Raw genomic sequence first — 120,514 nt, forward strand, 5'->3', positions numbered from 1 at the left:
AAATTGAGTTGATGTTAAGGTCACTCACTAGAGGGCAGTAGCGAGCATGTAGGAATGATTCTGACAAACAGGGCCAGCCCTATCCTCCTGGTGGAGGATATGGCAAAAGTCCCCTGCCTAAAAAACATGGGCCTACTTTCTCTTGCACTGTTGACCATGATGACCATAAGATGATGAAACAGTGGATGTCTTGACTTTGGGAGTTTGCTTTCTTCATGAAAGAATCTACATTATCTACAGATGAATTGTACTTAAAGCAAAGAAGTGGACACTCTCTTGCCGTTTCCTGCCTTCCTTCTTGTCTTCTCCAGGTGCCGTTTATGTTGTTCTCCTTTTTTGCAATATGACTTGTTTTTATACATGTTTGTTACACGCTAAGACACCCTAAACCACATTATCCCCGAATTGATAGAGGGTGGAGCTCCAATGGGGGCATATAAAGTTCCCAATGTAACAGTAATTATGTATTTTTATGACGATGCACCCTTCACCTTTTGAGCAACTGGAATAGGCACAAGCTACAGTTTACATCGCTATTAGATAGTTCCAGCCATGCTTCCTGTCCCTGCTCTGAATTCGTTTATTTTGCAGAGAACTAAGACTCATGGAATATAATATTATTTTTGGGCCTGGCTGCGTCTGCATCCCGTGCATCTCCTATAGTGCCAGCCCTGCTTACAAATACTGAAAAATCCTTCATGCATTGGGTGCAAACTTTATATTAATTGAATTGTCCAATATACCTCTGGATTGTGGTCCAAATGTTTCCTAGGAGTTCCTGAGGGGGAAAAAATATTTGTAAGTTGATCGGTATGCAAGAATAATCTGGCAATCATCATGGTATGAGTAACATCTCACTCAGAGGAAATTCTCTACATGCAACATGTTTTCTTGGACTCATTTTGTGCTTGTATCCCTAAAAAGGAGTATACCAGTATTTGTTTGACCTTCATATATTAAACAAAATGCAGTCTCTCTACACACTTGCCTAAAAGTGTTTCAATGAGCAAAATCCCATCATTGTGTTAGAAGGAGCTGTTTTCTTTCATGAAGAAAGAAATTAGCCAATGATGGAATTTATTTTCCACTATGAAACCAAAAAACATTACATAATCCACAGATGGAGTTCTACCATTTGTACCTTTCTTTTGAAACCTCTGGATCTTCCTAACAAGGTCAACTCTTTGAATGTCCTGGAAGCCCTGCTCAATCAGGTCCAGCTTTTCAGGGGAGACATCATCGAGTTTCTCCAGTTCTGTCACCACATCCAGAAAGCTCTGTAGAGAAAGGTCTGTCTGTTGGGAGGCATCTTGCTGACATACACAATCACAGAAAACGCTGTTCATGATGACACATTAAAAAAAGTGCAAATACAGAATGATTTACAAATACAAATCTAATTCAGTATGCAACACTGGTCTAAGGATTCACCTGGAGACATATTGAATAATAACTCTTACACAAAAAAAAAGCATGGTTTGGTCTGTGTTTCGGGATAAGCAATGAAAAGTCTGATTAACTGTGCTACAACACAATACCAGAAACACTTTACATCAACACACGCCCTCACTCTTACAGAGGCACTCTCCAGCTTTACACGGGGAAGTCTGCCACTAAGGAGAAAGACCAAAGAGTGGAGTTCATCCTTCCCAAGATCAGCACTCAGATCAACCATCAACACCCTAAGGCAGAAAGACAAAAGGGCAGGATTTCTTTACTCCACATACCATATCAAAGGAACATACGTCTAAGATGCTTCAATCTGTCTTAAAAGTTGAAACAAATTCATACACAATGTATACAATAATGTACAGAGACAACAGAGACTGGTTTGGGAATGAATGTATGATTGACCTGTATCCAGAGAGGACCTGTCTGCTCTCCATCATACTTTCCACCTCCTGTCGGCTCGTCCCTAGAAGCTTCTTCAGAATGTCGAAGCGCTTCAAGTGAAACATGAGCTCCATTAGGATCATACGGGTAGAATGACTGTTCCCAGTGGCTTGAGCCAGCGAGATAAGGGCCCCTCTCAGGTCTTCCACACGGCTGTTAGGTAGCAGGTCTGAGCACAGGAAGTGGAGGGTCCGTAACTCATGCCTGGACAGGGCATCGGCCATACAATTCACTGTGCTAGCCAGTCCATCTTCCATAATAGTGCTGTATGTCTGTTTTTGGCTGCCGTAGACTGAATCAGATGGTTGTCATTGTTCCCCTGGTCATTTTAGGGATTGATCCTTGGTGAGGTAGAAACATCCATGGTTTCAGTAAGCGTGGAAGTGTGGAAGTAAGTGTAGAGACTGGATTCATCTTTCTGTGGCGTGGGGGCTGAAAGAGATGCTTGATTTCCAAAGTGAAAATGAATCCTAGGACTAAGGGAACACACCCAAAAGCATTAGACATGGTTGCATGTTACAAATACAAATCAGATATGGTGAAAGTCCCTAAAAGTAGTGATGGGACGTTTGATATACAGGCGCCGAAGGTCGTTTCACTTTCGCAAAGTTAATTGAAGCTTGTATCAAATTGTCATTTCTTCAGAAATTATGACGTCTAAAGCGTCAATTAGACACTATAAGGGTTTGACCGAGTTGATGTTTTGGCGCCATCCCCGTACACCATGAACTATAAGATAGGCTACTGAAATGAACTTCCTTCTCTCTGGTGCCTCTTTCCATGCGCTGCTAACAACTAGGTGGATAATTCAACTGCAGCGACAACGTTATTTGCCACTGCTCTGAAAGCACCACACACAATAAGAGTTCAAATTGTGTTTAAACACGCATGGTCGTTGATCATTTAATGCCCTCAACTAGGCCTACATGTCATTATAAAGATTAAGGCCCATATGTTAACCAGGCAATGCTGATGCAGGTTGTATTCACGCACGTAATAGCGTTATGTTGACAGTAATAGTAGTAGCTATGTCGTTACATTTTCGTACAAGACGTTTACAAGTATTATTGTATCTCACAAGCAATATGTAATACTTGCAAATGTCACTTTAGCCAATGCAAATGTCTCTTTAACCTACCGTGAAACACCTTTGATGTCCATGGTCGACTAAAAGCGAAAGTACTCGAAACGAAAGTCTTATCACCAACCACAAGTTCTTGGCGCAGCTCGGAATGTTTAAGAACTTGAGTGAGTAATGGGGGTTCAAAGTACGCCGTATAGTGACAAACCTGGAAACCGGAGAATACAAACTGTTTTTATGAATGCGAACGGTGGTGCGTTGAACACCCTGTCACGCAAGCGCAGCAGATAAGTCCCCTGTGTTTATTACAAAGGATTTTCGGAGCCTGATGAAATCGGTTTAAATACATGTTTATTTCCAACTTTGTATTTTTATCTTGCATTGGTAATGAACTTCAGTTGATCCATTGTTTGCGCTGCCTTTAAATAAAAAATATGTCGCTGCTTGGGTCTGACACACCCACCAAACGAGAGAAATTCTAAAGTAGGAAGATTACCACGTCATCTTTGGAGTCAGCCTGTGGCTAGCGAGTGAGCAAACTGCTCGCCTTGCCATGGCACTACTACTCAGGGGTCCGTTTCAAGAATAACGACATTAACTAGAAAATGCATTTCCTGAAGGAAATACCAGTGCATGAAATGCAAAGGTTATGAAAGAAAGAAGAGTGAAAGAAGGAAAGAAGAGTGGAAGAAGGAAAGACAAAAGGAAAGAAGGGTGAAGAAAGGAGAGAAGAGTGGAAGAAGGAAAGAAGAAAGGAAAGAAGAAAAGAAAGAAGAGTGAAGAAAGTAAAGAAGAGTGGAAGAAGGAAAGAAGAGTGAAGGAAGGAAAGAAGAAAGGAAAGAAGATTGAAAGAAGGAAAGAAGATTGTAAGAAGGAAAGAAGAGTGAAGAAATGAAAGAAAAGTGTATGAAGGAAAAAAGAAAGGCAAGAAGAGCGGAAGAAGGAAAGAAGATTGTAAGAAGGAAAGAAGAGTGAAGAAATGAAAGAAAAGTGTATGAAGGAAAAAAGAAAGGCAAGAAGAGCAGAAGAAGGAAAGAAAAATGGAAGAAGAAAATAAGAAAGGAAAGAAGAGTGGAAGAAGGAAAGAAGAGTGAACAAGAGTGGCTCTGGATGAAGAGATAAAGAGAGAGTGAAAATATTGAAAAAAGGAGATAAAAATGGAGTGAAGAAGAGAGATTGAGTGTGAGAGAAAGTTGACTGAGAGAGAAAGATGGAGAGATGGATGGTGTCTTAATGTTCCTAGTTACAGTTAAATTGAGAGGGACAGAGAGAGAAGAGGTTCCTTGGATTTGGCGCAGGTGTCAGTAAAGCACAGGTGCAAGCCAGTTTAAAGACCCTATTATGATGTCATAATGGCCCAATGTAAGTCAATGGGAGAAATTTATATTAGTTTTTCTTCAATATCTTAAAAAGTATAAAGTTTAGACAAGTGAAAAATACATAGCATAAGTGTCGTTTACAAGACCTACGCGACAAAGTTCGAATGAAGTTTCTACGTTAAGCGGTTCAAGCTGAATTAATCGCAGAAAAAGGTAACAAGAACTAGAAAATGCATTTCCTGAAGGAAATACCAGTGCATGAAATGCAAAAGTTAGGAAAGGAAGAAGAAAAGAAGAAGAGTAAAAGAAGGAAATAAGAAAGGAAAGAAGAGTGGAAGAAGGAAAGAAGAAAGGAAAGAAGAGTGAAGAAAGGAGAGAAGAGAGGATGAAGGAAAGAAGAGTGAAAGAAGTAAAGAAGAAAAGAAAGAAGAGTGAAGAAAGGAAAGAAGAGTGGAAGAAGAAAAGAAAGAAGAGTGAAGAAAGGAAAGAAGAGTGAAAGAAGGAAATAATAGTTAAAGAAGGAAAGAAGAAAGGAAAGAAGAGTGAAAGAAGGAAAGAAGAAAGGAGAGTGAAGAAAGGAAAGAAAAGTGAAAGAAGGAAAGAAGAGAGGAAGAAGGAAAGAAGAAAGGAAAGAAGAGTGGAAGAAGGAAAGAAGAGTGGAAGAGAAAAAGAGAGTGAAAATATTGAAAAAAGGAGATAAAATGGAGTGAAGAAGAGAGATTGAGTGTGAGAGAAAGTAGACTGAGAGGGATAGAGAGAAAGATGGAGAGATGGAGAGAAAAAAAAGTAGAGAATGGAAGGTGTCTTAATGTTCCTAGTTACAGTTAAATTGAGAGGGACAGAGAAGAGGTTCCTTGGATTTGGTGCAGCTGTCAGTGAAGCACAGGTGCAAGCCAGTTTAAAGACCCTATTATGATGTCATAATGGCCCAATGTAAGTCAATGGGAGAAATTTATATTCGTTTTTCTTTAATATCTTATAAAGTATAAAGTTTAGAAAAGTGAAAAATACATAGCATAAGTGTCGTTTACAAGACCTACGCGACAAAGTTTGAATGAAGTTTCTACGTTAAGCGGTTCGGGCTGAATTAATCGCAGAAAAAGGTAACAAGAAGAAGAAGAAGAAGAAGAAGAAGCCTAGGAATAACAATATATGGAAGTTTATTAGACTCTTTATTCAAATGGCAATGCATTTGTCAAATGGCAATTCAATGTGCAAAGTGACAATGCAATCCGCAATTCAAATGGCAAACCAGTTGTCAAATGGCAATTCAATGTGCAAATGACAATGCAATCCGCAATTCAGTTTGTATTATTTTGAATAAATATTTGAATGAACGCTTATTGCATTGCATTTCATATTGACACGTTTTTTTCGACTCTTTATTCAAATGAAAATGCATTTTTCAATTGGCAATTCAATGCGCAAAGTGACAATGCAATCCGCAATTCAAATGGAAAAGCAGTTGTCAAATGGCAATTCAATGTGCAAATGACAATGCAATCCGCAATCCAGTTGGTATTATTTTGAATAACAATTTGAATGAGCGCTTATTGCATTACATTTCATATTGACATGGTCTTTTCGACTCTTTATTCAAATGGAAATTCAATGTAGTAGCTGAACAGCGCCCCCACTATATTGCATTAGCATTTACTTGTCATCACGCTCTTTTTGTTGCAAAATTCAAATGAAAATGCAATCTGTCAGTCGCCCCATCAAGGCGGGTCCCTACCCCTATTAGGCGTATTTAGTCACGTGACCAATATCCATGACAACAACCTTTGCCGGCCATGTTGGGGTCCATGTACGGCACTGTTTTGCAGTGTTTTATACCGCTATTCTCAAGAAGCTCTTATTTTCTCTTCTCTTCTCTTCAAGTCTAACTCCACGTTTCCATTGGGACGAATTATCGGCAGGCGGTATTTCGCCTAGGGGTCGTGGTCAGAAAAAAAAACATGTTTGGCTGTCATGTAGCGAGTGTCAAGTAGCAAGCTCGGCTGCAGTGCAGCGCTTATAGCATTTTAGCAGCTATCTTCTACATTGATCTCCAATTAAAGTTTAGGCAGCAAGCTAACCATAACGGTCGAGAGCTTAATTAAAGACCTACAATATTCTGTTTGCCCTGACAGTGTTCGTATAGTATATTAACAACAAACCGAGTCGATGTAGACTTATAAAAGTTGTGTAAACACCTTAATTCACATACAAATATTTCCAGTTTTAACAGACTCCCGAGAGCCAGGATTAGCAGCTATCTTCTACATTCGGTCTTCGGCAGTTCCTCTACGATACATTTTTCTAAAGAACAACTTATTGTTTTGAACTGTTGTATTATATTGTTTTGCACTGTTGTATTGTTTTGTGTTATGCTGTATATTTTGAGGAATACGTGTAAGCACAGTGACACTTAACTTCCCCGCAACCTTGACCACAGCAGTCACAACTACAAACGAAATCCGGAGTAGCATGTAAGAATTCATTAACTGCATGTTTTTCATGTGTGCATCCATGTTCAGTGGCAGGTGAGGTGAAGTTGAAAAGCTTTGGGTTACACATATTTCTGATAAGGGAATGTGAAGGCTGGGCAGGTTTTGAAGAACTGTCCTGTTTAGCGATCGAAGCCCCAATTCTCTCGGCTCTGTGTTTGAAAAATGAACCACCCATTGCCTGGTCTCTTGTGTCCTCCTCAATTACTTCCATGTCAGTGACAGAAAATTGTATGTTCATTTTTGATTAAAAGATGATTACTTGGCCCAAAAAAGCTGATTCTGATTCTTCTGACATTTAATACATGGACCCCATGTTGAGGTTCACACTAACATATCACGTGACTGACATCACGTGGATATTGATATGTTGCGGATTGCATTGCCACTTTGCCATTTGAATAAAGAGTCGAAAAGACCGTGTCAATATGAAATGCAATGCAATAAGCGCTCATTCAAATTGTTATTCAAAATAATACAAACTGAATTGCGGATTGCATTGTCATTTGCACATTGAATTGCCATTTGACAACTGGTTTGCCATTTGAATTGCGGATTGCATTGTCACTTTGCGCATTGAATTGCCAATTGAAAAATGCATTGCCATTTGAATAAAGAGTCGAAAAAACCGTGTCAATATGAAATGCAATGCAATAAGCGTTCATTCAAATTTTTATTCAAAATAATACAAACTGAATTGCGGATTGCATTGTCATTTGCACATTGAATTGCCATTTGACAACTGGTTTGCCATTTGAATTGCGGATTGCATTGTCACTTTGCGCATTGAATTGCCATTTGACAAATGCATTGCCATTTGAATAAAGAGTCTAATAAACTTCCATAACAATACAGGGCATTTCATGCACTGTAATAAGAAGAAGAAGAAGAAGAAGCCTAGGAATAACAATACAGGGCATTTCATGCACTGTAATAAAGTATTTGATGAACGAGGATGGTGCACTGGAGTGTAGGCTGTTAAAACCGACGTACTCACGTCCGTAGTAACTTCGTCGCAACTTTCGACGTTCGAGAAACACCAGTTCATCGAACAACGGTTATAAGATTGCAACGGTGGTCAGACAACGACGCTTTCTAGAAACGCACCCCAACTTTGTAGTGGTTTAGCGGAATAGAAACCTACTGTAGCTGCACTAATCATTATTAAAATGCATCATAATTCATTACTAGATGTTAATGATTGTTACATACAAAGTAGGCCAGCATAATACAGAGTATATGAAATACATTTGCAAATAATTGTTATTTGCTTGTATGGAGTAATGCATTTTATAAATCATAAATCATTTAACTTTTTAAACAAGTCTTTGACATGACGCCTACGAATATCAAACACCTTTGAAGTTCCCCCTAGCTTCTGTGGACTAGAAGAGGAGTTATTCATTAATACACATTTATTTTTTCTTTAGTTTTTACAATTCTCTGGTTTACACCTTTTGATATCTTGGTGTGTGATTACAGATATATATACACACAATAATGCTCTCATATTCTTTTATTATATTATTTCCATGTTTCTTGAAAGTGCAATGTGATTTGTCTGCTGTCAATCAACCAACCGACCCCATAGCATTATCCAAAGCAAGTTACTGATGAATACTCATAACATAATTCATATTTTTTCATCCATTTACATTATTGCCCAAGACAAAAAGAAAAAAGGCTCACTCAGATATGCTTTTTGTGTGTTAGTGTAACAGCAACAACATCCTTCATTACATTGTTAATCAAGTGAAGTAGGCTATTTGTGATAAAAAATTGCAATTCACTGTGAGGGTTGTTCAGGTCGTTCTTGTGAGGCGTGTAATTGTAACACAAAGGGAGGTTAAAATATAAAGTGGCAATGCAGACATTTGGACATAAAGTTATAGATAAAACATTTAAGCAAGTTTAGTGTGTGTATGTATTATTATTTTGTGCAATTCTAGATTGAAATAAAGGAGCACCATGCAAAAGTTTGGGTACATCCACGATAACTAAGGTCTCCAACCTTAATTAGCTTGTTAGGGTTATGGCTTATTCGCAATCATCCTTTGGAACGGTCAGGAGATGCTAATTTCTAAGCTTTATGAACTCTGGCTCCTCAAACCTCTGGCTCCTCAACCGTCCCAACGATCAGCAGCCATGAGCTCCTCTAATCAGCTGCCTAGCCCTCTGAAAATTTAAATAATTGATGCCCACAAAGTTAACAGGAACGGTGGAGGTAAAGTTGAGGTCTGGAAGACAAAGGAAACTTGCTGAGAGAACTGCTCATAGGATTACTATAATAATGCAGATCAAAACCCCTGGTTGACTGCAAAAAGACCTTCAGGTGACTGGAGAGGTGGTGCACTGTTCTACTGTACAGCGAAACCAGCACAAATATGACCTGCCACTAAGTACTGACCATCCTTTTTTGTTATTTTTAAACTGTAAAATAAAAATGTAGTCTTGATTAAAATATTAAAGAAGTGTGTCATCTTTGTCTCGCTTAGCTATTCACAGTAACAGAAATTTTGACTAGAGGTGCCCAAACTATTGCATGCCACTGTATCCAGTCTTATCGCTTGAACTTCACACTATTTCGTCCACCCTACAAATCGGTGCAGTTCAATGTAACGTCATTAACTTGGCAGAAGAATTCTTCTAATTCAGTTCTAAAGAACATTGTTGCTGTTGTCGTAATGATGTAAGTAATGATTAACCATGCAGCACAGACAGTTAACATGGAGGATGACCACCAATGTCCACGGTACACTGAGATGTGTTACTGTACACTGACCAAAGCCTCGTCTCTAAACATGTTGCATTTAAGTGACTCACTGAAAAATGTGATAAAAAAGGATTTAAGTTCAGACATTACATTTACAAGTTCTGTTGAAAAGTGTTTAGTGAACATTTGTGATTGAGCTTAGATGTGGCAATTAGCAATGCAACTGAAAGTGAAACTGACAGATATACACAAATACACACCTGACAATCACAACGATCACATAATATATCTGGTGACCAAACCTCTCATTCTTAGCAGTGCATTTGCACACATGAACACAAGCACACAGATTCCACAAAGCCTTGATCATATGATCAGACAGCGAGACACATCATCTCTTTAACTACAGATTTCCCAACACAGTATCTGAGTCAGACATTCCCCCCACACTATGGGGAACAGGGTCTTCCAGCACCAGGCTTCCACAGGCCAATCCACAGAAGCCTTTGTCCATACCAAGGCACAGCACCATGATGAGAAGTGCATAGGCTAGGACGAAAACTGGGTACATGGTCATCTTGTTGACAGTGACTTCGGATGTGACTTTAAGTCTTATTGAAGAGTCCTTTCAAAGAGCTTATGAAAAAAAATTAAATGTTTTTAAACTGACACACACACACAACTACAAAACTTCCCACTGACTCAAGTAAACTCACATACAATATGTTTCATCATCATTGTCATCCTTTTAGGCCTATGTGGCATGTAGGGCCAACACTATGGACTTCCACCTCTCTCTATCCTTTGCTAGTAAATGTATCCTTTCAATTGACTTCCCTAGTTCTTTTGCTTCTTTCAATATAGTCCTTTTCCATGTTTCCTAAGGCCGTTACCTTCATTGCTGATATTCTAGCGATGTTATTGACATGTCCACACCATTTCCATCTTCTCCAATTGATCGTTGTTAGTAAGGCATCTTGTAAACAATATGTTTACAAACCAATACATAGACATGCCTTTTGATCAAATCTTCTATTCACACCCGTACACACACACACAAACACACAAAGCTTTGAGCTTGATCACAAGATTAGACACATGACATCTGATCTGCCTCGTCCACCCTCTTCAACTGCAGATTTCCCGACAGAGTATCCGAATCTAGGAGCTCCACCACGCTATAGGGGGCACAGTCCTCCAGTCCAAGCTTTCCACAGACCCATCCACAGAAGCCCTTCTCTAGGTCCCTCACGACCAGCCACCACTCCGCAAACACCCAGGAGAGCTGAGCCACGGCGGCGTATACCCCCATGCCCAGGGACAGCACCACAATAAGGGGCGGGTAGACAAGGATGAGGACCGGACACAGCGTCACCTTGTGGAGAAACGTCCGCTCCTCGTTGTACACCAGGAACACGTTGTACCAGGTGAGCGTGCAGTAGTAGAACGAGGTTATGAAGGAGAGGAGGAAGACCACTGGCAGGCAGGAGAGGCTCCACAGCAGCACGTGGGGGCCCTGGCCTGGGCCTACAGTGCAGGAGCGCCTGCCTCCGGCGGCCTCAACCGCTGCCGCCTCCTCGCACTCAGCGTCCAGGCGCTCCTTGGAACGAGCCATCTCACGAAACTCCTTGTCAGTCAAGCTCACATGGATGTCCACCATTTGACCCTTCCGCTTGCCCCGTGTGATGGTGCCTGTCAGGGTGACGTAGCGGCTGTCTGGAGGCATGCTCCAGGTCTCTGCAAGAACCGGGTACTGGAATGAGTGCTTTGCATAGTATCATTCATTATTAAAAACTGCTAAATATTGGAGCCCATGGTTTCGTGAGCAAATCTCACGAACCGTAAAGCTGCACAACAGTGGTTCAGGCATAAAAAGGTCATAGGCCAGTAAACTCATGATTTGTAAACGTTCAAACTCCTGCAGTGATATTAAAACACAACCGCCAGTCGTTACACATGCATCCACACATATGCAAAAACAAAGGTCAGGCCCTCGGGTGATGAAGGGATTGCAACGGGACCTGCCATTCACAACAAAGTATTTTAAGTTTAGAGGCAGCTGGCTCAGGTCCAAAATTGATATGCACATGCATCACATGACATACACATTGAAATACAATGAGTGACCATGTAAAGACCATCTTAGAATAAACATTACACACACATAGCTTGAAAACAGGAATAACTAGATCTACTGGGAACCAATCAGTTGCTTTACACTCCTGACACACCGGAATAGGTAGACACACTGTTTTTCATACACAGGATGTACAAACACATGGAGCAATTCCTCCAGGCACATCCCCCAGAGGAAACCTGCTGTTGTTGATAAGACATAACAGCACATTGTTTTCAGTATGCATTGACACAAACAGTACCTTCCTCAGCAATGTCGCTAGTGACATTGCCATCTTCCTCTGAGGCTCCCTCTGCTCCATCTTTATCCTGCTCCTCTGCCTCAGAGCGGTACACAATGATGGATTCCATCTGCTCCTTCTTCTTCCTCCTCTTCCTCCGCGTAGCCGTGCCCTCCTCTTCTGCCGACGACCTCGTCTGAGAGGGGGTCACAGGGTTTCCCTCTGCAGGGCACTCCTCCTGCTCCATGCCGACCCTGTGCTACACGGGTCACACCCCAACCCGGTGAGTCTTGTTTTCGGGAGCTAGTCGCACATAAGCCCCTCCTTTCTGAGTAACCCAGCAACACCACCACTGTATTAATGGAATGGAACGAATAGAAAGGTTTTAGGTACGCGAACTTTACCGATTGGTTAATTAGTTATTAGGATCGTGTGCATCATCAGTTACATGCAGGTATTGAAATTATAATAGTTTATACAATTTCTAAAGGTGCTGGATTTGGTCATTGCACCTGCCAAGTAATGGCATTCTCATCTCAATTCAGTTCGGAACATATCACTGCACTTTAGAACGCGATAGATAACGATAATCGAGGTATGCATGCTTACCTGAAATAATAATAGCACGTTTCGTGTGTTGACCTAATTTCCTCACAAATCTTAGCTCGCACAAGTCTGACCTAGGGCATTAACTGAAAACATCTTCACACGTGCATGCTGAGACTAGTAGCCGAACAATGACCATCCTAGAGTCGGATCGTTCCCCCCGCCCCTTCAGTTCCCAGACTTGGCCAATGGGAATAGTTACGCTTCTCACGGTTCTGCCTAGTAACTAGGGCTTTGTGGAAAGCTGGTCTTAAACGCAGTGCTGCACACACAAGGCACACGTCACCAGAGTGTGCAATCAATGATTCATATTGTTTCTCAGGCAAAAGCTAATGTGCAGTCAAATGACAATTTCAATAATATATTATTGAATGTGAACAAGGTCATGAAAGTGTGAAGCACTACCTCCCCCCTTTAAAAACAGTACTTCAAAACATCACAGCATTACCCATTATAGTTTTTATTTCACAGGAGATATTAATATTTACGCGGGAGTAAACATGGTACTATTTCTAAAATATTTACACTCATAAATGACATACAAAGCGTAGCTCAAAAATTAGAGCATAAACTCTAGATTAACAGTTTTACAAACGTTTACCCCAACCTCCCTTGCAATTTCCTTTCCCACCTTAGTGTACCATATGCAGATTTGACTGACATATCAATGCATCTTTTGTGATTTACTGTACACCTATGGCAGCATGAATTATATATGGTCAGTTCTTCAAGATCAAGGCACTGTTTCTCAGGCTTTCCCTGCCTGGACAGTCTGGGCCAAGCTTTCTGGAATCCTTATGCGTTGGTCACAGTTTGGATTTAGGGCCCATAATCTCTTTCAGGGTGTTTGTGTTTTCGCCCTCAGGGGCTTCTGGCCAAGAACTGTGGTCTGGACAGAGAGAGGTAGAGAGCAGAGTGAACCCAGGGCCGTGGAAAAATGCCTTGCACAACTATGATGATATAATGCTGACAGAATGTCTTGATTACATGGCATTCATAACACCAGAAGCAATGAAAGAAATTGTTACCAATAGACACTCCACTGAGGAAAAACAGCCTTAAAAGAACCATGGTTAAACATTTTTAAATGGAACAATAGATACATACTTTATGTATAAATATTTATGCAGCCAGCATTATTTCAAAACAATAAATAAGATGCTTAATTCAAGTGAGAATTTTACATGGAAGCAGTTCTAGTGTACTGTCTGCTCTTTAAGAGTGATCACCTGGAATTTCCCACATGGAGTGGTAGAGACTTTGTCCAGCGTCGACTTTCAGGGTCTCCCCTGAAATGTATGAGGCAGCCGGGGACAGAAGGAAGCACACAGCTGGTGAAATCTGTAGGAAAATACACCAACTTAAGGTGCGGGATAAAGTCCAAAGACAGAAGTGCATTCCTTGAAAACTTAACTCCTGTGGCTTTAATGGTTGACTATAGCATGCGTTAACAGCTATTAAGATTATGTGTTACATTTTCACATCATACATTGAAGATCAAGCTTTCAAATCCAACTGAGTGTCTTGGAAATCTATGTCTGCAAAGTCACTGAAATGGAACAGTACGCAAACGGGCTGGTTGGGTACTGCAGCATGCCAGCTCAGAGCACTCACCTCCTCTGGGACTCCTAATCTTTTGGCTGGGCTGAAAGGTATAGACATTTTGAACAGCGTTGGCCCAAAGTCTTTGTAGTTTTCCATAGCCGTTTTGGAAATAATGGTCCCCTGTAATTTTGAGAAAAGGACACTGGTCACATTTTTGTTATTATACTGAGGCAGGCTAGATGAAGCATTCATTCTTAAAGGGCCATTATGGAGGTTTTTATCTCTAAAATTGTGAGCTAACTAGCTAACAGACAAGAGACCTCCCTTGGAAACACATGTATTGTGGTTATATTGGGCAGCGTCATATAAAAGCTGACCACAAAACTGCCTGCTGAATAGCCGTGGTGGTTTGTAAGAATGTTTAACTCCCCTCCACGTGATTTGAGGATGTTACAAAACTAGCTACCTACAAAAACATGCCAAAAGGTTAAAAACCAGCATAATATAAATGTGTTTCCCAGTCCAACCTTTGTCAGATATGCCACAAGAATCTGAAAACCTAAATCAATATTACTGTCTGCAAAACATTTGTATCCAGATACAGCCCCTTACCGGAGCAACAGAGTTGACCCTAACTCCATCGGCAGCCCACTCTATGGCCAGACTTTTGGTCAAGTTGTCCACTGCTGCCCGAGCAGCCCCTGTGTGCCTTTGGAAAAGAGAATCAAGGGCATAGCCGTAACAATGTTGCCAAAATTGAGTCTATGAACATCAGGCAATTGCTAGTGGCGTGTACTGCACACAAGTAGACTGGTGAGAGAGCCTTTTGAGAGGATGAAACTGACATTAATTACATGGGAAAAGAGGTGTAGACCAAATTGGATTTAAAACATGTGATGGAGTCTTATCCTTTGTGGGGCTATAGGACACTTACCCATGGTGTCTGACAGATCAGTAAATGTAAAGCCTGTAGAAGGCCTCTTTACTTACGCCATGCCAGGGAATCCTTTCCACATGTCAGCAATGATGTTGACGATTACACCTCCGTGATCCTTCATCCAAGCACTGTAGACTATGAATCCCAAAAATAAATTGGCATTTTTGCTAAACACTTCAATCATTCTCCATCATATTGTTTCCACAACAAATATTATAACAATATATATATACACATTCTAAAAGGAGTCTAATCCTCCACACCAAATAGTGGTTGGCCATGAAGTGTAAAGAGTGTTATTATTTTCATGCTGAAAAGTATAATCTTTTAAATTAAGATATGATTCATTTGACTTTGTGTCAATGTTCACATCACAATCACATAATTGGGTAAAGGGACATGATAGTATGAGTAATTGAAAAGCTTCTCATACGGGTATTTGTGTAATTTGATTTGTCTTGTGTGTAACCCTCACCCCAAATAACCACAATAGATTAAAATTCTAGTGAGGTGAGGCATCTATGCATCCTCTGTGACCAACCTTCTTTAGAGCAAAGGAATGTCCCAGTGAGATTGGTGTCAATCACAGCCTTCCAGCCCTTAACAGTCATATTGGCAACAGGGCTTGTAAACTGGCCGCCACCATTATTAACCAAGAAATCAATCTTTCCATGAGACTTCAGGACTGAGCCCACCAAGTTTTTAACCTGCCAGAGACGGAGTAATGATTATACTATAACCTGCCAATATTATGCTCAACTGACTTCTCACAAGGAAACTGAATGGGTGACTCAACAAATTGTAGACATTCTAGCAATCCAGTTTCGTTATGGATCAGAAATTCTGACTCTCAAGAAATACCCCCCCCCCCCCCCCCCCCAGGACAAGCGCGTGAGCTCACCTCTTCCTCATTCCGGATGTTGCACGCTATCGGGGTAACTTTAGCTGGGCTCGATGCCGGGATCTTCTGTGTCAGTTCTTGAGCAGCCGCTTGCAGTCGCTCCAGTTTGCGTGAAGATATAACAACACTGCAGCCTAGCGAAACATACAGGGAATGTTCCTGATTGACTTGATCGTGATAAAACCAAGATTAATACCACACCGTTCCAAATCCGTACGATATCTTCCTCTACCTCCATAACTAACATGACTTTTCACTTAAAAGTCCTTCATGCAAACTCTTGTGGAAACGTTGACCAAGCAAAAACTTTGCTAGCTACCAGTCACCACTACATGCATTGCTTAGTGGGGTAAAGTTCATTGAAATGACAAGGAAAAAAAAGAAGCGTCTTGAATGATACTGAACTAAGGCAAAAAATACTTACCCAACTGAAGTAGTTCAGATGTGATAGCTTTCCCAATACCCGTTCCACCTCCCGTCACAATAGCGACTTTGTGATTGAAAAGTCCAGCTTTGAAGACACTGGAGGCAGCCATGTTGCTCCAGCAACTGAGCAGTTCAACTGATCACGTGACATTGATTAAACGCATCTTTATTACCACAAAATTCAGTGTCACAATCTTCGCGGAAACGTAGACGTTTATGGAGTTATCTAATTTGTGTTAAAGTCGCAAGTTTGATTTCAGCTTCAATAATAAAACCTAATGTAAATGTAGGCAGACTTCAGCAGCATTAACCATAGTTTAGGGCACACAAATTACATGTAGATGCCCCAGAGAGCAGAAAATATGTAGGGACCCTCAAGGTATCCAGCTTAAAGTAACACTATGGAGTTTCTGGAACCGCCAGGTAGGGTGCTTCTTTTCTACTGGACTATTAAGTGACTAATGTGTTGTCTTGTGATGCACTTGCTTGATGTTTGACTTAGGAAAGTTGTTAAGCTAGTTTGCATTAACAAAGTAAGCTAATTTCTACAGGGTTTCGCTAAATGTAGCTCGTAGGATGACATCTCGTTAGCGTTGTAAGCAAGTATGTAAGTGCTCTCGCGTCTGTCTGCTTCTTTGTAATGTTATTGTGATAGCTATGTTGGCTAGCTTGCCTACAACTTTCCTAACCGTCTATCATCAAGCAAGTGTAACACAAAACAAAGCAAGACAGCAAATAAGTTACTGAATAGTCCAGTAGCCTCCTACCTGGCGGCTGCAGAAACGCCAGTGTTACACCATCCCAAATCGGCAAATAACTGCTCTTGGGGTCCAGTCGAAAAATTCACAACCTTTTAAGGCATATCTGACTGATTTCAATAGAAGGGGGCAGATGGAGGCAACTGGAATTAATTTTACTGTATAAACAAAAAATAAGAGTGGCCACCTTGCCTGTCAATCATGACAAATGCTGGACTTGTGGAAGGTACCACCAAGCATTACTGCACAACCTAGTCTCTAGTCTCATTAAAATGTGGCTTATACCAGTCGCCTTAAAGGCCATACAACCCTCAGGGTCGTGCAATAAACAGAGCCCTGGTGCTGGAGTGCGGGATCTCACCAGTACTCTGGAGCTTCCACAGGGTACCCCCAGGATTTTTCATCTCAAATTTAAGACTTTTTAAGACCTTTTCAAGACCACTTTAAATGAAATTTAAGACCAACATCGCACCTTTCCTGATATGCATATGAATAAAATAAAAAAATGTAATCATAAGACAGAACCATTTAAAACAATAACTGTGAGAGGTGGACGTGTGAGTGTGAGTGTGTGTGTGTGTGTGTGTGTGTGTGCATGCGTGTCTGGATACGTCTGTGGTTGAACCTGTGTGCGGTTGTAATACAAAAGATGCTACAGCCTTTGGAGCTCTGCGCTTTTGGCAGCAATCTGTTCATCCAGTTTTGATGAGTTCAGCCAACTTATTATAGCGGGAGCTTTTCCATAAAAGTTGCAGTGTTTTTTAGGTGTTTGTTGCAATTAAATTGCGGGAGCAGCAAGTGGAAGTTGTGATAGAGTTGCGAATTTCACTCTTTGTAATAATAATTGAGTTATTTGTTAAAAATAAGTATTTATAATAATACATTATTAATAAACAAACATTCATTAAATAACAAATCCATTGAGAAATGGTCCTCTAAATAACCTCACCAACATGCCAAATAAAAGATTACCTTGACTACAAAAATGTAGCAAAATAGGCTGTTCTGGCCTCTGCTTATTCAGGTCAGCAAATGTATATTACTTGTATTGTTGTTATGGAAACAAACACCGTTTAGTATTGGACTTTTACTTTGACATCATTCAAATGTTCCTCTCGTGGAAATTGCAACAGCTGTTATCCACAAACATAGTTATGCGATGTAATGCTAAACACGTAGTGAGAACAGTACATAGGCAACAACGAAGTGCACCTGTTGGTATTACAAAAGAACCACCAGTAAGACTGAATAAATTGTTATGAATCTCTCAGCCTTCACATATAATGGGGAAAAGACAGCCTGTGTCACTGTGATCTGACGTCCTCACCTGCACGCCTTTCTGCCGTTATCAATCGGTTTTGCTATCCTTGTTAATTTGTTTTATCTGTTTATGCTATTACACTATGCTACCTTATCTTCAAACAGAAAGTAAAGTTACAGCTTTCGAGGGTTTGGGAAATAATCGCTGCTAAATTTGCCTACTTCTTATTTACATGTTTGGTGGAGTCAATCCAGAATTAGTGTTGATGATATTATAATCAAGTCACCCAAACTGCCGTGAAAAAAAACGGGAGTCGCAGAAACTGTTGTTGCATTCCTGTACAACAGTGTGTTCTTTAATGTTAGACGTTTCAATTTCTTTATTCACCCAAAAAGCCCCGCTCCACTGTTGCCTGTGATAGCAGAAGCTTATTAACTAGCATTACCCTGTCCCTGACAGGGCAGTGTCCTAGATAACTGTCTAGCTAGCTAGCGCAGCTAGTAAATAGCTAATGTTAGCTAGTTTTATCCTTTATATCGTGTCAGCTTCTCAGCCAGTTCAGAGCCAGGTTGCCTGGTATTTTGGATGCGACGTTTGGGTGTACTAAGATTCGTTGTCACAACGAACAATAAACAAATGTGGACATGATGAACGAAATTTAAGACCTGTTGACGAAAATTTAAGACCTGTTGACAAAATATAATACCTTTTCAAGGCCTTAAATTATGAATACTAAATTTAAGACTTTTTCAAGTTTTTAAGACCTCGCGGGTACCCTGTTCCAGAAGGAAAACACAAACCAAGAATTTCACAGAAGCAAAAGTCGCCCAAGACAAATTTATTGTGGGATGTTCATTTAACCACGGTTTATATGCAGAGTCCCGAGACATGGTGATTTTTATCTGTATAAAAAAAACAAAGTCCCGGTTTACTGGTCCTTCAACTCCTTCAGTCTCTTGATGGCAGACTTCACCGTGACGGCGGACGTTGTGCTGAGGAGAGAGAAGGAAAATTAGGTGGCAGTTCATTATATACACAACAGAAAAGCCAAGTTGAGGCTTAGAGGTACAATAAACCACAGGTAGCACACTGTCTAGGTGCCTGAAGAAGTATTTGTTAGATATGGATTCTTTCACAGGGGCTCCCCACTCAACCCTACCATATCAAAATACTGCCACTTTCCCTACACACCCGTGATGCAATCATACCCATTTAATTCGGAACCTGCTTTTCATTGTACAGAACAGCTCAGATCATCAATTCCCAGAATTACAAAGAACAATACAAATTGTAAAAAAGTAGCTCTTCATATTCAAGTTTTGGTTCTAAAATTTAGAGCATTGCCATCCTCCACAACCTCCTGAGGTGAATCTAGGACCTCTAGCTACGCCATGCTTCGTATATGCACTAAAAACCTCACAATTTGGTTCAGATGACATTCAGACCAAATTCTTCCATGGTTTTGGTTTAACATCTGACTAGAAGGGCCAAAATCATGCAGTTAAAAGCAGATTCAGTCTTCAAAGTCAAAATGGATTATTCAAGAATAATGATGGGGTAAAAAACTAAATTTAAAGCAATCTGTCTGATTACAATTTAGTTCAGTGCACCCGCTGTCATTTCTAAGCCAATATGCATTATGTACAAATCACCACATCAATAAAAGCGGGTTTAAAAATGCAAGATCAGCAAGCCTACAAGCAATTCCAGCATTACTGTTCATGAGTGAGCAAACTAGGCTGCATATCAGAGGTGACAATCCAACTGCATACATGACTAGCGCAACACCATACTATACCGGCTCCCATACCACTGATGCAGAACTGAGCAACAGACACCATTGCATGGCTGCAGCCCACACTGCTTGCCACTAATGACCGCAATGAAGCAATCCTGTTTACATTTCCCCTTGCCTCTTCACTACCAGGGGGAGTGACATGGAACACATTATTCTAACAGATACGGACATCAGTTTAATACACCATCTTACTTGTATGTCCAAGCACCACCAGCAACAGTCTTCATACAGGACCCACAATGCCAGATGCCAACAGCCCTCCTCTTCATCTTGGTCTGCAAAACAGTTGTTTAGAATTCAATTAGAGAAAAGCCAAATGATCACAATTGTCTACTGTTCAAACATCATGAATTCAATTCAATCTGTGCTCAAGACCTGAGCAACATGAAATACTTCAAAGTCAGACAACAAGTTTGTTTTTGCTTTTCAGATCCATTTAAAAATGTTTCTCACCTTTCCACAGAACGAGCAGGTGTACTTGCTGTGCTGACTGATTTCAATTTTCTTCACCATCTTCCTGAGGGAGGCCCCGTAACGGGTGCCATACTTCCCCACAATTCCCACCTTCTTGGTGCGTTTGGCCTGCAAAGTTCACAAGAGGTCAGACAACATTCTCCCATGCACAAGTTAACCCTATTCACTGACTGATGGTAACACTAACATCAGGGTCATTCACGTCAACTGAAGGCAATAACTACCCCTACTCATTTTGCATTAGTTACTTCTAAAGTTATTGACTTAAGTGAAATGTCCCAAATGGCCCACATCATCCAACCTGCTGGCTAGCTTGCCAATTTCGCGGCGCCTACCAGAATAGCATTTAGTTCGCGGACAAGACCAACAGTTAAGTTGCAACTATGATGAAGACAACTGAGCTTGGCTACTTTAAAAACACGGTATTCAGACTACTTGGCCTAGAGTCTGCTACTGTCATCACTTAGCAGCAGTATGGTATTGCAGGCTTGGAGCAAGCTAGCGCCATAAGCTATCCAATGATAAGACGGCATTAGGTATGCAAGCTAACAAGAATAATGCCATTTTACACCGGTGATTACCTGTACTACAACACTGCCAACGCAAGGTCTACACAACCTTCATATTCTACTAAGCTACACGTTAAGACTATAAAATCCACAAAACAATCCCACTGCTTAGCTGGCTAGTGTAAGTAGTGCATCAAAATGCTTAGCACAGGGACCTTCTAGCCATCATGACTAGCTAGGAGTTGCTTTGGAACGACGTTGTAAACACAACCTAAATATGACTGATATTCACAAATACTTATTACATTTTGTAGGATGCGGTATCATGAACACAAATAAGACTTTGGATTTAATATACAGTCCGTAAAAACCCAGGATTAACTAGATGCACATTGAAATTTCAAGTGAGGAAATCTGACCCACCATTACAGCAGAAGAGGTGCGGATCCAAAAGAGGGCATGATCAGGGCGCATGCGCAATTTAGCAGTTTTCGAGATATGGCATTGTGGGATAGTGGAGGACTAATTTGCCACTGAGAAAGGCGGGGAGGGTCGTCTTGTGTATTTCTTAGCTCCTTGAGAGACAATATTAAGACTGCCATGAAGCATTATTTTCTATATACCATATTTCAACAAATAAGCTTTGATGGGTCAATATGATTTGTGTGAAGGTTATAAAAGTGTTGTAATGAAGATTTGGTAATATAAGGTGTGCTCTACCAAATGGTTGAGCAGACCATTAAAGGGCAAACTTGTTTTTTAATTTCAAATAATTGTAACACTCAGACCACCACCATCACTATATAACTATTAATAACAAACTATATACGGATACTATATTTTATTTTTACTTTTAGGAGTAGCTACATACAAATAAAAAAAAAAAAACATATTTAAATATTATTGTGGTCAATCTTTTTTTAATAACCATACGACATCCTGGAGCAAGGATATAATACAAAGGAACAAAGTTAAAAAGACCTTTACTTTCAAAAAGATTGACACACTGACTAACACAATCCCATACACATGTATATTAAAATCTTCAGTGAAGAAATGTATGTTTTTACACCAATGTGGAGTTGCTTGTAGGCCTAGAAAATTCTGTTCTAACTTGACTGCTCCTTTTTATCGATGGACACAAAACGATGACCTCAAAAATAATCCACGGACAAGCCAATCATTTTAAGTACTTTATTTAATTAGTGCAATTCAATAAGGAAGACAACAATTTCCCGAACAAGGGTGGGGTATGGGGAGGGGAGATGCATACATACATCAGTGCAGTGAACTCTCTTGTAGGAAAAGGATCCATATAAATGCTTTTGTGACAGTTTGAGGCAAAACACAACAATTGTTTTTCGTTTGACGTTACTTGTAGAAGAAATATTTCCCAAATACGTAGGAACGATTGATGGACATGTTGGTCCCCAGAAAAAATACCCTTACAATAAGAAGGATGTTCTGTTTCGTGAAGTTCACAGCTCTATTTAACGGGTAATCATGTGATTCAGAGACTCCTGCATAATATATATTAATAAAATAAAACTGATTCAGGATATTGCAGTGCATTCACATGAAATCACATGACATACAATATTGCCCATACAAAATTATGTTTAAACTGTAAGTAATATTTGAAAGGTCAGGTGCAATTTCATTGCTTAATATCTCAGTAACAAGCTTACATTAACTAACATACAACAAAGGCACAGTGGAACTTAACCAATGACGTGATACCTAATTACATTGCACATTAAATTAATACTCCTACTGTACAAACACAAGGCTTCTAAATACAGTAACTCTAGTTCAAAGTGTTGTGTCAAAATGGCTTTTTAAAGTTATTCAGTTTCACCACTGGAAGATGCATACTGCTACATGTTTTATTAAAAAGACTGTTTTAGGCTCAGAAGATTCATGCAAAAGGGACTGCCAGGAGGAATACTAAAATACATTCAGGTTTAGGATGGCAATGTTAAAAAAAAAAAAAAACTCTAGCACTCTCTAGAGGAAGGGAGTTGGAAGGACCATCGCTTCTAAAATCCAGTCTCCATGCTTAGAGTCCGTCGTGTCACATGTTCTATTTCCCCAGTGACATATTCGTCAAAGTTGGTCTGGTACTTGGCCAGCATCTTGAGCATCAAGCGCAGGTTCAGCCACCACTGCTCCTTAGGCATTCTATGCCTATGGGGGAACACAATCAAAATATGGGTCACATGTACTGTTTCAGTGGTAGCCAAGAATATTTGAGTATCCAATATAAATTGCTGGAGTCTTGGTAAGTTGATTAATTGAATGAGAAAATAATGTGTTCTAGCCCACTTGGTCACAACTTGTGGCCTTAGCCAGCCATTGAAACGGTCCACACTGGGGTTAGGTGGTGTGATGGTCTGTGTGGTGAACACTCACTCAAAGTCAGTGTGGCTCTTCAGTTCAGTCACAGGACTGAAGGACAACACCTTCCTGTTCATGCCAATCACACAAGCCGAATCAGCAGCATTTGCAAATACGCGGCCTAGAGAAGAAAGGATACAAACAAAACAAAACAAAGCGTCTCATTATTAGTTACTCATGTTATTAAACACAAACAGCCCCGCCTCATCCTGTTTTTACCATTTCAAGCTCAGGCAATACCAAACCTTGAGTTTTTACTGTTCCGAGTAACTGGAAATATTACCCTACCCTGCCTGTGGGTGTCCCTCATCTTTTCTGTAAGCCATTGGACAGTCTTCACACCAAGCTTGGTGCCGAAATTCCTATCAAAGGGAGTAGGAACACCACCCTGTAAAGAAATGAACACGTCTCATATATATATATATATATATATATTTCACATTTCAGACAGGTTCCTTAACCAGCATAGATTTAGCTGAAGTGAGATGTTAATATCTTTTAGTACATTGCCTACATTTGTGGCAAGTGGAGGAAAACGTATTTCATAATTGTATTATTGACACGGATTACATTTCAAAGATCACACTTTATTACGTCTATAAATATAGTCTTACCTGCTGTAGATGTCCAAGCACATTGACCCTACAATCAAAGACACCCTTTCCCTCAGCCGAGTAAAGGTTGTAGATGAAGTCTGTGGTGTAGTGCCCACTGGCTTTCTCATTCCTGGAAGTAAAGTGAGAAATAACACAAAACACTGGCTGTCACCTGGAGTGGTTGTTACAAGCTTTTTAAATGTATGGCAGTCTTAATCATCTTGACATTATGACAAATGTATTATTCTTTGTATATTTTGTCTGCATAGCGACCAAAAAGAGCAATACATTGGCTTTCAGGAAAGCTGGACTTAATGGTAGATTCAGATTTTAATCAGATCATTTCACTTTGCAGATTCAATTCCTTTTTACATAATGTTCATAAAGGAATTTCTTATTCAATGAGGATACTCTCTTAGATTTCTTCAGATTTTATTCTGCAGCCAGTCATAAATTATGTTGTTCGACCAATAAACCATAGCTTTCTCCCACAAAGTTCTGATGTGGCTTTGAACTGGGTGCTCGATAACCAGCAGTATCCAATTAGCTCTCTTCATGGTCTCAATGAGGCAGCTGAGATAAATGGGGATAGTAATCAATCACTCTCTCCAGCTGTTCCTAATACAGCCTGATGATGTATGTCTACTATGATTGGGTTACTTTCATTTGATTAGATTTCTATGGTTACTGTATACTGTGATTTGGACTGGGGGCTTGCCAGAGTAAATTTGGATTTAAAGGCCAGATCTGAGGATGTAAGTACATGATGGCAGATAGTGCTGTGGACCCCCCATACCTCAGTACCAAGCCTCTCTGGATGTCATTCTTCATCTTGTCTGTAAGGTGCTCCACATTCGTCTGGGCAAACACATTTTACACAAGATACACACAAGCAGAAAATGAAAAACTGAGATATAAATACAGATAGTTTGGCATATCACAGTAAAATACATCAGCCAGTTACTTAAAGTGGTATTTCAGGAGTGGTACTCCTCTTTCAAAGCTAGGTTTACTGTGGCTGACCAATACTCAATTTCATTCAAAAGCACAATTGTCTCCTCAGCCTCAATTCGAGCTGCAAATAAAGAAGGGCAAAATGGGTGTAACTGACTTTTAGGTCGTGGATGTTAAATGGCTCCTCGTAAATATAAGCCGCATCAGCTCCCACAGCGATGCCTGTGGTGGTTGCCAGGTAACCACAGTATCCTCCCATAGTCTCTACGATGAAGATTCGGCGCTTGGTTCCAGTGGCAGACTGCTTTATTTTGTCACAGCTCTGTGAACAAAGGATGCAGTCTCAATTAGGTTTCAAATGTGGATTTGTTTAATCAGTTAGAAACCTATTAAAAAAATGTAATTATAATACTTTAACACAATTATTGTGTAAATATACAACAAAGTTCAAGTAAATACAGCAAAGCCAAATGCATAATTGTTCACCACCAACACAATTCATATGATATAATGTGCCAGGGCAAGGCTCTGCCCATGTGACCCTTGATGTTACCTCCATGGCAGCGTTGACAGCGGTGTCAGCTCCGAGGCTGAAGTCAGTGCCTGGGACGTTGTTGCTGATGGTGGCGGGGATTACACACATTGGGATGCAGAGTTCGTCATAGTGACTGCGTGCCTCAACCAGCTGCAGGACACCCTCATAGGCCTGAGGGGAACACACACACACACACACACACACACACACACACACACACACACACACACACACACACACACACAGACACACACACACAACCACACACACACAACCACACACACACACACACACACACACACACAGGCACAGGCACACGCACACACACACAGACACACACAGACACACACAGACACACACAGACACACACACAACCACACACACACACACAGACACACACACACACACAGACACACACACACACACCCACAGACACACACACACACACACACACACACACACATATATACACATACACACAGTCTCATACACAAATGCGCATACCAGGAAGGAAGTAACATTAGGCAAGTTTAATCAGACAACAAACAAAATGGCCCCTATTTTTAGGGTGATAACGGCTGGCGGAAACAGCTGATTCCGCCCAGGCGGGTCGTCCAAATTCTGACGATAAATACAATTCTTGCCAGGGCAGGGTCTTTTTAATATGGGCATGGCGAAATATCCTTCTCTGCCAGGGAACATTAGAATGGGCCAATCATAAACTGCCCAAGACTGATTTATCTATCTGGCAAAAAATATCACGTTCCCTTTTTTGGAAGGGCAAACCTGTGTCATTAATTAATGCAATTAATCTGTCACAGATGTCCTCGAAAAAAACACATATCCTGGCAGACTTTAAAAAAATAATAATAATATATAAATATAGGTTAAACCCCTTGAAAGAGTTGAGCATTTGGGAAGGAGAAGGCATAGTATAATTTGTGTGACTTGAATTAAATGGTGAGTCTGCAGTAAACAAATGTCATCCGCGATGTAAAAACGCAATATACTGTAGTCTAATTAGACTAAAGCAGAAGAAGAAATGCTGCGCAACACCAGCGCATTTTCTGCAAAAGATCTTTTTGCTCTGCCCTGACTGAATGTAGAGATTGCATTCAGGTTGGTCCAAGTGTTACCAGGAGCAATCAAAAAGTCCTGCGACTGCGCCTATAAAACATAAAAACGGTACCTGATTACAATTTTGGCTGCCATCTCCTTTGAGGTAGTCAACCAAATTTCATCGCGCTACATTTCAAATCGTTTGCATTGACTGTTCTCCCTCAGACTCTGGGACACCTCAAAATGTCACAGTATAACTCTCCGTCGACAGTTGAGTTATCTTATCTTATGTTGACTCAGACTGCCTAAGAAACACACAGAATGTGATTTAGGTTCTTTATAGACCCAATGCGACGTTTGCAGATGGTGGTTCCATGACCTCTGCTGAAGCCAAAACAAAATGGAATGGAACTGTCAAAAGGTGTGACACAATGGCTTTATATACTGTGAAATCCGTAAAAATTTGCCTTTTGACAATATGAAGGATGTCAGTCTGTATGCATCACAGGTGTTTTGAGGTCAAAAGGTCAAAAGGGCAGGTGGCCAAAAAGAGTATTTGTAAAATCAAATCTATATAAAATCATGGTAATGGTCTTTTGGGGAAAGAAGCCTGAGACATCTGAGGGATGTTAGTCTGTATGTTTCATCATGTATTGTATTGCTAACTTTATCGCTCGAGCAACAGCGTGTCTGCGCTTCCGTTTCCGCCAGCTGCTATCATCCTAAAAAATTGAGGCACATAATTGGAGCAAAGACAAAATATGTAGACACATGTTGGCGTAGTTGCCTATGCAGATATTTGGCCAAGAGGAACTGCAGGTCAGAGGGGAAAGCATACAATTGATACTGTATACATCCTTTTATCTGTAAGCAGATGCACAGAGATATACTTAACAAAATGTTTGGGTCCAAAACAATATAATAGAAAACGTGCACTTCTGGTGGCTTAAAGGTGTAGTAGGACTCTAAACCAACCTCAAAGCCTCCAATGACGACCAGGGATTGAATGCCATACTTGCCAATGTTTTCAATAATTTTCTCCATACAGGAGTTAGGGAGTGTTCTGTGGAGTACATTAAAAAAGAATACCAAGTTAAGGGCTCGTCATTTGCACAGCTTACAGTACATATACTTTACTGTGTGTAAAACCTAAGATGAATTGAACACAAACAATGCTAAACAATGCTAGAGTGCTAATTCTGGCCCTACCGTTTGGTCCCTAGCAGTGATCCTCCCTGGCCTGTCCAGCCAGCAACATCATGCCAGTGCACCTCTTTCACCTGAAACACCCGGAAGAATTAGAACTTAAAGTGGGCAAATGGAAACATTACACACTGGTTTTTTTTTTTTCAGCAGTGTCTCGCCATTTTTCATAATATCTGAGATAAGGGAAGCTTCAACCTAAAGTTGAGTTGAATGTCATAGAAAGTTTATCATTGAAGGAATACTGGCTTAAGGACATTTTGGTCTATAGTCGTCACAAATAGGAGGAGCTACACTATGACTGCGGAATACTATCCATTACACAGCCTGTAAGAAAGAAACTATTAAAATAAAGAAGCTCTTCATATGGTTGTTTTAAGCACAACATAGTAATACGACTGAGACTTTAGCAGAATAGTGATCTCTCAAAAGAGCAAAAGATACAATAGATGATACATATTAGATTTAAACTACGTGTGGAAGCGAATGGTATGTACCGCATCGTTTGCGAGCCCCTCAAAGCCATCATGGACGATGTAGACGCAATGTCCCTGGGCGAGGCCGACCCTGACCGCTGAGCGCACCACGGCATTCATGCCTGCTGCTGGAGCGCCCACGTTCAAGATGGCCATTGAGAAATTACTCTAGAGTGACAGAGACAGGAGGAGAGAGAAAGATTAAAATCTTAATCTGTTTTTAGTAAAAAATTTGATTCAAATTGTAATCCGTAAAAACACTTATACTTCATTCCATGAAAATCATGTGCCAAAAAAGGAAGAAATTAAATTACTTTAGACTGTGCTGGTTTCTGGTGGGCCAAAAGCCTGTATGTGTTCCAGTTGTTTTCAAAGCTCCTGCAACAGAAGCAAGGCATTTGTTTTTGTCAAGTCAAGATTTCATGAACTTGTATTTACACTTCAAGCAATCTGCAAGCTTTCGATGATCATAGTCAAACCCACTCATTATAACAATTTCAAAAATAATAATACAAAACAATTGTGACTTACTTCCCCCGTAGCTGAATTGCCTCATCAAAGCGTTGCTCATTCATGGCATTCTGTACTTGCTTTGTCTAAATACCAACAAATAACAGAGAACAATTAGATACAACTAGTTTCCCACACCCAACAACACATGATGCAGTTACACGTATGGCCTTCTGTTTCATTCCCCATCAACTGTCACATATCTGGGGAAGAATGTGCTTATGTGAAATACTTTGATGGAACACATGGATGGAGACATCTCCTTTTCTGCCGATTTTTGTGCCTAAATTAGGTTAAATGAAACTTAAACCTCAAAATGGCAAAACTACAAACATGGAAATGTGAGCAAAAGCCTGCATATCCGCTGTTTTGTAGCTTAATGCTATGTCATTACGCTGAAACAGACTTGAACATAGAGGGGTGCTTAATCACCATGTTGACACACTCCATGAGGGGCAGGCGCATGGCATGGTTCCCCGATAGGCCAATCACACAGGCGGGAGTCTCAGGGGTGGCCTCCAGGAGGGCCACAACGGCTTCCACTCCCATCTTACTGCTCTATAGAGTGGGAGACAGATGGATGGGGATATAGAGAGAAACACACAGAGAGAAAAGAAGGATATTTACTAACTTTTGTATTTTTCGACATAGATATTCTTTTTCTACCAATTGTTATTCTTATTCTATTTCAGTTTGATCCTCCGTTTAAAAAATGTTTATAGTTACTTACAGAGTCATACTGTTGTAGTCAGGCTAAGTTAATTTAGTTTATCTATTAGTCATATTCAAATTGGAATGGTGAAGATGAGGGAGGAAGAGAGGGCAATGGAAAGGACAGCGAGGCCAGCCGTGTAAAATAAACAGAGACAGAGATTAAATGTCATTTTTGTTATCTCTGAATTTGACACCATAAATAACCTTTCAAAGCTATGCTACTGTTTCGGAGCTATGCGTCTGCTCCACAGTTGATCCCTATAGCCTCCGCCATGCCCCTGAAAATAACTTATCTCAAGGTCGCCCCAGCACTGAATATAACCTGCTCCAATGACTCAACTGTGCAGCTTAGCATCCCTGGTGGGGCATTAGACAGATCAAATCTCATCCAGTGACGGTTGAGACCTTTGCTCTCACCGTGCTCCAATAGTTTAAAAGGCCTGGGCCACTTTAGAAGCACAAGTACTATAAAAACTATGTTTTTTCTATGTTCCTTCTCTGTGTATGTTGTATCTCTTGCACAAGTAGCTGTTGACATTCCCTTTATGTATAAGTCCATTTGAATTGGAATGGTGAGGATCACGGAAAAGGAGAGTGCAATGGAAAGGAGCGCAAGGCCAGTCGCCAAAAAAATGAATAGAGACAGAGATTAAATGTAATTTTTGTTATCTTTGAATTTGACACCATAAATAACCTTTCAAAGCTATGCTGCTGTTTCGGAGCAGCCACAGTTGATCCCTATAACCTCCACCATGCCCCTGAAAATAACTTATCTCAAGGTTCCAGCACTGAATATAACCTGCTCCAATGACACAACAATGCAGCTTTGTCTGACTGCCTGCTTTCAGCATCCCTGGTGGGGCATTGGACAGATCAAATCACATCCAGTGACAGTTGAGACCTTTGCTTTCACCGTGCTCCACCAGTTTAAAAGGCCTGGGTTCATTCCAAAAGCATAAGCACTCTCAAAACTATGCCTTGTATGTTCCTATTTACCTGCACAGAAGAGTGTGTTCATGGAGTAAAGGCACTGATTAGCTCCACAAACCCTTAAAAGGTTCTGGATAGATCGCTCTAATGCAAAGCTCTTTGTTTGGAAGGTTTTAGCTATCTGCTGTCAAATAACTTCTAAGTTTTTAGTGTATTCCCATCTGCTGTGTTCAGAAGTAGGTGGAGACAAATTGCTGGTTAACCTGCCTTGAACCTAGAGTGATCGACCTTTCAACTCTGACCCCAGGTCACTCACCAGCACCCTGTCAAAAGCAGAGGGTGTGCCCCCCCTCTGCACATGTCCTAGAACCGTCACCCGTGTGTCGTACCCCAACCTCTTCACCACCAACTGCAAAGCAAGAGGGAAGGGATTAGTTAACCCTGACTTGACACCTGTACATGTGTAACACATAGACACAAGCAGACCAGACCCACCTTCAGCTCAATGGTGTTTTGAGCCCTCAACTTCGACTGCCAGGCAGCGGCTGCCTGGAAGGTGGTTCCGCCCCCAAAACTCTTATCCAATCAATGTGCTTCCCACCTCCAAACCTCTGGTTCCGCCCCCAAACCTCTGGTCCAATCCAAACACTTTGAGCCCAAATTCAAACTTTCTGTATAGTGCTCTCATTCCAGCTCCAACTTCATTCTACCTCTCAGCAACGAGTGAAAGCTCCAACTTTACAAAGGTATGTAGCTAATATATTTCTATTTTAAACATGAAATGGCTAATTGTGTTTGCTTCAGGGCTGTACATGTAAGATGGGCCAGCTAATGTTATGTTTAGCATGCAATATGTTAACCATATTTAAAGATAGATCGTGCTAATCTTAGCTGTGGTAATGTCTTTTCAACCTGCTAGCTAGCTCAATCTGGTTGAAACATTAGGTAACAGTAAGCCTACAAAGTAAAATGTATTACTGTAGATTAATCACTGTATAAAATGGGCCGGCTAATGTTATCTTTACCATGCAATATGTTAACATAAAGATAGATTATGCTAATCTTAGCTGTGGTAATGTCATTTCAACCTGCTAGCTAGCTAAATCTAATTTTAGCTGTGGTAATGTTATTTCAACCTGCTAGCTAGCTAAATCTGGTTAAAACATTAGGTAACAGTAAGCCTATAAAGTAAGATTAATTACTGTAGATATGTATTTAAGTGATTAATTACTGTAGATATGTATTTTAGTGATTGTTAATGGTTAGTGGTTATCTTTCAAATGACGTTGAGCTGCTTTGGAATAAGGGTAACTCTCAGGCAGCCAATTGGTTTTAGATACCTGTGAGGCACTTGATGTTGAGACTGGTTGACTACCAGGCTGCTTACTAACACTGGGTAACTCTCAGGCAGCCAATTGGCTTTGGGTGCCTGTGAGGCACTCGATGTTGATACTGGTTGACTTCCAGGCTGCTTTGGAATAAGGGTAACTGTCAGGCAGCCAATTGGTTTTAGATACCTTTGAGGCACTTGTTGAGACTGGTTGACTTCCAGGCTGCTTACTAACACTGGGTAACTCTCAGGCAGCCAATTGGCTTTGGGTGCCTGTGAGGCACTCGATGTTGAGACTGGTTGACTTCCAGGCTGCTTTGGAATAAGGATAACTCTGAGGCAGCCACCAGTTGTTGTAATAGGCTTTTTAATAGACTTCATACAGGTGACTTTGTGACAGCCAGTGGAGAGGAATCTAGGCATGGTGGATTAACGTTATGCTTTAGACTGCTTAACACTGGCCATGTAGCCTACAGTTCAGGTCATCACAAGATAAAATAGTTTAGGATGTGTGTCTCAGGGAGTCATAGGCTTATGTTTTCATACTTTTTCCCCGTTTCAGGCAATGGAGAAGAATTGGCTGAAGTCAATCGAAGATGGCTTAAAGAAGGAAAGGGACCCTAGAATCAAGCAATCCTTTGATATTCTTGAAGGGAATATTCCTGAGGATTTTTTTGAGGAAATTAGACTTTTACCATTTTCACATTATTCTGTATCAACTTGGTTACTGTGTGTATGAGTGTTGTACTTGGCCTTGGCCTTTCAATAAAGAATACGTCACACCCCATCAGTCATGTCTCTCCTCCATCATGTGTGTCCTCTGATGATACATTTTTAAATAATTAATGTAAGTTGGGGTTTCATTAACTTGTGACACTCTACTGGAATAAACCCTTATGTGAAGCTGTAGAAATAAGTGTTGAAATTTATTTATTTAATTTCAGGCCCAGCTAGCTAAATGATCAGACTAGTTAAATCAAGATGCCAAGTTCAATACACTTCCAATTCATCATGTGTTTCCTCTGATGATACATTTTTTTAAAATAATTAATGTAAGTTGGGGTTTCATTAACTTGTGACACTCTACTGGAATAAACCCTTATGTGAAGCTGTAGAAATAAGTGTTGAAATTTATTTATTTAATTTCAGGCCCAGCTAGCTAAATGATCAGACTAGTTAAATCAAGATGCCAAGTTCAATACACTTCCAATTCAAAACACATACACAGTGATGTAGAACATCTAGTTATTTTATTAATTAACAACAACAAACAACAGATTTTTTAATTTTTATTGTTAATGTTTGCGATGTGTGTGTCAACACACTTTTTAAAAACGTCAACTACCACCTCTACCATTCCTGGTCCCAAGGTGAGTGTAAGGAGTCCAAAATCCTCATTTGAGCACACCTGGTTGGCGAGGTGCTGGAGCTGTTGTCTGGAGGAAAAGATAAAAACATAAATTCAGGATAAATAATGTCTATTATACCTGTCAGAGCCCAGATATAGGATGTGGAATATTGCAAATTACTTGAACTCCGTGGCTCTCCCTGTGGCCATAGTGGGGTTTAGAGCAGGCAGCATGGCCACTTCTTTAAAATCAATGGCTGCCTGAGAGTTACCCTTATTCCAAAGCAGCCTGGAAGTCAACCAGTATCAACATCGAGTGCCTCACAGGCACCCAAAGCCAATTGGCTGCCTGAGAGTTACCCAGTGTTAGTAAGCAGCCTGGAAGTCAACCAGTCTCAACAAGTGCCTCAAAGGTATCTAAAACCAATTGGCTGCCTGACAGTTACCCTTATTCCAAAGCAGCCTGGAAGTCAACCAGTATCAACATCGAGTGCCTCACAGGCACCCAAAGCCAATTGGCTGCCTGAGAGTTACCCAGTGTTAGTAAGCAGCCTGGTAGTCAACCAGTCTCAACATCAAGTGCCTCACAGGTATCTAAAACCAATTGGCTGCCTGAGAGTTACCCTTATTCCAAAGCAGCTCAACGTCATTTGAAAGATAACCACTAACCATTAACAATCACTAAAATACATATCTACAGTAATTAATCACTTAAATACATATCTACAGTAATTAATCTTACTTTATAGGCTTACTGTTACCTAATGTTTTAACCAGATTTAGCTAGCTAGCAGGTTGAAATAACATTACCACAGCTAAAATTAGATTTAGCTAGCTAGCAGGTTGAAATTACATTACCACAGCTAAGATTAGCATAATCTATCTTTATGTTAACATATTGCATGGTATAGATAACATTAGCCGGCCCATTTTAGACAGTGATTAATCTACAGTGATAAATCTTACTTTGTAGGCTTACTGTTACCTAATGTTTTAACCAGATTGAGCTAGCTAGCAGGTTGAAAAGACATTACCACAGCTAAGATTAGCACGATCTATCTTTAAATATGGTTAACATATTGCATGCTAAACATAACATTAGCTGGCCCATCTTACATGTACAGCCCTAAAGCAAACACAATTAGCCATTTCATGTTTAAAATAGAAATATATTAGCTACATACCTTTGTAAAGTTGGAGCTTTCACTCGTTGCTGAGAGGTGGAATGAAGTTGGAGCTGGAATGAGAGCACTATACAGAAAGTTTGAATTGGGGCTCAAAGTGTTTGGATTGGACCAGAGGTTTGGGGGCGGAACCAGAGGTTTGGAGTTGGGAAGCACATTGATTGGATAAGAGTTTTGGGGGCGGAACCACCTTCCAGGCAGCCGCTGCCTGGCAGTCGAAGTTGAGGGCTCAAAACACCATTGAGCCACCTTCACGTCCACAAACCGATCAGAGATCACAATACAGACCACCCCTCTGCTAATTCTACAAATACACAAACAGGGTGAAAACATACCCACACAAGACACAGACACAGACACAGAAACACACACACACACACACACACGACACAGACACAGACACAGAAACACACACACACACACACACACACACACACACACGACACACACACACACACACACACACACACACACACACACACACACACACACGACACACACACACGACACACACACACACACACACACAGACATGCAGACTCCACGTGCAAACCTGCTGCCTCTGCACTTCACCTACACATGAACCCCGTCTCCCACTCACTCGCCTAGAAACACAAATAGAGACAAACAGATCTCAGGGCAAAGTCTTACATCTTTCACATAGTCAGAGTAGATGCGCTGGCCATGTTTATCAATAGCCCCCTCTGCCATGACCACTATGTTGAGCCTGGATCCTTTACTGCGACTCTACAGGGCATTGAAGAAGAACAGAGACATGCAAGAAGGCATTCATTATTGTAGTGTCGCTTCCTCGGCTGTATTCACAGCTGTAGCATCACTAAATATAACAGAAGAACCTTATAGGAAATGGCCGCCTTACAAATATGAACAAAAAATAAACCTGAGAGATATACTTAAAACTCTTAACATAGATTTAGAACCCCAAAAGGTGTTTGAAGAAGAGGAAGAGGAAGCTGAAGAAATAAGAGAGGCCACTATTTCTCTCAGAGCATGCGTTAATCAAAGCATACTACAGTGATGCTAACTCTCCAACAGCTGCTTATCCATGGCGATGTATCTCCATCCCCATACCACCCCTGAGCCCCCTGTGATGCTCGCTCTCACCTCTCCCAGGCGCACACACATGTGGTCCTCCCAGCCCTCCTCAGGTGGTGCCTCAGGGATGAAGAGCCAGTCGGCCCCCGAGGCCAGAGCTGAGACCAGCGCCAGGTACCTACAGCACACAATCCAGAGCCAGAGTTCAGTGCAAGCTCATATTACATTCACCCATAACCACCATGTTTTTTTTTTTATATATATACTAAACCCACTAGTATTTGCACCCAATTATACATATTTTTTTTGCATTCTTTACCACATCACTTTGGCAAGTATAACTTTAAGATATTAATTATAATGATAAAAAACTTTATTTGTATAGCACCTTACATACAAAACAATGCAGCTCAAAGTGCATAGATGGCAAATTGCCTCCTACAGTAGTTAGGGGTTATGAATGTGTTGAATCCAGCCTTAAAGTAGCCATTAGCCTATTGTTGCAGACAAAAGGTGTTTGGTACTATAGGCTTAGTATGTGCCACAATGTCAGTAGATCATACTTTGAGTTATTGAAATCAGTGTTATTGAAAGTATTTCATCTACCACATTTAGGGTACTGAATAAACCTCAATTCTGAATGAACCCATACGTAATACAGAAGGCTCACCCACAGTGACGACCCATCACTTCCAGAATGAATGTACGCTGATGGCTATAGATACAGAAAGAAGAAAAAGGGGAAATGACAAACAGAAAACAGAATCAAGACGAGGTCGCAGCAGAACATACTATATTTGCACTTGGACACCGCAATGAATCAAACTCGTCAAGAGTCATCATCCACTAGCACCTTAAATGATGCTACTGTCATGCTCCACTGTCAGAGCTACAGAAAAGAAAAACATGAAGCCTGGCAAAGAAAAAAGCTTGAGGAAATCTCATAAATCAAGCACATCCCAATTTTTGCTAATAATGTGTTGGATTTAACAGATCATTAATGACATCACATTACAGTCCTAGAACAAAGTCCTGCATAGAACATTTACCATGCAGAGAACAATCTGTTCCCAAAGAGGGATTTTATAGGGCTCACTGACTCCATGGCCCAACCATTGTGGGTCATGTGGTTCAAGGTTTCTCTTTGGAGAAGCACATAACCCCTATGTCCAGTGCTGAGTGATTCAAGTAAAATCCCACTGCTATCTCCTGCTCTGTCTGTCGTGGTGAGACACATTATTGACCGTCAGCCAGGGGTGACCTCTGACCTTTGTGCAGTGGTGGTGATGGCATCAATAATCTCCATGATCCTGTGCAGGGCTGAGTCGGCACCGATGGTCATGTCCGTCCCACAGAAATCATTGTCAATAGAACCGACCAGACCTACAATGTTCAGGTGCGTGAACTGTTGGGCCATGGAGTCAGTGATTCTCCCTGAGGTGGTGAGAGAGAGAGAGAAAGAGAGAGAGAAAGCGAATCAGAGGAACAATCAGAGAAAGACAGAAACAGACTCAAGAACGAAAGCCAAAAAGAGAAACACACACAGCCTTCAGCAAACAGGGGATGTAACAGCCACAGACACTGTAGATAAAAAAACAGACAGACAGACAAAAATCAAAACCAACAATAAAATTAACTTTCATTTCAACATCATCACATTGCAGGAGGTTGAGATATGCTAGCCTTTATTTTTTTCAAATGTTTTCAATGTAGACAATCAGTTGCTGCATCCAATGCCAATCTGTGTGGTTCACTTTAAAAACCCTGCATAACCCAGAGAGGAAATGAGACCTGGCATGACTGGACTAGACAGGGTCTCTATTCACGTCGAGTCAGAAGAGCCAGTGAGGCATAAATTCCCCCCACACTAGACAGAGCGCTCTGCTAACAAGCTCTCTACATGCACTTAGCCACATCCATTTACTGACATTATCAAGAACCCTAAGAATCCTAATCCTAAGAATCCTAAATTTAAAATAGGCATGTGTTGGACTTCTTTACAGTTATTTGCTTTCAAGCAAGCCTGAGAAGAAATGTTAGGAAAATTCTCTCAGCGTTTATCACGTTCAGCATAATGGCCTATTGTCTATGTCTTTGAAGATGAATTTTGAGATATCAGAATTAGGCATGTTTGCACTATTCTCATGAAGTCAAATTCAATTTGATCACCATACCCTCTTTGACCAGCTGTGCCAGCAGGTCACTCCACTCTGTGCGGAAGATGTTGGCCCCCGTGAGGCTGCCGTCACCGCCGCACACACACAGGTTGGTGATGCCGCGCTGGACCAGGTGGAAGGCCGCTGCCAGACGCCCTTCCAGGGTGGTGAAGGCCTTGCAGCGGGCGCTGCCAATCACCGTACCTCCCTACAGCGAGCCAAGCAAAGCAAAGCCAGCATTACGTTTAAATACAGCCATTGACGAGGCTTTGTGTATATTTCTATTACATCTCGGCTTTTTATAAAAGTGTTTCTTGAAAACGGAATTTGTATGGAATGCAATACGTACACAGACATAATGGATACTGCACAGGTAAATATGATACAACCCGCTGTTAGTGGACAACAGCACTGGATGCACAGTACTTGTAAAATGACTAAATGACAAATGCTATTCATGATACCTTTTAATTCCCTTTGCCAGTGTGACATTCAGTGTGAATAGACATGCAATCTTTTCAGATTAAAGCCTTGATCTCATTGCTCTCTCTAGTAATCCAACCATTCCCTATTTAAACATGGCTGCCAGTCAGACCTGAGGTGAACCACTGGACTAACTGCCCTGGCCAGTTTACACACAGTGCAATGTTGTGGTTATATTGTGAAATTCTTTTGAAATCATTTAGTATGTGCGGTATCTATGCATTTGGAACATTTGGCACCTCTGATAAAACAATGATTGGAGGATGATTAGTCATTTGCGGCAAAGATGTCTCTTGACCTTCCTTACTCAGCTTGGTTTGGAAAGGATGTCTTTTTGATTTGGAAACCATCTCAAATAGGAGTTATGTTCAAGTTATGTAGTGCCTGTGGTGTTGACCCTTACCAGCTGAATAATGTTTGTCACACTTTGCCAGTTGGCAGGTTTGATGTTGTCCCCTCCATCCACAAGTCCTTGGTAGCCCTAAAACATAACAGTGCATTTTTCAACAAGGTTCATTTACAGATTCAGTTTGAGAATCTATACCTGTCATTTCCATAATTATGAATATCCAACAAAACAAAATGAGGCAAATGTGTCGGAATGATATGTATGCTTTGAGTGTACTATCGATGAAAGATTAGCATAGATGGTCATTGATCTATACCTCATAAATCAGATAGACTTTGGCTCCTACATATATGCCCATCCGAGTAACAGCACGCACAGCTGCATTCATACCTGTGGATGAGAGCAGACATGTTGGTCAAGTGGAAACCCAATGGATTGCTTAGCCCCACATACATTTAGGGTGGTTTGGTGTGCTCAGTGAGATTCAAGGCCGGATGTCTGAGAGGCCCTGGGGAAATTTGTTCAGCCAAATGTGCAAAACTTCATGAGACCATGGTGAGGGGGCTCTTGCTATCTTGACATAAAAGTAACATAAACTACTGCATACGTGCACCGGTGAGAAACCAGATGAGCAAACGGTTACTGAAACGGCAATCAAATGTTCAAATTAACTTTTTGCCAATAAATTGTCCAGTGACAAGAAGTCCCTACAGTCCACCTTATCAAGTAGTTCATAAACACGAATCTTATATTAAATATGTTCTGTAAGCAGTGGAGACGTATACTGTGAAAACTGGCTAGTGTCTTTTTAGCAGTCAGATATACGCCCAACAGGCTGAATTATGTAGGCTACGTGACAGAGTATGAATAGGTTACGTAACACTTCCCCCAGCTTCTTAGATGCACATCACACAAAGCAGTGCTCTAATCTGGTACTGCCATAGTTTGGGAACTACGTCTAGTGATGATGATCGAATGCAACTGATATGGACCTTAAAAAGCAACATAAAAACAAGAAATAGAATGTATCTGTATGTGTGCGTTTGGAAAAACTGAGTTCTTATATTCAACTGTCTTTCAGCGTGTTTAACTAGTGCGCCATAGTTAGTGTTTTTGATAACATCTTAATGGCCTATTACTCCATGCATTTTGACTGAAAATGATCATGAAATAAACTATTCGATGAATGAATTGATGAAACAACTCTGCTTTTGCATTTATGCGGTTTAAAATGTGTAAGCGAATGCATCGCTTGCCAGTCTGCCATGCACTGCATTTTAAAAGTCCTCAAGTATGGCTAGCTAACGTTATACAGCTTATCACGATTACATTTGATCAAATAGTACATTGCATTGCACAACTTCTGCAGGAAAATAATTAACCTGGCATGCTAACTGAGCAAAAAATCTTTTACAACCATGATGACCACAGTTTGCGACGGCTAGCTACCTTGGGCATCTCCTCCACTTGTCAACACGGCGATGGCTTTACCAGCGCCTGTCATCCGAAGCTTCTCAAAATCCACCAACATTTTAACTGTTCAGGGATGTTGAGTTGATCAAACAGAAAGAAATATACAGCAAAACAGAAAAGAACCGAACTGTTAAACCCCAACAGCCAGTGGCACTCACTAATACTTTTTGTTGACAGCCGTCCAATGACCTCTCTCGGCACCCGCTCCCTGTGGAGGCGCACGGCTCCGCCCCCCCGTGCTGGGCCACATCAGAGACATGTTAAGACATTCTCTGGCCACACTGAAGACTTCATCTGCTGGAAGCGCAACATTGCAGTCTAGTACCAGGACTGCGTTTCACAATGGATGACACTTATGAAATCTGACAGCATGATTTGGAGGTTTCATTCAGGAGCCTGCTTGTGAATGGCTTGACCACATTCCCTCAGACAGATAGCCTCAGACAAATGTGAAATTTTACAAAGGAAAGTTCCATTAAAACTCCAGCCTTAAAAAAAGTTCACATCAAAATGATAAAGATCTCCAAAGCTTAAAAAGGGACTTCCACTGTAGGTGATAGCTTTGGCAAGATGCTGGCAACCTGTCACCTCAGAAAGCTGCCACATATATAATGAACCCAATGGCACACATTCATAAAGTGGATTTCACACCACACATGCTTCTTTAATTCTAGTATTAAAGTTCCATATGTCACGTAAATTATGACTAGATAATTTTAGGTTATGTATGCCACTCAGGTTTATATAATCAACTCTCCCCCCCTTTCAAGAGTGTAAACAATCTATAGCATGCACAGTCTGCACTGTGCAATGGGATCCCACTCAGCCATGTTGTCCTGCCCCAGGATCCCTGTGACCCAGAAGATATGGATGCCCTTGATGTCGATCAATCTTTGTCCCTGTAATGGTCACATAGCCATGTTGACCCTCCTAACAGCCACAATAGCTGAATGTAATGATATGGACTGTTAAAGTACTCATGCACAGGCTACATATTCAAGATAAAGTTCAGGGCATTGTTAGCACAAGGAGATATAGCCTGTTTGTTTGTGTTTAGATTGTGTATTCTATTCTACATACACTATGTTTGCCTTCTCTACATAAAACATCCCCTGTCCTTCATTCACAGCAGTCTTATACAGGATAGCGATACAGTGCCCACAGACCCTCTCTATTCTGTCTCTTTCTATCTAAGAAAAAACACTGCACAAGTACAGATAACAACAGTTGTGTAAATTAATGTCTAGCCTTGGTCTCGCTTGGTATTTGAGTTACTTCAGACTGCCCTTCAATAGAATTGGCAGAATGCCCTGCCTGTCCAAAACATATGGCCTATCATCATGAAGAGTATGCCACCATAGTAGATACTTACATAACTAGAGGACAAACAGAAAATTGCAGCTCTTATCTGTGTCTTCCACAGCAGTAGCCAATTGATAAGCAGTTACCAAATGGGCCTCAAAATGATTCAAATTGTCTTTGCCCACTGCAGTTCAGTCTAAGCGTTGGGTTAAGTATAGGTTAAATGCAAATTACGAAGGCGGAAATCAACATAAACACTAACTACACCACTTTAAATCCAATACAATGCACCTATCAGAGGACCTAGATCATAAAATGGGGGGAAAGAGGGGTTTCCTAGGCAATGATAAATGATAACGTCGCCATCTGGTGGAAGTGTTCGGACTTACAAATGACGTTGAACTATAGCATGGTTGCTAGCAGGTTGCTAAAGACGCATCGCATGCGCAGTTGCAGTAAATAAAGATCCGCCTTCTGTCCTGCTAGTAATGGAGGCGCCTTGTATGTTTGTATATTATGCTTGTTTGGGGTCATTTATGTCTTAGAGAGTCAAACTGAAGTGTTACCGTAATGCCAGAAGAAGTTAAATTAACCCGCAAGCTCGTACTTGCGAGAGCTAAAGCGTCGGACATTGAAAGTGTCAAAAAGTTAAACTGCTGGTAAGTTGTCCATATCCAGGTGTGTTATCCAACGTTAGCTAACACTAGTAAGCAGAGATGGCCAGTATTTCAATTACTTTTGAGTATTTTGTAATTTGTATTTGATAGGGCCGATAAAAAATCGAATGTAATTTGTAACAAAATACTTTACAGTGGAGTAATTTTGTTTTTAAAATACTCAAATACTTTCTCCAGTCTCCTGTTAAATCCATTTTTTTTTTCACAAAACAGGGCTGTGGTCGAAAACTTAGATAGCTGTCTTGATCCTTGTCAATTTATCTTAATTAGTACACCGACTAAAAGGAGGTTATTTCAAAGAGCAATTCGAGTTGTTGCATTGAACGTTAGCCATCTTGACAGATGTGACTTGATCAAAGCTATATGATGTCCTTATACGCAATTACGTATGACGAAAGCACGTGGGGATAGCCCGGAAGCCATAGAGATTGCAATGAGAAGTGTGAGAGCCCTGTTTTGTGACATGAAAGTCACACAGCTGCTGCCTGCAAAAATATATACAGCCGCGGAAAAAATTAAGAGACCACTTCAAAATTATCAGTTTCTCTGGCTTTACTATTTATTGATATGTGTTAAAGTAAAATGTACATTTTTGTTTTATTCTATAACCTACTGGCAACATTCCTACCAAATTTCAAATAAAAATATTGTCGTTTAGATCATTTATTTGCAGAAAAATGACAATTGGTCAAAATAGCAAAAAAGATGCAGTGTCTTCAGATCTCGAATAATGCAAAGAAAACAAGCTCATATTAATTTTTAAACTACACAATACTAATGCTTTAACTTAGGAAGAGTTCAGAAATCAATATTTGGTGGAATAACCTTGATTTAAAATCACAACTTTCATGTGTCTTGGCATGCTCTCCACCAGTCTTTCACATTGCCGTCGGGTGACTTTATGCTACTCCTGGTGCAAGAATTCAAGCAGCTCGGCTTCTTTTCATGGCTTGTGACCATCCATCTTCCTCTTGATCACATTTCAGAGTTTTTTTAATGGGATTCAGGTCTCGAAATTGGGCTGGCAATGACGGGGTCCTGATCTGGTGGTACTCCATCCACACCTTTACTGGCCTGGCTGTGTGGCATGGAGCATTACCCTGCTGGAAAAAACACTTCTCAGAGTTGGGGAACATTGTCAGAGCAAAAGGAAGCAAGTTTTTCTTCCGGGACAACGTTGTACTTTGCCTGGCTGAGGTTTGTAAAAGACCATAAGGATTGAACCAAAGCTGACTGGAGGTCCCTAAGTTCGTCTTCTCTGATAAGTCCAATTTCACAGTAGGTGCAAGACTCTGTGGCTTGTAGGCCTCTCCAGGTCTCAGTCTAACCATCCGACGACCATGTGATGGGCAAAGCTGAAAATTGGACTCATCAGAGAAGACGAACTTAGGGACCTCCAGTCAGCTTTAGTTCAATCCTTATGGTCTTTTACAAACCTCAGCCAGGCAAAGTACAACGTTGTCCCGGAAGAAAAACTTGCTTCCTTTTGCTCTGACAATGTTCCCCAACTCTGAGAAGTGTTTTTTCCAGCAGGGCAATGCTCCATGCCACACAGCCAGGCCAGTAAAGGTGTGGATGGAGTACCACCAGATCAGGACCCTGTCATTGCCAGCCCAATTTCGAGACCTGAATCCCATTAAAAAAACTCTGAAATGTGATCAAGAGGAAGATGGATGGTCACAAGCCATGAAAAGAAGCCGAGCTGCTTGAATTCTTGCGCCAGGAGTAGCATAAAGTCACCCGACGGCAATGTGAAAGACTGGTGGAGAGCATGCCAAGACACATGAAAGTTGTGATTTTAAATCAAGGTTATTCCACCAAATATTGATTTCTGAACTCTTCCTAAGTTAAAGCATTAGTATTGTGTAGTTTAAAAATTAATATGAGCTTGTTTTCTTTGCATTATTCGAGATCTGAAGACACTGCATCTTTTTTGCTATTTTGACCAATTGTCATTTTTCTGCAAATAAATGATCTAAATGACAATATTTGTATTTGAAATTTGGTAGGAATGTTGCCAGTAGGTTATAGAATAAAACAAAAATGTACATTTTACTTTAACACATACCAATAAATAGTAAAACCAGAGAAACTGATAATTTTGAAGTGGTCTCTTAATTTTTTCCGCGGCTGTATATACATACAAAATCAATCAAGTTTTTTTTTTTTTTTAATAGCTTTGCTTAGTTACACTGACATTCTGTGACTGTTCTTCCTTTTTTTACTGGGTTCACCAGAGCTTTGTGTACATTATATAGCCTATAGCCAGGGCCCATAGACATATTTATGTCAATCTAAATAGTCTGAATAGCCAAGTCACATTGCCAAAAATACTGATATGTTCAGCGAAAAAATTACACTGGCAGGTGTAATAGGCGGAATATGTGTGCGGGGGGAGGGGCGTGGTGGCTGCGGTTACAAACATGAAAAAAAGGATACAGGACTCAAATGTATGGGAACCACTGCCTTACAACACTGACAAGAGCCCGTCATAATAGCCTGCACCTGGGCCCATGGTAACTTCGTTACGCCACTGAATACCCCAAACCTGAATGTTCTGCTATACCAAATTGTGAGAAAACTGAAAATTCAGAAAAAGTATTTCCTGTATTTTAAAAATACAAAATACTATTGTATTTTGTTACATTTTCTGGCAACAGTATTTTGTATTTTATTTTGATACATTTATTTGAAGGGTATTTTGAATTTTGTATTAAAATACATGTTGATGTATTTTTGCCCATCTCTGCTAGTAAGAACACATCAGGATACTTTTCTCCTCTGCTATCCCTAGTTAGTCTAGACCGCAAAATGTATGCTCAGGTAAGAAAAGACTGGTGTCCTTTACTCGCAAGGCAATAACATATCTGCGTTGTCATTGACGAGATACAGTATGGCATATTTACCCAGGCTTACGGGCTTAACGTCAAGTTGATGCGTATTAACTGAACATTTGGGAAGGTCTTATGTGCAGACGTGTTTGCAACATTTCGTCTTGTTCGCTTTTCAAACCTTAAGAGACTTTTACTTAAGAGATGATTTAGCGATTCAATTAACACACATAAAAGCGGTTACTTACAAAGTGATATGGATGCGGATGGAAGTGTTCAGGCCCGTCTATCTGAATTTTAGTTTTGCACTATAACAAGTAGTATACAACTAAAATGGATATTTCTTATAAGTGACATTTTTTACGACAAACTAGCAAGTCAACAACTTTCCTAACACAGTCAAACATCAAGCAAGTGCAACAGAAGACAAAGCAAGACAGCAAATTAGTTACTGAATAGTCCAGCAGAAAGTAGCCCCCTACCTGGCGGCTCCAGAAACTCCATAGTGTTACTTTAATAGTGTAATAATAATGAGAACTAAATGTATAAACCAAGTTATTGCAAATACAGACACATATTGTAAACATTTCAATTTCATCTCATGTTAGAAAAATCTATTTCAAAATATTTTTTATTGTTTTGGCAAATCATGATAGACGCCAAGCCATTGTTGCCAAAAACCCTGCTTCAGTCTCTGATTTGTCAGAAAACCCTGCATCAGTCTCTGATTGGTCAGAAAACCCTGCTTCAGTCTCTGATTGGTCAGCAACACCCTGCATCAGTCTCTGATTGGTCAGCAAACCCTGCTTCAGTCTCTGATTGGTCGGACCCTGCTGCTCTGTGTGTTCCCCTCAGGCGTGGTGTCTGTGGGTGGAGTTGGACACGGTTCTGTCCTCTCTGATGGAGAAGCAGAGGATCATGGCCCTTGTTATTCAGGGCGATGTGGACAAGTATACGCTGGACGGAGACAGCATTAAGCTGAGGGTCCCCTCTGCCCTCCAAGAGAGGATGGAGAAGATGGCTGAGCAGGTGAGATGAGGCCGCCACACGCAGGTTCAAATCCCATGAAATGTGAGAAAATCAGCCAAAGCGACTGACTGACTAGTCCATGTGTGAATGAGGTGTAAATGGGAGGCAGATACCTGGGCATTGCTGAGCTGTGCTCTGTCCACCACTGGCTCTCCCTACAGCATCCTTGCTCTCTGATGACCGGGGTATTAAGAGATATCGCCACGGACAGATACGGAGCAGACACTATATCTATGTTTATAATGACACTATATCTGGGTTCATAATGCCATTATATCTATGTTCATAATCCCATTATATCTGTGTTCATAATGCCACTATATCTATGTTCATAATGCCACTATATCTGTGTTAATAATGCGATTATATCTGTATTCATAATGCCACTATATCAGTGTTCATAATGCGATTGTACCTGTGTTCATAATACCACTATATCTGTGTTCATAATGACACTAAGTCTGTGTTCATAATGCGATTATATCTGTGTTAATAATGCCACTATATCTGTGTTAATAATGCGATTATATCTGTATTCATAATGCCACTAAATATGTGTTCATAATGCGATTATATCTGTGTTCATAATGACACTATATCTGTGTTCATAATGACACTAAGTCTGTGTTAATAATGCGATTATATCTGTGTTTATAGAGCCACAATATCTTAAGTTTACAATACAACACCACAATGCTCTGTTTTTATATAGTTTGACGAAGCAGCTGGTAGCGCTTCACGTTTTCCTTATCATGTACCCTAAACTTACCCTCCATTTGTTGCTACAGAATGTGGTATCCAGGGTGACCAGTCTTCCCCTGGTTAGCTCTACTTACGACATAATGTCAAAAGTATACCTTCAAACCAAGGACCAGAACACCTACCTCAAGACCGTGCTTGAGGTTGCGGAGCTGGGAGTGAAAACTGTGACATTGGTGGCAATGAACAGCGCTCTACCAATCATAGAGATACTTGATCCAAAACGTAAGTCAAGACAACTAGATCTACTGCTCATGAAATTGTGTGTTGAAAGTAAGGACATTTTACTTTTACTTGTCTGTCTGACTTCAACTGTCAAAGTTCAGCACACTGTCAATTCTGTTTGTTATTCATTAGTGCAGGGGTCTTCAACGTTTTTCAGGCCAGGGACCCCCAAACTGATGGCGAGATGAGCAGGGACCCCCTACTATATTAATTGCATACAATTTTGTTTATAATATATACTGAGCCTAGTGCCATATAAACATAGATACCCTGTTATTGTGCATTCAATACTAAGCTATTAAGATAATACAATTAAGCAATATAGCACGAGTGGGAGTGGGGTAGGTAAGGGATAATCCCACGGGTGGTGTTCGGCCGTAGCCATCGAGGCCGAAGGCCGAGTGGCGTTGACAACAACACCCGTGGGATTATCCCTTAACTACCCCACTCCCACGAGTGCTATATTGCTTTTATAAAACAATTCTACTGTCAACAAATTAACATTTCAACACGAAGTTATTGATTAAAAATGGTTTATTTCGCCATTGTTTCTCCGCAACAAAAAATAGTTCCATTGTCAACGTCTTGGTTTGGAATTTTAAAAACTTTGAATTAACGGTTATCATCAATGCGAATGTTTCATCACGGAGTGATTTATTTTTAGCTGGGAAAAGTCCCGTAACTGTAGGTATGTTGACGAATAACCTATAGCATGGAACGTCTCTCGTCCAATCAGAAACAGCTAAATTACGCGCTAGAACCCAATTGTTTTATAAAGGTTAATATATTCATTAACATTTTTTTTTTTTTTTAACATTGAATTTAACCTAACATTTTTGAACAATGAATTTAACTTAACAATTTTTAACATTGAATTTAATTTAACATTTTAAAACATGAAAGGTACAGGGTGGCCGTGCCACTGCTATATATAAACATACATCTTGCATACAACTCTGAGCTAACAATTAATAACAACTTATTAAAATAATTCACAGATATATGTTTTTATTTCATCATACATAAAGAAGGGACAATGAAACCTCTGTCGATGGCACACATCCTCCCACATTAGTGAGATGTATCCTCTTTTCAATAACTCCTGACTGACACGATCCAATGGATGACGGAGGAAGAGTCTGGCGCATGGGGTTGTGTTGTCAGTAGAGACATTACAGTGAGATTGACAGGTCAACAAACCAATCACACCGCTAGCAAGTTGTTAACCTTGTAGGTAGTAGCATGCTAACATTAGAAAGGGGGCTCATACACCTCGCAAATCCTCTCAGACTTATTTTTCAGTTACAATTAAGGTTTTTTGACCTTGTACAGTGTCTATTTCTCGGTAATTTTTTAAAAATCTAAGCAAAAAAATAGGCACAAACAAGACCAGCTACGGAGTTTGGTCCGCCATCTTTTATTTTTGATCTTCTCGCTTTTTGGACTTGAGCATAAACGCAATCTGATTGGCTAGTACCTGTGCTGTCGTATTTGCATGAAAGGTGCTGTAAGTGAACCGGTGGCCAGCTTGAGAGAGCTCCTGTGGCTAGCTGAATGTGTGCATTGGACTGAAAGATAAAGTTTTCTCGATCAATTTAAACGTTCGCTACAATATGTTGGATTTATGTTAATGTGAATTTAAAGGGAATAAATACATTTCTGATTCAGAAGACAATTAAATTTGTGGAAAAAAAATTGGTTTAATTTTAAAAAAAATATTTAAAAAAAAATTGTCTTATCAACAAAAGATTTTGCGACCCCCCTGCAGTACCTCCGCGGACCCCCTGGGGGTTGCGGACCCCCTGTTGAAGACCTATGCATTAGTGGTTATTAATTAAACGTAGGTTAACAGCTCGTTTTATCTGTCGTTTGCCGTTATCGTATACTGATGACTAAATAACTTTGTCGCTTCGCCACACAGTTTGTTTCCATTTCAAATGACCTTGCCTGTAAAGGACTGGACAGGATTGAGAAGAACCTGCCAATCTTACACCAGCCATCTGAACAGGTATGTTGCCGTTGTGCGGCCCTCTGTAGTGGAAAAAGGAGTGCAGTGGAAATAGGCTGTTGAAACCCATAATGTCAGGCAAAACAATAGCAAAAGCAATTATAATTCTGTATGTGAGCACTTTTTCTTGGGGGTGGGGGTGGGAGGCTTAATAGTTTGCCATAAATTCACCCATTTGGCTCTGTGGTTGTTACACAAAGGGAAAAGAAAGTCATACACTCATGCAAACACTCATGTCCCCCAATCCCTTTCCTTCTGCCCCCTCAGATTGTGTCCACAGCCAAGGATGCTTTCAGCGGTGCCAAGGAGACAGTGACTAACGCCGTGACTGGAATGGTGGGCCGCGTGACCGAGAGCCGCGTGGTCCAGTTGGTGAGCAGCGGCGTGGACTCAGTCCTCACCACCTCCGAGGGCCTGGTGGAACAGTACCTGCCCTCCACCAACCGGGAGATGAGTAAGTGTGTGTTTGGAGCCAGAGGACACCACCCGTCCTCTCATGAATACTTCCTTCCTATTTTTTGGAAGTCCTCAACTACTTGCCCGTGTTTAAATAAGCATTAGACGCCAGACGTGTTTAACAAGAGACCTTTTGATCCTTCATGTTGCCATTTCTGTATGTATTCTGTTGTTTGTTTGTTTTGTTTTTAGTGCCTCTGCAGTATTCAGCTTCCTGGGCCCACTGCCTTTGAGGATTCCCTTTTAGCATTTATTTGTTTATTCATTTTTATTCATTAATCCGGGGTTCCCTTCCTAACAAATGCTCCATAGCTGAGGAGTGTTCTGAGGATGGGGTGGAGCCCAGTAGTTACTACGTGCGTCTGGGTAGCCTGTCTGTAAAGCTGCGTCAGCGGACCTACCAGAGGGCTGTTGCCAAGGTACATGAGGCTCGGCAACAGAGTCAGGAGTCCATCAGCCATCTCAACCGTACCATGGATGTGGTGGGTGTCTCTACAATAATACTTTGTGTGTGCCTTGTGTATGCCCTTCTCTGCAGTTCTTTATTTTTTACCTTTTATTTTGTAAAGCCTATACTAAAAAACAGTAGTAAACTGTAACCTGTTCATAGACCAGGTTTGGTGCTTTTCTTTTTCTGATCTGGGTATCCTTTATCATAAAATGGGGGGAAAGAGGTGTTTCCTAGGCAATGATAAATGACAACGTCGCCATCTGGTGGAAGTGTTCGGACTTACAAATGACGTTGAACTATAGCATGGTTGCTAGCAGGTTGCTAAAGACGCATCGCATGCGCAGTTGCAGTACCTAAATAAAGATCCGCCTTCTGTCCTGCTAGTAATGGAGGCGCCTTGTATGTTTGTATATTATGCTTGTTTGGGGTAATTTATGTCTTAGAGAGTCAAACTGAAGTGTTACCGTAATGACAGGAGAAGTTAAATTAACCCGCAAGCTCGTACTTGCGAGAGCTAAAGCGTCGGACCTTGAAAGTGTCAAAAAGTTAAACTGCTGGTAAGTTGTCCATATCCAGGTGTGGTATCCAACGTTAGCTAACACTAGTAAGAACACATCAGGATGCTTTTCTCCTCTGCTATCCCTAGTTAGTCTGGACCGCAAAATGTATGCTCAGGTAAGAAAAGACGGGTGTCCTTTACTCGCAAGGCAATAACATATCTGCGTTGTCATTGACGAGATATAGTAGTATGGCATATTTACCAAGGCTAACGGGCTCAACGTCAAGTTGATGCGTATTAGCTGAACATTTGGGAAGATCTTATGTGCAGACGTGTTTGCAACATTTCGTCTTGTTCGCTTTTCAAACCTTAAGAGACTTTTACTTAAGAGACGATTTAGCGATTCAATTAACATAAAAGCGGTTACTTACAAACAAAGTGATATGGATGCGGATGGAAGTGTTCAGGCCCGTCTATCTGAATTTTAGTTTTGTGCATTTATGTATGGAAAAATGATCAATGGACATTTCACTTGACATCATTTGTCATTTTTCTGTTTTAATTAGGGGGTGTAACCTGACTGACGTAAGTGAATTTTTTATCATATTCTGTAACTGTGTGTTCTGTATGAGACCATGAAACACGTATTCATTTATTTCATGCTGAGTGACCCAATTTAAAGGTGTAATTTCTTTACTACAGATCTCAATTTTTTCTGAGATGCCAAATATTGAGGTGCTGACCCTGAGGTAGGTCCAGAAATTTGCAGGTGATGTATTTCTGCAGTAAAGAAAGAACAAACATCAACAAGCCTATATTTGTGTCAGTCTGTCCCCTGTCCACTGTCCAGTACTTTGTTCTTATAGTTCAAAAAAAGTCCTACAGACCAGTATTCTTTGGCATTTAACTGGTGTTTTCTTTCACTTTAGTGCCAACAAAATCTCCTCACTGGAGCACATATCTAGCTGTCAGAACCTGACAGAGCTCTATTTGCGACGGAATGACATCCAGAACCTCTCTGAGCTGTGCCACCTGAAGCACTTAGCACGGCTGAGGGTACTGTGGCTGGCTGAGAACCCGTGCTGTGATGCCGACCCAACCAAGTACCGCCTCACTGTATTGCGGAACTTGACGGGCTTACACAAACTAGACAACGAAGGTGAGACTGAATGGGGATTGACAAGTTGACTAGCCAATCATTATTCAAACTAATTTTGTAGTCAGTAAGCATTACGTTTTCATGTCATAAGTAATGGAGATGCAAGGATCTATTGATTGTGAACTGCTAATGGCAACAAACATGTTATTCTTGCATGTAATTATTATTATTTTTTTTTTTTACATACATATGCATGGAAATATGGAATATGCATGGAATTGTAAGAGATGCTTGATTCACTTAAGCAAATGAAAGTTACAGATGTGTAAGAAAAGAGTCAATGCTGTGTGTTCACCATGCTTACAATCCTGGGACAGTGGTGACGGAGGAGGAGCTGGCCCAGGCTCTTGAGGACGGGGAGGAGATAGGCACACCTCCAGGCCCGCCCTCTGCAGAATCCACCAATAGCATGACGGAAGCAGACTCCGAGAATGACGCCCTGAATTACAGCATGATGGAGACAAAGTATGTGAAGAACACTTGTAGCAAGAAACCTGCTTTAGCTAGATGTTGTATGAGTTTTCTGCTAATGGCTATTTCTTTGGCTGCATGTGTTAGTACCATCAGGGCGCAGCTGGGCATGAAGCCGTTACCCCGAGATAAATTCTCGTCCTCTTCCCCAAGGGAATCTGGAGCAACCCCAAGAAAAAGGGTGAGTTGCAAAAAAAAAACTTTAATTCCCTTCAAGAGTTAGTCATAATATTACTGCAATGCTTTTTTTGAAGTGTCTTAACATCCAGGGTCTCTTTCCTTTGTCTGTAGAGCCACGCACTTGAAGCTGTGCTTCTGCTACTGAAAGACCTAAACTCTGAAGAGCTTAAGATTGTTCAGGGTGCCACTGAGCACAAATTACGATCCCGCAGTCGACACAAAGAGAGAAGCCTCCTCGTCCAGACATAACAAGCCACCATATCAGTCCAGTAATAATCAATAAGGCCCCCCCCCCCCCGTACAGATTCTGTGATGCCATCTATTGGAATTTGAGCAGATATCCCAAACAATGCATGACTGAAGGCAGACAAAATGCACTACATTTACTGGAGTACTGTAATAACCTGTCTTAGTTTACATTAATGTGTGTGGCATTTGAATACATTATTTAAAATTTCATAGAACATATCAAATACATATGGCACATTATTATGCTTACAGTAGCACTTAATCAACATAACATTTTCAAAAGCATGCTTATATTGTTGAGTGCAGATATTGTATTTGTAGTGAATGACCAAGCTGCCTACCACTGTAAGTGAACCCATCGCCATTTCTGTTCAAGTATATTGATCCCTTCTCAGCATGTCAGCACATAGAAGTTATTGGTAATTGTGGATCAAAAGCACAAGTAGTTCATTGCAAACATTCCCCGCCTTTACACCTTTCATGTGCTTTAGATATTCTGATCCTGGTTTTTCAAATGCTCAAAATGGACCTACCGAGATGTAATGGAAAATGAAACCATCAACTATCAAAAGAGCAGATCAGTGTTTACTTGCATGGATTCAATTTGCCTTCAGAATGAAATTTAATTTCTTCAAATTAGTTTTGGGACTGTTTCGTGTTACTCAATTACAGTCTTTTCTGGCTTCTTTAAGTTCATTTTCTCTGAAATGCAACATATTTTTCTATGTCTTGTAAATAAACAGGATTTGAGATGCAAAAGTGATTGTTTTAATGATACAAGTACAAAAGTTACGTTTTTTTTCCCTTTCGCCCAGTTCATGGTTCAACAACGTTCGTTCATTCAAATGCAGTAAAAGCTGTACTATCAGCTGTCGTTGATGGTTTGTAAAAGTACAGCATTCAGTGTCAATTATCCCAGACAGATGGCATGGAGGTTAGTTGTTATTGACTCGTGCTGGTAACTGTTCAAGTTGTGACGCCGGTTCTGCAGTCGGTGTCTTTGCAAAAGGAGAGAGCATCTTTGTGAGAGTCAGAAGTAGGCTCATCCCATGGTGCTGTCTGTTGACCCAGTTTCCCAGCTAGCCCTGGTCTGACCACAACAAAGTCCATAAGGGGGTGCCCCCATAAGTGCTCAGGTCTCGGAAACTGCCGTCCAATCGCTTAGTCCACCTCATCCTTCTCCAGGAAGTCAGTCAGAGTTCCTATATCCACGGGGATGAGCAGGTACTCCACACCATCAGGCCCCTGGAGATGCACAAGGCACAAAAGGTCACACTGTGAGGTCACACTGATCAAGGCCCAATTCACACATTTGAACAGCAGAGTACTCTGAGACTAGCTGCAAATTCCCTAACTAACCACTAATATGTCTGGATTGCTAAATATTCACAAGAGATTATATAAGAGAGTCTAAATAAATCACCATAAAACAAAAAACATGACAATTTAGATGATTCTAAAGAGCCATCCAAAATTATGTTTGGGAGCATACATGAGAGATATGGTCAGCCAGCAGTTTCACAAAATGCTGTCTATCAAACACCTGATTTGTCAACACAGTTATCAACAAAGTTGAGCTCAACAGAAGGACCTCTGTTACACTCATCATAACTCCTCACCTTCTTGGTGCGAATGAGCTTGTGGTCCCTGAATTCAGTCAGCTGTGTTCGGAGAGTGATGTCACTGTTCACCAGGAAGGCCTCACGACAACGCTGATAGAAGTCCTGGAAAGACAACCCTGCGGACAGAGAGAGTCATTCCGAAATGAGGCGTACGCTACACCAGTTTGTGCAGCCTTTGTACCACTCTGTGTCCATATAAACCTCTTTTTAGTTTTTACAGTTTTTAAAAAGATGGACACATTTTTACAGTAAGAACAACACAACATTATCCCAACTGGCGAATCCAGACGCCAGATTTCATTTGGTGTGTGTCAGATGGTCAGTGGGAGGCCAGCCTCCAGATTGGGAATGTGAGGCTGGACTAGGGGACTGGGGGAGTGGGAGGGAGGGTGAGTGGGAGGGTGACTTGCCTGTATATGAGGGGTTGTCTTTGTTCTCCAGCTGAAACTCGGCCAGCAGCCTGAAGATCCCTCTGTGAGGCAGAGGCAGGAGACGGTGAGCAGGGAGGGACACACATAGTTGTAACAAACAGGGAATAGTAGAAGTACTAGAAAGATCCTTTGTTACTATGAAAATGTATTAAATATAGGGCTGTCAACGTTAACACGTTAATCTATGCGATTAATGCGGCCGCGATTAATGCTAGGAAATATTTTAACGCAATTAACGCATCTTTTTTAAACTTTAGTTTAGTTAGGGCTGTGAAGGCTAATGTTAACTCACCTTGCTCCTTTATTGATTTCAGGTGAAAACTTATGAGTGAAACAATTATACACAAGAAAAGGAAAATACTTAGAAGGTATCTTTGTAAATTTATTTTAATCTATTGACCGCCCTAATTAAATACTATTAAAAAATATTTAAATGAGCAATTATTTTTGGGAGGGTAATGCAACCCCTTCAGAATGCAACACTAATTTTTATCATATTAATGATACAGCAAATTATTAGGGTCATAAAAAATGAATTCATAATGTGATATTGTTTGTTCACATGTATAGTAAATTGTGTGCTCATTTTCAGATTATTCACACTGCAAGACTGGCCTGTGTGTTAATCTGTGTATTTATCTGTGTGAGCAGTGGGCCACTCTATAGTTCGAAATGTGTGAGTGTGTGTGTGTGTGTGTGTGTGAGTGAGTGAGTGTTTACCTGGCGTTAGGCGTGAGACTGCGCAGCACGTGTGTGAGGGAGCTGAGGGCGAGCGCTCCAGTCTGCTGCACCAGCAGTGAGTTCTCATAGGACGTCTCCTCGGTGTAGGGTAGATAGGTAGTGGTCTCGTACCACAGCCAGTTGAACAGACTCATCTTAGACTGGTCCCATACTGCAACGCACGCACACACACACACACACACACACACACACACACACACACACAGACACACACACACACACACACACACACACACACACACACACACACACACACACACACACACACACACACACACACACACACCTTGTTATTTGATAAGTCTCCCCTTGTTCTCATGAAAGAACCCTAGTTGCGATTGAGGTAACACAGATTCTTTAGGGTCTTAAACCAGGAAACCTTAGTCCCCTCAGAACCCAATTGTCCATTCCATTACAATTTCAATCATATGCATCTTTACTTCTGTTTGCCTCATAAGGTACTAGAATGTGAGGACATACTGAGCGGGGCGTTGATGTGGTCTATGGAGGCTAACAGGTGCATGTTGGGAACGGAGGCCAGCTGCCCCAGTGCCTGCTGGGTCTTCTCCGCACGCAGCATAGGGCCATCTATGTTGTGGATGATCAGGTAGACCTGTGTGTCTGGGTCTGGAAAAAGGTTCAAAACAAAGGTCTAAGAAAAGAGACCTAATGGTTTTATAATAACTTACATTTAAAAAAAAGCATACATTAAATAGATGTAAAATAACAACCTAAATGCAATACATTTGGCATGAGTTAATGCATTCAGCAGTTATAGGACAACAAAAATGTACTTTGTATGTTGTATGTATATATAGTATATATCGTATTATATAAATTGACTCACTGCAAAAGCTCACAAATACAGGACAATGAAAAATAAATGATCACCTTCTCTCAAGGTTTCCCCAATGAAGTCTATCTGGTCCATTGGGGTGCGGAAACTGCCTTCATGCTCAAGAACTTCACCGGTGATGGCATTCAGGATCTACCATACACAAGAACCAAATAAATGTGGCACCAGTACAGTTCAATTCATAGAAATACAGAAGCCTTCATGATTTTCTGTTTTAGCTGAAGGTATCCTTGGGATAGTAAACATTGACTCGGGCACTTCTAGCACTTTAAGTGCAAAAGCAGAGTTCTAAGGAGAAGATGCAGGGCAGACTCACTGATTTGAGGGTGATGCTGGGAAAGAAGCCATTAACCACCAAATGGACAGAGTCGGACAACATGGAGGTGCGGAACTTCTCCAGCAGAAACTTCTTCGAGCCGAGGCCATACAGCAGCATGTTAAACCCAAGCCTGAGAAAGCGTGCGCGCACACACACACACACACACACACACACACACATAGTGAATTCATATCCCGTAGATAAGACAACAGTGACCTCCCTACTAATTGGCATACATATAATGCAAAAAGGCATAGATCAGTCAAAAGAAAGTATAACACATAACCCACTCAACACACACACACACACACACATAGTGAATTCATATCCCGTAGATAAGACAACAGTGACCTCCCTACTAATTGGCATACATATAATGCAAAAAGGCATAGATCAGTCAAAAGAAAGTATAACATATAACCCACTCAACACACACACGCACACACACACAGTGAATTCATATCCCGTAGATAAGACAACAGTGACTGTAACGGATCCCCGTATATGAAGTGGCGTGAAACTTACTGCTGGTGAAATCGTTCTTTTATTTTCTATTTTCTCCATTATACATCCAATAAAACTGTCAGACTATCACCACCGTAAGAGCTATAGCCTCATACGGGTCCATTAAATCATTAAACTTTTGTGCATCCGTCCGTAACTTAATCACTAGCCATACTGACAAGTTAACATTCAACATATAAAACAAATCTGCGATACCCCTTTTGACCTTGTCATAATAAAAGTCCTAATTATCTAAGAGAGAATGGCATAAAATATCTATTAATTCTTCAAACACTACATTATCATTAAGACACATATTAAAGATAAATAAGGCAAATCTAAAACAGGCAATCAGCACAAAATAATAGTCCTTCTATGGGGCTATTTACACTCCCACCAAATTATAGTGTTTTTACTAAATATAAACCTTAAAACACACAATTTACACTTATAAGAATAACCATTCAAATGTATAGGATATACAAACATAGAAAACTTTATCATTTTATCACAACTGCATAGTGCTTAAACCGCTTCTAGCAGTAAAACCAATTTCTGGACAGGGCGCTCCAAAGCAGGCCTGCTGGTGCGCTCTCCTTTGTGGTTCAGTTCCTTCTCTCCAAACAGGATTTTGGCCCGTCTCACAAGTCCATCTTTGCCTTGAATGACTTCTGTGACTGTCCCAAGTCTCCACTTGCTTCGTGGTAAAGTGTCGTCAGCGTCCATCACTATATCACCGACTTGCAGGTTTCTTTTAGCGCTATGCCAGCACTGTCTGGTTGTGATGTTGTGGAGGTACTCTTTTTTCCATAGAAAGCTAGGCCCAGTGAACCAATCAGAAGAGAGCAACTCATCCACTGTTTTCCCTCTTGAAGCATAATCTGCTGGGTTTCGTCAGTTGGTACATAGAACCATTGCTTGGGGTCTGAGGCATGACGGATCTTCTGCACCCTATTTGCTACAAAAGTGTGAAAGCTGCGAGCATCATTATTAATGTAGCCTAAGGCAACCTTTGAATCTGTCCAAAAGAACTCTTCTACATTACAGTAGCCTAATTCTTCTTTGAGCATATTGCTCACTGCGACTGAGACAACTGCTGCAGTAAGTTCTAACCTGGGTATAGTTGTGACCTTCAGCGGCGAGACGCGCGCTTTTCCCATGAGAAGAACACAGTGAATGTCTCCTCTTTCATTCTTCAGTCTCAGGTATGTGCATTGGCCATAGCCCGTGGTGCTGGCATCTGAGAAGAGATGTAATTCTGTTTTGATCACCTTTCCAAAGCCAGCTGGCTGGTAGCAGCGAGCTACGTGTATCCCTTCCATCTTAACAAGGTCATCTTGCCATTTCTCCCACCGTGACTTCAATCGCTCTGGAATTGGGTCATCCCATCCTGTTCCTTGATGGCACATGTCCTGGAGAATCTTCTTTCCGTTCAGGAGGTATGGAGCTACGAAGCCCAGTGGGTCGTATATGGAGGCGACAGATGACAGGATGCCACGCCGTGTAGCAGGTTGGTTCTTTGGTGCAACTTTGAAGGTGAAACAGTCACTCTCGATGTTCCAGTATATTCCCAATGCTCTCTCTAAGGCTGTGTCATTGAATCTGAGATCCTTTGCTTTGATGTCTGTGGCGTGTTCTGTTGAGGGGATGCTCTGGAGAACAGCACAGTTGTTAGACACAAATTTGTGAAGGCGTAAACCTCTCTTTGCACACAGCTCACGTGCCTCTTTTGCTATTTGAATGGCCTTTTCAACAGACTCAACACTAATGATACCATCATCTACATAAAAGTCTCTGGCAATGAACTGTGATCCTAATGGGTGTGTGTGACTGTGTTCTTTGGCGAGCTGCTTTAATCCATAATTTGCACACCCTGGTGAAGATACGGCTCCAAAGAGATGGACAGTCATCCTGAATTCATGGGGAGGTGTGCCTAGGTCGCCGTTCTTCCACCATAAGAAGCGTAGGTAGTCACGGTCATTCTCTGAGACATGGAACTGATGGAACATCTTTTCTATGTCACACATCAGAGCAGTGTGGTGCTGTCGGAAACGAATGAGAACACCTGTCAGGCTGTTTATCATGTCTGGACCTGGGAGAAGGTGTTCATTGAGGCTGCTTCCCTTGTACTTTGCTGAGCAGTCGAAAACTACTCTCAGCTTTTCAGGCTTTTTGGGGTGATAAACGCCATGGTGAGGTATGAACCATTTTTCTCCACAGGTGCCCTCAGCACGTACCTCCTCTGCGTCACCCCTTTCAATGATGTCCTTCATGTAGTTAATGTAGTCTTTCTTGTAACTTTCATTTGCAATGAACTTCCTTTTCAGGTGACTGAGCATCACAGCAGCGAGCTGCTTGTTATCAGGTAAGCATGGTCTCTCTCTGAAGGGGAGGGGCATTTCATAATGTCCATGTTTGTTTGTCTTTATGTTTTCCTTTAACTTGTCAAGGAAAGTCAAATCTTCTTGAGAGACTGTTTTGTCATTTCCTTGAGTGTCTTTGAAATCAGTTTCAAGAATTCTGATTGCATCCATTGGAGTCACTGCAGGCAGCTCCTTCACGGTTACTCTGTGACAGTGACTGTTGGACGATTGCGAATCAGAGTGAGGTGCTAAACAGCCAACAATACTCCACCCTAAGTCTGTGAGAATGGCAAAGGGTTCGTCATCCTTCCCTGTTATGACCCGTCTGGGTACGAGACTTCTTGGGCAATTGTAGCCTATCAGTAGCCCCACTTCGCAACTAAGGAGAGGCGGTATTTGGTCTGCAATTGCTGTGAGATGGTGCCATCTTTTTGCTGTTTCATGTGTTGGTATATGTTGTTTGTTCACCGGTATGCAGTCTTTGGTGTATGCAGGAGGAAGTTTGATGTACACAGTAGAATTGAAACCTCTCACGCGCAGACCAGATGTCCGTTCACTTTTAAAGACCATGTTTTCACCCATCATGGTAGTGAGTTTCAGCTTAACTGGGCAAGTGGTCAGCTGCAGTTCTTTGCTAACATCTTGCTCAATGAAAGTCGTGTCACTTTGTGTATCCAGTAGGGCATACACAAGTTTTTCTCTGGATGGATTCTTTTCGTTTGACACCCACACTGGCACTATCATGGAGGTGTTTTCTGACTGACCTTGGCTGTTGACATTGAGGGACAGAGCAGGTGTTGGTTCCGTTTCATTGCGTTGCGCGGAATTTTCCCTTCTTGCCCATTCTTTGTTTTCACCTTTTCCGTAGCCATCATCGTGAAGACATGTGGGATGTCGTCCTTTGCATGAGTCACAAGTGTGGCGATGCCGGCACTCCTTTGCACTGTGACCGGGTTTAAGACATCCATAACACAGTCTGTTGTCTTTGACGTACGTCCTCCTGTATTCCAGTTTTCTTTTCATGAAGTCTGGACATTTGCATAGATGGTGACTGATATCTTGACATAACATGCAAGGGGCCTTGACCTTTTCCTTTGTTGTTGTATGCTTATTGCTTTCCACCACTGTTTGTGTGTTGTAGGCACTGGCTTGGTTTCTTTTGCTTACCCTTGTGCTACCTTTGTCTTGACAGGATTCAGCTGAATGGAGAGCGAGGAAAGAAGTGACTGGATTGCAGGCGGTTTCGGCCTCCATCGACATGAACTTGGCAAAGTCCTTGAAGTTAGGGAAATCCTTTCCCTCCGTGAGACGCAATGTCACTTGCCGGTTCCATCGTGAGGCTATCCACTCTGGCAGCTTCCGCATCAACTTCTGATTTTCCTCACAGTCATTTAGGATGTTTAAACCTTTAACATGGGGCATGGCCTGCAGACAGGCATTCAAGAAATCTGAGAAATCTCTCAGTCCTTCTGCATCTTTAGACTGTATTTTTGACCAGTTTGATAATTTTTCTCTAAACGCCTTTTGAATGATAAAGGGCTGGCCATATCTCTGATCAAGCTTGTTCCAAGCGTCACTGTAAGCTTCGCTGTCACTACGATAGAATGTCCCTTTTAGGCATTTGTGAGCTGAGCCACCTACGTATCTTTTGAGGTAGTGCAGCTTATCAGTAGTAGGAATGTTCTTTCTGTCTATCAGTGATACGAATGAAGCTTTCCACTCAACAAAGTCAATTGGGTTGCCATTAAACACCGGGGGCTCTGGCATTGGAAGTCTGTTAATGGAAATGCTGTCCTGAACAGCCTGTGCTAGGCAGGATACATCAATGGGAGGAGATGGAGTGACAGCCGTGCGAGGGTGCGTTGTGGCAGGGGGGAAGGAGCTGAGTGGCATTGGGTCATGAAATGACTTAAAAGACTGAGCATCAGATTCCTCTTTAACTTCTTTATTGTATGCTTCAAATCTGGCTTGGGCAGCCTTTAAGTCCTTTTCAACTTGCAATCGTTCTAATTCAGCTTTCTGTTGTTCTAATTCCCTCCTGTGTGCTTCCTCTAAAACTCGGATTTTTTCCTTTTGTCTCTTTTCCTCCGCTAACATCTTATATTCAGCCTCCTTAGCAGCTAACTCAGCCGCTGCTTCTGCTCGCTTGGCTGCAACACTTGAGTGCGTGGAACGATGACTGCCAGTCTGTACTGAAGCAGAGGAGCCATAAATGGACCGGGCATAATGAGGCTCAAGAAGCTCACGCAAACGCAGTCCTTCATGTTCTGCATCATAATCTCCATTTACGCCAGTCAGTCTCTCGTTCAAGATTTTCACAATGTCACATGTTACTGCTGCACAAGCATCAACCTTGCGCCTGAGCTCAGTATCAGGCGTGCCGTACCCTCTCAGTTCATCATACAATTTCATGATATCCGTTTTCCGTATTTCTAAATTGTCTGCAAGAGATGCCAGGCGCTTTTCTGCTAGCTCAGATTTAAGTTCTTGACGTGTTTGACGAGCGTGGGCTTTCCACTGTTCATAAAGGCTAACAAGTTTCTTTTCCCGTTTACTCTGTTCTTCTTCACGGTATGCTAGCATCTTTTCAGTGTGAACTCGCGCCCTTTCAGGACGTCTAGCTACATCTATATCATCATCTTCGCTTAACAGTTCAGCAAGAATTTTCTGTGTGTTTTGCAGAGCCTCTTTTAATTCTTGTCTAATAGCACCTTGTTCTGTTTCCTTTTCTAACATTTCCGTTTGTTCCTTTATTACCTTTTGAAGGATTTCAATCTGCTGCTCTTTATCCTTGCCGCACAAAGTAGCACTGAATCCCTCCATTTTCGTTAGCCTTTGTCCGTCTTCTTGCTACCTTTACCACCACACCGTCTTCAATTCACCGCTGCTCTTATCCTTATCGTCCGTAAAAGTGTCCCTTGCCTTCCGTGTAAGTTGTCACTTTCGTCCGATGTAGCCGTCAATGCAGCAGGTTAGCTGGAGAGGTGAAGCTCTTACTGTAACGGATCCCCGTATATGAAGTGGCGTGAAACTTACTGCTGGTGAAATCGTTCTTTTATTTTCTATTTTCTCCGTTATACATCCAATAAAACTGTCAGACTATCACCACCGTAAGAGCTATAGCCTCATACGGGTCCATTAAATCATTAAACTTTTGTGCATCCGTCCGTAACTTAATCACTAGCCATACTGACAAGTTAACATTCAACATATAAAACAAATCTGCGATACCCCTTTTGACCTTGTCATAATAAAAGTCCTAATTATCTAAGAGAGAATGGCATAAAATATCTATTAATTCTTCAAACACTACATTATCATTAAGACACATATTAAAGATAAATAAGGCAAATCTAAAACAGGCAATCAGCACAAAATAATAGTCCTTCTATGGGGCTATTTACAGTGACCTCCCTACTAATTGGCATACATATAATGCAAAAAGGCATAGATCAGTCAAAAGAAAGTATAACACATAACCCACTCAACACACACACACACACACATAGTGAATTCATATCCCGTAGATAAGACAACAGTGACCTCCCTACTAATTGGCATACATATAATGCAAAAAGGCATAGATCAGTCAAAAGAAAGTATAACACATAACCCACTCAACACACACACGCACACACACACAGCTACTCAACTGTAACTGTAACATCCACTTGCTGAAGTGCTTGTCGTGGGCTTGGTTAAGCTGCTCGATTTCCATGTTGTAACAGGAGGGCTTCCCATCCAGTAGTCTCAGCAGTGTGTCCTGCAACACCAACAAAACCCAGCATGATAACCCGAAAACTCAAAAGATGTTAAAGATGAGAGATATTAATCAAATTTTTATGAGAGTATGGTTTTTAAGTAATGGGGCTTCAGCTGCAAGTCATGAAATATAGGGCTGAGAGCAAAAAGCAGTTTCCCATGTAGCGTTCACCAAAGTTCCACTAGTTTGTCGATCAGAATGCTTGATTTAGAGCGCTGATAACATGCATTTTTGGCTTAGCAGTAGGCCGTGGGCGTGGGATACCTATAGTGGAGCGAGCGTGTGTACAATGTCCGCTGAAAACCCTTATGGAAAAGGGGTAATGTGAGTAGAATGGGGGGAGGCGGGATGCTTTGCAATGCCAGAGCACACTGGCATAAAGGCAAGGTAAGGCATGTTTAAATCTCTAAGAATGTGGAAGTGGGGTGACTGACAGCTGTCAATCATCCGTATGGGTACCTCTCGAACTTTGTTTCGAAAAAAAAACCATCATTTGACCAGAAGATGACCGATTGAGGCATTCAGAGACAAAGAAAGTTGGGTACAAAATCTTGTCTGTTTGCAGGACAGCAATATTTCTGATGTTACATCCATCCAGTTTAATGAGTGCCAACATCATAAATGAAAAATAATAATACAAAAATAATAACAATAAAACTAAATAAAAACAATAAAACAAGCATATTAATGTTCACTAATTAGTTGTACTGACCCGGTCCAGTTTAGGGGTCTGAAGTCTCTCAAGGGTGCGGTCTGACGTCAGGACCTTCGAGCTGCTGTGGGCCTCAAAATACTCTTCCACCAGATTAGGCTGTGAGGGACACACCATTGGACAGGTGAGAGAGTGAAAGGCTGAAGTAGGAATAGCACAGACGTAAAATAAACAGACAACTATATCATGTTATAGGAACAAAATACAGGGACATCAGAAATGTTCATTTTCTTTGCGCTACGTTCAAACTACTGGGCTTCTAGTTCTGTTTTGCTGATGTGCAGAAGTCACAAGGGAATACATAAATGCACCATAGGCAACAGTAACACTGTGTCCAACTAGCAGAATAAAGTCTTGCGCAAGTCAAGAGGCCAGCTAGGCCCATTCGCTGGGCAAAAACTACAGGCATCTGTACAATGTTTTACATTTTTTTTTTTTTTTTTACATTTAGCTATAAGTAAACAATCCAGGGTATGACCTATGCATCCCTTTAGAGAGATACATTGCATTGATACATTGGTACATCACTCACCTCTGGTGCCTTCTTGCTCTTCTTAGCGGGAGTCTTGTAAAGAGCGGCGGCAGCAACTGCAGGGACAGTCTTGCTTGGAGTTTTAGGTTGGACCTCGGCCTTGCCGTTCTTCTCTCCTCCAGTGTCTTCCTCGCCCTCTTCGTCATCCTCGGAGTCGGATGCGGAGTAATCGCTGTCGCTCTCTGACTTCAGGTTGGGAGCTGAGCAACCCAGAATGATCATTACATACGGGACTCAATGATGCATGGCAACAGAACACTTTGGTGTGTTTGCATTAGTATTACATTTTGTGTTTATATGCCATGTATACAAAAAAAGATAGTGGATAGATATGTTATTTGTTTTAGCGACATTGTTCTAGGCTGCTTCAGCCTAAAAATATTATACATGGCCACACATTTTCCCAGACAGACCATCTCACCTGATAATCTCTTTCTCAACCTATGGGGAGTTGTTGAGACAAACTGCACCTTCTTCCCCTTCAGGGAGGAAGAAATAACGGAAATTACATTATGACCACAGCAATAAAATATACAAACAAACAGCTGAACAGAAATCTCGTACCTTTTGCGGAGTCTTGTTTTGATTGACAGACCCTAGAGAAAAAACACAAGCTGAAGGTGAGGGTTGAGCAGATGTCTCCTGCAAGATAACTTGCCTCCATCTGAACCCTTACTCCACTTATAGTACATTAACTTAATTAGAGTCATTACACAATTCTTCCTTTAAAGCAACTGTAGTTTCCACTGCACGATGAATACACCATGCTGCTGTGCAAACCAAACCAACCAAAGCTGGGACCCATATGTTCATCTCTACCATTCAGTGGATCAGTCGTCTATAGTCAGTAGAGTGTTTGTCAGAGGAACAGTACCAACACTCACGCTTGCCGGGGGTCTTTTCCGGAGACTCGGACACGTTGAAGTTTACACTCTTCGCTGGCGTCTGAGCCAACTCAGAAGCTACCAAACAAACAGTAGGGGTGAGACTCAGCTGTGCCGAGGTTAAGCGGATCGGTGACAATCCCACATGATACACTATACACATCAGCATCCACAGATATGAAACGCATGACACAATAAATCGTGGCACAACACTGACAACATTTATGAGACAATCTCAGTTTAAGTGCAGGCTAAAATAGGGAAATAACTATGTTTACTCTTACCCAGCTGTGCCATCTTGTTCTTGCGTTTGAGTGTTTGAAAAGAGAAGACGTTAGCGCCAGCTGTGCCAACCACTCCATTCTCAGCCCCCTCTACAACACATAAAATAGTTGTATGTTGTATGTATGTGTCTCAGAGTCACATTGAGATTCATTTTAACCTGAAGCTACCTTGGGGAGTTCATGGCAAGATGTGTTTTTCTGCTCTGTACCTTCGGTCAAAGTGCCTAGGGCATCAACATAGTCCTGCTGATTAAAGTCATCTTCCTCTTCCTCGTCATCATCCAGTTCAGCGAGCTTCTTCTGGGATCCTTTCAGGGTCACCAAAGTTTGCACTGCGGACGGTCCTGCCTTCGGACCTGATACGTGGAGGAAATAAGTACACATTAGGCTTTTGGTCTGAACAGCCTAAGCATACAACCACGATAATACTTTCTAAAGCCATTCATGTCTCTGCAATACAACCCCTTGTCAGGGAACTGACCTTCATGCTTTTCAACTATGTGGCTCAACACATCGCCATCTCCGATGAAACGTACTTCGAGGACGGAAGAATCAGCAGGTCGTTTCAGTGGACTCATGATTTGCAGTTATAAGGTTACCTGTGACCAAATCACACTGACATGTTAGGTTGCGACTGTCATCTTAATGGTCCGGTCTGCTAAGTGGGGGAGAAACCTTGTAGTAGTAAACGATCAACTCACATAAGACTACAACTACCAGGCAATTTATTATAAGCAATTCGCTGCCACATCTTCAACTTTACGTTAGTGTACGGAGGGTAAATGAAACAGCTGCTGTGGTTAGCTATCGTTTCGGACGTGCTGACTACCATCTCATTAGCAAGCTAACTTTGCAGCTAAGAAACTTTCAACATTCAAGAATTATTTTTACGCACAAGCGTGAATCCCGTGTGGCTTCAAGTTTCTACTTACAAGATTAAACAACTGACAGTACGAAAAGTTCCAGAGTGACTGCAACAATCTTCACGTGTCATGTGCATCCATTTGTTGGTAGCTTGCTAGCTAGCAACCTACTTCCACACCATGAGACTATTCCGCGCCACTGGTGAAAGTTTTAAATCACGTGGTAAAAAAACATGTTAGCGGGTTGTGCTCACCCAATCAAAAAATACTTTCCATAAAACAATTCACTTCCCAAGAAAACGTTGCGGCAGGGCTAGTGGTGCGTTCAATATAGCAGCTGGGTAGTGGGAACGAATGGGAGTGTGATAAAAGAGGGATATTGACATCTAATTGTATTAATTGGTACCTAATATTGTTTCTTGAATATTTGTTTTCATTAGGCGAGTATTACTGCTTGTTTTGTTTTACATGTATATGTCTTCTAAATGTCTGTTTTAAATATTTTGTAAGTCGCATTGGGGAAAACTGTCTAAATACTTTATGCATAACCATAACCCAAACGCATCTCAAACTCGGAAGGTGCCACGAGTGTGAGGTTGTTGAGAGCGCTGAGAAGTTGGTTTGGCGTCACTCTACATGGCAACGTTTGGATAAGGCTAAAATAAATATATATATTCAAATTTTAGATAGATAGCCACATGCCCAGCGCAAAAAATAAGTCAGGTAATTTAACGTTGTACTCATCAGCGCAGCTGATTGTCATGTTAAACGGCACTAAGCAGTTTACTTTTGTGTTACTAATGTAATGTGTATGATTAAACGATGACAAAACAATCTCTGTAAATGTCGAGTTTTGTATAGTTTTCAGGAATGTGTTGTGTGTGTATAGAGCTGTGTAAAATGATTCTCAGGCCCCAAGCCAAGGGGCCCAATGGTTTGTTGATCCCATCCTTAAGGCGTTCCTCTGCCTTTCAATTTTCAAGATTGACATTTTTACCTAGGGGCTGTAGCCTCAATAACAACATTTGACGCCGTCGAAAGTATTACAGTGGGAGTCCACGGTACCTCTTGATCCCAGTAGGATGGGGGCTCTGCGGTATTCAAAGACCCAGGAGCCTGTGATCCTTGAATTTGTCTCTGACCGTATTGAAAGTGAGGCAGCGTTTCCCATTAACAGCACAATATTTATTCAACAATAATAGATATGTCATCTCTGTACAGGCATTATAGATAGACTTTTTGTATTTCTCTGTCCTTCTATTGTACAATAATAATTTACACAAATGTACACACTTTAAAATATAAATTTGTTCCAATGTACAGCATCAGTGAGAAAGAACATGTATACATCACAAAGTATTTCTCTTGCACGCTCTCATTCGAACAGTGTGACTGACTGTTCACATTAATCTATAGTACATCAAGAGCACAGGCAACAAGTATGAGCTCTATCCGTGGTTCTGGAAGCAGCTTTGCTTATATGCAATCAGCAGAAGAACACAAACTCTTTGGATTTTTATACAGTAGCAACCACTCCCTGTTCAAACCCTGTCACTCGGCTGACGTGATTGTCGCTCTTCCAACTGATTGTCCAGACAGGAGCAATGACAGCAGGTGTAGTAACAGCACGCCGACACCAAGATATTATGGCACAAAAAAAGATAATTTCATTCCAGGTGCACATTCACAAGGTCCACAAGGGGGTGACATTGAGCAAAAACATTTTCTCCACAAGTAAGCTGATGCATAATTGTGTTAGCCAATAGCGTAGACTGTACGCAACATGGCAAAACATGCTGAAACACATGCACAGAGAACGCAGATACACACTCATACAATGTACTTACGCACACAAGCACTCACACATACACAAATTACAAACACACACACGTACCACAAGCAGAGATCACAGTGATACATGCTATTATACATGCACCTGTCCATACACACAGGAACGCATAGCCACACACACACACACACACACACACACACACACACACACACACACACACACACACACACACACACACACACACACACACACACACACGACCACAGTCCCCACAATGTCCTTGGCTCCACTACACTTGTGATATGATTTGCATGTTGAAGCTCGAGGACCGGGAGCGGGACTCTCTGGAGAGGGGGCTTGCAGAGGAGAAGGGGCTCCCTGGGGAGCGTTGGCCCTGGCTCCTGGTCCCCCCGCTCAGCCTGTCCTCCTGCAGACTGATGGCCGACAGGCAGTGGGGGCGGTCGGCTGCGCTCAGGCTCCCCAGGGACGCGCTGGGGCCCGTGGAGCCGTTGAAGCCCCCGCAGTCCAGCGATTTGCTGGATGAGGTGCTGGCAGTCCGGATGAGCGGCAACCCAAAAGCGGGTACATAACTGGGGTCCAGGTACTGTTGTGGAGGGCTGGGTTCAAGGGTGCGAGGCGGGTGGGGGGTGGGGGCCAGGGCCAGGGCCAGAGGAGGAGGGGACTGGTGCCGCTGGTGGAGGCGGCGCAGCGCCGCCCTGGTGTCAGCAGCCAGGTCGCGCAGCCTCCCAGCGGGACCCTCGCGCTCCCGGGACGGGCAAGGAGTGGCACCCGCTGCGTCCTTCTTCACGCTGGGCTGGCTGCTGCTCGACGCCCCTGAGGAGAAACCTTCGTCTGGGTCAAAGGAGTCTTCACCACCGCTCACACCATCCCCGTCTACAGACAGAGAGAAAAAAGAAATACAGATGGATGGATAGATAGATAGATAGATAGATAGATAGATAGATAGATAGATAGATAGATAGATAGATAGATAGATAGATAGATAGATAGATAGATAGATAGATAGATAGATAGATAGATAGATAGATAGATAGATAGATAGATAGATAGATAGATAGATAGATAGATAGATAGATAGATAGATAGATAGATAGATAGATAGATAGATAGATAGATAGATAGATAGATAGATAGATAGATAGATAGATAGATAGATAGACAGACAGACAGACAGACAGACAGACAGACAGACAGACAGACAGACAGACAGACAGACAGACAGACAGACAGACAGATAGACAGACAGACAGATAGATAGATAGATAGATAGATAGATAGATAGATAGATAGATAGATAGATAGATAGATAGATAGATAGATAGATAGATAGATAGATAGATAGATAGATAGATAGATAGATAGATAGATAGATAGATAGATAGACAGATAGATAGATAGATAGAGGGAAGTGAAAATGAGAGAATGGGAAAAGAAGCGAGAGAGGACCTAAGCAGGAGAGGAGAGGGTTTACAGAGTAATGGAGTGGAGGAAACACGGGACACCTCATCCTCAATGCGGGGGACCACAGATCTTTTCCAGAAGAACTAGACATTTACAGGGCCAGTTAGGAGAAACACTGAAGGAGGCCAAACTAATGAAACGTATGCTCATTATCCATTGCACAAGCTCATTAACTGAGTATGTTCAAACTTCCAAAACCAGCAATGTTTTATTTACTCGACACCTGAAAATCAAGGGATCATACAGCCACGTATAGACACTAGACATCCAGAGAGCCATATGATGATAATCACTTGCCAGGTGCATTGGAAGGCATGGAAATGTGTCTGATTTCATGTTCAAACATAACACCCATATTAATAACCTAATGGATAAATCAAACCGCGGACGCACTGTTATTTATATGGGTGGTATGTTTGAACATGAAATCAGACACATTTTCATGACTTCCAAGGGAAGACCACGTGGAAAAAGCTAATATCCTCAGGAGAATTACCATGTGACAGAAAAAGCCTACAGTGCATCTCCTTTTAGATTTGTTTGAGTGTGGGGAAGAGGGCAAAACTAGAACAGCGGCTCCAGCTGGGGAAGGGACATCTCACGTTCCAGCCGAGAGGTGAATACTGTATGTCCCTAACCCAGCATCTACATCTATGGGGGAGAGGACTAAGGAGTTGACACCGAGTGACCGACTGACTAACTGCTCTACTGCCTACCCTCGCGCAGCGTGAGGTGGATGGTGTACTTTGAGCGCACGCGTGGCGCTGCTGCTCTGCCTGGGGGCGCCCGAGCAGGAGCCGCTCGCTTGGGGTTCAGGAAGGCGCTCAAATCAACATCGCTCGAGTAGTCAAAGCCATCTGGAGGAGGTGGTGGGGGGGGGGGGGGGGGGGGGGGAAGACAGTGAGCACACGCACTGATGGCAAAGCCCCCCCAAAAGCCTGAAGTGGGTTCTGATTCAACCTCTATAACTAATCATCTATACAGTGGTTCCCCAGCCACTACAGAGCTGAAGGCCTGGGCTCGTCTTCTCAGAAGCTTTGCTGTATTATGAACTTCATCATCACAGACAGTGAGCACACGCTGTGATGGCAAAGCCCCCCCAAAAGCCTGAAGTGGGTTCTGATTCAACCTCTATAACTAATCATCTATACAGTGGTTCCCCAGCCACTACAGAGCTTGAGGCCTAGGCTCGTCTTCTCAGAAGCTTTGCTGTATTATGAACTTCATCATTTCATGATGTCATATTACAACAAAGCTTTTAGAGAATGCAGCTCCACTAGGAAGTGTTCCATTGACACGATAAAATGACTTGTGACTGATTTTACATCAACATTCATCCGCAAAAGCTTTCTAAACACGTCACGAGCTAACGGCAGTGCAAAGAGATGTCGGTGGGACGGCAAAAAGGATGTTCGGAGAGCAAGAGATTTGAAGTAAGACTAGTTTGAGCATCAATCATCATCCGATTGTTCACTTACCAATAATGGTTAGAGAGACAAAGACGCTGGTAGGTAAAGCAATTTAGTTTCATTCAAATTCAAAGGCCACAGGTCCCCCTCTCAACCAGTCCTTTGTGTCAACATTGCAGGGGTATGAAATATGACAGGGACAAATATGGAAGGATTTTCCACTTTCTGAGCACGAACTTTTTCCAACTCTATTTTTGGTGATACTGGCATATAATAAGCCATGACTCAGTGTTTATGTAGATGTTCATCTAGGCCCCCTTGCATGGTTACATTTGTGACAAGTATGTGTTTTGTAACCATGAGGCAAATGTCAGTGAAATCTGACAATGAAACACTATAAAATGAGAAAATACTTTCAGACTTTCAGAATGTGCTCAGTTATGGAAATGCCAACATCTACTTTGGCTCTAATAAAGCAATATGATGTTTGTAAAGAATGCAAAGTTCACGTGCAAATACAAAGAAAGCTCAAGCAGAAGTATACCTATTTCGCACGGCTACAGCCAACTTAAACAGACAACTACAACTGCATATCTGAGGGCTTCCTCAGCTGGTGATTGCTGAATAAAGGAGGGACTCCCGTACCCGTACCCTCTCTCTTCCATCGGAGTCGGCGAATGGAGGCCGCCGTCACGGCCGTGTGAGAGATACGCCTCCCTGTGGGGGTTACTTCCACCGGCAGAAGCTTCCGGGACCCGTCTGGAGGCTGAGGTGGCAACGAACGCTTCATCGAGTTAGACAGCTACAAAAGGTCAAAGGTCAGGAAGAGGAAAGAAGACAGTTTTGTAAATTGACAGGCAGTCATATTTTTTTTTAAGTTTGCGTAGTCAAACAGCAGAAAGGCTGATTCAAAGCATGCTAACTTATCAAAGGTGTTATTCATAACATATATTTCAGTCTCTATTAACCAGTAACCAGAATATCATGAGAGGAAAAAATGAAAATGACACGAAAGAACTGGACACACACAACACCAAAAGGTTTACCAAATACTGTTGTACTACAAAATTACTAATACAGAAACGAGGAACAAATTCAGTCAGGAGGCAGCTGAAGAGGAGTGAGAGCGCTGTAGTCCTACCAGTAGAGGCCTGGCGTAGAGCTCCAGCTGGGATCGGTACATAATGTCCAGCAGGGCCTCGTTTCCCAGGTCCCATTCACCATTATAACTGCAGGGGGCGACAAAGAGCCAGAGAGACTTCATGACTAGTGGTCTGGAAGCAAATAATCACACTGTAGACAGCAGCACTAATTTCACTAGGATAGAGGCTATAGAGTTAACCTTGAGGAGGAGAGCTGAGAACAATATCAGCGGTACAATTTAGCATGATCATGAAGCAGTGTTTAAAATGTAGAACATTGGGAAGGCATAAAGTTGTCTGTACATAATCTTGTGGAAAAAGGTTCTTGTATTAAGTATACATGAAATTAAAATACATTTAACTATTTGTGTGCATACATTAATGAACTGAATCAGCGGTATACATTTTTACAAATGTTGCACGTTTTCAAAGCTACAATCTGGCTGATGCAAACCTGTCACATCAACTGGTGCATTAGAAGGAGACTGTACATTTCCTGGGCACGAAATACAAATTTCAAAAGGTCACAGAGGGCCACACAAATGAATGGACTAGACAGGTTTTCATTATGTTACTGGAAGACTACAGCAGGCAGTTCAGGACAGAATAATGCATGAGCACTTTATGTCCTGCCTCTCCACTGAATTATTCACACATCGATTAAGTCGATGACTTAGTCCTGACTTATTTACTACGTGGAGATTTCACCCATTTTAATCAATGCACATGCTAAAAATTATTTTACACTCTCCCCCAATCTTTTCCTGAATGAAAACAGTCGCCCCCTTAAGGCCGGGGCGTGTAACAGCAGGCTACTCACATGGCATGGTAGACAGCAGTCAGCATCTGCACCATGAATTCTTGGTCCAGCCGCACGCGTTGACACGGCTCCCTCCAAGCCTTCAGCTGCTGCCGGGGATAGCCGCACACACACAGCCTGCCAATCAAATTCAGAGCACAGGAGTGATTAGATCAGAAAGCTGGCATCAATCCAGTTGACTTAATAGGATTTGACGTGAGTGTTCTGCTTGTTTGGGGGATTAAATACATATGAGGCTCAACCCACACACAGATACAACAGAAGAATATCAGAAATAGACAGATGGGGAGATGTGGGGAAAAAATTCCTCTTCAAATTCAAAACTCCATTACCCACAAGCAGGTCTTGAAGGCATTGGGACTTGAGAGAGTTCTATCTTTGGGCTTAGACCATATGGTTAAAAGTACCCTTCTACTACTTCTGCCACGTACTACAGAGGAGCACTTTAGAGTGATGCTTTTCTGTATGCATAAAGTATCCATTTGAAGGTAAAAAGGGGGGATATTGTACATTTCGCAATAGGTAATGTATTCATCGATATTCGTAATTGCCTTCCTTTGTCAGACGCTGACAAATAAACGGCCACCAAATAAGTTCTGACCAATAAAGAAGCAGAATGTACCATTGCAGGTAAGGTACTGTAGCAGATATGATACCCACAGTAGGCATGTGTGTTACCTCGAGCTCATCCTGCAAGCTGATTGGTGGGAGGAGGCTGGCATGAAGACCACGGCCGAGTTGTAGCAGAGCATGAGATGGCACAGCACCTCAAACCTGCAAAGAGAACCAGAACCTAGAACTAGAACTTCATCAAGCACAGCCTGTTTTTAAAATAGAGGAAATAACAGAACCAGACATGGAAAAAAAAACAGACATGGTCAACTATTGCCCAATCAGCATCTTCCTGGCTATATCTAAGGTTGCTGAGAAGTGGGTAGCAAAGACTAAAGATCTAAATAAAGGCCACACCTCTTCTGGATCTGATGCAATTTGGGTTCCGTGCCCACTATTCCGCAGAAATGGCTAACGGTCTCTTTTTAGAAAAGGCTAAATGCTTCTTGGATTAGAGTTCTCATGTTGGTGCAGTCTTTTTGGATTTAAAGAGGGTATTTAATTATCTGATTTTCTGAAGAAGCTACCCTGTAGATGATTTCATATTCGTCCAATAGAAAGCAATGTGTTTGCGCTGATGGCACCAAATCTCAAGGCTAAAGGTTCTATACTTGGACGTATTTTATTCACACTATATATTCATGACCCAGCTGATGCATGTCACTATTCATATATATGCAGATAATGCAGTCATTTCTATACATGCAAAAAAATATCCAAGATGTCTCCTTGACTTTGACATCTGCAATGACCCATGATCAGACCTGGCACAGTAAATCATGTCTCCATTTCAATACTCCAAAATAGGTGTGAATGATGTTCACAAAAACAACCAGTAAAGATGACACATTCTAATGAGAGTGGGGGAATCCTGACATTGTGAATGAATTCAAGTATTTTGGGGTCACAATGGACTCCACATTAACCTTTAAGTCATGTGAAACAGCTGTCAAAAACAGGCAAATCAGGCCATTTGCACATATAGAGTACTGTTTCGCTAACTGGTCACTTGTCACTTTTCAAGAAAGCCATAAAGGTTTTTTAATACAATTTGTATTAAAATGTTTTAAATGTTGTCAGCTGTACTGTCAGTAAAGGGATGTAAATGTTGGCATGGCCTACCCCTTACAATAAGGGAGTGCCCTACATAACCCACCTATCCCACCAAGACCCCTCTCAAACAATGGCCCATGGCAAACCAGAACTGTGACCACTCTAAACCGAATTTGTGTATAAGTATTCCACCCTTCTTCTAATTGTATATTTGTATTTGCTACCTCTACTGTTTTTTTTTTAATGTTGTTACCTGACTAGGGACAATGGATGTAAATTGCTTCTTGCTAACTCCAGCATGTTTATATTTTGTATTGTATACTGATGTCTGTTAATGTGCTCTATCGAAAATAAACTACATCAATCAAATAAACAAGTAAATTAATAAATTGAAAACTCCAAACTGCAGTAATCCACAGAGCTACACCACAACCACAAATGCATTGCAGTAATAAAACATAACAACCTAAGAAAACAACAAAAAACGGCTCAGCTGAGGCTCCCACACAGTGTCTGTTCTATTTTTACAGATGGCTGACCAAACACACACACACACACACACACACACACACACACACACACACACACACACACACACACAAAAGTCTGTGCTGTGCTCCTTCTTAAAATGCATCCATTCATAATCCAGAGAGACCATTTGTCAAAGTGAAGCACACTGCGGATATACAGAACATACTATTATTTCTCTCTACACTCGTCTCCCAACACATGTGGCCTCGTTCAGAGGACACTGTAAACAAACTTTCAAGGGGAACTGAACCAATTTTCTAAAACAGTGATTGACAATGGCAGTAGAGAAAAACAGCTGACAGAACAGAACAGAACCGAATTGTTACTTTGAAAATCTCCTTAAGCAATACATCCCGTTGGGCAAAGAAACTTAGTTTCAACTTAGTTTTTATGACAATACTGTAACATTTAATCAAGATCACAATCTAAACTCAAATGCACATCCAAAGAGGGACTACGATTTTGAACTTATGGTCTCTATGGTGAGGTATTGTTTTTCATATACAACTAAATTATCAATACATTGATAGTTGGTGATTGGATTTGAATGTACCTTGTCATGATTTTAGTCAGTTTGAGGGGTTGTGTGGGATGCCGCTGTCTACCGCTGAAATTTACAGGAGTGCACTGCAAAAAATGCTTTTCTAACCTAGTGTTATTACTCTTATATTGAGATGAAAAATCTAGTTGGTCTTGTTTCTAGCTAAATTGTACTTACCTAGTGCTTTCTTGGTAAGGTTATTTTTACCTATTTCAAGCAAATATTACTTATTTTAAGAAATCTTAACAAGCCAAATTTGCTTAACGCACTGGCAGCCAAATTTGCTTGTTTTAAGCAAAATCCTGCTTAAATATGTAATTATTTGTCTTAAATCTAGAGGGGCATTTTTTGCAGTGTGTGTATATCTCCAGAAAGAGAACAGCATACATCCGTTGATAGTAGTACATCTGTACCTGTTCTGGGAGGTGAAGGTCTCTCTTTGGGGGTGGAGGCCGCTGTAGACCACCCTGAGCAGGTCATGCTGACACAGAGCTCCCTCAGTCAGAGCCATGGAGCCCAGGCTGGAGGGCTGAGGGGAGTCAGAGCCCAATCAAAAGTCATTCTCAAGTCAAGAACAACATCAAAGAATCTGTCCAGGAAGTATGTGGCACTCGTGTCACACGTCACAGACAAATGCCAAATGCCTTTTTTATATTTATGAAGGCAAACTAATCGGGCTTCAGTAAAAATGTATGGAATGTGACTAGTGACTATGTTTATGGCAGAGATGGTGACACACACACACTCTGAATTCTATCTCTGCATTTGACCCATCCAGGGTAGTGATACACACAGTGAAGCACACTAACCCGGAGCAGTGAGCTGCCTTTGGCAGGGCCCGGGGAGCAGTGATCGGGGTTAGGTGCCTTGCTCAAGGGCACCTCAGCCATGGATGTGGGCAGTGCTCTACCACTTCCCCCGCCCACATTTTTCCTACTCGAACCGGCCACCCACCGGTTACCAGCCCGAAACCCTAACCAGTAGGCCACGGCTGCCCCCCAGTAGGCCACGGCTGCCCCTGTAACGTAATTTAAGACTACACTTCTGAAATACAACTGAACTCAAGTTGTGCATTAAACCCAGCTGGCAGCTTACTCTGGATCTGACTGCACACCAGATCCAGGCCAGCGCTGATCCAGAGTCAGTTGCTGCAGTGTCTGGGAACCTAACTGGAGAAAATTGCCGTATCATATCCGCGGCGTCTGGGATGAGATGAAGCAGCTGCTCTTGTGATTTGATTCAGCTCATTCAGCCAGCCTGTTTGCTTTCCTCTCGTTCATTAAATAGAGGCTCAGTGATGGCTCTTATGATGAGCTCATTGTGGAAGCCCATGCTCAGCTTCCTGTGTGTGTGTGTGTGTCTGTATGTGTGTGTGTCTGTGTGTGTGTGTATGATGAGCTCATTGTGGAAGCCCATGCTCAGCTTCCTGTGTGTGTGTGTGTCTGTGTGTGTGTGTGTGTGTGTGTATGATGAGCTCATTGTGGAAGCCCATGCTCAGCTTCCTGCTTCTAGACATCAATGGCTAACAGAATTGGATCTATTTAAGAATGCTTCGCTGTTTTTTTTCCGCTGTGGTTGTCTTGGACAGAAACCAATCATTGTAAGAAAAGCACTTCATGGTGTGGGGCATTTAGACATGAACCCAGGAAGTAAGAGCCACACGGATCTTATATCATCTGATGCAGGAGATAACCTTGATCTCTGTTTCTCACACAAGCAAAGATTTTCCGATCTAAATAAGGGGTGGGAATACAATATCGTCTGCCTACCAGTTGTTTTCTCTTTATTGGTCAAGCTTGACTTAGCCTAATTTTTGCCAAGAGATGTTCTCCCAAGAGAATGAAATATATGGCGTCACTGCCCTGACTAATACCCTAAAAGTGAAGAAAAAGCTGCCATGTCATCGGTGCCTGACACACTTTTTAAAATATACTTCAACCTTAGGCAGTGAAATACATGACTAAACTTCACCAACTGAAAAACCAACCATTAAAAATGCACAGCAGAGACTGTAATGGCGGACAGGTCTCTGTCCTGACTCACCTCATGGTAGATGGAAGGCTTTGAAAGGGAGGGGATGGTGAAGGAGAGGATCTTACTGTTACCCTCTTTATCCACAATCTCCTGCAGGGAGGTGATAGGAGGAGAGATAATTAATCCACTTCACCCCCCTAACACGCACACACACACAAACACACACACACATTTGGACACCCGTACCCATATGCCACACGCACCCATGCAAAGAAGCAGATAAACACCCTCAACACAAAGAGCTGGTAATCACTCACACAAACACACTCACACAGACACGCACACACGCACACACACACACACACAAACACACACACAGACACACACACAGACACACAAACACACACACACACACACACACACTTTTGTGTGCCCTACCAGATTGTAGATGCCCAGGAGCAGTGCCTCGATGCAGCCCGTGTTGTAGCGCCCCCTACTGGTGGCATGGCAGAGGTACACACTAATGAGCTCCGGCAAGAACTGCAAAGTGAAGCGACGCAGGCGGTCCTCTGAGGTGCGGTACAGCTCAAACAACTGGTGACACACCGGAGCCAACAGCTATAGCAGAGAGAAAAGGAGTAGGGAGAGTGTGAAAGAGTGAGAGAGAGAAAGAGAGAGAGAGGGAGGAAGAGAGAGAGTGAAAGAGGGAAGATACTGAAGTTGTTTACATGCAAATGAGAACAGTATGAAGGACAGACAGACAGAGAAACGAGTGGAATGCAGCACTGTGACAGAAGTAGCAATGTTGAATAATCAGACAACACTCCACCCCACTCTTCACAAACATTACAATCCCTACATAAAGTTACCTGAAATAGTAACACACATTCAGTACATAGCTTTGCAACCTACCCACTTCTCTTTTTAATTCCCATTACTGAGCCAATAGTTGTTTTGATTGGCTAATCAAGACAATTGACCCAAGATACTGAGTGTCTAAGGGACTTCTACTTTTGGCAGCTTATCCATGACATCAGAATAAAGTCCTCCTGCACCCTTTCTCCTAATGACAGCAAAACCCATGGAGGAAAATGGAGGCCTAATGGGAAAAAGGCATTACCTCACTGCTGGGGTGAGCCTGGATCACCCTGTAGAGCGCTGGAACCAGGGCTCTCTTCAGATGGAGACTACCAGCATAGCGGGGGATCTGGACATCAGGTAATGCCTGTTCAGCAAGAGAAACAGAGAAAATGAATGAGCAAGGCAGAGAAAGACAGACAGAGAGGGAAGAGGGGGGGGGGGGGGGGGGAGTGAAACCCATTCAGAAGAGCTGTTCCTTCTAATGCCTCCCTACAGCAAATGTGTGCAAGACGTGTGTGTGTGTGTGTGTGTGTGTGTGTGTGTGTGTGTGTGTGTGTGTGTGTGTGTGTGTGTGTGTGTGTGTGTGTGTGTGTGTGTGTGTGTGTGTGTGTGTGTGTACAGATGTGGATGTGTGGACATCAATGCCTTGCAGATACATGCTCTCACCTTGAACTCGGAGAGCCATTCCGCCACCACACCGCGCTCTGTTTGGAGCATGTTCCACCCCTGTCAAGAGCATTAGGTACCAAACCAGTGGAGAGAGAGAGAGAGAGAGAGAGAGAGAGAGAGAGAGAGAGAGAGAGAGAGAGAGAGAGAAGAGAGAGACCAAAATCAGCAAACACATTGGACTTGTGTAAACAGAACTCCAGAACACCAGAACTCTTTCTAACTGTGCTCATCATTAGGGCTTACCATCTTACCTCACTCTGTGCTTGACTTTAGTTGTCCACTGGGAGAAAGGGCTGCTTTTCCATGGCTGCTGCGGGTCTCACACGGGTCAGCCGCTGCTGACAGCCACTACTGCAAACCTACTGGTGGCACACAATGATGCCCTGGAGTGAGACGTGTGCAGGCAGGCCCTTGCAGATTATACAACTGCCCTTCAAACCGTGATTAGTGCAGTGTGTGTGAACAAGTGGAGTGAGAGGGGGAGAGAGGGACAAAGACAAATAGGGAGGGAGAAAGAGGGAGAGAGAGAGAGAGAGAGAGAGAGATGGAGATGGACAAAGACAGAGGGGGAGATAGAGACAGACAGAGAGAGGGAGGGAGAGAGTGAGTGTGTTTGCTTCACGTCAGATCCAGAAGCCTTTGCCTGGCCAGCCAGGTGCTTTTGACACTGGCAAAACCCTCCTCTCAGCCAATGGCGTGCTCAAGAGTGTTTTGTTTACGGTGCTGTACCAACACACCAACCACCTAGCGCTCCATGTATGTCTATGTGTGTATCAAGCAGATAAGAACAACCAGTCAAAACCGGTTGATAGCAGAAAGAGATTTAGCAATGAGATTTGAATTTTTTTTTCTCCTCAAACATAACCGACTCTTTTACAAGCCCCACAGTACGTACTGAGCGAGGCACAGAGAACACACACATATGCCCCACAAATCTTGCAACATCACCATAAGGTCACGCTTGGACATGTGATGTAGTGGAGGACACCGGTCCATGAAAACAATTGTCTTAACTGATTGACAGGGGAGGAAATGGGATAAGTGCCATTCTAACTCGATAAGCCAGGTCCTAACAGAGACCCCGGTCACAGATGCATTACATTTGCGCGAGACATTTCCCTGATGTTTTGGATCAGACAAGCATGAGGGCCTACACATCCACCCCTGCGATTCTGTAAGAAGCTTAGCGACTCCTGTGCCAGATAATTAAGTGTATACAGTACCTCAACCATGGCATTACAAGCCGGGCTTAAAATAGATTTTGCTAAAAAGAGCTTAGGGGAAGCAGACAGAGACAGGCAGAGGAAGAAAGAGAGAGAGAGAGACAGAGGGAGAGAGTGCGCAAGAGAGAGAGGGGGGGGGTGGGGAGAGAGAGAGAGAGTGGCAAAGACGCTGAGGCGATAAACATGGGAAAAAAATCTGGGTGGTGGAAAGAAGCAAATGGCCAAGATCATCTGGAGACTCAAGCATGACTACATCTCTCTGTCTGTGTGTGTCTCTCTCACACACGAGCACACACAAACAGCAGCAAATAGATGAGCCAATTGCTTCCAGGCTTGCTAATGCATCATCAGAGCCTCTGAGGCAGAACTAATGAGCAGAACTCAATAACCAACCAACTTATTTGACCATTCTCTCTTATTACACAGAATCCTGTGTATTAGCGTTGGGTCAGAGGTCTGCCATAATCTGTAGTATAGTCAGTGCATAGATTGACTGCACATATAAGTCCTTGGCCAGGGTCACGATTGGGCTAATTGGAGATAACAACAGATCATGGTTTACTTCCCGGTGGGGTCTCCAGCAAGGCTAAAGCGTCAAAGGAGAGTGCGGTCTATCCACCATGGCAAGCTAACAATCAGCCATTGAGCCTGGTCTCTTGGCCTTTCCCATGACAACTTCACGGCCACTTGGGCCATCCTCTTGTCTTGTCTAGTCATGCGAGGGAGCTAGATGGCTGCGGTAGGGACAGGTTGGAGGCTTAGGGATCAGAATGCTTCTCAGGCAGGGTGCCAGCGAGGGTGTGTGTCCTTCAGGCACAAGGCTCCAGTCGCCCAAGAGAGTATTCCCTTCCAAAGGCTCAGCGCCATTACTGTATAAGTGTGTATTTGTGTATGTATATAGCTGTGTGTGTGTGTGTGTAAATAGCTTAGCTTGTTTACAGGCATATTCTTAAAGGAAGCTCATAACTAAAGCAAATAACACACCAAAGCAATATCAAAATTCATTCAACATTTCGGCACTACAATTACTTGATGTAATAAAGCATGTTTAACAACATCTCACACTTGGTGTCTTGAAAGACAATTAGAGCACTCTTCAGCCAACACACCACAAATCAATGAAGTACAATGAGCAGAACATTAATGAGGTAATAAACATTAACAGGTTCAAAACAAGTGGTCGCCACAAACCTGTGGGTCATAACCTGTGTGCTGGGTAATTTATTGTGCAGCATTCCTCCCGTTGAAGACCAAAACACCTAGTTGTAATAAATTCCAATCTAACTGATATTTGCGTGATCGGAAAAGCATAACTGACCATTCCATGACTTTATGTGCACAATATGACAGCTATCACACTAAGTAAAATAACTGCAGATCTATTGACATCATCCTAAAAAAGACTTTCGACGTCTCTTCTTACAGCTTGCCTGCATCGTGAATGGTAAAACGTATAAGTGTGATGTCTGCAAGATGTTTGGCGATGTAATGACATATTTATCATTACATCATCTCTCCTCAATAATACATACCCGTGCGATGTGACCTCCCAATGCTGCAGGAATGCTAACAGAGCGCTGGTGTGAGCGTGCTATTCCTGCGGCTATCGCTGGAGTCCTTGAACGAACCTACAATTTGGGCAGCCGTACGGACAGCTCTAAGCGATATTATCCATACCACGACAATCGCCACGGCCAAGCAAAGCATTCCTCTTAAGCACGATTCACGCGATTATACAGATATTGTAGATCTCTCCAGGCCCACATAAAGTCATTTCACGGCTCTCCTTTCAGTGTTGACATCTCTCTTCCTGCCAACTTGCTGCCTGGCTGCCGTGCGCACTGCGCCGCTATTGGATAGGCACGACGAGAGCTCGGTGAGAGGAACTCAATTGGTCAGGTAAACAGGTGACCCGACGAAGCTCGAGCTTTCATAAGCGCTGTCTCACTGCTTAGCAATACCAGCAATTTGGTACAGCGATAGATTCCCCCCTCATCATCCTGTTATCGTAACCACTCGATCACAAGGACGTTTTAATATCAAAAGACAAGGGTGTTGTGACTGTTGTCAACAATTTTAAGATTAAATCTGTGGTATTATAATTATCAATAATAACAATCATAATAATGCATTTAAATAAATGACAATGCCCTTATTTAATGATATTATTATTTGAGTTTATTTTCATGTTTTCCTCACTTTTGTCAGTATAAAAGATGTACATTTCCAATGATATGAACACTTCAGTTTAAAGAAAGGCATCAAATCAACGATTTTCTCACCTCGTTCAAATATGTGAGACTTAGACTCTAACTCTTACAATGTCTTTCACCCAATTAAGTGAAAATCACCAAGCAGTTTATTGATTTTCAGACAGTATCTTTCGTCTTTTCTGCAAGCATCAGTTTACAAACAGGGTTTGTGCTGCCACCTGGTGAAATCTGGTGGTGCAGTTACCATACAGAGTGCCATGCCATTAGTCATCCCCACAAGATCAAGATAAACACAAACAACTTCTACATTAGTAATTCCTTTTACGCATTTTGTTAGTATATTTTATAAATGTTAATACCTATACATTTTTTTAAAGACTTTTGAAATATCTCTTCATTTTGTCACTAATGGCACATTTCACGGATAAAAACCCTCACTGCAGATTCCAAAACATAATTCCAGTTCATTTGTGAGGTCATAATCTCCAGTAGATGGCCGCTTCACAGGAATAATTTCTACTATGATAATCCCAGAGTCCTGTATGTGACAGCAGTGTAACACCCACCAACGTAATAACTTCCCACCAACGTAATAACCCTGCCAACGTAATAAAAAAGTGTGCATTTCAGACGTAATAGCCCGGCCAATGTAATAATTTCCTGCCAACGTAATAATACTTTACCTCAACAAATTTTCATATTCAATTAAATCCAGAACCAAATGGTGATTGCCAGTTCTCTGCGTTGGCCAATCAACTTGAAAATATAGGGATTTTAAGATCAGCATCCAATGTTAGGGAAGAAATTGTGTCTAATTTACGAAACAATCCCTATACATCACATGGAACCCCTATTTCTAATTTTGTGGGGGACAACTGGGATATGTATTTGGAAAATATGCACAAACATGGGACATTTGGAGATCATATCACCCTTCAAAGAGCATCAGAACTTTATAATGTGCAAATTTTGGTTGTATCTACACTTGGAGCAAATGCTTTCACCCTCATTTTACCAAGACACACATATGATGAGAACCTACCCCTATTAATCCTTGGTCATTTGCAGAGGGGCAGGGAGAGCATTATGTGAGCCTCGTTGGGGATACTAGGTCATATGTAAATACCATTCTGGAGGCTGACAGACACCAATTAATAATAAGTATTACGTTGGCAGAAAGCTGTGTATTATGTTGGCCGGAGGCAAGAATTATTACGTTGGCAGGAAATTGTTACGTTGGCCGGGCTATTACGTCTGAAATGCACACTTTTTTATTACGTTGGCAGGGTTATTACGTTGGTGGGAAGTTATTACGTTGGTGGGTGTTACACAGCAGCCTCACCATCCTCGTGTAGGAGTCCATGTCCCCACTATCTTTCCGTTGGAGTGAACATAGTACATGGGATGCATCATGGCAGTAGCACAAGCCTGTCAAAGACACAAACAGTAAACATGCACTTAAGCATCTGCAGGGGGTACAGCTATTTTGTTACTAAAATGCTAACGCTGAAAAGTACAAACTTCTGGCCAACTCCCCAATCCACCACCAGAGAATTTCTAATATCCATACCCGGAAGTTGTATATAAAGTGATATTCTGCTTTTTCACAATTCCATCATAAAGCACCATGAAAAACAACACTACAACTATGTTGTACATAGTTTACCACATCTTTGCAAACTCTTAACAATAAATAAGAGGGAAACCCATAGACACATTTGGCAGTTTGGAAGCTGTGGCATAACTGGCAATAACTGAATCCATTGTGCATGCACTACAGGGGTTTAGTCTCTGGGCTCTGTTAAGCACCTAGAGGCAATTGTATTGTTATGGCGCTATACAAATAAAATTGAATTGAATTGAATTGAATTGAATCCATAGGCGAATAGCTTTTATGTAGTTAGAACTTACATGGTAAGGCATCAGGGAGAGCATGGAGCCAATTGGGTATTTAGTGAAGTCCAGCTTTCCAGATACAGCTTCTATTCTCCCATGTTCCTGAGTCATAGACAGCAGTCTGCAATGTGCAGAGAACAGAGATCCATACATGTGGGTAAAGGTGGAGGAATGAATGAATGAATGAAAACAAGGAATTCATGAATGAATAAATGTATAAACTTACATTGCTTTCATAAATATTACAAAATAATAATCCCCAACCCTCAAAATAACTACTCACATCTTGTCATGGTAAATTGCACTAGATCAGCAACAATCTGTATTATTAACCATCTGATACATTGTAATGAAAACCCTGATATTACATATTGAAGAGCCATGCAAAGGTTTGGGCACCCCTGGTCAGAATTTCTGTTACTGTGAATAGGTGAACGAGTAAAAGGCTGACCTGATTTCCAAAAAGGTATAAAGTTAAGGATGACAAATTTCTTTCATATTTTATGCAAGACTACTTTTTTGATTTCCATCATTAACAGTTTGAAAATAACACAAAAGGAAAAGGGCCCAAAGCTAAAGTTTGGTCATGCATGCTGCATGGTCAGTACTAGTAACCATCCCCTTTGGCAAGTAGCGTATAAACGCTTTTTGTAGCCAGCTAAGGGTCCTTCAATTATTTCTGGGATTTTTGCCCATTCTTCCTTGCAAAAGGCTTCTAGTGCTGTTAGATTCTTGGGCCGTCTTGCATGCAGTGCTCTTTTGAGGGCTATCTGCTGATTGATGACGAGGTTTAGGTCGGGGCAAATGGCAAATCGTTCATTTTGCAACTTTTGAATGTTTTCAGTCCGCAATAAGCATAATAGAGTGTCTAGAAAAATGATTAAATTCAAGGCTTTGGAAATATTTTCCTCCGTGACTGACAGTGGAGACCATAACGCAGATGTTTATTTTTTACGTTGACACCCCGACCTAAAGCGCAACGCGATGTGCTGGAAGTGTTGAACGCATCTGCAATGAATTATATTAGCCTAATGCAATTATGCCCATTATTTAAATAATACAATTCTATAACAGAAGATAAGTAAGAAATAAAGGCCTGCCCCTAATACAAGCCTGCCCCAAATAAAGGCTGGTGCGCTGTGCAGCCTCAGTAAATACAAGCCCCGGCCACTATCTGGGGATTTACGGTAATCCACTGTGGATTCTGTGGTGTGTTTAGGGTCATTATCCTCTTTTCATCTTCAGCTTTTTTACAGACGGTGTGATGTTTTATTCCAGAATTGCATGCCTGTGCTTATTAGTTGGAGAGTGAAGTTGAAGTGTTCTTTTCATGAAATTCTGCACCCCAAACATACCTTCGCTCACTGTGGCCAAGGAGTCCTATTTTAACTTCATCCGTCCACAGAACTTGTTTCCGAAATGCATCAGGCTTGTTTAGATGTTCCATTGCAAACCTCTGGCTGTGGATTTTGTGGTGAGGACGCGGGAAAGGTTTTCTTTTGATGACTCTTACATGAAGGTCATATTTGTGCAGGTGTCGCTGCACAGTAGAACAGTGCACCACCACTTCAGAGACATCTAAGTCTGCTAAGTCTTCTAACAATCCTACAAGCAGTTCTCTTAGAAAGTTGTGTGGTCTTCCAGACCTCAACTTGACCTCCACTGACAACAACTAATCTTCTTGTAGCCTCCTGCTGCCTTTCTGGGCATTGATTTTTGTTTATGAACAAGCCATAGCCCTTACATGCTAATAAAGTTCTGAGACCTTGGTAAATCCGAGAGCTCAAATCTTTAAGGTTCCCAAACTTTTACATGGTGCTCCTTTTCTTTTTTTTTTTTTTTTACTCATCTTGCTTAAAATGTTAAATAGAATGTTTCATCTTTAACTTTTGAAGATCAGTTCATTTTCTACTCAACTTACTATTCACAGTAACAGAATTTTGACCAGCTGTGCCCAAACCTTTTCATGCTATATCATCTATTAAATGAAAACTTTGAAACTACGGAAAAATGATATTTTCTCATTTAAAGGCACATTTCGATGATGACGCTAACAAGCCAATAAATCAGTCAGCTATCAATACATGTAACCCTTCATCTTAATTTGGAAGGTGCTTAGTCTGCTTACTTGAGCTCAGGATGCCCTTCGATGACGGCATAGCCTGTGGGGAGTTTCCCACCACCATCATGGCTAAGGGCTGTCCAGCCACAGTCGACCAGCAACTGGTTTCTGTGAGGGTAGTGACCGATGACCCTGGTGAGCACTCGCACCGCCACGTCCTTCAGGCTGCAAGAGCCAATCAGAGACTGCTGCACGTCTGCGGACCAGTGCAAATGGTTAAATATCAATCTGATTTAAACTAGGTAGATGGATGTAATGTTGGAAGGAGAATAATCCCCAAAATCCCTGTCCTTTTGTTAAATTTGGGTAGTTAGGTTTTCTCTTGAACATGCAGACTTTCACCTGTTTCTCTATTTGACTTTTCCCCTCTCAGTTTAACGAGATTATTGGGTTTGTTCAAATAATGACTTAATTAAAGGAAAACTCTTTTGACAATGTATCTGTGATATGATCTGGGTTGGGTGGTTATTCCTGGTGTTGAAGAGTGAAGTGATTCATGAAAAGGAATAGACATGACATTTAAATTGCACACACATTGAATCAAACACAACCTCAAATGACACTGACCATAAAATACATAATTCCCAGGGTGCACTTCACTCAGCATTGCCATGTCAGCGACTGGGTGGCTGCAGGAGGGGGTGGAGCCAATGCTGGACTTTACACCCTGGATCCCAGCTGCCTTAAGCCTAAAGAGTTCAAAGGTGATAGGTAACATCAGTCCAGGACAGTTAGCCTGAGCCAGCAACTTAACCTGAGCATTAGAGCCACAGAAGGGTGGCTCAAGGAGAACCGCTATGACTTAAGTACAGTCATTATACTCACTCACCGTATTAGGATGAATAACATTTGTAATATAAAGATATTATATCTACTCTAAAGGCTGCTCAATGCTTGATACTATTGCAAAAAAGTTACTACATATTCTAGTCCTACAACATACCATGGTGATTACAAGCAATGTAAGTTATAGGCCAACCCAATATGAAAGGTAAAAAAAAAAATCGAATTAAACTAATTCTGTTTATATAAATCGCTGGTCTGAAGTTGGGAGGTGCAAGCACTTTTTCTTATTAGATCAGCAGGTATTACTAGTCAACAAGAGCTTACTGACTTACTTATCCATGAACTGCAGAGTGAGTGTGGTGGTCTCCTGAGCGACCGCCTTAATCTGCTCTTCCCCTTGGCAACCGTAGGTGTTCCCACAGTGTGCATATACCCCAGTAAGCTCAACGCCTGTAGTCTCTGTGATGTCCTTGGCCAGTTGTAGCGCTCTTGGCTCAGAATAGGGGATGCCAGCTAGAAGATGTAATTTCTTCATTAGGAGTAGGCACACATTTGTCCACCGTTTGTGGTCATGTGATACTTTAGGCTGGTGGTGTGGTTTGATCCCTAACACAATACTAAATGTCAAATTTCCATTTATATGGACTATTCTGAAAATGTGGTCACGTTGGGAAACAATCCTTCAGTGCCTAGTCACTTCACATACTGAAACATCAATACAACCAATGTGACTCCTATTCATCACTCAATGCCCGTCTCTGGTCTTCACCTCTGCCATTGTCACAGTCCAGCTTCATCCACACATGCCAAGCTTTGCCCTGCTTCAGTGGCCTGTTCCTCAGTTCCTCTAGGGCGGCACTGTTGTCCACCAGAACATGGAAGAGGGACAGTCGCTCCGCGAGCTGTGCGCAGCGCTCGACTTTGTCGAAGGGCAGAGGGTAGGCATACAGGATGTCATCATAGCCGTGGTCGGCAAAAAAAGATGCCTCGGCCAGAGTCGACACCACGATGCAGCGCCGCGCTCCACCCGTCATGATGTCTGCGCACTCTCTAGGAACACAGAGCAAAGATGTCAGAAACCAAATGATGCCTTCCCTGTTGCTGTAGTAGCCCCCTTTAGAACTAATTTCAGTTATTTAGGACCCAGTACCATGTGAAAACTAAGAAGTAACTTTATTGCTGACACCCACCACCTTTCCTTAGAATGAGGAATAATCATTTGTGGGGCACTCACTCCCTGAAAATACATGGGATAACATGCAGACGTGTGTCCATTTCAACATATCTAAATAGAGACAAGATAGGCTACAGTTCATGTCAGAGAATAGTGCATATGAAGCACAGAATATTGAGATTTAGATGGAATAGGCTGCCAAGGTTGCAACATTGTATTATGTGAGTTTGCTTTAAAAAAAAACAATTGTAATTGAAAAACAATTGAAATTTTTGTAAAAAGAAATCGTCAAAACTTCTGATTACTAGATAGGTTCCGGGAGGTGTAGTGTAGGGTTTATGTACAACCTTACACTGTTTTATGTGTTTTCATATGAGGGCGTAGCTGTACCCCAAGCTTCTGAAATCGCTCTATCATCACTCTGGCGTTCCTCTTCACCGTGTCCAGGTCAACTATGAAAACTGGAGTGCACAGGTCATTCGTGAAATCAGCCGCCATCGTTTCACTGTAAAAAGAAAGATTGTTAGGTGCCTCAAAAGAACAGTCTTCGGAAACGTTAACTGTCCTCAAAAAAATTACTCTAACGTTACAGTTACTTTGGGCTGGACCGTCATAGGCTCTGCCCCTGTGGTTAGAAAATATAAGTGTAACTGCCACTTAACGCCACCGTTTAATCATTATTTAATTAAGTGTTTTAAACATAATTTAATTAAGTCTTTTAATCATGAACTGAGCTTTAAAGTTACCGGCAGGGTTTCAGCTTGAGAGTGGTCGCTTTCGTCTATCGTCGTATGACTACGGCATGTCCAAAGGCTCAAAACGGCAAAAACCTTGTGCTGCATCTCAATGACTCCGAGGGCGTTTCTCCACAGTCCTCTAGTGATTGGCTTGTTAAGCAACAAGGGAACAGACAGTAGCTTCGTGATTCAGAGACTCCAGTCACAGTGGGATTTGTCTAGTGTCAAGTTGTGTTCGTGTGAGGTCCTTTTCTTATTCTACATCCAGGGATATGTTTGCATTATGTGCAGGAATATTCAGGATAAATAGGGCCTAGAGCAGGGGTCTCAAACTCGAATTACCCCGGGGCCGATGAGCATCCAGTCTGTCTGGTCATTGGGGCGCCAGATTTTTACGGTAAATGTGGGGGTGGCCCATTTAAATCAATGGAACTTTTTTATTTAAAAAAACAAAAAAACAATGGACCTTTGCAGGCCGGATAAAATCGCTAGGGGGGCCTTGGTCTGTCCCTTGTGTTTTTTTATATAGCTTACACTGGCCTTAAAGTGAGGATAATGTGGATAAAGTGAAACATGAAGGTAATGGATTAGTAATGGATTAACAATCTACCAAACCATTTTAAATGTATTAGTTATTATGAATTTTGTAATTGTGGAAATACGGATGACAACATGACAAATGACTTGTTACCACAGCTCCTTTTATTGATCTTACGCTGAAGTCTGACAGCAACAATATGTGGGGTAGACACATCAAGTGTCATATGGTGTTAAAAAAATGACAGACAAACAATCCAAGTTGCTTTATCAGGGCTTCAAGTGTCTACGACGAATAACAGTGCTTGGAAAGATTTTTTTTCCTTTCTCAAAAGCCTTTATTTCTATGACAACGTACAATGCACTGCATGTGAACATCTAAGACAATCAGTTTTCTGGTTCTTTTGTCTTGTCATGGAGTTTGTAACCAAGTAAAAGTAGCAAACCTATAGCAATTTAGCATCTGAAGTCACAGTTCAGAGCAAACAGGAATGTAGAAATTAAGATGAAGTGTAAGCATGGGCTGCCTCTGAGGTGACTCAGTACATATGTGATACGTCTGTTTATGGCTACAAGGATTCCCCTGAATTAAAACAGTTTTTTGTGCAATTTTATGGAAGATTCTTTCAAAGATATACAGGTTAAACTCCAGTCTGTCTAGTTTTAGCACCTTTGTGTAAATGTGCTGGATATCTACATTTACACAGGATGAACATTCTGAAGAAAAACAAAACAAACAAACAAAGAGAAATAAAAACACTACACTTGCAACTCTGTAAAAATGAAACATTAAAAAAAAAATCTTTGGAGTTTTGCAATTAGCTTGTTCCTTTTGCTTTTGTCATGCTGTATATTCTTTCCCAACCCCTTGCCTCTCCACATTCACTGGTGTTTTACAAAGTCAACGTTCGTCTCATGGCAGGATATAACCTAGCAAGACATCTGTATCTCACTTCAGCCAATCACAATATGTCTCACCTAAACCTTCATCCAATCATATTGTGTCTGCCATTAAATGGTGATGACTCTTTTAAACCCCCTAAAGAATTCCTTCTCAGCGCATGATCATGTTAGTACTAGGCATACCTAACACCCCCCACCCTCTCACCCCCCACCCCATTTTTTTTGCTCAGCATATCCACCGGATGAAGCGCTCAAAGAAGTTGGACTTCGCCAGCTGGTTGAAATCCTGGCCTCTAAAAATGGCCGCCTCATCTTGCAGTGCCAGCTTGGTCAGCACCTCCTGGTCCACGTCGTTGCCCATGGCCACAACCACAGGTACAGCCTCGCTCCGGCGCATGGCCACGATGCCCTCGGACAGGCCCTTCTCGCTGGTGACTCCGTCCGTGAGGAAGACGAAGGCCAGCTCGGCGTGGCGGCGCGCCTGCCGATCGCGGTTGGACATCACTACATTGTTGATGGCGTAGGTGATGGCGGGGCCCACACTGGACGAGGAGTCAATGTAGGTCATGCGGGACAGGGCGTCGGTGATGTGTGTGAAGTTGTGTGAGAGAGGGAAAACCACGCGCTGGTCGCTCTCGCCGCCGTACTGCACCAGGGAGATGCGGGCGTTGCGCTCGTCGTCCTTGTCGTGGGCCAACGTCAGGCGCTGCGACACACGCTCCACGAACTCCTGCGCGCGCCGGAAGTTGTCCATGCCCAGGCGCTCAGAGCCGTCCAGCATGAAGACCAGGTCCACCGGACGCTGGGCGCAGCTCGCCACGGCAGGCTCTAAAAGATATACAAACAAATATATGTTTAGTAAACTTGACACATGCTTTTACCCAACCAGACCAAACAAACATTCAAACATTCAAACAAAAAGCATCAAGTAAAGAATTAAACACCAGTTTAAAAACTTCACTGTTTTGGAATAACAGATATAAACCTTTTATCAGAAGTCTGTTCAAGCATTAATTTGCTCTTGCCTTCATAATGCCTTCAGAATTACATACTTGTTTGTCTACTAAATATGTAAGTTGTACTATCAATTTTGTACATATTAGTTGTGTTGTGCAATTTGACCACAAAATCATTAAAATACATGATTATTTCCCACACCATACATTTGCTTGCTACAGTCATTTATTAAATACTGGTCAACAGTATATGAAATATGAAACACATTTAAATGCACATAATAAAATACCTTTGCTGTAGCTAAATATGTATTGCAGTCACAGAGCTAGGAATGTCACAGTATTTCTGTTTCCAATTTGCATATTGTTGTTTCATGAAAAAAAACACACAAATATTATATACTTCAATTTTAAAGTGCGATAGTGTCATTTTTTGCCCTCCTGTCAATCTAAATTGAGCCTTCAACCGTGTGTACAATTTCAGTTAATTCCTTTATCATGTCAATGGCCATTTAAACACACAGAAACACACACAAACACAAAAACACATACACACACACACACCACACTATTGAGAAAACGTTTGTGTTTGGCAGAAAAAACTATTTTTTGCTCTTTTACTAGGTTTCTTAAGACAAGAGTGGCGTCTACTTTAAATTCTGGCCCAATAAGTGTTACAACAAATCATGGTATGCCTTCAAATAAGCTGTGCATTGAATTCCACAGTACTGATCTAATTTCAAATATGAGACTCTGAAGTCATGCTTAGTAAATTAATTGTCTTTTTTCCCCATTTAAAATGCTTATAACTGGTATCTCCTTGTAACAGTACCTTTACAATAGGCTCAACATTTAGCATCACTTTACACAAAGCTTTTAGATAAAATCATAAATGTGCAAACTGCAAAACGTGTTTGAATGGCATCTGAATGTCTGTGCCACTTCACAAACATTGCAATATGTACAAAACAATTGTATCTTTTTCACAATGAAATATCACATCTTGTACGATGAGATCCATTTAAAAAAACTAAGAAACATTGCAATTGTGATTTAATAATATGTAACTCCATGGCCACCCTGCCAGCTAGTGGTTTGTGTAGATAAAGGGTGCAACTGCTATGAACACCTTCACTAGGCTTTCAAATTACTGTCATCAATATTTAGTCAAAGCTCAAATATTGCATTTTGAGGGCGGGAAAAGATGTTTTTGCTTTCATAAAACAAAGCTTCACAGATATTGACATACTAGATAAGTGATATACAATCACCTCAATGTTGAGCTGGTTGAGCTAGAGTTAGTAGTTTGGTAGATGTCACGCTCATCAGCGCTAACATGTAAAGCCATGCTAACAGTTAGGCCACAACACTAATGATTTGCCAGAGCCGAGAGGAATAGCAGCCTTCAGCCTCTAATATAGAATCATGCTGGGAGCTGTAAACTAGCATAGTTGATTCATGGCATGCTAAGCTGAAGCTGTCCCCTCTATGTCCCAAGGGACAACATCATTCCAAAAATAAGAGCCAGTATCGCAACTTTTGTTTTGATTCCTTTCTTGCAATTATTGTTTTGTTTTAAAGACAGATCCCAAGGGCCTTTTCGGGATCTCCCATGATGTTGCCAAAGACAACTTTGAACGAGTCAATGAACTGCTCAGTCCACTGTTGCCTCTCAAATCCTGTGGAGAACTTGGCTCTCTGGGCAGTGTAGGCCATTGTGGCCACGGCTGTGGTGTAGGTATCGGTGAGCTTGGTTTCCTGGAGAGACCCGATTAAGTTTGCCACGCTTGGCACTGTGCTTGGGACGGGTTCGTCGTCAAACAGTGGTGACCCGTTCCACGAGGATGCCTCATCTGCAAGTGAGCGTTAGAACAATAGTTTTAGGGGTCTCCAAGCAACTGGCTCCGCCCACTGAGCACAGTGCAGACTGTTATTATGGTATGGCGCAGTTTGAACAGGTTTGGGATGTTCTGGTGTACGGATTCTGTATGTGACATGGTAGTTTAGCGGCCTTTTCAGTTAGATGGTGATTTTACTGAGGTGAAGATACATTGAAGCGTTGACTGAAATAATGTAGTGTTAAGTTTGGATATATCTAATGTATATCTCTATAAATGCCTGTATCCTGGAGTGCTCTCTGAAAATGAAGATATCAAAAGTTGATATCCTGTGAATTAATGAGGTTTTAGCTGCCCAAATCTAATCATTCTGCAGTGGCCAAATAGCAGGTATTGTCACAATTATTTTTGCATAACCCAAAGACAAAGACTATTCAATTGATTAAACACAGCATAAATGTCAACTACTGTTTCTTCAACTACTCAGCATGTGCAGTTTAAGGGTATACTGTGCAAAGAGCAATTATCAAAGATAATTAAAAAAAAAACATTCTTGTTAAAACAATAAACAAAAAGCTCCCGGCGTGTAACCCGTCATCAGTGTTGCATCTGAGAACCTGATCAGAATTAATTCAGTCCTCAGCTCTCTTCTCACCCCCAGACTGGATGTCCCTCTATGTGAAATACAATACTTACCTAATAGCAGAACTCTTCTACATCATCATACCACATACTCCACTTTTGGTCACAAATGATACATACAATTTTTACATATACCTACATCACCAACAAGAAAAACAGCAATAAAACAGTCAACCAAACAAGAAAAAAACAAAGCCTGACAAAAATAAGCCTTCAAAGGACAACAAACTCCACACCAAGTTTGCTATATTGGTGCGCGTCTGAGTGAATCTCTCAACTTACCGGTTTTGCATGGAAGGTCAGGGCAGACGATGACGGGATCTGAAACACAGACACTGAGCATGAACGTCATCTCATAACCCACTCAGTCAAACCATGATCTTGGAATGGGAGCTGAGGAGCTGCTCTTACAACGTTAATTACCAGGGCACAGTCACTTCATCGCTAAGATGTACACTAACAAATTCCCAATTTGACTGTTTGCTGCACTGGTTTCTATCATACACATTCCAATTACACATGCAGTTATTCAATTCAATTCAATTCAATTCAATTCAATTCAATTCAATTCAATTCAATTCAGTTCAGTTCAGTTCAGTTCAGTTCAGTTCAGTTCAGTTCAGTTCAGTTCAATTCAATTCAATTCAATTCAATTCAATTCAATTCAATTCAATTCAATTCAATTCAATTCAATTCAATCCAATTCAATTCAACTCATGTCAATTCAATTCAATTCAATTGTAGTTATATAGCGCCAAAACAATAAAATTGTCTCAAGGTACTTTCCAGAGTTACGGAGATGAGTACTGTATAGGACACTCTACTGACGTACAGTGGAATTAATCAGATAACCTGCAATATCTTCAAAATATCTAAGGATATCAAACGACCTAACCAACACCTAAACAACAACACCCCTTGGGCAACAGTGCAATGCTGCCATGGGCACCTACCAGGGCAGAGTACTGTCTCAATCTGATCGATGAAATCCTCCGCCACCAGGTCAGCAAAGCGCCTCATGGGTATGACGCGGCCCTTCTTTGGGCCTGAGGTTAAACAGGCGATGGACTCCAGATTCTCGTTGTCCCCGGGGACGGCGAACATGTCGCCGATGCCGATGGCGGCGACGTCAATTTCCCGGGGCTGATTGCACAGGTACGTAAGAAGTTTGTCATTGTCGCGTGGGTCAAAGCGACCATCCGTGATCACCACCACGCTGACTCTGGCCTTGCTGCGCTTGCTGTCGCGAATCAGGTTGTCATAGGCGAACTTCAGGGCGGACGGGGTGAAGGTCCCACCGGCGATCCACTCCAGCTTCTTCACTGCGTCTTTGAAGGAAGCCAAAGAGTCGATCCGCGCGTCACTGGGTTGGATGGCCTGGAAGGTTCCCTCGTGACTGTATTGAACCACACCAACACGGGTTCCTGGCACAGTGATAGAAGACGAAGAAGACAGAGAAATCATGCAGTCAAAGATGAAGAACACATGTACACATAGCCTACAATACACACACATTAAGTTTCAAATAACATTCGTTTATCTAGTTATTACCTATTGTTGCATATACTGTACTAGGCCTATATTGTTGATCAGTAGATCAACAGTCAACTGGCATGTTACCTGTCTCGGAGCTAGGGTCTTTAGCCATGGAGCCCAATCTGTTGATGGTGTTGATGACAAAGTTCTTCTCCAAAGTAAAGTTGGTAAGGCCCACACTCTCTGAGCTGTCAATCACAAAGACGATATCCAGAGCACCACACCTCTTCTCACAGTCTGTGGAGAACGTCAGGATGAACTCATGAATTTGTTAATTTCGGTGGAATTGTATTGCATTTCAACAATAGCAGTACATAAGTCACTTACCACAACAACCACAAGTTTCTCGAATGTAGCTCATAACGTCACATTCCTGGAAGAAAAGTTATGACTTAGTCACTGCTCTTCATACCAGGGTGATAAGTTTTTAAAGCAACAACTATTATAATAAATGTGCTTACAGTCAGGCCAGGGTCTCCTTCAGGACCAGAATCACCCTACAGTCAAGTAGAAATTCACAAATGGAAGGTGTCAGACCCAAACAAAACAAATATACCTCACAGTAAGAGAAAGTGAGTCAATGATCACAGTCACTAATGTTGTGTACTGAGGCTGTGGATGTACTTACATTTCTTCCAGCATCTCCTCTGATTCCTCTGGGCCCTGGTTCCCCATGTGGCCCTGGCTCGCCCTATAGGAACCACAGTAAAATGTACAAGACGAATGGATTTGTCATTCCTTTTACCAAGTCTCACCTTGTCTAGAACAAGTTATTCTCTTTTTCTAGTGCCTATAGCATTTTCATCCTTTGTTACTCTCAATGGGGGCTCCCAAGTGAAGGATAATAGTCTGGCAAACCATAATACATGCATGACAAACTGTAGCCCTTTTAATCTGTATTGCAAATTAAATGATCTAACAGTGCCAAATTGGCCCATGTGAAGTGATGCCGCCAATAAAAGCAATGATGAATAAGCCGAGACCTGACTCGCTTACCGCGTCTCCAGGGGTTCCCTTCAGGCCGGGATCTCCTTTTGCCCCACAGTCACCTCTGCCGCCCCTTGGCCCAGAAGATCCTTTGCCACCCCTGTCACCCTGTGGAGATTTAAAATACCTCAGCCATACTCAAAGCCAAAACACCAAATCGTACTATTTGTGCTACCCTACATTATCACCACACCACCACTGCATGGCATTTGACTCTTATAAAAGTTGGCCATCCGTTGATCTTTGCTTACTGGGTTTTTGCACACATTAAATACTGTCAATGCAGGCTCTTTTTGTCACTAGAGTCTGATTTTGGATGCAAAGCCTGAAGTGTAAGTCTGTTGAAGGGAGGAAGGGACAAACAGAATTGGCCATACTGTAGAGCCTCTTGGTCCAGGATAGCTGAAGCCAGGTCTGCCACCGTCACCCTGATGGTGAGGAAATAAAAACAAATCATATTAAGAATAAGAAAAAGATATATATATTTTTTTAGATCAAACAAGACTAAGATAACTTAGTGATCCTTGGGTAGAGATAATGACTATTACATTGTGATCTTAACAACATAGCACTACTTTATGCATTTACTTTTGCCTCATTTCAGTAACAGGTACCTGACATCACCCTCGTAGAGCTTAACGACTAAGATACACCCACCTGAGGTCCAGCAGGTCCAGGATCTCCCCTAGGTCCCATATCACCAGGGTCGCCACGGCTACCCTGTTACACAGATGCAACTGCCTATAATGAATGTATCAACAGAATTCCCTCTATTCGTCTTTATACAGTGTATTCATCAGCACAACAACAGTGATATTTATTAAATCAGATCTCACATTGCTCCCTGGTTCTCCTAGTGTCCCCGGAGGGCCCCTTGGTCCTGGTAAACCATTGTCTCCCTACAGAAAAAAATAAGTACAAATAAAGACAATATTCAAAAAGCATTCTTTCGTTATGTACAAACTTATGGAACAATGCATCCTTTCACAGACATCCTGTTGAAAGATTTCTCGTGTGCTTGTGCTGACAGCTAAAGGCAATTTGACTGTGAATCTGTGACAATTACTGCCTTTTGATAGACCACTGTGCCAAGTTTTCCTGCCTTGTGACTATGTGAAGGAAAATTGCAATGGCAATCATATGAAATAAGATTTAAAAAAAAAAATGATGCCCTCTTTGCCGGCAGTAAACACATTAATTAGTTAATGCAACCGCAACGTACAAGACTACTACAACAAAAGGAAACTTTATTCCACTAAAATTATGCATTTCTGGCCAGCACATTGCTGACGCCTGCTGGCAGAAGCACATCATTGAAAATGATTGATGCAGGATTTTGAAATGGTCAGACATCTTAAGTCCAGACAAGTTATTATACGTATGTCAGACATGCTGATTTAGCAAGCCCTATCTAAGACAAACCTCTGTCTCTACAACATCCGCTCTCATCAACTCTGTTTGTGATTCTGACTGATATTCTAGGGGCTAGTCACTGGGCACAGTCCTTGTGCTTAGCTACAATTGAACTCCAGTAACTTAAATCCAGCTCCAGCATGGTAGTTCATACCTTTGTTCCTTTTGTGCCACTTTCACCTGGAAGACCTCTTTGTCCCTCCGGACCTTGTTCACCCTGGAAAAACAGCATGATATGGATATGGATGAAGATGTGTGCTAAATGCTATCGCTTAGCTATTAGCCGCCCGTATACCACTGATGGAGGTATTCAGTGATCACTGACCAGCACCCAAGGGGATTTATTTGAATATTGTTGTGTTTTACGATACCTTATCGCCATTGGGTCCAGCAGGTCCAGTACTTCCCTTGGATCCATAGTCTCCTCGTCTCCCCTATGGAAAATGAGTGACAAACATCAATACTTGCTATTATGTTATGACAGGCCTTTACTGAAATGTGAAATTACTGTTTGTATACAATTCCTTACAGGCTCTCCTGCTGGCCCTGATCCTCCTTCCTTTCCCTACAGGACAGAAAATACAGAGATTAATTTACATTCACAATTGTTTTTTTTTGTGTGACAGTTCTTCTTAATAAGATCACCACCATATCATGATGTTTCTTTTTAAAAATGTGAAAACGGTTGAAGATATGTTGGCTGCCGGATGTACGGAGCCGGAAGCACACTCACTGCAGGTCCTTTACGCCCGGGTACCCCAGGTGCGCCTGGACTTCCGCTTTCTCCCTGCAGGGGGCGGTACAGTATATTAACAGAAAGTGACACTAACTCTGCTTTGGCACATTTTGTTAAGCACTGGGAGTTGTCAGGTGTACATTATTACATTTTTCCTTTGGCCACCGATCTTATATGGCTGTCCGATTGAAAATGCACAACAGCACGTGCTCAACATGACTTGGATGGATTAAGTTCCAAACACATGTGGTTTTCATCTTGAAGAAGTTTCAACATACTGTAAGACATTTTAGAAGCACCCTACTTTTGATCACCTACGTTTAACATCCTCAACTCAAAAACATTTTGTGTATGCAACTAAAAAGGAAAAACAAGAGCTAAATAAACATGTCTTTTTGAAGTGCAGCCAGACACTGTCTTCCTGTGACATACCTTAGGTCCAGTATCTCCTGCTGGGCCAGGGGGGCCTGATCTCCCTGGGCGACCCGAATCTCCCTAAAAAGAAAAAAAGTGAGTTTTGTGTGGTTATACAATATCTACACTAACTAATCACTAGTTTCAAATCGTCTGAGAAGTTGCATTGAGTAAAACAAATAATGATGAAATGTTGATTGATGAAAACCTTTAGGCACTAACTGAGTTATTTTCTTATCTTATCCATTAGTGTGCCAATAGGAAATATCGTATTTAGATTTAGATTCTATTTCAAAACAATTGCCTAGTACTGTACATCACCATGTGTATAAAAAAAAACATCTTTGTCTACATAAACCACGCTCTGAAACAAAACTTGGTGTTGGACATTTTGAGGAATTCAGATTACCTTCTCTCCAGAACTTCCAGCAAAACCAGCATCACCCACATCTCCTGGGTGGCCATCAGGTCCCTAGAATCACAGTAATGATTCATTACCATCAGGTAGACATACACACATTAGTTTGCAGGTCAGTCATCGCCACCCTAAGGTATTTGTGTAAGTGGTAGGCTCCACAAAAGGCAAGGCTTTTAGTGTAACAATACAGTGCCATTGAAAAGATAAGACCCCTTGATGTTGCTGTCCAATACACCAGATTGAATTCAAAATCAGTGCATCAAGTAATAATACAACGATCCAACGCACATCATTTGAAATAGTTACAATCTTGACATTCGCGATTGAATCTTGTGTCAACCAGATTTCACTAATCCATGCTGGAAACTGACGCTCACTGATATAAATTTGTCAAAATGTGATTTTATGAATCTTAAACACCAATTTATGAGTTTTTAGTGGAAGAATGATTATAATAGCTCTACTCAATGGTTTGTTTAAATGTCAAAGTGTTTAAATGTAACTGAGTCGTATTGGTCCCTAGCCACTACCAGGTGTGAAGACGTGTTTGGCTATCGTCATGTATAGCCTAGTATAGGAAGAGTTTGCTAAGAATATATTCTCCTGAGTGGACTTATGTTATTGCTAGGGGATATGATATGATACGGGAATTAGTTGAATTAAAGAGAATTACAAACGAGTATCACATGCAGACATACCTTGTCACCTGGGTCGCCTTTACAACCGGGAGAGCCTACCCGCCCAATTTTACCCTGCGTTAGAGAGCAAGAAATTAAATGTAAGAGTGAACAACCAGACTGTAAGTATGACTGCTTGGATTCCACCAATGCAGCTTCAGTAACTCCGCACACACATTTACTTAATTTCAAGCCTGGTGCACTTCAAGTCAAAGCTCCTCCTGCTCTATGTCTGAGAAAAGCAAACTGTAGTGTCAACTGATGCCAACCTACCTTCTGTCCATCGGTTCCATTGCGTCCAGATAACCCGGCAACACCCTGCAGTCAATCAAGAGAGAGTCCAATTTAGAATCTTGTCAAGAGAACCTTCTGTTTTGCTATTTGAATTTTTTTTAAGTCATGATACAATACCTTCTTTCCTTGTGTGCCGATCTCACCCTGAAGGCAAGAAACAATTGATAGAGGTTACAGATGGCCATATACTATACACATCAATTCTTCACCAACCTCTTCATAGAGAATAGCCTCGGAAACCATGGATATGTTCATGACAATGTGGGGGAAATATAAAACTCTGACTTTAATCAAGTATGTATGTGTGTTAATCATATGCCTTTGTTTGCTGAAACATGCGCTTTCTGTTTCTGTATATCCTTGCTTCTTCAGTAATGACAGCTCTAGATCTGTGTATGTGCTTAAACGTGTACCTTTGGAGTCCTGAAGTAACTTGAGTACATTTTCACCTGACAGCCATCTAGTGATAATTTCACCTTTTTAAATGCGATCAATATTACTAAAATTCATCTCACCTTTTCGCCTCTCAGACCATTATCTCCCTAAAAGATAAATACAAATCAATTCATTCATATTAATCATTTTAAATTTCTGAAATGATAGACATTTTTTCACTTTGAATATTTCATTCCATGCTGATGAAAGACTTACTTTAGGACCAGGGTGGCCAATAGGACCTTCAATACCAGGATCACCCTGTAGAAAAATATCACAAACAAAAGAATATTTTTATAAATAATAATATTCTGATTCTAGTACGTGAAAATGTGCACATATCATACACAGAAATATAAAATCAGCCATAAACACAGACATTTATTTATAAAAAGTTTCTGCACTCCACTGGGAAAAGAGGCAATACTTTTATTAAATATGTCTCCCAGTTTCACAGCCATCTCCAAGGTTCTATGGCTCCTCCCTTTAAATGAAGGGCTCTGCCAACAATGCTGTGAAACTGAAAAGTAAAAGTGTAAACCTGTGACTCACCTGCCGACCTATGTCACCTTTCGGCCCGGGACCGCCTTGATCACCTTTGGCTCCCTAAAACCAAACAGTCACGGGGTTAGTTTGGAACTTCATAGCTCTCAACACTGAGCATGCCTTTCATTTATTTATAATATTTACTCACTTTCTGTCCTCTGTGTCCCGTTGGTCCATCAGGTCCATCTGTCTCCAGGCATTTCACCTTGTAACACTACAGGACATAATGACAGGAGGGTGTTATTAGAGGGAGTCACGCCATTTAACTAGACTCCCACTTTAAAGGCTGTTAAAAATGGGTCAAGTGGGGGAACACTCAAATGAGTCAGCATGCAAAAATGATTCCCATGCAGCTTATGAACTTAATACAACTTTTTAGTTTATTGTAATGAATTTATGGTTTGGTTCCATTCCAAGTTTTGATGTATAAGTAAAAGTAAGTCAGGTAATTAGATATGCCCAAAGGACACACTGCCATAAATTCAGACACACCTGTTTGACCATCAGGGTAAAATATTTAAAAATGGAGATTAAATAATGAAAAACATTTTGGAAGTAGAAGTAGAAGAGTAAGTCTCTGTTCTAAGTCAATTTTCGTCAGTGTCACATGACCTAGAACTCTTACCTCCTGATAGGCTTGATGCAGCTGTGGAGGCAAAAAAACAGTCAGTGTTGGTATAATACATAACTGTTCCCATTACAAAACCAAATCATACAAATGTAAGCATTCTATATATACACTCAACGTGATCTCACCATGGCTTTGATGATACGTTTGTAGGTGCCATCGCTGATCTGAATCCCCTTGTCTGTGATGTTCACGGCCAGGTAGTCGTGGCGGTACACCCCGGCGGGCGAGTTGGCAATCTCCCGCAGGCCGGCCTCGTCCACGTTTTGCGACGCTGCCACCACGAACAGCCTGATGTTCTGGTCCCTGGCCTGCTCGGCAGACTTCTTGATACCACCGCACGGGTTCCCCGTCACGTGGCCGTCAGTGATGACCACGGCGTAACGCAGGCTGCTCGGCTCATTGGTGGAGCGCATGATCTGCTCCGTCATATTGGTGATGGCGCAGTCGATGTAGGTGCCCTTGCCAAGGTACTGGATGCTCTGCAGGTTGGTCTGGAAGCTGGCCGTGTCAGTGATGGCGCTGAAGACCACCTGGGTCTGGGAAAAGTGCAGGCCACCGACCTTCCAGGTGATCTGCACCAGGCCTTGGTAGTCCTGGTCCTTCAGCTCGGCTGCGAAGCGTTGCGTGAACTGGCGGAGGCTGCTCACCAGGCTGCCCGGGGGCGGCTCCTGAAGGGCGATGGTCTCAGACGTGTCGATGACAAAGTACAGGTGGATGGGGCATTCTGGCTTTGCTGGAGGACAGACACACAAACACACACACACACAGGGAAACTAAAGTGAGAATTGCTCCTTGTAATGACCACTTGGTATTCCCTCAATATGAGACTGTAATTTTAATAGACTGTTGGCTGTGTAGGCTTATGTTATCATTGACACCTGATAATGTACCTATTGTCAACTGTAACACAATCCCATGTACATTATAACCTACAGACATAACCCTGTATGCAGTATGTTGAGATGGGTATTACACTGCCACTTACTATGACAGTCTTGGGCTTGGACATGGACTGCTGCTCCATATAGGAGGAACAAGACAAGAACCTTGAGCATCACCATCTTTCCTTCCTTCTCCCTGGAAGAAAAGACTAAACATTAAAAAAGCTTCAATCACTTTTCAGATGGACACAACCTGCAGTGAAAAACAGTAAGGTGAAGAGCGCTTGTCTTAATGAGGCTAAAGTCATGAGCTTTTTCCTGCTTGTGAGGACACTTACACCCAAATGACCTGTTCCTGTACGCCCGGTACTTAAGTCTGGCACTCATTAAACATCCTAATTTCTCCCCTACAGCCTGCAAACTTCCACAGTTGATAAGGTCTGTTGGAGTCGCATTTCCCTGACATCCTGTGTGAAGTCCCTGAGAGGCTTTCTTGAGCCCTGGCCGGCCCAACATTTTCATTGCAATGCTCATACAGACAAATAAGAACATTTGAACTTACAAACACAGGAGTGTATATAGACCATGGGGCCACATTCCATTCATTGTAAACAGAAGCACTGCAGTAATTATATGACTGGGAACATTGACACTAATGAGCGAAATAAGTCCTTTGAGGTGGCCATCAGTGTTGGTGAAGCCAGACAAAGCCACACATGTCAGAAGGTAAATCCCAAGCTTGCCCTTCTTTCCATTCTCTTGTATAGTGTAGGAAACAGTAGTAGACAGTAGAGAAACTGTCTTCCTTGCAACACAAAAGCCTGCAACAGTTACAGTGGTAAGCGTTAAATATCAAAGCATGCGTACATTCTTCTGTGGCCCTCTCAGAGTATTTGGGTTGGAATGTTAGGAGATCATCTCTGAGGCATTTTATGATTTAGTCAATGATTTTCTAAAATAATGCAGTTTAAAATGACCCAGTTCTATTTGGATGGTTTCTTGGCCATTAGCACTTGTTCTGTTACATGAGCATCTTCATTCATATCTCCACTCACTCAGTCCTGACAGCTGTCAAATACAACCACTGTCCTCTACTCCAAAGTGTATGCAACACCGTCCATGAGTAGTAGCATTGAAGTATAATACAATAGAAATAGAAATAGATTTATTGTCATTGTATTGGAAATTTGTATTTATATTGGTATTTCACTATTGTAACAGGCATGTTTTTTGATCAAAGCTTGGATGCTGTCAAACATGGATGCTGTCCATTTTGGCAACGTCAGAATTATTTTAGTTCCCAGAGAGACCTTTGTCAAAACAAGAGATCCCTTATAGGGCTATAGTAGACCAGTGTAGAATTTATCCAAAGCTTTGTGGTGCAATAATCACTATTCAATATTATCCTTTAACTGCCATGTTAAACCACAATGTGGTAGCTGGGGACAGAAGAGGTATAACTAAAATGACCTCCTAAATAGGTGATGACAAAGCATGCATAGAATCATGCACACACAAGACGGTTAGAGGATTTGTCACTGTACTGCACAACTCCCCTTAACATTGCAGTGGTCTGACAAAACTCTACAGACTCTACACCCCACACAAATATATAGATAATAGGCCTAATACATTTCACTGTGTAGTCTGGTGATGTGTAGAGTGAACACAATCTGTTATGGTGCACTATTTTGGAATTGAATTGAGTTTTGCACCTACTTCTCTGTGACAGCTAGCATGCTAGTTCTGCCTGTTCATCTCACTGTGGATGGAGCATTACAGTGACCTGTCACCAAGCAGCACAGGTGCAATCTGCAGCCCTGAAGGGTTACTCACTCAGTGGGTTCTTTTAGTGAACATACCCTAGGTGACATAACTGGATTTTGTTAGGAGGTGTTACCATTAACGCATTCATATTAATTAGATTTGCTTGTGATTATAGATTAATCACTGGACTCCTGAAGACAATATCCTTCTCAATAATGGGTAAAAACAAGTTGACTCCAATGCTTGCTATAGCTTCATGTGCTTGTGATAATAACTGTTACTGATCCCAAATCAGTGCTTTACTGAGATTAAGATGGTCCTTGAACATCAGTATGTTTTTTTTTCAAAAGCTGCCTGAAACATGATGGGTTGGAGTAAGTGATTGGTGTGTTGCTCTTATTCTCCTCCACGGAAATTGACACGATTAAAAGACGGCCTCTTGACTTCTGACCTCAGACCTGCTTATGCCCCTGCTGTGGTAAACAGCTGCCACTTTGAAGTATCATTATAATGGTGATAAATTATTTTTTGTAAGCATAGCAAAGATGAAGTAGATACGAGCTATAAACAGCACAGTCTGACATCTATTAAAAGTAAAGGAATAACGATATGTTACAGAGACGTTAAAGGATGTAGATTGAAGTAAATAAATGGTAAATGGAACGCAGCATACAAAAAGTCTTTGCAACAGCTGCCACTCATAACTTCAGACAAATGGCGCACCTACTGCGCATGCTCTCTCCCATCAAGGTGTGTCAAGGTAGTAACATTACAAAAAAATGTTATGTTAAAATTAAATTAAAGAAATTATGCAAACAAGATTAGTAGTTAATAACTGTTGGAAATCGTCTGCATTAATACATGTCTAGAAGTATGTATGTTTGGTTTACAGTATCCTTACCCTCAGATAGGTTTCCAAGGCCTTTCGGTAATGTAAGTACACTGATAAGAAAGACCAGGATAATATAACTTTCGTGTTCATTCTTAAGTCAAAGAACACTTTTTTTTATGAACCATGCAACAAATCACTCACTCAACTAATCGGTGTCTGCCGAAAGGGAATCTCGGGAATCTGTTGTTCAGGGCCTCGTTTCCCGAACGCGCACTTAGCCTAAAAAGCACTTGAAATCGCTCGTAAGAGGATTCCTACGTTGCAGACGGGTTTCCCAACGCCACACTTAGCTTAAGTGTATCTTTCGCTGAGAAGAATTCTACGTGTGGTCAGGACCAGTAGTAACTTCACACTTAGCGATTTAATCCACCAGGGGCGTCGTTCGACCGTCGTTTGGAAGAAAGGGGAATTAAAAAAAAAAAACATGGCTACTTGAAGCGAGGAATATTTTACATGAATAAAGCTATCTACACAACTTTTTATATGTTTATAATGACTCGGTTTGATCGGAAATGTGCTACGCGACCAATGCAGAGTATTTAGGTCTTGACTGAAGCTTTCAAACAGTAGTTTGATGGCACATTTAGCGCTTATGCCACCACTCCATTGGCTTATATGGTAGCTTCTAGCTAGATGGTTGTATATTATGTAGAAGAAATCCAAACGATGTTTCTGTGTATAGCACATCATGAGAATGTCATTGTTTCACCTGCCTATTCCCATCAAAATAGAAATAAAGAATATTGAGTATTTGAAAATAAAGATTAGGCTATACAAAACTAGTGCATTGCCCGTAGGAATTATGCATTCTGTAGTGTTAGCAGACGTAGGGCTGTTGGGTAGTGTAATGGCAAGACATATTTGCACTCCACATAGGTACAGGTTACACTGAAGTATTATTGTGATGCATGTTTCCTTTTCATTAAGAAATGTGTTAATGGTAGCCTTTTTGGAGAGTTACCAACAAATAAAGTTTGAGATTATGTAGTGGATGCAGTTGAATATACTGTAGATGTCAACGTTGCTGTCTAAACTATAAACTAAATGTCATAAAGAAAGACATTATTTAAAATGAAGTTATGGTTGAAATAGGATCACTTCTTTATTGTAAGGGTAAGTGTAGGGCAAGAATGGTCATGCAGTTGGACTCAAATGTAGGTTAATTTTATTGAATGTATGTAGCCTACTGTACTGTATGACTTTGAAGATGCTAGCTTTGACAGCCCACTCTCGGACAGATCGTAATAAATGTCCTTACAATGGGAACACAGTTTAAATAGGCTTCTCTGCTGGAGATGGCGTTACTATCCCCGCCCCGAATTTAGTGCACATTGCACGTTCGATGCACGCATAGGCTAGCTAATTTCACAGCAATTAACGTAAACAGGTTAACCTGACGTAAACAGCTCCTAAGAGCTACTTAAGAACTCGTGCACGTTGCGCTCGTGCACCTGACTTTAAGTTGATGGTTGGGAAACGCACGTAAATACAAAGTGCTACTTAGTGTACGATGTCGCGAAAATCCACGTAGGCCGTTAAGATACATCGTTATCGGGAAACGAGGCCCAGTCAAACATGGTACATTCATTTTTTTTTTACGAAATTGTGTACTTTATTGTTGGGACCAAATCAATTAAAACAATGTCTCGATACTCATAATTGTGTGCATTTGTTATAGCGTTTTAACTAGCACAGGCATGCTTTCGATTATAGTTAGGTGTACTAAAATACTTATTTGCTGTTCTAAACCACCGTGCATTCTTAGTGACAGCCCTTATACTTTAGCAAAGTCTGGCATACATGTTCACTTCTCGCCACCAGAGGATTTCGTACAGCAATCAACGGAATGAAGTTTGAATAAGGAGTTGACGCAATCCAGACTCATAAAAGCTGAACATCAGCAGTAAGCTCATCACGACAGAAGCGGAACCAATTTAAACATCCATTTTTTCTTAACATTTGAACACAGCTTGAAACCAGTAGGACAAAAATATACAGGGTAACTTTGGCTGCCATGCAAGCATCGTTTCGCATGAACAAAATAACCACATTTTTTTAAATACCATTTGAACGTGTACCCCCCCATGCTTCTTTATATATACAAAAAAACAACTTGTTGCGATCAGAATTTTAAGTGCTAGCTGCAGCATATAAACTTAGTTTAGAATGAACAAACTTGTGCGTCGCGATAACAGAAAGAATGATTTTCACGCTTCAAGTTCATGGTGTTCAATTTTTGTTGGACTTACCCTTGCTATGAGAAGCGTTTTGCAAACTTTGGAGAGGTTAAACACAATATTTGGTTTTCACGAACGCATCCCGAGGTAAAACAAGGAAAGAAAGAATAGTATCCAAGGAAAGCGGGAGTGGTTGAGGCGTCCGCCGCAGCAGTCTCCTCTGCGCTTTTCCCCTGGAACGTCCTTCGGATAGGAGACTGGTCCCTCCTTTAGCAGAAGCGTTTACACTTCATCCATACAACACTCACCTACTATTACGCATGGGGGCGCTGTGAATCCACATGGCGTTTTTGACCCAATGTGCGTTTCATTATAGTGTGCTTTTGTTGTTTTCTCTACCCACAAAGTTTCTTGAAAGAGCGTTTACATATTCAGACGCATGTGTTTGATCAGATAGTCCCAGGGACTGCCTTAATTATCTGCCTTTGGGAGTTCTGATCTTTGTTGGAATTTTCTAATAATATTTGATGAATGTGTGCATTGGCCATCCTTTGGTAGAACAAACATGGAGGTGTTCTCATTCAGTCTACCTCAAAAGTATTAAACTAATTTCTCTAGTCTCAGGAAATGCCGTGATAAATGCTTTGAGACTGCAACTTTTCAGAAAAGAGAACTTCTCAAACTTTTGCTTGTATCCCCATACAATTTTCAAAAGAGGAGGATCTTGAGGGAAAGTACCTCCAAGTTCAAATTCTCTGTGAATTCTCACTGTGTGAGCAACCTCACATCTGGAGGCTGTTTCATCGATCTAGTCATATTGCAGAGCCACTGAAACTGTTAACAACCTCAGTAGGGTCACAGACTGGTGTACAGCCATAAACATATTGTCAAGAGATTCATAGGTGAACTAAACACATTTGCGCCATCTCAGACTGGAGTGACTCCATCATGAGTACTGGTAAATATTTACAGTTTTCTCTGAAAGGGCCTCCATTTCAGCGTTCAGTAAGATAATTCATGTGTAAACATCGTCAGGCCAAAAGAAAATGTGACTTGGGGCCTTTCTGCACGTTTAGAATAGCACTGACCAGAGATCTGTTTTGACACACTCTCAGTAAAATGCTTTGTTGGACTTGAGAGAAGTGCTGAACACATCAGCCATCTGGTTGGAGACGTTGGATTTTGAAAATCAACATTGCGTCAAAGTTTGGAGTCATTGTTTCAGGGCTCAGTCCCAAAGTCAGTTTGAAGTCTCATGAGTGTTCATTACCCTCTCTAAAGTATCGCTATAGGTACAGTAGCATTGAAAGAGTCTTAAGGCTTGACAAAGCCTTTTCTCCATAAAAAAAAGCAGAAACCCTTTGAACAATTTTCAAAGGGTGCTAAGGATTAAGGACAACTGGCGGTCTCTAGTGGGAAATTCATATTTCTTGTTGTCGTTAGGTAAAATCCCCATTTTAAACAGTGTTGTAAAATAAGCGTGAATCAGCATCTGTATGGATCATCATCTCAGTTCAACCAATCAGAGCCTTACACCTCTTGGTGTAGCCTGGAGTGGAAAGGCCACAAATCATCATTGCCATGGTGACAAACCAAAACAGCATCACTTCTTGTGGGAACAATGTGTGATGCTGGGCCACTTAGCTCTTGACGGGGTTTCACCATGTCGATGAGTCATTCTTGCTCTCAGAGCACCCATTAAAAACTCTCACTCTGTTTCACACACACACACACACACACACACACACACACACACACACACACACACACACACACACACACACACACACACACACACACACACACACACACACATAAAACACACACACACACACACACACTCTCTCAAGCCCCACTACTACTATTCACAAACTCACATGCTGTGCACACATGACTAAAAAAACCTCACTCTCACCAAATGTAGTTCACCACCCTCATTGACCCTCCATTATTAAGAGGTCCCATACATGCTTTAAAATAAGACATTATCAAGGAGAGAAACAGCAGTCACTCTGTAACATGACGGGAAAGATGTGATGCAGAAGTCAAGGAAAAACCCCTCAGGTCTCAGATTACAAGCGATGAGGAAGCAAATTGTATCTGTGCGCCATATGTGACCGCATACATTCGGCTAAGCGTAGCTTCAAGGAAGACACGCGTGTCAGAGATTTGGGAGCGTCAGGAGAGGGATGGGGGTTGAACGATAACTCCCACATCCTTTCCTCAGCCATAGTGGAGTCTGAGAAAATCCCTGTGCATACGACTAAAGGGGGGTTACATAATACAACTGAGCAAGCCAGGAAAAGGCCCTGTGTCTGTCTCTGAGAGCGTTAGACGAACAGGCCTGTGTAAGACTAGGGCTTTTAAAATGGTGTTGGTACCCTTAGGCGTATTCCACAGGTCATAACACCAGCTATTACTGAGGTTTTTACCACTGACATTTTATGTATGTGTCATTATGGTGCTCAGCGCCTCACATTATAGTGGGCATTTGCTGGATGAAGACCCTGGCTGTATATTGTCTGCTTCCTTGCAGAAGATGCTGGGTTGCATGTAGCTGGGTTGAGTTGATGTTGTTTTACGATGCTGTTAAATAGTTGAAAGTCAAGGGGTGCCAGCCTGGAGAATAGGCTTGGCTACGTACTCCCTACCAGGTAGGAGGTCTGGTTTTTAAACAAACGAGTGTCATGTACAGTAAACTCACCCTGTGAGAGTATACACACACACACACACACACACACACACACACACACACACACACACACACACACACACACACACACACACACACACACACACACACACACAAACACACCACACAGGCCTATAGGCGATGGCCTTGGTTGACAAATATCCTCAGCTGTAAGTCATTTACTCATATAAAGTGGCTCCTCTGTTGAACAGAGAAACACACACACACACACACACACACACACACACACACACACACACACTAACACGCACACACACACTCAAACATTCAAACACACATACAGGCCCCCTGGAGGTCATGACTGTAGCAGAGAACAATTTTTAAGTTGGCCCTATAGGCTTCCAAGGTATTTTGAACTGTTGTTTGGCATATAAGTGAAAGTAAATTATACAATGTATACATGTTCAATAAAGATTGTTTGACGGGACCGCCCACAGAACTCCATTCCACGTCTGTTGTATTCAGTGGAGTACAGGCCCTTACTGCATGGCATGGTGGTGGAACACTGGCCCCTTCCAAAACAATCACAGACTCCAACAGACTTATCCCCTTTTCCCATTCTTCACAGTGAATTAGCTAAATACAAAGCCAGAACTGAACCTTTCCATACCACACCACACCACAATACTGTCTTCTTTTTAATGACGTCCAAACCGTGGTTATCCTGTTCTGAGTCAATGCTTTCCTCCGTTAAGGGACTGGTTTTAATTTGAGTGAATTGTCTTAGGGTATATCTGCTTTTTTTCTCTGATAGTGCCTCTGGGGCTGTACATTGTGTTTCCTTGCTCTAAAGTGGTGACACTGCCCACAGCCCTGCTTCCTATGTTGAGCAGAAAAAGGAAAGGACCTTTTTTTTTCTCCGTTGTGAGAGAAAAAGTAGACAACACTAGTCATGACTTTTTCTTCTTCTCTTCCCTTTTCTCTGTCTCTGTCTCTCTTTCTCTCTGTCTTCCCTCTCTCTCTCTCTTTCTCTCTCTCTCTCTTTCTCTCTCTCTATCTCTCTCTCTCTCTCTCTCTCTCTCTCTCTCTCTCTCTCTGTCTCAGGCTCTTCCTCCTGACGGTCTTTATCCCCATCTTTCTTTCTCTTGGCGAGGGGTGAATATTTCCTTAATAAGAGAGAGACGTGGGGGGACCGTGTCTCTGGGGCCCTAGTGTGACTCATTCTGAAAGAATGGCTCTGCTTTTCCCCCACTCTCTCTCTCTCCCTCTCTCTTTCTCTCTCCCCCACTCTCTCTCCCTCACTCTCTCCCTCCCTCACTCTCTCCTTCAGTCTCTCGCTTTCTCTCCATATTACTACCACAGTCATCGTTGCAGAACAGTAGAAAAATCACCCAGAACCTCTCCTCCATACTCCATTGCTCCATCATCCCTCATCATATTGCTCCTTGCCAAACCAAACGATTTGAGTCATCCCCCGAACACCCAACCAGTAAGTAGCAGCAGCTTCAGAATTGAGCTTAGTGCCCCAGACTTAAACTCTGTCCTTTAATCGCAGAAGCAGAAATGATAAATGTCATCGCTCTTAACCTGAAATGAGTAAAGAGAGAATGAGCCTTTTTGCACGACTGTAAATACAGACCGTAACCCATTAAAGTAAGCAAGTTTCCATGCTAATTTGAAGTTCCCAAAATACTGGCAACCTGATGGTCCGGGTCTATGGGGTTATAAGAGAGAGAGAGTAGTTCGGTACACCTACTGTAAATGCTGCTTTGCCAAGACTCTAATCCAGCTTCGCTTCCCCCAAATCCCTGGGAACACTTCAGCAATGCATTGCCTGACTTCACCATCATCTTTTGGGTTCGTTACTCATCTTCCACCCCATGACTGGCCTTACTTATCATCACAGAAGGGACTTTGAACTGCACTTCATTCATGAAGTCCTTGCCACAAGTTCAAGCAGCAATGTGATAATAAATTGTCACTTGAGGGGTCAAATATCTTGGTTTTATATCAGGAAAACAATCCTTACACAGACACATATGTGCAGATTGTTTTTGAGAGAGTTACTTTTAGGCTGGAGTAATCTGATGTGATACTGATACCTGAGGCATGTAAACAAAGGCTAGATGTTTTTATTTTTACTGACAGTTTTGGTGGCTTTGTTGGTGCTGTTGGTAGCCAGCACACGAGCGCGAGCTGTAGCCTCTCCACAGAGCAAATGTTTTGATGTGTCATCGATAACATTTGGACAGAAAAGATAAAGTTCGCCTGCTCTGAGACCTGTGCTTTAGGGCTGCACAAACATAATTTCTTTTTTTGTGACTTGAATGGATATTTCTGTGTTTGTTAATGTTAGTGGCTTTCCTACCGTGTTAAGCTCGACTGTTAGTTCTCAACTGATAAACCTGAAATGAAGAGGGAGAAAATTAGCCTCTCACACTACTAGAAATGCAGACCGAACCCCACTAAAGTAAGCAATGCTCCATGCTTATTTGAATAATACTACAGCTACCAAAAATACCCAAATGCCAATAACCAAAATACGGGGGTTCTGATGCTGTCGGGCTAGGGGGTTAAAACCAGAGACCCACCACACTGTCGACTGTTGCACTGCCTCACACAGCTTGTGTTCGGGCCAAAAAGTTGCACTTGAACACACTGCAAAGACTAAAGCCAACGGCCAACTAGCACGCACGATATGTGTCCCTGCGTGAGAGGAAATAATTTTACTTTTTTACTCATTTTACTTATTTAACTCCCGTTTTTCACACCACCTTCACTCTCCAAACATGGTTTTGTAATATAGCTACTTCTAATTAAGAATATGTCTGGTAAAAAGTAGCAAATGACACCGGTGTTGAAACGAAGAGGTGGAGGTTGAAAATAAGGAGGAACCAGTGACAGGCTCAAGGGCTTTCCTTAACCAGTGTCGAGAGCTGGAGATAAATAAACCGAACATCAATGTTACCAATGTGCTCTGTTGCCAGTTCAACATGCTCAGTCAGCCAAAAAGCCACCGACAGATGACTAGTGCAAACGGTGCGGGACATACCACAAAAAATAGAACCGCAGATGCTCACCGACGCCCGACATTTGCCAACGACAGGCCATCGAGCTGGTGTGTCATGGGCTTTAGAGAGAGAATAGTTCGGTACACCTAAATACTGCTTTGCCAAGACTCTAATCCAGCTCAGGTTCCCCCAAAGCCCTGGGAACACTTCAGCAATGCATTGCCTGACTTCACTATCAACTTTTGGGTTCGTTACCACATGCGCCTACCCATCCTCCATTCCCTTCCATTCCCTGTCTGAGTGCTGCGCTTTAGGGTTGCACAAACATCTCCATATGTAGTATTAGTGAACTATTCTTTTTTTAATTTTTTTTTATCAAAGTCTTTTTATTGTTTTTTAACATACAACAGACAACAGACACATAACAACCCAGACCCCACCCGCCCACCCACCCACATCGCACCATTACTAAAAGGAAAAACAGATAAAATAAAATAAAACCAGAAAATAAAAGGGGGATACACATATTATATAGATAACAAAAAAGGGGGGAGGAGAACAACAATCATGTCATACAATGTCATTAGAGTCCATCTGGTATTAGTGAACTATTCTAACGTGACTTAAAAAGCTGTCTGGTGACAGGCCTCCTTTCCAGCGTGTCTGTAAAGCCTTCAAGCATATCACTGCTTCGTGATGAGGACAGCTTCGCCCGTTCTGCAATTTAGTGGAGACCCTCATGACGCAAGGCTGCATTGTGAGCTTGTGTTACAGCACGCAAACGCAGAACCAGCGCTGTCTGCGCATGTAACTCAAGAACACAGGCACAGCTGGGGAACACAAGCATCTCGTCTCCTGCACGGCATTCCCCCCCCCCCCCCCCCCCCACCACCACAATCTCAAGTTTCCCTCACCATTTTCCCTGACATTCCTGCTATTTCGTCCAAAGCTAGTGTGACAGAACTCTTTTGGACTTGCAATGCAAATGCTCATCAGGCATGGAAGCAAGTCCTGCTCTGTAAGCAGCACCTGAAAGCCACATGTGGATGAGGTTTATTTTTTCAAAGGCCTTTCAACGCAGCTCTGTTTGCAAATACATCATACGTCACTCACCCCTGTACATTCTCCGCTTAGATGTAGAGACAGCGATGGATTTGGGGCTTTCAACATGTGCGGGCTAAATCCAACCCCCCCCCCTTCCCCTCCTCAAACCACCTCCACTACATCCCCAACCCGCCACTCCATTCTGCTTCCCATGACATTGACCAAAACCCAGAAATTAGAATGATGCAAAAGCCCCTTGCCCACTCCACCCTACCGCAACACACAGTGGGCCTCTTTCAGTGCCCTGGGAAGGTTGTTGGCTTTCAAGTGGAAAGAGCGTCTCACCGGTCGCCCAAAACAGTGCGTCGTCGTCGGGCGGCCCCTAGCCACGGAGAAGAGCCGGCCTTTTGTGAACAGGAAGGCCTGTGGAACAGTGAACCGAAGCTTCCATTGAGTCACTTGTGTAAATACACTGCTGTGGTCAGCCTAGCCCTCTCCTCCTCTACCTCACAGATCTCCCCCTTTTGCCACAGCAGTGCTCTCTGGGCATGGAGGCCGCAGCTCCCACCCCCGCCATGAGGAGATGTGGAAAGGACTGGATGGGATGGGAGTTGCTCGGCAAAGTTGTGGCCTGTTGAGCGGTGGGTGGTGTGTGTTTTGGAGACGCACTGGTCATCATGTTTGGGGGTTCCTAGGAAAACTACTATTGACTTGGAGTTTGAATGGGGAATAGTGAGGAGCTTGGCATTGTAAGAGCTTGGCAATGTAATGAACTGTTTGAAGATTTGTGTGCTTTATAAACATTCAGTGAGTTTTTTTTCCTCGACTACCATTGAGAAATAATCTGTTCTCAAGTGTAATACAAAACTCAAGAGTTGTCACCTTGGAAAACTTTAAACATAGCTAACAGGGATGAATGGCAGTTGGATTTCCAACTTTGCAAATAACAGACACCTACATATCACTTTGCTTAACTGGATTAGCCTATGATACAAGAAGTTTGACTTTATATCACAAGTCATTGGGCACCTACACCTACTGACCCGTGTTGGTCATCTGTCTTTTGTGCGCAGCCATCCTGAATAAAAGTAGGAAAGCCTTGAATATCCTCCATTTCCCTCTCTCCCATTTTATCTCCATAGCTGAGCTCGAGCTGCATCAGCTGGTCATCGTCCTGTTCGGCTTTCCTGCCTCGGAGCTCACGGCTGCGCTGCTCCTCTCATCCATAATCCTGCACCATGTGCATATATCCCCCCTTCCATCCCAGGGCTGAAATCTGCACCAGATGGGCCAGCTGGGAGTCATTAGCCCCGCAGTGCTTTGCCAATACCCCCCACCCCCCAAACACCCCCTTTTCCCTAAAAATCTCCACCACTTCCCTCACTCTCACTCTCCCCCTACCCCTCCTAATTTGGCTTCATGGACATACACAGGCAGAGTTTCCATGGCTTGGGCCTGGTTGGCCGGTTATAACCGGGGGGGGGGGGGGGGGGGGGGGTTGTGGGAGGTTGGGGTGTACGGCAAGGGCGGATTTGGTGGGAGCGGGGTTTTGGGGGCAACTGTAGGAGCGTCCCACTGCATTGGCCCTGAAATATTCCACCATGCCAACTTCCATGTTAGGCAGCTGGGTTATGTTAGTAATAACTTTCAATTTCACACTCTAATGGCACATATCATGTTCACCTCACAAAGGCAGAGTTTATAACTACTGAAGCACGTACCCATCACGTTAAATACCCCATGTTGTCATGTTGACAATAGTTTTCACCATAATCCCATATCACTGAAAAGTATGGTGTTATAGCTGTTGATAAAATACAGTCATTTTTGGCATGTTTTGGTTTACTTTCAACCATCACTCAAAACTGAAAAGCCTGCTCTCGACCCAATGTCAAGTAATCACCCATAAAATGTTTGCTTGTCAGGTTGGCAGATGATCACCATTAACTTCCACAGTAACAAGAGCTTTGCTGCTTTCTTTTGTATTCCACGGAAAAAGAAACATAAATACATGGGGTTGTCCTGGCTTGAGGATGAGTGTGCAATGAAAGATTTTTCATTTTTGCGTGAACTCTGCCTTTAAGATGAGGCTGGCTGGCGTTCAGGCTGGCAGCCTTCTTCAGTTAGCTCTTTCTCTGCCAGCGGGCCTGCCGGCTTTACTTCATATATCAGATTTGTGGATTTTATTAGCTTCAGCTTCACTCTCTGCGTCAACAAGTAGCTATCTAATCCTGGGGAGATTTTTTAACACTACCTCCCTTTCCTTGGGACTCTGGAAGGAGGAAATTGTGCCCTTAGTCAACCACATATGTCTGCCAGGAATAAGGGGCGCTTGCTTGTTCTGGAAGTTCACAACAGTTTCTTGAGAAATTTGTAGGCGTACACATGACGTACCTTTTAAAGTTGAAACTTGCTGTAACTTAGCATGAAACAGTACATAGGAAATCCAGAGCAGCATGCAGTGTAATCCTAGCTTCAATGTCAATCCCCAAAAGAAATCGTGAGAGGCCTTCAAAAGTTCCTCGGTGCGACGTAATGATTTCTCACGACATGCTGTTGGTGTTAAGTACTTTGTTTACTTTGACAAAGGCAGAGGCTTCTTTGGTGAAACACCATTAAAAAAAAAATGTGTGGCCGTAAAGCCAGACTCACTGGAGGCGGTGCAGCATCATCCTTACCAGCAAAGTACAGCCACATGTTATCTGTTTTCAGTTGGTGTGGATCAGCATTCATTTCCCTCTGAACTTTAAAAGAAAAGCATATGAAACACTGACTTCTTTTGGGACAAGAGTCAGAATTGTAGTGTTATACTGCCATGACATGTCTTCAGAGACGCCTCATAAAACTCCAATTTATTTCTGAGAGAAGACTAAACACAGATAAGACTTTGGAAGTGAGTCTTCCAGCTCTGTTTTGTGCAATGACAGCGAACTTAACAGAAATGGCGAGAGCTGACATGAAAGCTGATGCACAGGGGAGTAGAGAGGTGAATGATAATGTGTTTGTGTTAATAAAGTGTTTCATTTTCATCCTCACACACCGAGGTGCCTCATTCAGTTATGAGGAGCAGAACTGCAGAAGCTCAGAGCCTCGTATGAAACCAGACAAGCCCAGAAAAAAAGAGGTTCCTTGGCTTGTCTGGAGAACCTTTGGAGATTCAACTCACATAGAACCAACTATGAAGAACCAACAAGGTTTGTTTCTCAAACTCTTTGGAGCCCTTGAAGACCACTGACAGTTGCTGACTGTCAAAGGAGCTCCAAAAGATTTGATGTTGAACCTGCAGATTGTTTCTGGAGGGAGGAAGGAAACATGGTCTCCTGTGCTATTTGGGGAATATGGCCACTAAATGCACAGATGCTTTTTTAAATGTATTTTTTGTTTTTAAGTAAGCAAGTAAGTAGGTCCTCCATCTACTTGGTCTTTGAGGGGTTCAGACCTTTGGTTCTGTAGAGTGCCTTCAGACCGAGTTCATTGTTGATGGCACTATACAAATCAATAAAACTGAATCGAATTGGATTGAATTTAAGCTTAATACGTGTATCTGAAAATATATCTCTCCCAAATGGTAAAACAGCCCGCATCAGAATTTTTTTTTTCTAAATAGCAATTGATTTTTAATCAATTTTCTTTTTAATCAATTTTCTATTGACACCATTTATGCAGGTAAGATATTAATGCAGTTACGACCTGCAAGACAAAAGTATGTCAGAACACTCTAATTACATGTATCATCTGGTGTACAAGAACAGAACGTAACCCCACTTTATTCCTCTAGTCTAATGTAGTTCTTCAGTAAACACACATGGCATGGCAGATGGAACGAGTTTAGCATATTCTGTCAATGTGAATTATGCACACACACACACACACACACACACACACACACACACACACACACACACGCACACACGCACACACACACACACACACACACACACACACACACACACACACACACACACTTCTTAACCAGAAATGGTGCCACTTCCATGATTATACACAATTACACACAATTAACTCCTAACTCCTAAGTGGATCTGGCTGCTGCTATGGAACAATCGAGGGGCTAATCCCACTGACAGCTCAAGCATGCAAATGACCAAGCAAGTTTATAGTTATACATTCAGGCCTTTTCAAAACCCAGCATGGCTACTGTAGCATGTTGAAGGAAATCAAGTTACTGAATTGAATTAGCCCTGGTAGGAATTGAATAATGCTGTCAAGTTAGGTTGTGGACGTTGCAAAATGAGGGGAAGGCTGCAGTAGTCTGGTTTAACTTCAGTTCTGGGACAGTACCAACGATTTCTTTGAGCAGTGATCTGATCTAATTACATCTCTTAGTTAGTGATTGGGACATTGGTAATTGACAGTGATAAGTAGTTAGAAGACATTGCCTTTTGCTTTTACAATGGTGTAATGTGAAGTGATGATGGAGGAGAGATCTGTGGAAAGTGCATATTCATATGCTTCCAATCAATGAACCTCTGGGGTTAAATTATGTGACGATGCACCAGTGACAACAGAGGCTGCTCAGAACAACAGGTAAGTGAAGAGGTCTGCTCAGAACAACAGGCAAGTGAAGAGTTCTGCTCAGAACAACAGGTAAGTGAAGAGGTCTGCTCAGAACAACAGGTAAGTGAAGAGGTCTGCTCAGAACAACAGGTAAGTGAAGAGTTCTGCTCAGAACAACAGGTAAGTGAAGAGTTCTGCTCAGAACAACAGGTTAGTGAAGAGTTCTGCTCAGAACAACAGGTAAGTGAAGAGTTCTGCTCAGAACAACAGGTAAGTGAAGAGTTCTGCTCAGAACAACAGGTTAGTGAAGAGTTCTGCTCAGAACAACAGGTAAGTGAAGAGTTCTGCTCAGAACAACAGGTAAGTGAAGAGTTCTGCTCAGAACAACAGGTAAGTGAAGAGTTCTGCTCAGAACAACAGGTAAGTGAAGAGGTCTGCTCAGAACAACAGGTAAGTGAAGAGGTCTGCTCAGAACAACAGGTAAGTGAAGAGTTCTGCTCAGAACAACAGGTTAGTGAAGAGTTCTGCTCAGAACAACAGGTAAGTGAAGAGTTCTGCTCAGAACAACAGGTAAGTGAAGAGTTCTGCTCAGAACAACAGGTAATTGAAGAGTTCTGCACAGGTAAGTGAAGAGTTCTGCTTAGAACAACAGGTAAGTAAAGAGGTCTGCTCAGAACAACAGGTCAGTGGAGAGGTCTGCTCAGAACAACAGGTAAGTGAAGAGTTCTGCTCAGAACAACAGGTAAGTGAAGAGGGCTGCTCAGAACAACAGGTAAGTAAAGAGGTCTGCCAAAATGATGTTGTTTAAAATGGGTTGATGAAATTTGCAAACATTGTTAACACACCTGTAATTTGGACCTACTGTCTGTCATTCACAAAAGTAGAAATCATAGCCACAAGTTAATGCATTTTGAACATCAAGGTATGCTGTTATTACCTAATAATATAGCAATAAAACCATTTCATTTGCAGGGTTTTATGCCTGACGTTTACCCAACGAATATATGGGCCGTGCATGCATGGTATGACCGAAAAAGTCTGGACTGAAATTTGGGCATGAGCAAGAATTACTCCCAGATTGTTTATAAAATACTCTCTCTCGCTGGGAGGTTTACATGTGTGGATTGCTTCACTTGTTGGCTGAGTAGCTGTTTTGCAGGGAACGCAACACTGTCACATTGCATTTATCAGTCTTCTAATGGCATCATTCTAAAACATGTTGATTTGTTTGCACATTAATCTTGTAGACAGGACATAAACTGCAGTGTGTCTGCGTGTGTTCATATTTGTATGTGTGTGTGTGTGTGTGTGTGTGTGTGTCTGTGTGGTTGAGGTGTTCATAAGACGTTTGTTCCTCTTTCTATCAATGGACCTCATTAAGTACCATAATGATAAATTATCTCATAAGCACAAGAGAAGGGTGGAATCCTTTATCTGTTTAGAAATATATCACAACTACACCAGTGACACCATAGGCTTATTTCAGTTTTCAAATTCTCTCCTTAAAATGTTGTTCTGTGTGTAAGTAGGGAGTTTACAAATGAGTTGTTTCCCTTTGTAAAGGAAATGTACTTCATTAAGCAT

General features: G+C 41.9%; 11 protein-coding genes across 13 annotated transcripts in view; 2 read left to right on the top strand and 9 right to left on the bottom strand.

The window, feature by feature from the left end:
- Positions 1 to 2,150, bottom strand: part of cflara (CASP8 and FADD-like apoptosis regulator a) — a gene marked incomplete at its 5' end in the record, with an annotated part of 4,825 nt that extends 2,675 nt beyond the window's left edge. The window contains 4 exons of the mRNA XM_080834425.1: positions 744 to 778; positions 1,142 to 1,277; positions 1,577 to 1,682; positions 1,855 to 2,150. Of these exons, the coding sequence (XP_080690551.1) occupies positions 744 to 778; positions 1,142 to 1,277; positions 1,577 to 1,682; positions 1,855 to 2,150 (573 nt within the window). The remainder of the gene's footprint in view (positions 1 to 743; positions 779 to 1,141; positions 1,278 to 1,576; positions 1,683 to 1,854) is intronic.
- An 8,435-nt stretch (positions 2,151 to 10,585) lies between these two features.
- On the bottom strand, positions 10,586 to 12,099 carry LOC308361771 (transmembrane protein 169-like; the record flags this gene model as incomplete). Its single annotated transcript, XM_080834211.1, has 2 exons — positions 10,586 to 11,232; positions 11,874 to 12,099. 2 exons carry the CDS (start codon positions 12,097 to 12,099, stop codon positions 10,586 to 10,588), a joined length of 873 nt encoding a protein of 290 aa, XP_080690337.1.
- Positions 12,100 to 12,800: 701 nt separating this feature from the next.
- Positions 12,801 to 16,392, bottom strand: pecr (peroxisomal trans-2-enoyl-CoA reductase). Its single transcript, XM_080834200.1, has 8 exons — positions 16,266 to 16,392; positions 15,842 to 15,975; positions 15,482 to 15,647; positions 14,994 to 15,075; positions 14,616 to 14,712; positions 14,073 to 14,183; positions 13,688 to 13,799; positions 12,801 to 13,347 (listed from the first exon to the last, which is right to left on the bottom strand). Exons 1-8 carry the CDS (start codon positions 16,375 to 16,377, stop codon positions 13,265 to 13,267), a joined length of 897 nt encoding a protein of 298 aa, XP_080690326.1. The 5' UTR covers positions 16,378 to 16,392; the 3' UTR covers positions 12,801 to 13,264.
- A 2,717-nt stretch (positions 16,393 to 19,109) lies between these two features.
- Positions 19,110 to 21,541, bottom strand: rpl37a (ribosomal protein L37a; the record flags this gene model as incomplete). Its single annotated transcript, XM_080834358.1, has 4 exons — positions 19,110 to 19,278; positions 20,277 to 20,359; positions 20,538 to 20,666; positions 21,491 to 21,541. The coding sequence occupies 4 exons, from the start codon at positions 21,539 to 21,541 to the stop codon at positions 19,215 to 19,217; spliced, it is 327 nt and encodes a 108-aa protein (XP_080690484.1). The 3' UTR covers positions 19,110 to 19,214.
- Positions 21,542 to 23,044: 1,503 nt separating this feature from the next.
- Positions 23,045 to 39,878, bottom strand: pfklb (phosphofructokinase, liver b; the record flags this gene model as incomplete). The annotated part of the gene is made up of 22 exons (XM_080835805.1): positions 23,045 to 23,254; positions 23,480 to 23,585; positions 23,753 to 23,852; positions 24,079 to 24,190; positions 24,857 to 24,918; positions 25,172 to 25,336; positions 25,568 to 25,720; positions 27,584 to 27,671; positions 27,818 to 27,888; positions 28,309 to 28,455; positions 28,602 to 28,665; positions 28,819 to 28,883; positions 29,230 to 29,355; positions 30,758 to 30,850; positions 34,955 to 35,050; positions 35,429 to 35,537; positions 36,030 to 36,074; positions 36,628 to 36,793; positions 37,534 to 37,723; positions 38,402 to 38,479; positions 38,664 to 38,737; positions 39,797 to 39,878. The coding sequence occupies 22 exons, from the start codon at positions 39,876 to 39,878 to the stop codon at positions 23,107 to 23,109; spliced, it is 2,340 nt and encodes a 779-aa protein (XP_080691931.1). The 3' UTR covers positions 23,045 to 23,106.
- A 4,732-nt stretch (positions 39,879 to 44,610) lies between these two features.
- On the top strand, positions 44,611 to 49,706 carry LOC308362844 (perilipin-2-like; the record flags this gene model as incomplete). Its single annotated transcript, XM_080835572.1, has 8 exons — positions 44,611 to 44,622; positions 45,486 to 45,659; positions 46,448 to 46,643; positions 48,146 to 48,150; positions 48,565 to 48,651; positions 48,919 to 49,105; positions 49,420 to 49,589; positions 49,677 to 49,706. 8 exons carry the CDS (start codon positions 44,611 to 44,613, stop codon positions 49,704 to 49,706), a joined length of 861 nt encoding a protein of 286 aa, XP_080691698.1.
- A 272-nt stretch (positions 49,707 to 49,978) lies between these two features.
- Positions 49,979 to 53,242, top strand: cfap410 (cilia and flagella associated protein 410). Its single transcript, XM_080834159.1, has 7 exons — positions 49,979 to 50,115; positions 50,624 to 50,642; positions 50,760 to 50,806; positions 50,987 to 51,216; positions 51,534 to 51,681; positions 51,775 to 51,868; positions 51,979 to 53,242. Exons 1-7 carry the CDS (start codon positions 50,027 to 50,029, stop codon positions 52,114 to 52,116), a joined length of 765 nt encoding a protein of 254 aa, XP_080690285.1. The 5' UTR covers positions 49,979 to 50,026; the 3' UTR covers positions 52,117 to 53,242.
- A 23-nt stretch (positions 53,243 to 53,265) lies between these two features.
- orc2 (origin recognition complex, subunit 2) lies at positions 53,266 to 66,178 on the bottom strand. Its single transcript, XM_080834158.1, has 17 exons — positions 66,060 to 66,178; positions 65,609 to 65,726; positions 65,337 to 65,483; positions 65,128 to 65,217; positions 64,844 to 64,921; positions 64,524 to 64,555; positions 64,381 to 64,438; positions 63,960 to 64,159; positions 63,428 to 63,526; positions 62,606 to 62,715; positions 56,083 to 56,215; positions 55,802 to 55,898; positions 55,391 to 55,537; positions 54,890 to 55,061; positions 54,149 to 54,210; positions 53,736 to 53,854; positions 53,266 to 53,361 (listed from the first exon to the last, which is right to left on the bottom strand). Exons 2-17 carry the CDS (start codon positions 65,703 to 65,705, stop codon positions 53,278 to 53,280), a joined length of 1,725 nt encoding a protein of 574 aa, XP_080690284.1. The 5' UTR covers positions 65,706 to 65,726; positions 66,060 to 66,178; the 3' UTR covers positions 53,266 to 53,277.
- Positions 66,179 to 68,071: 1,893 nt separating this feature from the next.
- On the bottom strand, positions 68,072 to 79,151 carry LOC308362174 (hyccin 2; the record flags this gene model as incomplete). The annotated part of the gene is made up of 12 exons (XM_080834716.1): positions 79,120 to 79,151; positions 78,874 to 78,933; positions 78,467 to 78,571; positions 77,785 to 77,964; positions 77,416 to 77,496; positions 75,786 to 75,901; positions 73,314 to 73,409; positions 72,636 to 72,752; positions 71,815 to 71,902; positions 71,325 to 71,475; positions 69,981 to 70,121; positions 68,072 to 68,676 (listed from the first exon to the last, which is right to left on the bottom strand). Exons 1-12 carry the CDS (start codon positions 79,120 to 79,122, stop codon positions 68,072 to 68,074), a joined length of 1,743 nt encoding a protein of 580 aa, XP_080690842.1. The 5' UTR covers positions 79,123 to 79,151.
- Positions 79,152 to 83,650: 4,499 nt separating this feature from the next.
- On the bottom strand, positions 83,651 to 89,082 carry LOC308361647 (D-serine dehydratase; the record flags this gene model as incomplete). Of its 2 annotated transcripts, XM_080834064.1 has the most annotated exons (8): positions 89,037 to 89,082; positions 88,643 to 88,795; positions 87,886 to 88,166; positions 87,449 to 87,629; positions 86,898 to 87,019; positions 86,337 to 86,526; positions 84,224 to 84,329; positions 83,651 to 83,740 (listed from the first exon to the last, which is right to left on the bottom strand). In XM_080834064.1, the coding sequence occupies exons 2-8, from the start codon at positions 88,786 to 88,788 to the stop codon at positions 83,651 to 83,653; spliced, it is 1,116 nt and encodes a 371-aa protein (XP_080690190.1). In that variant the 5' UTR covers positions 88,789 to 88,795; positions 89,037 to 89,082. The 2 variants fall into 2 exon arrangements, with proteins under 2 accessions (XP_080690190.1, XP_080690191.1); XM_080834065.1 differs by lacking the exon at positions 89,037 to 89,082 and having other exon boundaries at positions 88,681 to 88,796.
- A 646-nt stretch (positions 89,083 to 89,728) lies between these two features.
- Positions 89,729 to 107,920, bottom strand: col6a2 (collagen, type VI, alpha 2). Of its 2 annotated transcripts, none has more exons than XM_080835990.1 (28): positions 107,780 to 107,920; positions 102,976 to 103,067; positions 102,116 to 102,723; positions 101,985 to 102,005; positions 101,508 to 101,573; positions 101,366 to 101,419; positions 101,030 to 101,074; positions 100,894 to 100,920; positions 100,496 to 100,522; positions 100,358 to 100,402; positions 100,106 to 100,159; positions 99,399 to 99,461; positions 99,008 to 99,070; positions 98,573 to 98,626; positions 98,369 to 98,404; positions 98,211 to 98,273; positions 97,994 to 98,056; positions 97,263 to 97,325; positions 97,084 to 97,146; positions 96,804 to 96,854; positions 96,436 to 96,534; positions 96,068 to 96,130; positions 95,901 to 95,936; positions 95,767 to 95,812; positions 95,524 to 95,676; positions 94,857 to 95,327; positions 94,186 to 94,224; positions 89,729 to 91,295 (listed from the first exon to the last, which is right to left on the bottom strand). In XM_080835990.1, the coding sequence occupies exons 2-28, from the start codon at positions 103,049 to 103,051 to the stop codon at positions 90,694 to 90,696; spliced, it is 3,051 nt and encodes a 1,016-aa protein (XP_080692116.1). In that variant the 5' UTR covers positions 103,052 to 103,067; positions 107,780 to 107,920; the 3' UTR covers positions 89,729 to 90,693. The 2 variants fall into 2 exon arrangements, with proteins under 2 accessions (XP_080692116.1, XP_080692117.1); XM_080835991.1 differs by lacking the exon at positions 89,729 to 91,295 and adding an exon at positions 91,724 to 93,276.
- Between the last annotated feature and the right edge of the window lie 12,594 nt (positions 107,921 to 120,514).

The sequence above is a fragment of the Sprattus sprattus genome, assembly GCF_963457725.1.
Source record: "Sprattus sprattus genome assembly, chromosome: 3".
NCBI lineage: Eukaryota > Metazoa > Chordata > Actinopteri > Clupeiformes > Clupeidae > Sprattus > Sprattus sprattus.

Bases quoted from the DNA above. Each gene is read 5' to 3' on its own strand.
- cfap410 (XM_080834159.1), top strand. From the start codon at position 50,027: ATGACAGGAGAAGTTAAATTAACCCGCAAGCTCGTACTTGCGAGAGCT. The intron at 50,807-50,986 runs GTAGGTCCAGAA...CTTTCACTTTAG, and splicing joins ATTGAGGTGCTGACCCTGAG to TGCCAACAAAATCTCCTCAC. The intron at 51,682-51,774 runs GTATGTGAAGAA...TGCATGTGTTAG, and splicing joins TACAGCATGATGGAGACAAA to TACCATCAGGGCGCAGCTGG.
- col6a2 (XM_080835990.1), bottom strand. From the start codon at position 103,051: ATGGTGATGCTCAAGGTTCTTGTCTTGTTCCTCCTATATGGAGCAGCA. The intron at 99,462-100,105 runs GTATGTCTGCAT...CTGTGATTCTAG, and splicing joins AAGGCGACCCAGGTGACAAG to GGACCTGATGGCCACCCAGG. The intron at 96,855-97,083 runs GTGGGTGTATCT...CCTCACCATCAG, and splicing joins CTGGACCTGCTGGACCTCAG to GGTGACGGTGGCAGACCTGG.
- orc2 (XM_080834158.1), bottom strand. From the start codon at position 65,705: ATGAGTCCACTGAAACGACCTGCTGATTCTTCCGTCCTCGAAGTACGT. The intron at 63,527-63,959 runs GTGAGTGATGTA...TGTCCCTCACAG, and splicing joins AGAGCAAGAAGGCACCAGAG to CCTAATCTGGTGGAAGAGTA. The intron at 55,062-55,390 runs GTATGTCCTCAC...CGTGCGTTGCAG, and splicing joins CCACATCAACGCCCCGCTCA to TATGGGACCAGTCTAAGATG.
- pecr (XM_080834200.1), bottom strand. From the start codon at position 16,377: ATGGCTGCCTCCAGTGTCTTCAAAGCTGGACTTTTCAATCACAAAGTC. The intron at 15,976-16,265 runs GTAAGTATTTTT...ATGTTTCGCTAG, and splicing joins ATCTGAACTACTTCAGTTGG to GCTGCAGTGTTGTTATATCT. The intron at 15,076-15,481 runs GTTGGTCACAGA...TGGGATTCATAG, and splicing joins ATTCCTTTGCTCTAAAGAAG to TCTACAGTGCTTGGATGAAG.